The sequence below is a fragment of the Rousettus aegyptiacus genome, unplaced genomic scaffold, assembly GCF_014176215.1.
Source record: "Rousettus aegyptiacus isolate mRouAeg1 unplaced genomic scaffold, mRouAeg1.p scaffold_m13_p_15, whole genome shotgun sequence".
Taxonomy (NCBI): domain Eukaryota; kingdom Metazoa; phylum Chordata; class Mammalia; order Chiroptera; family Pteropodidae; genus Rousettus; species Rousettus aegyptiacus.
This window is the reverse complement of record NW_023416290.1, coordinates 50,402,139-50,510,715: the sequence shown is the minus strand read 5'-3', so window position 1 is coordinate 50,510,715 and position 108,577 is coordinate 50,402,139. Positions and strand designations below refer to the sequence as shown.

The window sequence follows — 108,577 nt, the reverse complement described above, 5'->3', positions numbered from 1 at the left end:
AGCTCCAGGAAAGAATCTACTTCTTGGCCTTTTCCAGTTTCTAGAGGCTGCCCGCATTCCTTGGCTCTTGGCCCCGCACCGCTCCGACCTCCACTCCTGCCATCCCATCTCCCTTCCTGTCTCCGACCGTCCAGCCTCCCGCTTACAAGGACTCTTGGTCCCGGCCGCCCTCATTTTTGATTCAGACAAAACCAGCACCATTCTGCTCCATACGGCAGCAAATCAGATCATGTCACTCATCACCTATTTAGGGAGCGTTGGTGAGTTTCCATCGCATTTAAAATGAAACCCAATTTGGCGCCAGCAAGCTGAGAAGGCCCTCTGCGATCTGGTCCTGCCTTTCTTCTCAGTCTCGTCTCGCTCCCCTCTCCCTATTATACTCTAGCCACTCTCCTCTTCTTTCAAGCCCTTGAACATGTCAAGCTCTTTCCCACCTCAAAGCCTTTCTATTGTTCCCTCTTCTTAGACTTGTTTTCACCATCAGGTCTTAAGTGTCATCTACTCAAGGAAGCCTTCCTTTACTGCCCCATGCACAGTAGGATCTGGACCTCCTCCTCCTGTCCCGACTCCATTATTCTATATCTCCACCCTCTGAATATTTCCTTGATGGTGCTTATCACGATTCATAATGATCTCATTTGTTTGTTGTTAATGTATTCCCTGCTATATTGTAAATTCCTTGAGCATAAGGATTATGTCTTCTCTAACACAGTATCCCTACGGCCTTTGAGTCTGACAAAACAGGCCCTTAATTTAATTGTTAAATGGAGTATATGGTCATTTCTAAGATTCTAATAAGCTATGGTTAATAAAGCCAAAATGACTGACTTCATCCAGTGTGGGCCGGTTCCCTGCACTCGTTTACAAACCTTCTGACCTGACCGCTGTTGCCATGATTGTATCCGCAGCCCCATTACCATGCCACTCGTAATAAGTATGTTGAGTACAAATCCTCACCACCACTGTTCAATTCATTTTAATTCGATATCTACTTAGAAGCACGAAGTTGTGTGTCTTACAATAGCGAGATGAGTAGGGTTATCTACTTAATTCTGAAGAACAACATTATTTTAGTCATATATGTAAATGATAGCAGGAATTAACTGTGGTGCTTATTATGGGCCAGCAATTGGGATATGTTTGTTACATATATCATCTCATTTAATATTCATGAAAGCCCTACAACAGTAGATCAGATCTGTTAAGAACATAGGTTCTAGAATTATACTGATTTGGGTCTGCTACTCTTTCAAAGTTCCTTAACTTCTCTGTGCTTCTATTTCTTCATGGGTAAAATTGGGGTGATAACAGTCACCATAGTTTTGGGTTTTTAAGAGGACTAAATGAGATTAATATATGTGATATGCTTAGCTCAGTGCCTGGCACAGTTCATAAATGCCAGCTGCTTCTCCTTAACTTGCTCCTCTGGGAACATTTCATGTCCTGCAACATCGAACTATGCATCAAGCACAGGAGAGTGAGTTCTCTAGGCTGAGTTCCTGCCCTTTAGAAGCTCACAATCAGAGACAGCTGTGAGCACATACTTAGCATTCAGAAGAAGACAGCAAACATGTCCCTCCAAATGGCTCCATCCGCTTTATGGTCCAAGCACAGTAAACTCATGTTCTCATTTCCTTTTCCACCAAAATAGCCATCTCTGCTCCCTGAAGAGGACTTAGATTCTTATAGTTCCTTTAATGCCCTGAAATTCTCTAAGGGAAGAAGGAATGTTTGTTTTAAAAGCAAGCACAGCTTGGAGCTAGAAGACAAAAGGTTAAATTCTCTTGAGCTACGACAATGTAACTCATTTCCTGTTTTTCTCAACTGTCTAGACACAGATCTCATAAGCATTAGCCATGAATCCCACCATCAGGTTAAAAATAGAAGGTTTAAATATGAAATGCTGTGGTAGAGGAAAGATTGTAGGTTTCTACCTTCATCCACAAAATGACTACTTTGAAAAAGGATTTTTTTGTCTTTGTTGTCAGCTTTTCCATAAATTCTGTGAAGCTCCATTTCAGTGGCAGGAATAGAGAACACCTTTTTTCTAAAGAACATATTTGCCCCTTTGATAAAGCTAATGCAATTTTCCTCCCAGGTTTTAAAAGCCACTTCAAGTCATACCTTCTGGCAACTTCTATTATTAACGAGGAATGTGGTTACACTTTAAAATTTTCAGGTTTTTGTCCCAAATAAATTTGTGCTACAGAAAATGCATATAGATTTGGCATGTTTACTTCTTCTATCTCCTGCTTCCATAATGCTGTCTGATAAATATTTTGTTTTGAACATATATTTTTTTCTGGAAAACACATTTAAAAAATCTCCTTTAAATAACCTATGGTCGGTGTTACACAGTGTAAGGGATCTACCATGAGGTGAGGTTTCTTCTCTGAATCATAACATAAAATTGAAAGTAAACAAGTACTACTGACTCTGCAACACGGTAATGAACCTGTTCTCTTTATTACTGGGAGACAAACAAGTCTGCCTTACAGATGTCCATGCATTTATCTTAGAATGAATGGCTTTTAATATTTATACACATAATGAAACTAACGTAGATGTATATGTTTGCATACACACAAATATTTTTTGTTCACTGAGAAGACCTAGAAGCAATGATGCCCTAGTAGCAATGAGCACACCCACTACCAGGGCCTTAATTTCTAAATCCATTCTCCAATTAAAAAAAAAAAAAAAAAAAACTAATGCTTTTTGGAGAAAAGGTTGAGGGTTGGGGCAAGGAAAATATAAGAAAAGCCTAGAACAAAATGGAAGTATCAAAAAAAAAAAAAAAGTACTCAAAAATGATGGGATGTGTTGAAGGAATACAGGAGCCAACCTAATTAAGCTCATAAATGGCCAAAGCTAAAATAATCTGAGCAGCAAAATAAACAATGACAATATTAGATTATAACTCATAATAAAATAAATATGCATAAGCCTATTCTAATGTAAATAAATAGGGACAACTCTTCGTTATAGAGGAATTTCAGTTAATAAACGAAGAAGGCATAAAAAACTAGAAAACCATCAATAATCAAATATTGCTGCAATAATTGCTTCAAGAAGAATAACCCAGAGATGCTCAAGCTAACAGGTGAAACTGAGAAACAGGATATTTTCATAGTCTCAAAGTCTCTCTCCAAGATATTTGTTAGTTACAAAATGGAAAAGAATAATGTGCAGTGGAGAAATTGGCAGGCACCACCTTGGCCGAGGGGTCAAAGGATACTGACACCGTGTACCTCCTGACACGGGGCAGGGAGAGGAACACAGCACTACTTCGAGGTATTTGTGCCAAAACTGCATCACTTCGATTGAATGAGAGAAGACACAGGCAAACCCAAATCAAAGGGCTTTTCATAAAATAACTGAACGTTTATCTTCAAAACCGTAGAGATCATAAAAACAAGGAAAAAACTACGTGAAGACTTAGTTTCCTTATATGTGGGATCCATGACTGGATCCTGGACCAGAAAAAGATCATTAATGTGAAAACTAGCAAATTTAAGGAAGATCTGCAGTTTACTTAGCATTATATCAATGTTAATTTCTTGGTTATAATCATCATACTCTACATAAGATGTTAACATCGGAGGAAGTTGAAGTAATATGGGAATTCTCTGTAATATTTTTATAATTTTTTTAGACTAAAATTATTTCAAAACATTTTTAAAGTTTAAAAAAAAAGGAACAGCTAGCTATGTTCAAAGCCAAGTATTTGTCATTCAGTGCCTGTGCATACCAATGGTATTAATAATATTAACAGTGATAATAATAATATTATTTTTAAAACATTCACTTTCTGACCACCTATAATGTACCAGGAGCTGTAAGCGGAGTTTGTATTTGTTCTTTCCTTTAACCTTCACAACCTGACTTCACAAAGTTAAGTAAGGTGAATAAGGTGTCGAAAGGGAAAACAAATTGAGAAGCTGTCACAGACCAGAAGAGACTAAAGAGACATGACAACTAAATGCAATGTGGTACCCTAAACTATGAAATACAAAAAAACGACATTAGTGAAAAAACTGGTGAACTCCAAATAAAGTCAGGAGTTTAGCTGATGGCAATACATTCATGCTGGTGTCTTAGTTTTGACAAAAGTATTGTGATAACATATAACGTTAGGGAAAACAAAACTCTGCGAGAGATATATGGGGATTCCGCAACTTTTCTGTAAATTCAAAATATCCCTAAGTTTATTTAAAAAAAAAAAATTGGACCTACATTATGGAATGAGAACTATATACGGATTAAGGGACAGTTAACTTAGGCATAAATAATTTGTTTACAACAACGAATACTAAACTGGGATTTTCATATACACTTGATACACCTCTCAACGATACTGAAAATCCTTCATGCAGAGCTGCTAAGAGAAGCTGCGCTGAGGGAACGGTCAATACAAAAGAGACTCCAACTCACACAGGTATACTGACTCCATTAAAGAGAAATAAAACACCTGGCCAAATAACTGCAAACCAAAGTATTATGCTATCTCATACACAATTGCCATTGTTCAGCCCAAATGAGGGTGCTATTGAATGTCTCTGTTAGTCTGTGGCTTGCAAAACCAGTATCTCTTTTCACCCTATTTTTAACTTTTTTCTTGAATGGAATGCTTGGGTTATTGAAACAACAGACCCTCTGGTTTCAGCCAGAGTGGGATGTGCCTGAGGAGACTTTGAGAAACAGCCCTACAGAGATCAGCTTCAGATGGAACACTGGCTCCTTCAGAGATCTGGACAAAACCTTCGGCCTTTAAGGCTTCATCTCTTTCATTCTTCTAGTGATGAAATGTGTCTGTCTCATCAGCTATTAGTCCTTAGCAAAGAGCAGTGGGCACAGAGGGGATCTGGGGGGGCCATGAAAAGAATAAGCTCATGGGCCCTTGAGGTCGAGGACAATGACTCATATAGTCCCTTATGGCTCTCCAAAGTCCTAGCAGAGAAAAAGCAGGCACACACATCTTTGTTGATGATGCTAACAGAAAACAAAATTCTACACAGAAACACAGATATCAGGACTTCTCTCTTATACCCACCTGCATTCCCTTGGCCTGATTAATGCCTAAACAGTAGGCACTCAATAATCACTCACTTGGTGAATTAACTTGTTTGTCAATCAACTGATTCTCCCTTGGCACTGAAGACATCTTATGAAAAGGTGTTGCTAGGTCCCATCTGATAATCTCAAAGGTTTATCTACATTTTTACAGTTTTATTTTGACTCCTCCACTTCATTCGAAAGGTCATGGTAGGCTCCCAAATCTACCTTATAAAAGAAGAATTCTGTGACCTTGTTATAATTTTTCCACCAAAAAGACAATAACAACATTTGGTGATCTTTGACAAGGTTGCCAATACCATTCAATATGGAAAAAGTCGTCCCATCAACAAATAGATTTGGGAAAACTGTATATCCACAGGTAAAAGAACGAAGTTGGACCCTTATGCCATATACGAAAACTAACTCAAAATGGATTAAATTAAAGACCTAAAACTATAAAACTCCTAGAAGAAAACACAGGAGAAAAGCTTAATGACATTGGACTTGGCAATGATTTCTTGGATATGACACCAAAGGCACAGGCAACAAAAGCAAAAATTGACCAACAGGACTACATAAAACTTTAAAATTTTATGCATCAACAGACACATTCAATAGAGTGAAAAGGCATCCTGTGGAACAGGAGACAATATTTGCAACTCATTTATCTAATAAGGTGTTCGAATCCAGAATATGTAAAGAGCTCCTGCAACTCAACAACAAAAAATAAAATAACCTGATTTTAAAATGGGCAAAGAACCTGAATAGACATTTCTCCAAAGAGGACATATACATGGCCAACAAACACAGGAAAAGATACTCAACATCATTAATTATCAGGGGGATGCAAGGCAAAACCACAATGAGGTATATATCACCTCACACCCATTAGGATGGCTAATAAAAAAAAAAAAGAGAGAGAGAGAAATGGAAAATAACAAGTTTTAGTGAGGATGTGGAGAAATTGGAACCACTGTGCACTGTTGGTGGGATTGTGAAATGCTACAACCACTACGAAAAACAATACAGAGTTTCTTCGAAAAGTTAAAAATAGAACCACCACGTGATCCTGCAATCTACTTCTCAGTATATATGCAAAAGAATTGAAATCAGGGTGTCGAAGAGGTATCTGCACACCCATATTCATAGCAGCACTACTCGCAACAGACAAGAGGGGGAAGCAACCCAAATATCCATCAACACATGAACGGACAGACCAAATGTGGCATATATACAACACACAATAAAATATGATTCAGCCTGAAAAGGAAGAAAATCCCTTCGAGTGCCATACAACACCAGTGAACCTCGAGGACATTATGCTAAGTGAGATAAGCCGGTCACAAAAAGACAAATATCGTATGATCTCATGGAAACAATGAGTACAATGGCGGCTTCCAGTGGCCGGGGAGACAGGGCAAGGGAGCGCTGGTCCTCAGGGGGTAAGAGCTTCCAGTTCACAGGGGGAGAGCTCCTAGAGGTGAATGACACCGACTTAACACTACTGGAACGAACACTTAAAAATGGTTAAGACTGTAAACTTTGGCTTTTTTTATAATAAATTTTGAATGCATTGATATTTGGGGAAGGGAGGACACATTTCCCAGCCCACAGTCCTGTTTGGGACCTGTGCCAGAATCTTTCTCTCCTAAGGCCCTTTCCCACCTTGTCTCGACTTCAGGGCCACCTCCTTGCTCCTGGTCTCCCACTTTCATTTGTTTACCTCTCGCCCTTGAACCTGTCTGTGGTATTCACTGATCCTCTGGCCGTTCTCACTCCCTTTCTCCCTTGCCCACAAATCCTATAGGATTTGATATTTTAAGTGTTCCAGGGAAACCTCTGGAAGCTAAATAGGAACAGGCAGTAATTAATTTATAAAATCAGACCCTTAGCAGTATTCTGTACTCAAGATACGAATGCCAAGTTTAAAGAGATTGCTAAAACACCTAATACAGAAATCGTCATGTCATAAAAGCACTTTAAAAATTACTCCGAACATCAAATAGCATTTAAATGCCATTACAGTAACGATCACCATTAAATATGTGATAAAACTTTCATACAATATCTGGTGGGAATGTAAATTGGTACAAATCCTTAGAAAAGCAATTTGGCAATATGGTTTGAGAACCATAAAACATATCCATGCCCTTTGACCTATTAACCCCATTCCCAGGAGTTTGCTCCAAGAAAGTATACTATAAACGAAAAAAGGGCTTACATATAGATGTTTATTTCCTAGTTGTTTATGTAACTGTTTTGTGCACATAATCAAAACACATTTTATTGTTTTCTTCCCACCGTCCTTTAAAATTTAGTCATGGGGGTGGGTAGTAGGAAGAGGAAAGAAGCTCGTCTTTGACTCTAGTGACAACTACTGCAGCACCTGCCTGCTCTGGACACTTTTAGATAACAGTCCAATGGTCACATTGAGTCATGAACATAGTCTTAATAGAGTAATTCAATGTGTCAGTTCATTATGTTTATTAAGAATTCAGTTTCCATTCCAAAGATTTCTGTCCCTTCTCAGCTAGAGCCAGCAGTTCTGAGGAGGGAGGGAACGAGGCAAGGGGACTTCTGTGTAGTCAACTTCCTTTCTCTCCCATGACTCCTTCACATTTCCTCCCCCACTCACTAGCTGCTGTTTGGGATTCCACGTTGAAATGGACAGAAGGCAAAGACACCATTGGTTCTGTCCAGACATACTGTAATTGGCTTGTGACTATTACTGTTGAAAGCTAACTTCGTGCTCACTGGGCTTTGCCATTATACAAAATGCCTCTTGCTTATGGCGATTTTCATGGAATCTTTGGAGATGCCCATCTCTGGGACTACGCCAGTCTTAATTCTCAGGACAAAGGAGGAGTATTTTATCCCAGGTGCCACTTCCGGCTCCACCCACCAATCCTTTCCATTCAGACTTCCTCTCACCCTCCAGAGGGTCCCCTTGGGCGGGACTTAAATGACTCCCTCTGAGAAGGGATAAACTGTGTACAGGTATACAATTGAATACTACTGAGATGAAAAAGAATGAACTACTGATCCATGCGACCACGCGGCTGGAACTCATGGATGTCGTGCTGGGTGAAAAAAGCCAATCTCTAAAGGTTACATACTGCATGATTCCATTATAGAATACTCTTGAAAAGATAAAATGATAGTGATGGAAAAAAGGTCAGTGGTTGCCAAGAGAGAAGGTTGGCTGGAGGGTCTCATAGCACAGGTGTAGTAGCAGAGGGAGTTTCTTCGTCGTAATGGAGCAATTATGTATCCTGACTGTAGTGGTGGTTACACAAATCCATAAATCTAGTTTACGAGATAAAATTTCAGAGTGATACACACAGGTGCACGCAAAAAGTGATGGACACCAAGTACCCTGTAGTGGCGTACCAATGTCAACATCAGTTCCCTAGTCTCGAAAACGTTCTATGGTTTTAGGATAGCACTGTCGGGGAAGCTGGGTGACGGGCACCTGGGAACTCTGCATTATTGTTACAACTTCCTATGAGTCTTAAATATTTAAAAAAAAAAAAAAAAAGATTTTTTAAAATGTCTCTAACCCAGTTCTCTCTTTCCCAGGGGCCGACATTCTCATCATTCGCCTCCGACAAACCCTGGGAGGGCAGGACGAAGCCCTTACCTTTGCGTCCTGCTGTCACAGGTCACTCTAGTCAGTGCTCGTTGCCGTCAACTGTAGAAACTACTTTTCAAGTTCGACATGTGGTCCTGAGGCAGCCCCCCCCCCCTCATGTATTTTCAGAGCGGGAGGTAGCGGCCCAGCCTTTGCCCTGGGGAGCGAGGGAGGAATCACGACACGCAGCGCCCTCTCCAGGGGCATCTCTCTGGCCCCTCCCTCTGCTGTGTATTCGGTCTGGCTGCTGGAATCCAAGACTCCAGCAACCGGCCCATGAGAATCCTCTGGTGTAATGGGGACTGTAGTCTCTGCCCACATGTCCCCTTAGGACGGAGGCCTTCATTCCCACAATGAGTCTCTCTGAAAATTGCTCTAAGCTGAAGAGAACCACCTCGCCCGAGGTGCCCCTTCTCTGGGGGCACCCTGCATCCATGACTGGTCTATGTAGAGGCCTCCTTGCCTCAGTAGGGGACAACTCTGTATGACCACCTCAGCTCCAGAGCCAGGGGAGGGTCAGCAGAGGCCTGTGGGGACTGCATCGAAGTGCCCGGTCACACTTCCTTTATTCCCCTGCAGGTGTTGATCCCCAGACACTCCCTCAATAAACCTATACGCCAATCTCTATCACAGCCTCTTCCTGAGAATCTGATCTGTGATCCTTGGTAAATTCTATATATGACGGTCAGTCTCACTCTGGCTTTGGAATCTGGTATCTACTGAATTAGTGCCTGAATCGAAATTGAGGGGGGAAAAGTCCCACTTAGCACATTATATTTATAATAGGAACAACCAAAGAGAATTTTTTTAATAAATCAAGGCAAATCAGCTTCATGGAATATTAAATAGCCAGTAAAAATTATAAACATTTTGTAGCAAAATATTCCAGAAAAATGACCATAATCTAATAGTAAGAGAACACAAAATTGATTCTAGATTGAAAAAAAAAAATCAATAAAGGACATCTTGGGAATAGCTAGAGAAATTTAAATATAGACTGTATTAGATAACATTTCTGCATCAATGTTAAATTTCTCGGACATAATAATAATATTGTGATTAGGCAGAAAAATGTCTGTTATTAATAAATCCTGCTGAAGTATTTATAGGTTGACTCATGATGTCTGCAGCCAGCTTTCAAATGGTTCAACAAATAATCATGAGCAACAGAGAGAGAGAGAGAGAGAGAATCAGCTCTTCCCTGAAAAAGAATAATCCCTCCCCCAAGAGATCTTAGTCCCATTCCTGTGCTGAATGCTCCCCCTTGTGTACCATGAGAGCAGAATGCCGTCATCAAAATGCATTTTAAAACTCCCTGTACAGTGGGAACGTAAGACCACAAGACTCTTAAAGAAGGCCATCAAAGCGTGGCACATTTTATCGTTCTCTTTCCCAACCCCCTACCAACAGAGTAGTTCCTGTCCCCAGTGTGCTCTCCATGACGTCAAAATCTGAGTTTCAAGGAAAGAAGGAATTTTGCCCTGGTTCCAGCCTGACAGACACACTTCCTTTCTGACTCTCTGCCTTCCGGAACAGGGGTGTGCTCAGCCAGGCCCCGAATTGCTGGTTAAGATACAGCTGAATACTCTGCAGCAACACCAGAATACTCTGTAGCAAAGGAGGACTGACCATGTGGAAGAGAGGTTATCACTGCAGAGGTGGCGTCCTCTGCAAAGACGGCCACGTGAAGACAGAGACACAGGGAGAATCACGGGAGGATGGAAGCAGGAATTGGAGCGACGCATTTCCTCATGCTTCAACAAGCCAAGGGCACCAAGGATTGCCAGTCCTCCCCAGGAGCTAGGCCAGTGTCATGGAACAGATCCTCCCTCTCAGCCCTTAGAAAGAACCAGCTCTGTTGGCACCTTGATTTTGAACTTCTGGCCTCCAGAACTATAAAAGAATAAATTTCTATTGTTTTAAACAAAAACAAAAAAAAATCTGAGTTTTAGTTCTGCCGGAGGGAGGGCAAAGTGAGCAAAGGGGTCAGGAAGAGGGTATTTTTTTATAGCCTTGCCTGTGCAGAGCCTGGGCTCAGAGTCACAAAGCCCAGGGCTGAATCCCACTCTGTCCACTTACTAGCTGGGTGACCTCTGAGCATCGGTCTCCTCATGTGTGAAGCAGGAATGATAATATTAGATATCATAGGGTAACAGGGCGGATTCAATGAAATCACGCAGACCAAGATATAGCATAAGGGTTGGGCAATGGCCTAATTAGAATTCAGTAAGTATTAATCAATTATTAAGATCTATTAACCTCTTCTTGAAGAGGCTTCTAAGAGAGTTCTTAGAAGTCCTACTGCCTTGTAGAACATAGTTTGAAAAAATACCACCCTGTAGTATCTGATTTACAGACTTGTCTTTCATGGAATCTAGCCAATTTTGCCTGCAAAGCTGATATTACTGATCACGTGTTAAAAACAAAAAAGAAAAAAGAAAAGTAAACCCCTTCAGGGATACACTCACTGAAAAGGATTATTTCACTAGATTTCTTTCCTCACAAATGATTTCCAAGAAAATGGATTCTTTGAGTTCCGCTCACCGTTTTGCCTCTGGGTTTTCTGCTTTTGACATTCTGATCATAGTCTCCTCCAAGGCAAGTCATTCCACACCCCACGTCAAGGTGTGCAAAGCAGACCTTGCGATGGGGACTGGGGTTCGGGGCAGTGGGGGCGGGGGGAGGGCTGACAGCATGTGCTCTCTCTTCTGGGAGAACTCTTTTGGCGGACAAACGAGACTGAAAACCCTGAGCGGAGTACCAGACAGAGCACTGAATGCGCCTGAATGTAAAGGCAGGACGAAGCACCTCCCCAGCCCACCCCCACATCACGAGCACGGCGCTTGCCTTGCACCCTTCGGCTCACATGAACCCTAACAAATCCCCAAAACCAAATCTCCCAGACCCGCCCGTCCTCCCATCTCCTGGGTGCCTTGCTAGTCCCGATCCCACCTGTTTGCATGTGGAGGCCTCATCCCCCTCCAGCCTCACCTTTCTCCCCTCCGACAACCCCAAAGACCACTCCGCAAAATGCTGGTTTCCCCACATCCCTCCCCAGCTTACCGGCATGCTGCCATAGCCCGTTTTTTCTACATGATTAAGCCCTAGGTCTCCTCTGGTGGTCTGAGGCTCTCCAGGAGTTAAGGTACCCCACAAACCAAGGACAGGCCACCCCATGACTTCCCTAGACTCTCACTTTTATATATCACCCTTTCTCAATCCCAAAACCAGCAAGAGAAGTAGCACCCTCTCTGATTTGCCTCTGGACCTATTCCACTGTGCCTGGATCTTCATTTTACGAGGTAATAATTCTGGAGTCAGACCCAGGTTCCTCCACGTATTAACTATGCCCATGCCTGTTTCCCCACTGATAAATAGGGATAATGATAATCCCTGCTTCATAAGGTTGTTGTAAGGATTAATAATTTTATACCTAAGTAGCTTTCAGCAGTGCCTGGCACAAAATGAGTCTCCAGTAAATGTGAGCTGTCGCCGTGGGTTCCAGTATTTCAGATTCTAAAAAGAAATCAAGAGATATCTACTAAGAAGGTTTTCTCTCGCAGCATGAGCTCATGGGCTTCCTGAGCCTTTCTGTACCCACACGGCAGCTCAAAGCCACACATGGCACAGAAACCCACCCCCTGGCACGCATGGGCTCCTGGGCCTTAAATATCACCTGGATTCCCAGCAGCCAAATCAAAGGTTAGAGCCACTGAGCAAAAGGCTAAGGGCAATGTAAGAGAACAACAACTTGGGGCATTCTTCTTTGTTCCTCAGCCTCTCTGTCAACGTTATCTTCAAGTTCTGTCAGGGCGCATCACACATCCTGGCTTTTCCCACTGTTGGTCACGGTCATGCTTAACTACAGAGCGCCTAAGCTGCACCTGTCAAAAGCTATGTTTGTTTAAACACAACAAGTTGTGTGGGCAAATGTGTGAGGGAAGGTGTGATTTTTTTTTTTAATTTTAATTCTGTTTTTAATACAGAACATATCCACAGGGCTCACAACTCTTAAAGATGCCAAAGGGTACGCGATGATGACATTTTCCTCCCCGCTCTGACCCCAGCCGCCCAGTTCTCCTCTCCAGAGGCCACCAACATTACCAGTTTCTTTGGGACATTGGATATTCTTTTAGGTATTCTGTACAAATACAAGCAGACATATATATATATATATATATATATATATATATATATATATATAGTTTCTCTTTTAATATATGCTTTTTCACTTGCTTTTTAAACTGAATTTTACTACACAGTTAATGCACGCAAAAGAATATAACATAAGCTTAAGTGCAAAAGGATAAAAATGTCAGCGCTCCTCTTAAGAAACATGACCTTCGTCATTTATTCTCGCAGCTCCATAACATTCTCTTCTCCAGCTATCACGATTCGTTTCCTCAGGCCCCAGTGAGTGAGCCTCGGGCGGTTTCCAACCTTTTGCTGTTAGCCACATGCTACACTGACTAACCCTGTTTGTCTAGCATCTTATACATGTGCAGTGTATCTGTAAGAGAAATTCCTATACGGGGAATGACTAAGTCAAGAGGTATGTTCATGAGACATTTTTATAGATAAATATCTGGATTGCCCTCCATAGAGACTGATCCAGGTTGATTTGTTCATTTTTATAAGTTGCCAAGAAGCCTCGAAGTTCAATGGGAGGCAAAGTCATTTAATTGACAGAGCTAAGAGGATGGGAAAGCAAAAGGAATCTCTTTAAAATGACATTTAAAAAAAAAAGTATTAAAAAAATAATAATAAAGCCCTGAGGTAATCATGAAACAACTCCTGGCTTCTTCACTGCTTGGTGAAGAAACAAAATATATGCTTTCATTCTGGTTTAATTCCTATAAGGATTGATATTGCCTGGAACTGACCAAAATAATTATTTCCTGTTATGAGATCATCATTGAATCAAGTTCCACAATACCTTTTTGTAACTTTGTTTACTTTAAAATGCCTAACACCTTAGATATTTAAGATCTGCATCTTAGGTTCCAAGTTTTGAAATAAAAATCCCAGCCATATATAAGTTCACTCAACATTCAAAAGCATCAGGAACAAACAGCATGATTATTAACTGAAGTGTTTATCTGGAAATAGAACCACCGTCAGATTACAGGAAACTATGAAAAAGAATGTCACAGCCTCTGGAATTTGGCATTGGAGACTCACGGAACTAAATACAGTGAGTTACAGTAACTTACTCAAAGCCAACATTGCTTCTGATCATGGATCCATTTACAGAAAAAGTGAGTCCACATGCTGGTGCCCCCAGCAGTCTCTGGCCTTACCATGTCCCCAGACCTCAGAAGCAGCTGATCTTCTGAACTGAAGGCTGAGGCACAGCACCAGCTTGGAGACACCCCCTGGTGATGCTGGGGTTCTGTCCTACAGGATGCAACGTATGCTCTGAGCTGGTAGGGTGCTGCCAGAACTCATGGGTCCAAGGCTCCAAGGGACAGGCATCCTCACTGGTGCACCGATTCACCCCCTCTCCAAACGTTTGCTTCTCTTCTGTGACTTTGGATCAAATCCCTTTTGGCTTCGAGTAGCAAAAATGACTTCTTTCATCACCTGCAACTGAAGCCCAACTGGTATACTTACTGAATCAGCACCTCACAGGGAGAGATCTGAGCATCTTCTTTTTTTTTTTTTTTCTCTTTTTAACAAACTATCCAACAAATCTTTGCACATCGATGTTCATAGCAGCATTATTCACAGTGGCAGGGACATGGAAGCAACCGAAGTGTCCTACGATAGATGATTGGATAAAGAAGCTGTGGTACATATATACAATGGAATATTACTCAGCCTTAAGAGATGAAATACTGCCATTTTGCAACTACATGGATGAACACTGAAATAATCATACTAAGTGAAATAAACCAGACAGAAAAAAAATGAAAATCACATGCTATCACTTATATGTGGGATATAAACCTAAAAGCAACAAATGAACAGGACAAACAAACAGACTCATGGACATGGACAATGGATTACTAGGTACCAGAAGGGAGAAGGGAGAGGGGAGGTTGATGCGGGGGAGATTTAAATCATTTCTTCAATAAAAAATAAATCTTAAGCTCACGAAGTTTGAAATTCACTGACAAATGTTCCTTGCAGTAACTACAAGGCAGGTTACTTCAGGTGAATAGCTTTGAAGGACACTTCGCTCAGGCCGTGGGGAAGCTGGGTGCCCTGCTCCCGCCCCACAGTAGAGAACACCTCTCGAGTGACTGGAATTTGACTACAGAATAGGGGTGGAGGGGTACTGGGAAACGGGTAAAATGAGTAATAGCAGCTGGCCCAAGAGTAGGATTACCTGGATTCAAATCCTGCCTCACTAGCTATGTGGCTTTGGGTAAGTTACTTTATCCAAAAGTCACGGTGCCTCAGTTTCCCCATTTGTATTATGGAAGAATAATAGTATCTACCTTATATTATTGTTTTGAGGATTAAACGTGTTCATACACATACAGGGCTTGGAAGGGCTCTCTGGCATATATTAGGCACAGAGTAAATGTTAGCTATTTAAAACACTTTGCGGTTCAGAGTATGAAACATTCTCTCTCTCTCTCTCTCTCTCAGATACATACACAATCTCATTCGAGCTCTTTCAAAATAACTCTTTAAGACAACCAAAGTACAGAGAGGTTAAGTGACTTCCTCAAGGTTACATAGCAAGTGACTAACAAAAGTACATCTATAATGGGGAATAAGAACTCAAACCTGATTTGTTCTGTACCCTGAGTGTAGGAACTAGGTGTGTGGCCCCGAGGTCACACACAGCTCTGCGTCCTGTGGGTCTTGAGGGGAAAGTGACTCATCCGTCATCCATGGTTCTAGAAATTGTGTGTGCTAGAACAGTGTGACTGTATTAATGTTTTGTCCCTCAATTTCTTTCCAATGTTCTTTCCAGAAATTGCTCTAAAACTCCAGGTCGCCATGGAAACCTTGGGAAAGACTGCCTATTGACTGCAAGTGAAATTCTACTACAACTGCTCCCTTGATAACTAACGGATGTTATTAAAAGCCTGGCCCCAACAGACGCCTGCTGTAGCTCACGGCCAAAGCTACATTCTCCTCAGACTGAGAGGGTGAGACAGTTCACTCTCCCAGTGCTAAGCTGTGGTCAGCTTGGAGGAAAGGAAGAAAATGTAACCTGAGCCCTAACTGTCCCAATCAGACACAGGACAAGGTGCTTTCCATAGAGGTTTATGACAGGAGGCTGAAGTCAGGTGCCCACTGAGAGTGTGAGAGGGGCGGTAATCAAATCAACTCATGATCATCTTTGCTCCCTGCAGAAGCCATTTGTAACGCGCTTTTCAGGCCACAAGGTGAAAGAGTAGGGCTTGGTGTTGAGGCTCGAGAGACTGCAAAGGAAATCTGTTTGGAAAAGGACCGCATGATCGACAACAACAACAACAAAATCTAGCCAAAGGGAAGCATTCAAAGAGCAAAAATTTAGCAGCAGTTTCCAGCATTATCCAGAGAGCCAGTGGAAGGGGACTTGATCTTTCAGACTCCTTTGTTGACGGGAATTATTCCTTCGTTAAATGTTTGAGGGGACAGCTGAGTACCCACGCTGTGTCGGATGCTGTTCCAGGCACTAGCATTACAGTGGAAAATAAGGCACAGAGAGAGCTCCCGGTTTAGGGAAAGGAGACCGAACACAGGCTTTTAAGCAAATAAATATACGAGATAATTTCAGTTAGTGATAACTGCTATGAAGGAAAAAAAATTAGTGATGTTACCTGACACTGATTGTAATGATCGGCTTTCAATAATTGATTGGGGAAGTATTAGCTGACTGGGAGCTGAGACCTATATGTCTGGGAGATGTCAGTCAATAGAAGATATGGGGGGGGGGGGGAAGGTCAGATCAGGGCAAAGAGAATGGGAGTCCCTAGGGAGGGCATGAGCTCATCCTGCTCAAGAACAGACACCTGACGGGGGAGGCAGGACAGGGAACGGGCCGGGAACGGTGCAGCTGGCATCAGGGAGCCACAATCCAGGCCACGCAGGGCCTTGTGGGCCGGATGAAAACAGTGGATTTATCCTAAGCACATGTTGAAGCCACTGTAGGTGGGTTTTGTGGTGGCTGTTGTTCTTTTAAAGCAAAGGAATAAGATGGAGTGATTTGTATTTTTAAAAGATCACTCTGGCTGCTTTGAGAAAACATTGCAAGGCAGGAAGGGGACAAGAGAAAAAGCAGGGAGTCGACTAGGGGTGGTGCCTAAGGCTCCTCCGTGACCTGGATGAAATAGCTCTGCGGGCTGCGCAGCTGTCTCTCCTCCAAGCCGATGCTGAAGGAGTGTGAACCGAAGGATGGGTCTAGTCAAAGGGAGGGGGGTAGCCACCCAGAGTGAGAACTGAGCAGGGCTCGCACTGCGTGGGGAGAGTGACCGGGAGGACAGATCTTTACTGTCACTCATTAGCAGTCTCCTCGGAGGTGCAGAAATGGTTAACTTGTTCATCATAAAGGAAGGACTGCACCAGCGCCAAGCACACAGCAGCTCCCCGGACCCATGTGCTCCTCCCGTTCTATGCTCCCTTTACCACTGTTTTCCTGGTATTTTCCCAGCCTGAACCTCCTGAATCCCGACCTCCTTTATCCAACTCCTATTTGACATCTCCTCTTAGACATCTGACTTCTTGAATTTATCACGTCCAGAATAAAACTCAATTTCCTTCTCCAAAACTGCTTCACCTGCAATGTTCCCCAACTCAGTTAATAGCCACCATCCTTCCACACATAGTGTATGTTTATTTTGTCTTTTCCACCAAAACGTGAGCTCTGTGAGTGCAGGGGCTTTGACCGCCTCACTGCCGAGTCACCAGGCAGGAACAGTGCTTGGCCCTCTGCTTTACTTGGGAACGAGAGTGGTGTGGCAGCGCTTTGTCCCTTGAACCTCAGCACTCCGCATGTGTCTTCTTTTAGGGCAGTTGTCTTGCTCAGGGGGCCTAACTTTGCAAATGGTAGGCAGGCATGTAATAAATGTTGGCTGGGTGGGTATGTGGATGGATGGGTGGGTGGGTGAGTGGATAGAAGGAAAGAAAGAAGGAAGGAAGGAAGGGAGGAAGGAAGGAAGGAAGGAAGGAAGGAAGGAAGGAAGGAAGGAAGGAAAGAAGGAAAGAAGGAATAGATAAATGGGCAGACAGATAGATAGACAGATAAAGTAGGAAAGGATGGGTGAAACCTGCCTCTCTGTAACTTATTCAGGGCACATGACCAAGACTTCTTCCCTGAATGGTGTATATCTGGTATGTCTCAGGCTTCCAACCACCAGCGATCCCATATAAATGAGATCACATCTGTAGTGATCTCATTTATATAATTCATGATTTAAACATTCACCAACACTAACTCCAGCTTTTTAAATAAGCATACTCTACTAAGAATTTCTATAAATCCTCAGATGTGCTCAAGCCCCTATTAGCTTGTGAATCCTATGCAATGTCATTTCCTACTTCAAAGACCTCATGAAATCAGGACTCACAGAGATTCAGAGCCACAGCCCACAGATGTTATCATGTTTCTTCCACTCCATTGCTCAGAGCCGACCGTTCAACCACCAAAATTTTAACCTGCCAGGCCACTGATCTCCACTGTTCTCCTTCTACTGCCCAAGACTAGCCACTTCCAAGGTTCCCACAGAGCCATGATGGGCCCCTAGTGACACGGTTTTTTCCTTTCATTCCCCAAAGACGGGGTTTTCAAGAGGGTGAAGGCGTGAGGCCAAGGGTGCACTGCACGGACGGGCAGCAACGAGGAGGCCCACCTCATACCGTACCTACCGCCGGAGAGCCCTCTCATCTCCGGGGCTCGTCATCCAGTCTGGTACATTCAGCCAGACGTCTTCTTCACTCAGATGTCGTTTTCTCTCAGGCACCTGTTTTTTCTCTCATCCAGCAGATTGCTTTGAGGATCCCTAGCCTATCAGACAGGCCTCAACGTGTCTGAATCCGAAATGAGAACGAGGTTCACTTGGCTTCTTTCCCACGGGCTCCTAAACCAGATGTAAAACTAGACAAGTGTGTCCAAAGTTCTTGAACATTCTGTGAGGAACAGTAATTCCATGGACATTGTAGAATACACAGAGGATCTAACAAAGTCTTATTTCTGACCCAATCAAAATAGCCTGTTATGAGTGTTTGAATGAGCCCTACATTATTTAGAGAGGGCTAAACCGCTGGATTGAGACTGACCAATAATTCTGTGATTTAGCTAAACATACTGTCTTGTAATGAACAGTTTCACACTATACTTTTCACACTATACTTTTCAGGCGGGCATGCGACTCGGCTCCCTTGGGTTATTCAGGAATCTAGGCTGATGGTGGCTCTCCTATCTTCAATGGATAGCTTCTGAGGTCTTCCTACTCATCATCATGCCATCCCATAAGAAAGGGGGAAAAGGTGTGAAGGAGGGAGCAATGTTTCACAACTAAGTCCTGGAAGTGAGCACATAGTTCCCCTTACAATCCAATGGTGAGAACCTGACCATATGGTCCCACCTTGCTGCAAAGGAGACTGGGATATGCGGTCCCTGGCCAGCAGCCGCAAGTCAGGTATAACTCTAGTACCCTAGAACAAGGGACAGTAAATTATAGCCCAAGGGTCGAATCCTTGAGCCCCTGGGTTTTGTGAACAAAGTTTTACTGGAGCACAGCCACACCCTCGTTTACACATTATCTATGGCTGCTTTACCTGCTACAGGGGCAGAGCTGAGCAGTTATGACAGACCTTAAGGCCCGCAAAGTCTAAAATATTTACCATTTAGCCCTTTAGAGAAAACATTTGCTACCCCTTCTCCAGAAAAAAAAATGGAGAATGGATTCAGTGGGACAACTAGCAGCCTACACTTACAAAATTTATCTGGGAAATTATTATAAAGACACAAGGACAAAAATATCTCTTGAAGACTCTTTTGTCATACCAAAAGACTAAAAGCAACTTAAAAAGGACTATTAAATTTTGGACCATGCACACCACAGAACACACATAACATTTAAGAAGAATGAGGAAGTTCAATATGTACTGATTAGAAAATATTCAAATATATTAACCTTAAAACATAAAATGCAGAACAGTATGTTTAGAATGTTACCCTTTGTGGGGAGAAAAAAAAAATTGAATACATAACACCTATATGCTTGCATGGGCATAAAAAAACTCCTCGAAGGATATAAAGAAAACTAAAAACATAAACTGTTTCTGGGTAGGGAAATCAGAAAACTGAAGGACAGAATGGAAGGAAGTTTACTTACTTTTCACAACATACCTTTTTAGATAGTTTGAATTTGTTCAATGTACATGCACCATCTATTTTGAAAGTAATTAAAAATTAAACCTAGTAAAACCACATACACAAAAGAGTTTGTCTTTATCACTGACCACTCTTCTGAAGGACAAACTCTTTCTTAGAAGCCGTGTAATACCTTTGATCAGGACTCCTCAGTCCCGCGGCCCTGTGAACCACTTTCCTGTATTTGCTTCTCTGCTCCACTGTATGTCAGAGTCTCAGAGATATCTTATTTCTGTTTCATAGTCAACTCACGAAATCTATTTCAGTCCCCTCTTTTTCTTGAGAGTTCCTCTTTCTAGACAGTAATGCCTAGGGTCATGCCACCCTGAACATGCTCAATCTTGCCTGATCTCGTAAGCTAAGCAGGGTCGGGCCTGGTTTGTACTTGGATGGGAGACCACCTAGGAATACCAGGTGCTGTAGGCGTTAAGTAAAATAAAATAAAATAAAATAAACAGACAGTAATTATCAGCATTTATTCAGTTCTCTCACATCTTGAGTATAAAGAAAATTCAATCTGACCTCAGAGAAAAATTACGCACAGAAAGGCAAAAATAACAGTTTCAAAGCCTGATAAACAACTGAAAAAATATTTCGTAAGGGAATCCACCTTTCCATTGAAACTTACAGTGATCCAACTCACACAAGCCAAAGAAAAAGAGGCATCTACTGGTTTATACAATTAGAACGTTCAAAAGTTGGGGCCGGCTTGAAACAAAGTAGACGTGGATGCTCAGCAGTGCCCGTGGGGCTGTCGCTCTGCTCTCGGCACCGGGGGCTGCATTCTGCAGTCGGACGCTTCTCCTGAGACAGCAAGGTGCCCGAAGCTGCCCCGAACTCCCAGGCCCCGAGCTTTGCAATCCCGACAGTGAGAGAATTTTTCTCTCTGAACTCAATAGAGCAAACCCAGAGAACACTGTGGCAGGTCATTCTTAGACTTGTCCAGAGGGAGGGTCCACATGTGGCCTGGCTTAGGCTACATGCATTTACCTTTGGGCCACCAGGACTATGTGAAAAGTGAGAGGACAGAAGGATTCCCCAAAGGGCACTGTAGGAGTGTTAGATAGAAGAAACAACAAATTGTCTTCTGTTGCTTCCAACAAGCCAAGACTATGGCTGCTGGATATTTTAATGGGCTCAAAAGCATAAACCTTGTGCCCTACCTGGTTAAAAGCAGAGAGGGTTTTCTATTTTAAAGTAAGGTGGCGGGGCAGTTCAAAGTTACATACACACATTGTCTGATTTGTCTGTACCAGACATGATTTTAAATACCAGATGGGAAACTTGCTCATAAATAGCCAAAGCGGTGGGGGGAGGGGAGAAATGCAATTTGTAAATCAGATTACAATCCTTTGGTCCCTCCAAAACGTTTTGCTCAGGACAAAGTATTTCCATGATGCAGTCTGCCAAAATGTACTGTCTTCATTTGAGCCACATACTTTTAAAATCACCATCTGAGACTCAATGGAGATATCTAAGTATGAGGTCTATATTTAGCTCTAAATTAAAAAATAACTTAAGGTTTGGATTTGTCTTCCTCTTACCAAAAATCCATTCACTTTCTCCCAGAATCTTCCTGGTCAGCTGAACCAAATGGATATGTGGTAATTCCTTAGACTGCTTGATTCTTCAGTAAATGATTTCAGTTGTCTCTCCACAGCACAAGGCTAAGGTCAAAAGCTTGAATATCCTTGCTATATGAAATTACTCATTTTTACAGTAGAATCATGAACACATAAATGAGAGCTAGTGCTATGTGCCAGTTTAATATCAAACATCTTTTATTTGGAATTATACGATTAAAGCCAAATTTCCAAAACATCTTCAAGAAGGAAGACTGATATATGTATCTTAAAGCAATATTCCTCATCTACAGCTGAGATACTCTTGGGTATCTCAGGTCATCAAGAGTGACACAAAATCTTAAAAATAAAATTAAATCAATTTTATTGGGGAAAAAAAACATATAAATAGGTCAAATAACACTCAAGCCTGAAGGGGCTGCAATCTTTTTAAAGAACATAATAGTCCGACAAGACTAATCCTTACTGCTGATTCAGCTCACAATATCAGCCCTCTGCAAGCAGCAACACAATCACTAGCAGACATCTACGGGGACCTCTCATGGGTATTAGAGATTCACTGAGCCGGAACTCACAGCGCTGCCCTCCAGGAGCTTACAGTGTAGCTGGAGAGAAATAAACAACCAGAACGGACACGATGTTCACACATCTATCACAACAAAAGCAATTACTGGCATAAGTCACCAAATGTTGTAACAAATGAGCCATAGGAACATCTCAACAAATATACACCATATCAAGTTTCAACCTGATATCAGAAAACGAAAACAAAAACAAAAAACATTTTTATTTAGTTATTTTTTTGTTCACTCATTTTTCAACTGAACTGAATTAAAAGAGGAAAACATAATTCCAAGCCAAATGTACCATAACATTTACTGACTCGTTCATGTTTTAGAATTTCTCCACGGTTCTACATCCAGATGTCAAGTTCAGTAGTTCTGACTGCCAAACCGATGTACAAATTCAGACAGCGAGTAGACAGCTCCCCACCCTACCTCTGGATCCATACTGATAAAATCATTCAGGTTCATTTTGGAATCTAAAAAAATACATGAAAGAAATGTCCACTGAAAGCACAATTTTGGTTTAACAACAATAAAACCACCCAGAAGATCAAAAGTAGAAGAAAATTATTCCATATCGCTTCTCTGGTATTCTTGTTGCAAATGTGTAAACTTGATCTAATCATGACAAAACATCACACAAACCCAAAATGAGGGACATTCACAAAATAACTGACTAGTACTCTTCGAAAGTTTAAAAGTTATAAAAGTAAAAAAGAAACTGTTACAGACTCTGAAAGAGACCAAGGAGACATGACAACTAAGTAGCCTGGTAAAAAAAAAAAAAAAAAAAATTAGTGGGAAAACTGCAAAATTTAAATTAGGTCTGTAAGTTAATAGTATTATGACAACATTTTGTACCAATTGTATCATTTTCTTGGTTTCAGTAATTACACTAATGGTTTACTAGATACTCAGAATCTAAGTATATACAAGAACTCTGTCCTATTTTAGCAAATTCTCTAGAAGTCCAAAATTATTTCAAAATAAAAGGTTAAATGAAAAAAAATGCATAAGTAATCAAACTGCCAATTTATTGGATTCAACTGTCAATTTACAGGAAATTCAGAGATACGAAAGAGATACAATTAGCAGAATCCAGACTCGGTTTTGTCAACAAATAAATTAAAAGAAAGAAAAAAAAAAGTTGGACAAGGAATCTATATATTAAAAAGACCACCTCACACCACAAAAAGCAAGACAATCAGCAAAACCAGAAGTTTTGCCGAAGTCATCAGAGAGCCGGGATGCAGGATGACCAAGCAACCCGAAATGAAGGAAGATGGGCGCCTCCAAGGAGGGACGGAGGCGTCTGTCCTGCTTGTCTGAGGTCTCTGCCAGCCTCCATGTAAGTCGGCAAGTGAGTCAGCTCAATTTTGTAACAAACTGCTAACAGAAACCTCAACTTCTGAAATACGATAGAATTTGTTTTCTAGGACTTCTAAAGAATAAATAGAAAATGATTACTACCTGCAGGCGTTCATTACTTAAAAAGATCAATGTATAAAAACAAAATGAAAATTTAAAAATTGTTAGAAGATCAGTGTGAAACACCTGAGCATTTGCCTACACTCTCCCCACGAGGTACTGAAACGCTTCCATTTACATGACATCAGTCCTCGAGCTCGACTCAGAACAGTCAGTGTTACCACAACACCTCTGAGAGCAGGCAGCTGAGAGGTGTGTGCGGGCCAGCAGCGGCAGAGGGCTCGGAAAGAGACGCAGGCCAATCTGGTCGACGCTATAATTCAGCCCAAGACTTGGCAAATGTCTTCAAAAACTGAGTCATCGAAAGCTGGCACTGGAGCTGAGTCTTCGGAGCAAGGCTATCAGACAGTAATCTTAACTTCCTTCTTATCAGGAAAAAAAAGAGGTCCTTTCTTTAAAATAAATACATTAAGTGCTAAATTAAAAATAGTGGTCCTGCAGACCCGTGGCCGCCAAAATCATTAAACGTATAGGCTTAATCACGATACACAGTATATCAAATGTACTAAATTCTAAGTCAGAAGGGTCAATCCCCGACTGAATGCAGGGGATGGAGTAAAGGTGCTATCAAAATACCTGAAACATGCATTAACTTAAAGCTTCATGTTTTCTTGAACCATTTTTTCTTTTTAACCTTTTTTTTAAAACAAAATATTACTAATTAGCTAGAAGTAATTCCCACTTAACTTTGGATGTATCCTTTGATAAATACAGGGCTTAAAGTAATGAATTTACCTTATGAGAGACCATTACAATGTGGTTCATTATTACATGAGAAACCAGTTACATTCACCCCACACTTGAGAGCAGATTCCTTTCCGTTTCAATCTCAAGTTCAGGAGCCTCTGATAAACTCATTACATATGCAGCAAGGAAAGACATCCCCTCCTCATAAAACAAAAACCTTCCTCAAGCACAGCGTGCTGACCCTGCCACTCTCTACAGCGGTGCCCTTGACCTCCATGCACTTCGGTTTACACATTTATCAATGGGAAAAATAATGCTTCACTCGAGTTATAGTGAAAGTTAAACTAATTGAAAAACGGGCTGGCGCAATATAGCACCTGCTGGGTAGTAGTCATCAAAACCCCAAAGAATGACTCGAAGAGCATGAGGGCTGATGAGGTGATGTTTACTGAACACCTACGATGCACCAGGCTCCACGTTAGTGCTCATGTTGAAAAGACAGACGGAGAGCTGCCAAGGCACATGTCCAAGACCACACCCTATACAGCAGGTGTCTAAGACTGGCAGGCCGACCACGAAGCCCTCTCCTAACCCAGGGGCTGTCCCCACTCCAATGCTGAGCCCGGGGAAGCAGGCTGGTGGACCAGAAAGCAACTCCCACGTAAATTTTAAAAACTGAGAGCCTTTCACAGGGCGCCTCAAAAACCAGAGTGTGAATCCTCTTTTAGTTCACTCTCTTCAAAGACGCCAAATGTATTTTTTTTCCTTTCTTTCTTACCTAACTCTGAATACTTCTGTCCCACCTTTCTGGCACACTGCACAGCCTACAGAGCACTTTCACACCGACAGAGTCACTCACGTGATGGGATGATCTCACCACAAATGGCGATGTTGTGAATTACAACTATAAATAATGATTCAACTCGTGTGGATGCCAAACAGTCGTAATAGGGTGAAGAACCCTTTATCCACTCAAATCACAAAAAATTATTCACTGGACCGATGCCTAAAAGCACATAAACGGGGCGAGTGGTACAATAAAGCCTGCTAGCTGTCGCTTCCTCCGAAGGCGCGCTTTGTTCTGAGCCAGGGAAATGACGTTTCATATATCACCATAAGGCACTGGGGATCTTTTTCACCATAACATGAAACCCTGCGACGGCGAGGTGCTACTAGTCACTGTCAAATGACACACACGTGCAGACTTCCTGGAGTCCGGGGTCCCGGGAGCAGCTCCACTCAGCACTCTAGCCAGCGTCGCGGTCCTGCTCCTCCACACCTTTCCTCTCCTGTGGCTTCTTGTGCCCTCCAGTCCCGCTCTCTGTGCCTCAGTTTCTGAATCTACTAAATACACAGAACTACACTTCCTCGTGCCTCCTCACCACTCAGGGGGTTTACCGCGAGGACAATGCGATTTTTGTCCTCGGTTAAGGGAAAAGGCTGGTCTGCCCAGGGGCCGGAAACCTCTGAGCAGGCACCTTTGGCTCACCTCCAGTTTCAATGCAGGGGTACGACGGGGGAGGCTCTCTCCAGTTCCCACTGGAATCTTTCATGTGAGACCGGTCAGAAGCAAAGTTCTTCAAATATGAATCTGCACGGATCACTCTAAATTTCCTGAAAATAAATGGACATTCATTTATCTCAGGGAGGTATCGCAGCTCAAAGTCTTACTCAGTTTTTACAGAGACTCATTTTCTATGGCGTGCACAAAACTACTGCAGGCATTTTTGTGCTCTTAGTTACACGAAAAAATATGTGCAGTCTTATCGCCTGGTAAAGAAGCCAAGAGAAATGGTCAGATGAAATCCAAAACTACAAAGGCACAGAGAGATATCTGGCTGCCATGATTTACTCAAATGTGGATCAGGGGCAAAGCGCGGGATGTTCAGGTGCTGCCATGACTGCCTTCGCAAAATTTGGTGTCACAAGGCACCCCACTCCATCACCCCAAACTGCACACACCCGGCCCAAAGCAAGAGTATCAGAGAAATCCCCAAAATGACTAAGAAAATGTTTGGGCTCTTATCACACAAATTTTTAAAAGACTGCCAACCTTTTATACGATGAGCCATCTTTAAAACTTTAAAACATTTTGAATCTTCAGTGTAGCACATCATTCTCAAATATCAACTCAATGGTGATGCCAAGACAAGCGATCTTTACAAAACAAATGCAAAAACAAACAGAACAACTATATATATCTGTCAAGCTCTCACTTCAGAAAGTTTAAAGATCCGTCCTGAACTTCCTCACCTTCTAAACTGTGGATGGATATCCTCATCAGACTTAAAGGCATCTTCCACATAAGCATCAAAAGCACAGGGAAATGGCAAGACAGTATCGAGATCATAAATGAAGCTCTGTCCTCCACTTGAAACATGAAGCAAGACAACATGGTAATCCTAGAAGTAAAAGTTGCTGACGTTAACCAAGTGACTTTACAACGGTGAATTCCAAGGTGATGTGATATATAATGCATGTAAATCACCAAAAATGGATGCAAGACTAATACAGCCCTCCTCATCAAAGTAAAATAAATCAAACAATAAAACCCAGAAAATACACCAAATGTCCAGTGACAGAGAACAGTTACATAAATAGTAAAAATGTTCATCTATATTAAATGTATACCCTCTGACCTAGCAATTTTACCTCTAGGAATCCATCATCCATAAAAATGGCCATATACATAGAAAGGCATACATGCAAAGAAAATCTCTGCATCACTGTTTATAATAGCAGAAATTCAGAAACATCCAGAAGTCCGCCAAGAGGGGAATGGTTAATAAATCACAATGCAGCCATTTGGTGGAATACTACATAGCTGTTAAAAAGATTTTGGTAAATTGATGTGGAAAACAAAATTGTCCATGTCATCTAATTGGATAGAAGAAAACTGCAAAATATACATATTACTTTTTAAAAGCTATATACATAGCTATATATATACATATATAAAGACACATGCACACTCAGAAGTACGATATGCATGCATATGAATACAAAGGAAAAGTCTGCAAGATCCTTTAATCTATTAACAAAAGGGACTGCTGAGGTTACCCTGGAGACGGTGAAGGACTTTAATTTCTTGTTTTATGCTACATTTGTAATTAAAAGAAAGAAAGTGTTGGTTTTGGTTTTCTTTTTTTTTACGTCAGCTAAGCCCTCATCTGCAACTATTAAGGGAGGATGATAGCGTTTCTCCCACAGAGCTTGGTCACCGCACACACGCATGCGCTCCCTACCACTCCCAGACGGCGGGCACTGCTGGGAGCGAGGTCAGGGAGGTTATCACCAGACGTGAGGGCATTCTGGTGCTCCGAGTTCCTCAGAAGAAAAACACTGTCACAGAGAACAGCTCTGCGAGATAAAAAGTAGCTCCATCACATTAGTACAACATTCGTAACACCGCCTCACATTTCCAGTACTTCGAAGCTTATTAAGCGCTTTTCTCCAACATTATTTCATTTGACTCTGTGAGGTGGGAAAGATCACTGAGACCAGCGATGCTGTACTATCAGAGCCTTCGGCTCCAAGCCTAGGAAAGCAGAACAGGCGTCAGAAACAGACGCGTATTCCCTGTACTCCCTTAACGCATCCTACCCTCCAGCTGCAAGCGAAGACATGGCGGGCCGGTTTCCTCCCCCTGGGCTCATTCTCGTTACTCCCCTCCGGCTGCAGCACCCTTCTGTGCCTCTCTCCCACACCCACCACTCGGGCTCTGGCTCAAATGCTTTCTCCCCCAAGAATCTCTTTTTGATAATCTCCCACCCCCTGCCAGAAGTAGTTTCTGCCTTCTCCAAAATCCGTTTCTCTCTTGACATCTAACTCATATGACAGTTTTTTTGAAGTACGTATGCCCTATTATTTGCGGGAAATTGCGCTGTTGAAATATAGGTACAAAGATGGGGAAGACAGGGCCTTGCCCTCAAGAAGTTCCTGAAGAAGTGAGTGGGAAACATGAGTCAACTATCACTGGAAGAGCATGAGGATGGGCTGGGACAAAAGCGTCAGGAGAGCGTGCAGCGAGGCTCGCCCGGTTCAAATCTCAGCCCCTTCATGTACCAGCCTTAGTTTCCTCTTTTAGAAAGGAGAGGTAACTATAGCATTTACCTCGGTGTTACTGGGAAAATTAACAAGATTACATATATAAATGCTTTTTAAAAAGCCAACCAAGAAACAGTGGGAACAGGGGCCCAACAGCCAAGGAGAGTTTCACTGCAGAAGGGCTGCCGTCACTGAATCTCGCCCGAAGAGGAGTGCTTTCCAGAAAGAAGAGACGACTGTGCAAAGACACAAATGACGACTAACCACACTCTTCTAGTTAGTTCCGGTCCGCATTCCTACACATCGGACGGATGACGAACTCGAGGGAAAGTAGGCCTCGGCTTGGAATCACTTTCATAGCTCAGACGTGGCACCAACAAATGCAGATTGAAGTAGCAGCCTTGCTCTGAGTTGGGCGTGGTGCTTGCCCAACTGCCAGGAAAGGCCCAGTGGGGCTAGGGGATGGGATGGCCACCGAGAATGATCTGCTCCTTGGTGTCTGGTGTCTCTACCCGCTTAGGGAGGCCTACCCATTTCCTACAGCAGCACAGCAGTGAGGCAGACACACCTGCCGGAGGGTGTGGAGATACCTCCTGCACCAGGATTTCCCACCCTGAGCCGCTTGAGATGTTGTGTAAGGGGACCACGACCACAGGTCCGTTCACTGCACGCTTCCCTAAGACAAGAAGACCACAACTCAAAATCGGCTGAGAGGTTCAGCACTGGGGATGATTTCTAGGGCAGTTTGCAGTGTTGCTAACAATAAGCTAGTGCTTCTTGAGCACCAGTACCACACTGTGTCAGATACCAGGATAATGCTTGAAATGTATTATCTCATTTAGGCTTCACAACCCCACTGACCACAGAAGGACACAGAAAAAAGAAACAGCACATCCAGTACACACAGCCCTCTGGTGGGAGGACTGGAGCCTAACCCATCTGCCTCCCTCGGCCCACGTTCCCAGCCCACCCAGCGCTGCTGAATTTAGGCTTTAATGTTAGAGTAGCAGACAAGCTGCTGGTAAAGGAAGCCACACCATGAGCTCCATAAAGCCAGGGATCAGTTTATTTTGTGCCTGGCATATAATAGGCACTCAATTAATGTATGCTAAATGAATGAAGCCAATTAAAATGAAACCTTATTTTAAATAAGTAACAGAAACTAGATGTTTACTACATTATCATAAACAGAGTTTTACTTCACCTTCATATTTATCAGCATAAACAATTCTGTTCCTCAGGGGACCACGTTAAGACAACACACATATGTGCACTTGAAAGAATCCAGGCCTGAGACCCAGTCCTACCACCGGTCAGCTAGATGACCTGAGCTACTCACTTTGCCTTTCTGGGCTTATTTCTTCACCTGAAAAATGAACATGTTGGAGTAGATCTGTGCTTTCCCAATGCCAGTCATGTTCATTCAGAAGTCTGCGAAAAATATTAATTCCTGAACCCTTCCCTAGATCGACTAAATCAGAAACCTGTATTTTTGACACAGTCTCCAGATAATTCTACTGTGCAGCTGGACGATATATTCTTTCCAGTGCTAAATGGATAAGAGTTCAGGAGATCACAAATATATCTTCCACACAGATCATTAAAAGTCATTCCTGTAATAATTTCAAAACTAAAGAAAAACATGCCTGCTAGTGCTTCTATCTTGGACCAAATAACATCTCTTCTCAAAAGGTCAACTGAATAATAATTATCATTGCCCTTCTCTACTGCCCTATCATTTCTGCTTTACCAAAACATGAAGACCACTCAGAGACAATGACTAACGCTAGGAAGCTCTCTCTCTCTGTTGACCATCTTACCCAGATGACAGGTCCATCTCCAGGTCTTGCCTGCTGTTTCCAGATAGGTATCTATAAAACACAGGAAATTTCATAAGCCATGACTTCAGTTAAACCACTACTAAATTCTTTAAAGCAGGACGTAGTTCCATAGTGTAGTGGTTAGCACACCTGCTTTACACGCAGAAGGTCCTGGGTTCGTGCCCCAGTAGAGCCATGGTCCAAGGACTATGGCCATGCCACCCTGAACAAGCCCGATATCTGATCTCGGAAGCTAAGCAAGCTGAGCAGGGTCTGGCCGGTACTTGGATAGGAGACCACCTAAGAAGATTAGATGCCATAGGCCTAAATGATAATAAATTTTTTAAAAAAATTCTTTAAAGCAATACATAAAAAGAAAATATTTATAAGCAACCAACAATCAAAGTAATAGAATGAACAGGTAAGAAGAAATCCAGATCTTTCCACAAATCCTTCCAAGTGTCCTGAACAACGACAGAGCAAAAATGTATTACACGACATTCTCCGGAGAGCAGAAAGAGACCTGAGCTAGGAGTCAGAAAGCCTGGCAGGTTCCAGCCTTCTTTACCACTTAATTATTCATGGGACCTCCCTGACAGCTATTAAACAGAGACAGCTGTCTGAACCTTGCCCATTTCACGGGGTTCCCATTAGGATCCACTAAGGTGATGCTTGCAAAGTGCTTTACAAAATATAAAGGGCTTACTTTTTTAAAACTTCATTTAAGTTTACTGTAGTTCTATTTAAACTCCAAAAACAAAGAAATCTTTACCTTAAACCTGAGAGTATGTGTCTCCAACTTAAGCAATTTTAAAAGCTCTAACTTAATACCTAAAGAAAAGGGACTTAATCTATGTGAACATATCACCACATACTTCCTTACCTACAACTAAAGAACTAAATGCTCCCTAACTCAACCGTGCCCTAGAAGGGAGAAAAAAATCTCATTAAAAAACAAACTTTAAAATGTTGCTGTATTTTATAAAGCACATTTTAAAACAGTACTAAACCCTTGCTATATTCAGCTTATAATGCCATCCTAAATTCTTTGTTTTCTTTCAGCAATCATTCCCCAACTTACCATCTTCCGCTCATTAGATATGAAGACAGCGTAACATTCTTCTAAAGGATACTGGTCATGGTTTTTGATGTATTCGCAGAGCTTCCAAATATTTTCTTCACTGAAATAAAATAATTGTGTAATCAAAAAAATTAAGCAAGAATGCTTTGTGTCTTTCAAATTTGAACAAAAGATTGATGACATTTAAAAGTTGGAAGAGACCTTAAACGCCATTTTAGCCAACTACTAGCTAACATTCAAACCACCTCTAAAACATCTCCAACAAGTAGTTAATCTAACACTATACAGGGCCTGGACTCCTCTGCAGACAAGGAGCTCACTACCTCCCCCATCAGTGTCTGTGTATGGAAGCATTCTGCAACTGATAAAACGCTACGTCAATATTCTATAAGCTTTGGGTCCAGGGACTTAAGATTCAGCTGGAATTCCAACTCAGCCACTTACAAGATATGAAGCTTTGAACATCATGACCTCTTTGAGTGCCTGCTTTTCTCATCTGTAAAATGGGCATCATCACATCTTATGACAGACACTTGATAAATCTTATTTAACGTTGGTTTCCCGCTCCCCTAAGGAATGGGGCAGGGTGGGGGTTTTGGGAAGGAGGGCTCCTGAGTGGAAAGGACTGGAGTGGTTTTATGTCTAGGAATTCTTCTAGGGGTGCCCCCGTGAATGGGATTCTTTCCCTAAGTCCCTCTGCTAGGAGCAGGTCCTGACTTTTAAAAAGTTCTCATACTGAACTAAGATATATCTTCCTATACCTCTGCCTCAATGAATCTCTCTCTTGTAGGAGAGGCCTTTAGTTATTTGAAGCAGTGATCAGAACCACCCGAGTAAAGCATTGCCCAGCGCACCAAACCAAACCAGACTGGCAGCCACAGTCACACTCCTGCACAGGCAGGCCCGGTCACTGCTGGCCGTACTCACAGCTCAGCCTCTAGGTTCCTTTTCCTAATGAGTCACACGTCTCTGCTCAAAATCAGCTACACCAACACTCTGTCCACTCATGTGAATCAATCTGTCGAAGCCTAATTTCCAGGCACGCTACCTGAAAATGAAGCAAGGCACGAAGATCATTGAGGACTGTCACCATTTTATGAAAAGACACACTTCCAATTTATAAGTCTTGCCCTTGTCTACCTGCCTTGATGTACCATACAACTAGGCTTAAAGTACCAAAGTTGAGAGTCCATATTTTTCTGCCATGATTTTCTTTTTCTCTAAAATACCTAAGAAATCTTATGGAAAAAGTGGTGGTAGAGGTAACAACAGATTACTAACCACTTCCATAGCATATGTAGTGTGGAATAACAAGAATGTAGTTTCAATGGAACATATAACATGTAGTAGCTAAAATTTACTCTGGATGTTCTAAGACAGAGCTTTAAGGAGACATTTATCTGTTGCCTATAGGGTTGACCACAAGGCTCCCGATCTTCAAGAGCCCATGAAGTACAAAGCACTGTGCTAAGTGGTTAGAAGATATGATAAATTAGAGCTTTTGGACTGTGAGAGGAGACATACAGATCCATAAATAAGCATGCATCCAAGAAGGCCATAAAAGATGCATTAAAAAAGCATGTAAGAGGAAGTTGTTAATTTTGAGGGATGCGGGGAGATGGAGGCAGTGGTATTTCCTTATTTGTTCCTATTCTCCCCATGCCAAAGATGAGCATAGAGTTAAGGCAAAAAGTTCATTAATCTATATGTACCACAAGCACTATTGGTAGGCTGAATATACATGTGGCTTGTACGTACTTTGTTATTACTTTTCAAAAATGTATGAATGTTACAGAGAAAAAACGAATTTAAACATAAGAGTTACTGAATTTGTTGTCCCATTTTACATCCATTTCTTTTCAAAAATACGGTATCATGTAGGAGGATCTCATGAAATGATGTTAATAAAAAAGAGAGCTTTATATACTTGGAAACATTGGGAGTCAGCTGGAACAGAAAGAGACCCATTTTAGTGTTAGTCTCAGCACCCATTAAACTGGTTTTAAAAAGTGAAGAATGATGATAAGAATGTCCAACCTGTCAGTTGATTATTGTGGCACCAGCAAGACTAACAAGACAGCTTAAGGGCCGACATCCTGCAAGGGTTCCTGGTGATGGGCTGAGTTCAAGGAGGAACGTGGCACACAGCAGGTGCTCAGCAAATGATTGAAAAACACAAAACAATTACAACAGGATCAAAACCGCTCTGCAAACCACACAGTGACACACAAATACTGGCCGCCACTATTATCATTAAGCTGGGTCTTGAAAGATAAGTAACATCTGACAGAAGCTAACAGTAGTAGAAGCAACATTTGTTTCTAGCTAGAAGAACCTGCAGGAGCAAAGGTAATAAGGTGTACCTCTCTGATGTGTCCAGACAGGGTAAAGCACTGGTCTCGGTCAGAGACGATTTTGTCCCTCAGGGAACTTTTGGCAATTTCTGAAGAATTTTTGGTGGTAACAAATGGGGAGAAGATACTATGGGGTCCCTAGTGGGTATAGGCCAAGGATGCCGCTACACATCCTACAACACATAAATCAGCCCCACAACAAAGGATTAACCTGCTCAAGATGTCAACAGAGCCACACCAGGTTGAGACACCCTGGGGTAGAGCAGAGAAGGCAGGTGCAAAATGAGGTTTTGGAAGAACAGATGAAGATCAGAGATCTTAGAGGGCTTGCTATGCTCAGGGGATAGACTTTATTGTCTATGCCTGTATTCTTTGAAATGTGATCGACAGATCAGACTCAAGATTCTTCAACTGTGCTGCTGACACATCCAGACTCTCTGGGGTGGGACCCTACAAGCTGCATGTTTTACAAGCTCCCAGATGATTTTCTGGCACATTCAAATGCAGAATGGCTTTGAGCAGTGTGAAGCCAGAAAAGTTAAGGACCTGACAGGAGAGGTGAGAGCTGGGCAGAATGGCCTGTAAGGAAGGACAGGACCAGGCCCCCCAGCAGCTAGCCAAGGTCTATGAAGAAACATTCATCTCCTATCATTCTTCCACCAAATCGCTCCACTTGACTGTGCCAGCCTCCTTGTTATTCCTACAATGGTCACGGGACGCTTCCTTCTCAGAGCCTTTGCATCTACTGTTCCCCAACAGAAATGATCTCCCACCATATCCATGAAGCTCTTGCCCCCTTTTTCTTCAGTTCTCCGTCCAAATACGTTTATTCCTAAAATATCCTAATATAAGGTAGTAAGTCTCCATCCCTTACCTTGTTTTCTTTTTCTCATAGCACTTAACACCTAAACATGGTTTACTTGTCTGCTTTCCCCCAAACCAAATCGTAAGAGCCATGAGATCTTACCAGTTACTTTGTTTTGTTCGCAGCTGCATCCCTAGTAGCTAGAATGGTGCATTACTTATTCCAAGTGCCGGATAAACATGTATTAAATGAATGAATGAAACAATGAATGGACATTAGGGAGAAGAACAAATAGCATTTCAAGAAGAGGCAGGGCAGAAATAAAGCACAATACTTAAGCAAGGACTCCGGCATTACAGAGGTCCGTTTCAGGACTACCACTTGCTAGATGTGTGAGGCCTTCCAGTGATCAGTCTTTTCGTTAGTAAAATGAGGGATATGACAGTAATTGAACATATCTCTTAGGCATAGGCAGAAACAATTAGCACTGAGCCTGACATGCATCAGAGCTAAACAAATGTTAAGCTCTTGGTAGCACTGGTTTGGTGACCTGCTGAATGAGGAAAAGGTAGTTTAGATGGCGCTAAGGTTTCTTGTGCAGGAACTTGAAAGTGGGGGAAAGTAAGTGTGGGAGTGAAAAGGGCCAAGCCAGGAGTGGTGATTCGGCCACAGAAGTGGCCTAGGACAGGGGTACGAAGTGTGGACTCCAGAACCGAACTTTACTCGTAAATCCCCATTCCTTCGCTCACAAGCAATGTGGCCTTAGATGAGTTACTTTCACTACTCCGTGCTTCAGTGTTCTCATCTTTAAAATGGGGATAATAACCTACCCTCTAGGGTAATTGTGGGCCTTAAATGAATTCGTTTCCATAAACCACACAGTACAATGCTTGGCATATAGCAAGTGCTATGTAAGTGTAACCATTATTATAATGACATGTGGATTAAGATCATGGTTTCTAGTACAAGAGGGCCTTGTACCAATTGGATTCCTGGATGCTATTAACTGGGTGACCTTGGGGAAGTTACTGCAAAATCTCTGGGCCTCCTTTCTCTTCCAAAAGTAAAACGACCTTCACATCAACGTGAAACCATACAGGCTTAGGCAGAGTAATTTCCAAAGACTCTTTGCGCTCCGTCCTCGCCTCCAACTCTCCTCCTGGTCCCCCAAGAACTAAGCTCTGCTGGAAAATGCCCAAGCGAAAAGCGCCAGGCAGAAGTAATGCAATGCCGACCCCATCATTCCTGGAGAATTCTGCCCCACCTCCATCCAAAGCCCACGCTCTACTCAGGAGCCGAGGCTGCTGCCATTCCCGCTCCCCCTCCCGCCAAACCGGGAAGCCCGCCAGTCGCGGCCCAGAGAGCCCCGAGGAGGGGCCGGGAGGAGGCGGGGCCCAGCTGCGACGTTGCAGTGGAGCTAGCCACCGAGAAGCTGGTGGTTGCGCCCGCGCTCCCTCACCAGTAGCAGCTGTTGTAGACACAGGCGTCCCGTGGGGGGCTGGCCGGCTGGTAGCGGGCGGCGGCTGCGGTGGCGGCGGCGACATCCCCCTCCATGGTGGCTTGGGGCAAGGCACGGGCCTGAGGAGAGCCAAGCGGACCGGCTATACTGGCGGGCCTCAGAAAAGGAGCTGGCGTACGCCAGTCAGCGCGGGTTCTCGGTGCGGAGTGGGCGGATCCCGGGGCCGCGGGTGCAGTTCTCGAGGGGTGGAGCCTGGGGACAGGCAGGCGGAACCTGGGCGGGGCGAGCGGCGCAGGTTGCTAGGGCACGGGGGACGGGGAAAGTTCCGGTGGGCGGGGCTACGGGCCGAGTGGGCGGGTCCAGGGCTCGCGGAGCAGGTTTGGGTGGGCGGAGCCTGCGGGATGCGCAGGGCGCGTTCCGGGAGGGTGGAGACAGGGCAAAGTGGGCGGATCCAGGGTGAGGTGACCGGCTTGAGTTACTCGTGGACCGAACTCCGCGAGGACTGCGCGCTTCCGGTAAGTTCGGCCTGTACCGGTGGGTGGAGCCAGAGTCGGGGCGGTGCTAGCGGCGCGGATTCCTGGGGAGTCGGGACCGGTAGTGCTGGGGTTGGCGGTCTGTGGAGATCAATATGCTGGAGGAGAAAAGAGGTCACTGCTCGGCGACCTGGAGAGAAGTCAGGGGAGGACTTCGAGTTGGTAAGCCGCCGGACCCTGAATAGTGCTTCCTGACTCTCCTGGAGGCGTCTGAGACCCTTCCTTCTTTCTAGGGCCAGGTTGCCAGCGGTGGAGGAACCAGATGAGATGCAGAAGACTGGACGTGTGCGAGTGTAATAAGAGAAACGTTTGTGAAAAATGAAGCTTTAGCATTTTGATCCTAGAGTTCGCGAGAGCCAGGGAGAAGTGTGTGGGGAGGTGTGGATAATTCCAAATATGTCTGCATCAAGAATGGTCTTAGAGATAGCACCCTAAAAGCTCACCGTATTGCAACATTTTTAAAAATAGAGAATTGCATACATTGGCTCAGAAAGATCTATGGATTCCTTGATAGAGTAAGTAAAAAAATTAGTTTTAGAAATCTACATAGTATCCATTGTGTTAATCACATATATTTATTTGCTGGCAGTCTGGAAGGAGAGAGCCAGATTATTAAAACAACTTACCTCTGGTGAATGAATGGTATGGAGTATTTTCACTTTATGCTTTATAGCCCTCTGAATTGTCTACTTTTGCAGTGGACATATACAGCTGATCAGGGTACTTCCCATTATACAAACTGAAATTCTTGGTTTATAGGCCATCTACAGTAAGATTTTCTTAATTTCATGAGCTCTAAAGCCCATAAATCCTAAAGACTTTGAGGATAAGTCCTTGCGTCGTCAGTTATCAATTTATTGCCTCTTAGCTCTGAATACACACTTCTATAGGCTCTATGATACTGAAATTCCTCTAACCATTTGTCCTTTAAAGTGAGCATGATGTTAAGCCTTTTCATTAAAGTGTGTTGCAGGAAGAAGATTCCTGCAGTTTCTGGGACAGCACGAAGCTTTGGAGTGTGAATATCCAGTGGGGTCTGCCCCAGCCACAGGCCCAGATGTAGTCTGTCTGCGACCTTGCAGCTTTAGCTTGGCAATAACCTTTCTGCAGCTTTCTTGACACAGAAACCAGAGCCCAGGGAGGCCTGTAGCAGCCACCAGCCCATACTCCTGCCCTTCATGGCCTGCACACAGTTACTTGTGGCTTTCAGGCCCACACACTGAGCAGTCTGTCCCTCATCTTTATCAAGTCTTTCCTTCCCTCCCAAAGCATTCTGAAAGCCTTCTGCCCCTGCTGGCTCCCAGACTCCCAAGGCATCCCCGGTTGATAATCGTGCCTTTCTGCCTACTTCTCTACCATGCTTAAGGGAAGTTAAATGTCAAGAATTAACTGAGATAAAAGTGTAACTATAAGATGTAAAGAAACTACATGGGCTGAGGAAGGGTGCTCAAGAAGGAAAAATATGAAAGAGGTTTGGACCTTGTTGGAGATGGTGTGGGTTGGTTACCAGACAGCAGAGTTCACCCATTTACCCAGGCTAGAGGTGGTCCGAAGTTGCTGGGCAAACAATAGAGAAGAGGAAGAAGAGAACTAGTAGTCTCTGCCATAATGGGCTTCTTGATGCTTTAAACTTTCCCTTATAAGAAGAAATTACTTTTTAAATTGAAAAAATAGACATTTTAAAAATTCATATGATTTTACGGTAGAGACCAAAAAGGGATATGCTCTCAAGTTCAGGAGGTGCTTAGAACCAGATTCTGACCTGCAATGATCTGGAGGGGGAAGAAATAAGAGATGCATTCAGAGAAGCCAATAGCCAATGAAATCAAGATGTTAAAGGGCAGGGCTTTGGAGGAGGGACACATAAAAGAAAGTATAAAAAAGGGCCACAAATATGAAAGGGGAGATTCAGGAAGCCTTCAGGACATAATACATAAGTTTAATAACAAAAAGGTTTTATTTTTATTGGGGGAGGGGTTATTCGTAATGCTCAATATTAAGAGCTAGAAGAAAAAGGAAGAGATAATCCAATTGCTTGGGACCACATGATTTGATGTGATAAGACAACTGAAAGAAAACAAATAGCCAATGGCTGTTTTGTTCTCTCAAAGAAGATGATCCTCGAGCTGTAAAGAATAAGGAAAATAGCCTTAAGAGGAAATTAAAATCAAGATAAGGTCAGTGATAAAAAGCACCAAATCACTTAAAATGGGTTACAAATATTCAGATCCAGATAAACATATGCCAGCATACTGAAAGTGCTTAACGTTATGACCCCAAAGCCTTTCTAATGGATCTTTGAGAAAATATGTTGCAGGAGATTACGTAAGACTAAATATGAATACTTGCTATCTTGAGTTTCATAAAAGGAAAGCATATGTGTTCCGGACACCATATACCCTGGTGAACTTGATACTTAATTCCCAGGATGGTTTGTGACCATGAAGAAAGATGATTACTTAGGGGACTTCAGTGGTTTACCAAAGCCCATTTTATGCCAAATGGACCTCATATCAACTTGTTAGAAGAATTAATTGATCATTAGAATAAGATAATAGCACAAACAATAAAATTTGATTCCAACAAAGCAGCTGGCCCAGTTATATTAGTCATGACTCGTTACTCGTTCAAAGTCCAGGCAGAAAGGCTATTTATTACCTCGTTTAACAAGAAGGACAACTGAAGTGCCTCTAACGGTCAGAGGATAAGCTGCAGAAAGCAGGGTCTCATGGAATCAGAAGCAGAACTCATCTCCCAGGCCTTCTTTTCTTCCTGTTTCAGCCTGCTGCTCAGTGCTTGGCTTCATTCTCAGGTGACCTCACTTCTTGCTGTATGGAGGATGGCCACTGGCAGCCCAATATTCATATTTTCCAGGCTTGGCAACCCCAGTGGAAAGAGAAAACCTCTCTTTCCTCATAGCAATCACACAGAGTGACTTGTACTTTTATTTTTTACATTTCTGTACTGCTTGAATTTTTCTCATGTGTTACTTTTTAACAACAAATTTTTAAAAATAAAAAATTTTCTATCAAATTATCAAATTAACATAAAGAGCTGCATGGACAGACTATTGCTCATTTAACTTTTCCCCTACTATTGTATATTAGTTTGTTTTCAAATCATTCTATTATAAATAAAGCAGCAATCAACATCTTTATATATAAATCTTGATCTATGACTCTGATTATTATGTTAGGATGGAGTGCTAGAGGTGAAACTCCTGGGCCAACAGTTTTAAAGGTTTTCCAGGTCTCTTGATACATGTTGCTATATTGCTTTTAAGAAACGGGCCCATATCAGTATCGCATTATTATTAAAAAAAAAAAATACTGGCCAAAAAACTGGCAGTCCCATTGTTAGTTTAATTTGCATGTATCTGTTACTACTTTCTTGTACTGAAAGGGATAATTTCAGTATAAAATGGTAAGTGATAAGGCAGCAATGTCTACGGGAGCTCTGAGGGAGCACAATCCTATTATTATTCATCTTACTTAGAATGGGGTAGAAGAGAGGCAGTATTCCCAGGGCCCTCTGCATAGACCAGCCCATGCCTGTGTTATTAGGGAATGCTGATAAAGAGGGAAAGTCTGAAAAGCGCATCGTAAAACCATGACACATCTTCCCAGCTCACTTTCTGTGCCCACAAACCCTCTCTCCCGAACCTCCATCCCCCAGATTTTAGAGGAGTGTCTGTTTCACATGGCCTCTCAACATTCTTTTTGTCAGTGTCCATTCTAGAAAACCACTGCTAAAATTCCTATTTCTGACTCAAAGCCTCTATATCAGTCAGAGTTCTTGGTTGCAAACAACAGAAACCATCTCTGGCTAACTTAAACAGGAAATCACATTGCTGGAAGGATGGGGAGGAGGGAGGTTGAGTGGGACTTCGAGGGAATCACAGCCAGGTCACACACATCAATGACCCTGCCTCTGTACCCTCTGCTATTGCCAACATGAATAATCTCTGCCCCTGAATCTTTGGGTCACTCCTTCAAGAGGCAATGAACATCTGAAGTGGGAACAGCCCATGGACTGAGCTAAGGTCACATGCTTGAGTCCTAGTTGCCAGGTTAACAGGAAAATGAAGTAGCTGTCCCCATAGGCTTTGTATTGAAGGAGGCAGGGCCCTGCCTAACCCAAACCCACCCAAAGAGAAAACCTTTCAGATAGGAGAGGTGTCTACTGAAATCCAGAATAGCTAAAAAATGGCAAATGTCAATTCTGATCTTCCCCCACCTCCAAGTGATTAATAGTTTTCCCTCTTTTGTGGAAAATCAATGAGATTAGGTATCAAATTTAAGTAACAGATTTATAACATTCCTGAAAGACATCCCTGTAGAAACTGATTTTTACTTTATAACTTTGTTAGAGTAAGAAGTTAGAAAGGGGCCTATCTATGACCTCATCTCAAATGAGGTAATGGAATTATGATTAGCTCTTACCTCAGCCCTCTTTTCTGTCATACTTGGAGTAAAAAACACTTGACCCTCTTTAAGCAGTCAGGAGTTTTGGGAAAGGCCCTCAGTTTCTACGGCCCCTTCTTTTCTTAAATCACTCCAATCTACAAAAGCTAAGACTTTGGAAAAGGGAAAAAGTATCACTTCCCAAAGGCCAGATCCAAAGCAACTCCATAAGATTTCTAAGGCTGCTATAACAAATTAACACAAATGGGGAGCTTTAAAAAATTATTGTATCACAGTTCAGGAGGCCAGAAGTCTGGAATAAAGGTGTCAACAGGGATGGCTCCTTCTGGAGGCTGTGAGGGAGAATCTATTCCATACCTCTCTCCTGGCTTCTCGTGGTTTGTTGGTAATCCTTGGTGTTCCAGGGCTTATTGATGCATCACTCTGATTTCTGCCTTCATCTTCACTTCACCTTCTCCTCTGTGTGTCAAATCTCCTTCTCTTTTCTCCTATGACACCAGTCATTGGATTGAGGGTCCATTATAAATTCAGAATGATCTCATCTCTAGATCCTTAATTACATCTGCGAAGACTCTTTTTTCCAAACAAGGCCACATTTACAGGTACCAGAGTTTAGAACTTGGACATGTACTTTTGGGGTACACGAATCAATCCGCTACACCAACCAAAGGCTGAAACAGGTATGGTAATTCTAAATATTGTGGGAGAGAAAATAAAGGAACAGTGAAAACTCTTTGGCTGGCTCTGTCTGTTGGTGCTCTGAAATCTCTAGTTCTTTTGCTTATTTTAAAAGAACTAAAACAACTGCTATAATTTCTGTGGAAGTCAATTTGGCGATATCTAACAATCACAAATGCATATGTATTTTGGATAGTACTTTTTATACATTTTTGTTGAGGTATATTATGTATAAATGAATTTGGACATATCAAAAGTGTACAGTATGCTACTTTAAATATTGTTCTTTCCTCTTGCATTTATATTGGGTAAATGATTAAAGCTTTTTCTATTGTAAAATTAATACATAGTCAATGTCAAAAAATCAGAAAAATTGAGAAAAGTACAAAAAAACTACACAACGACCATAATATTACCACTCAGAAATTACTATTCACATTTGTTGTAGTTTCTTCAAGACTTTATCCAACACAAGTATACACTAATATTTTTTTAAATGAAAATGGAACCATATGATACATAATTAAATTAAGTTACATCATAATTTTTAATGACATTATAGCATTCTTAAGGGTGACCCCACTGAAGGACCTTTAAGTTTTCAGTGTTTTGACATTGTAAATAATACTGTGGTAAATATGATGCACCCATTTTTGACAACTTTTTAAAAGGTACAATATAAAATGCAGACTATGTAATAACTTCTGTATCATAAATGTGCATTGAAAGGAATTCCTGCTATTCCCTCCAAACTTGCTTTAGCCATAGCCTCTTCATCTAAGTGCAGCTTCCTCTTTCCATTGGCTCAAACAAACAAAAAAACAAACATTGGAGTCATCCCTGACTCCTTTCTCTGATGCCTAAATCCGATTAATCGGCAAATTCAGTTGGCTCTTTCTTCCACATATAACCATAATTTGACCATTTCTCATTACCTCCATGCTCTCACACTGGCGTGTATCACTGTCATCTCTTGATTGTAGTGACCTTCTAACTAGAGTTGCCAGATATAGAAAATAAAATACAGGACACCCCATAAAAATAAAACAACAAATATTTTTTTTAGTAGTATAAGTATGTCCCAAATAGTGTATTCTCCATTCAGCAGCCAGATGGATTCCTTCAAAAAGTCAGAATAAGTCACTCCTCTGTTCGAAATCCTGTGATGTCTTCATCTCACTTATAATAAAAAGTAAAAAAAAATAAAATAACCTTACAGCTGAGGTCAGCCCTGCAGGATCTGCTGCTAGCGGCTTGTTGATTTTATCGGCCTCACTGCCCTCTCCTTTTCTCTGCTTGCTGCTCTTTTCTCCCACATATACCTAACCTCTTTTAGATCTTCGCTTATACTTCTGAGCGAGACCTTCCCTAATTACTGTGTAAAACTGCACACTTCCCTTCTCCATCCCTACTTTGTATTTCTCTGTCGACTTACCACCTTTAAACAAACATTTAGTTTGTTTTTCTCTTTCCACCAGAATTTAAGTTCTATGAGAGCATTTTTGCTTTTTGTTCACTACAGCATCCCCAGTGCTTAGACGAGGGCCTGGCACATAATAGATGCTCAATAAATATTTAATAAGCGTCAAATTAAGGAAATGTAGTTATCCAAATCAATAAATAGGTTTTGTTTGTTTCACTAGGACTCTCTCATTCTGATCATTCAGCATGTTATGTTTCAAAGTAGTCAAGTAACTGCTGTAATCTTAGAGAAGCCATTTTCTGTAATTCTATGATAGCAGCAAATATTTTTAAGTCCAGACACGGTTCTAAGGTATAATATAGTAGAAATTTAGCTATTATTATAGTTAATTTAAAGATGAAGAAATTAAACCCCAGCGAGGTGAATAACTAGCTCAAGATCGTATATACATGGGACTTTTGGCAGTGATGGGTACAGAACCTGCGCCCTTCCAGTACTCTATCGACTCACTTTTAACTCTTCTGTTTTCTTTTGAACTTGTTTTGGTTAAGCTATCATTAAAAGCCTCTTAAGGATTAAAGTCAAAACTTGACAAAGGCCAATTGCCTATTAGCCCTCCAGTGAAGGACTTGGCATTTTGCATTTGAATCTTGCACCCGGGGAAGCCAAAGGCAGGTGTCGGGAGGGGCGGGGAGGAGCCGCCAGGCCCTCGCCAGCCAATCAGAGCTGGCGGGAGCCTCCCTTCCCCCTCTGACATCCACGCGCCAAAATTCCAAACGGGACTTCGCGCCGCTACCCGCCATCTCCCTCCGCGGAGGTCGGCGAGCCGGAACTAGATGAGAAAATAAGTCAGCGTTCTCCTGCCTCTGGCCGCTCGGGTCCTCGACACTGCGGGTGCGGGTTCTCCTCGCCTTCGGCCCCAGTTCCTTCGCTCTACAGACAGGAGGCAAGTTTCGAGCCCGCCGTTGTAGGCTGACGGCGTGGGCGGGACTTGCAGCGGAGGGATTTCGGGCGCGCGCGCTGAGTCCGCTAGCGCGGGGCTTGTGGCGCCAGAATTCGGAGCGTGGAAGAACCTGAGCGTTTGCAGCGCGGCGCTGGCCCCGTCTCCCGCCGCGGACGCGGGGGCCCGGAGCAGGGGAAGATGGTGGTTCTCCGCAGCAGCCTGGAGCTGCACAGCCACTCCGCAGCCTCGGCCACGAGCTCCCTGGACCTGTCCAACGAGTTCCTCAGCTTGGAGCAGATCGGCCGGAGGCGGCTCCGCTCGGCCCGCGCCGCTGAGCAGTCCGCCGTCACTGCGGCCGCCGCGGGCGTGAGTACCGGCCTGGGGCGGGCCCCTAGGGCCGGGCCTGAGGGACTGCTCGCGGCCCGTTGCCCGGGTGGGGCCCGGGGGTGGGCTGCGCGGTCGGGGTGACAGTTGGGGGAGCGGTTGGGAGTATTGTGGAGGACGAGAAAAATGGAAGGCTCCTTAAGATCGGAGCCCGAAGGGGTGTGGGTCGGGTGAAGAGATCGCACTGACTGGAAGAGGGCTGAGCCATTACTATCTACTTTCACACGAGAGGAAGCCGAAGCCCTCTGGAGCTGAAGTGCAGTTGAGGGGCGAGCCTCGGCTTGGGGGGCAGCCCCACCCCCCACCTCACATACTTCCCTAACCCATGGCCCAGCCTCCCGCCCTAGGTTCGCATCAATCGAATGCAGTACACATTTACTGACTGCTAACTATGCATAGCAAAGGTTTCGGGGACCACAGGGATAGAAAGATTCTAATTTGGGTTTCCTGGCCTCCATTTACGATCCGGAGAGGTTCAGTGACAAGAGTGCAGGGAATAAATACCAGGTTGCATAATGTGGAGGGATGGAGACCAGCACTTCATGTACATACAGCCTTTTCACTCAAGCCTCGCAACAGCTTCATGAGAGTGGGTAGTTGAAATATTTACATCACAGTCGAAGAAACGGACTCAAGAAGGTAACCAGTAAGTGGTAGATCTCAAATGGGAACTTGGATTCTCTGCCTCCAAAACCTTTTCCTTTTTATTATATCACGCTGCAGTTATCAACAGTGTCTATAGCGGAAGTTCCCTTGGGGGGTGGAGCAGTAAAGCCCCGTCGAAAAGAACTGCTCCTCCTTTGAGAGAAATAGTACCTCCATCTCTCAACCCCAGCTGTTCAAAGAGGCACAGGTGGAGGGGACAGCGCTAAAAAGGCTGGAAAAATTGAGAAAGCAACACTAGTGAAAGTAAGGCAGTAGGAAGTTGTCTAGGTCTGTTGGAGGAAGGGTAGGCACCGGGGAGGAAAAAAATAGGACCAGAAAGTGTTAGGAATTGGGACGTCCCAATGAAAGGCCAAGGGAAGGTGTGTGTGGCGGGAGAGAGTGACAAGACTTAGTTCTACAGGAGTGATCACTGTATGAAATAAGTTCTTGGTTTCTTTTGTAGATCCCCCATACTAGTTGTCTCTCTACTGAGGGCAGTGAAAGAGTTGTTCGGTCTCTGAAATTGTGATTCTGAATTGTAAAAATGATTTCCTGACTTTCAGGATGTTTCTCAATCACGTGCAGAAGTTGGTAGACATCTGGGGAGGCCAGATACTTGTGCGCTGAACTTGGGTCACTTGATTTATTTAACCTATGATCAGAAAAGCAAATCATTTCAGAAAATATTTATTGAATGTTCATTGTCTTCAGGACGATGCTAGATCCTGTGACTGTAATGGTGTATTACACCCCGGTTAACTAACATAGGTGCTTAAAACAACTGTTAGTTTTGAATCTCAGCTTACCAATAATCAGCAGGTTTCTACATATGTTAAAAGGGTGATAGTCACCACATGGGTAGTGAGAATTAAATGTGATCATGCATGTAAGGACACTTGGCATATACTGTAGTTAGGACTCAGTCATTGTCAGCTATTAAGACCACAATCTTAATGGCCACTCTGTCATTCCAGTTCCTCAGGCCAAAAACCTTAGAGTCATCCTCTACACCTCTCCATTTCATATTAGCAATTTCTGTTGGCCCTGCTTTCAAAATGTGTTCACTATCTGACCACTTCTCAGCTCCTCTGCTGTTGCCATGCTGGTTCAAGCCATTCTTGTCTGTATTATTAGAATAGATTCTCAACTGGCCTCCCTGTTTTCCACCCTTTTGTATAATAACCCCTTCTGAACAGTTCTCAATCTAGCTTACCGGGTGATCTTTTTCAAGGTCAACAGTTGAGTACTCCTCTGCTCAAAAATTCCTATCAAAGAGTAAAAAGTTTGAAAGTTTGGTAGCAACCCTGTGCCCCCTTGCCCCCTTCTTTTTATGATGGAATGCTCTTCCATTCTCCCTTTTACAAAACCTAGTCTATTTCAGCCACACAGGCCTAGATGCTCCTTGGTGCTCCTTGAATACCAGAGACTTTGACTTGCTCTGCCCTTGTTGGGAATACTCTACTCCTGGATATCTATATGACCCGTTCCTTTATTTTTACATTTTTTAATTAAAAAAGAAATCAGAACTTATAGTGCTTAGTGTGTTCCAAGATTTTTACAAATATTAACTCAATACTCATAACTATGAAGTAGGTAGTTTTATCTTTGCAGGTGAGAGAACCGAGGCACAGAGACTTAGTTTGCTCAAATTTGCCTTTATAGTAAGCAATAGAACTGAGTTCTACCTAGGAGAACCTAGGAATGTGTCTTTTTAAGTCTTTGGTAAAGTTTCACCTTTTCAGTGATGCTTAGCCCTTACCACTGTATTTAAAATTGCAAACCATTCATTGACATGCCCCTTTACTCTGCTTTATGTTCCCCCAGTACTTATCAGCTTCTAACATATTCTGTAATTTCCTTCTTTTTAAATACTTTCATCTCTCCCCAAATCATAATTTAACTCCATAGGGATTTGGACCTTTTGTTCAGCAATGCATTCTCAGTACCTAGAAAAGAACCTATAGTGTAGTAGGTACACCACATGTGTTGTTGATTGCCTTTGCTCTAATGGAACTTAGTTTTTAGCAAAGGAGACAGAGACTATACACACAGAGACTCCTTGTCATAAATGCCATATCAGTGGCACATGGTTAAGTAGTTAGTACTCGGCTGGATTTGTAGGGTGGAAGGATATTTTTTTCAGGCCTGGATTTCCAGTAGAGATTATACCTTTTTGAGACATAATTTTCCTCTCTTCTATAAATCCTCTAGACCACATTATAATCAGAGGGTTACTTAGTGAGCATAGAATTTGATCAAAAGAAATGGATTGTCCTGTGGGGCAATGTATTCATGTTGACAGCCCACCAGTACCACATATAAACCATACCTTTGTGACTGGAATATTTTCTAATTTGGGGACTTTATATTCAATATATTTGATTATAGCTTGCTTTTTATGTCAATCAGGTATTTCAGAAACTTGCCACCCTGATTGTATTTGGGTCTGATTGAATTTCCTACTCCTCAGCCACATACTCATTGACAGAGCATTTCTTAAGATAAGATTACTTTTAAGGATGGTTAAATTTAGTCATATTAATTTGATAACTTGGATTTTTCTTCATCTAATTTCAGAAATCGACCTTATCTTCACATTTTAAAGGTGCTTATAGTTAACCCATTTATTAACCACATTCTACTTTTACGTTTTGAATATGGTATCACTCATCTGGACGTAGGGATTTCCCCGCCCTTCCCCCCCCCCCCCGACTTGTGTGGATTCTCTGAATTTTATTTTTTGTTGTTTTAAATTTGTTTTTCTTTTTTAAACTTTTATTTACATCCTACCAACTTTATGAGTTTGGATGCCCCTTCCGTGGTTTCTTTTTCCTTCAGAGTCAAACTAGCCATTATCTATTTCTGTGTTTTCATGGGCCTGAGGCTCTTTGATTTCTTAACTTAAGTGTTATTTCTCAGGCTAAAGTGCCACTTGAGGATGAATAGTAGGTTTTTTTGGTGATGACTGTCCACTACTTTTGTGTTGTGTTTACGTACATTTTTATTCTGTATGTTTTTAGGTAAAATAAAACATGTTATAGTATGTAAAAGGGACTATTTTTGTGGTTTTTAAAAATTATTTATTAAAAAGCCTGGAGGGATATTCTAAACTCGACACTTATGTATACAAAACATGGGAGATTTTTTAAAACTTGAAGCATAACACAACACAGAAAAATGAAAAGTGTGCAGCTCAGCGAAGTATCATGCAGCATGGATAGGAAAATTTTGACGTGTAGCCATGAGTGTTGCTCTCTGGAGTTGTGTGACATGTTCTGCATTAGAAAAAGTATACTTGTTTTGACTGGCCCTTGATTTTAGGTTTAGAAGTTGCAACTTTTAGAACAGGGATCCAGTGAGATAGTGTTTAAGATGGATTATAGTCAACAAATCTGAAGTTTAGAATACTAGTTAAGATTATAATATTAATTATATAGAACTTATATGTCAGTCAAGATTCCAAAGATATACATACACATTTGCCTTATAAATATTTATTATCCTCATTATAGATATGGAAACTAAGTCACAGAGACCTTAAGATTATACAGCTTTAAGTGATGTGTCAAGAATCAGTCCTAGGTAATCTATCTTAGTTTGGGTTCTTATTTAAATACGCTGTTGTTTCAAAAGGCCAAAGGGGAAAACTAGAACCTAAATTAAAATGATACTAAAAGGAATGGGGAGAAAAATAATAAATACTGCAAGGGGTCTGAAAGTTACTCTAGGAGGGAAGGTCATATTGTTTCCAACTAAAGAGGTGAGCAGTAGACCATCATTGGAGCTATGATGCCAGAGTTTGAGATTAGCACTATATATATTTGGGAGTGGCCACATGTATAGAGGTGATAGCGGAATCCTGGAAGGTGAATAGAAAACATAGAAAAAAAAATACTTAAGAAGATATGGAAAAATGGCTATGTTTTGAGTATCATGTAAACCAAAGATCGAAGCATTTAAAGAAGGGAGCAGTCAACTCCATAGAAGTCAGTGAGGTAGAGCGGAGGCCAGTGGATTTAGCTACTGGGAGATAGTTTTGGATCTAATATAAAAGCTGTAGAGGTAGAAACCAAATTGTTGGAGCTCGTGGAATAAATGAATGGTAAGGAATTGGCCACACCTGTTTCAGGATGAAGCTAAGGAGGGGATATCACAACTATACTGAATATAACGTGTATACCATTGTGCATAAAAATATGCTACTGGTCAAGCTTTCAAGGGGCCGCAAGTCCAGATGAATAGATCTTTTGCCAGTATTACAACTATGATTTTTAAAATCCCATTCTAACCTCATTTGTTGAATTAATACTTAAATTAACTCAACCAACTGACCCTCATATGTATTTTTTATGAATTTAAAGCTTTAATAAGCTTAGTATTGTGGGAAAACCACATATTAGAATATTTCTGTTATTCAGGTATATCTATTTTGGGGGAAAACCTTTGTTATTCTATTGTTCCCTACTCCCAGGACTAACTTACTGATTCTGCAAGATTGTAACACTTAAAATCTAACTATATACTTTTTCTCTTCTAAAACTTTTTAGAAACTATCTGTGCTCTCAATTTTTTTTTAAGTAGATTTTGGCCATAGACTAAATGAGGGTATATCTCCATGTTTAGTTTTCAGATTAAGTATGTTTTCTCTTCATTTTTTTACTTCTTAGGAAATTTTTTTCTGGCAATACATGTAAAAATGTAAAAAATAGAAAGTGAAAGTCCCTATTTCTATCATCTAGTGTTAATTACTGTTATGAGTTGGCATTTTACTTACCTCTTGAGAATTATTTTGCTTAGCTACATTAAAATGTGACTTTGATTTAATAACTGTACTAGTTTCCTTAGGAAATCAGATGTACATACAAAAATTTTATAGACAACCTAAGTGCGTGATACATTAAGCAGTTTGTTAGGTAGATTCACGTAATGGCTGGAATACTATTCATTTGAAAGATTTTTAGAATCATGTTTCATGACATGGGAAAATGTTTTTATTACTAGAAGACTGCTATAAAACATAAATAGTATTATCCCAATTTAAAAATCCTGTGACTGTATTTGCATAGGAAGGAATGATTTGCGCACCGAAAGGTTACCTGGTTATCTCTGAATGCTTATTTCACTTAGCATGTCTTTTATAAACAGTATTTTTGGAAGTTGTTGATATTTTAAAATTTCAGTTTGTACCTCTATATAGATGATTCCCCAAAAACTTAATTTTTAATTTTTTCTCCACATTGTTAAGAAGGATGAACAAAGACACTCACTATGCAAAGCTAAGATTCACTTATGCCACTTAGAGGACTAAATCTTTCAAGTTCCTCAAGGAATCTTTTTCCCAGTATTTACCACCCCCTCCTCTTAAAAACAAATAAACAAAAAAACCTTTTTTATTATCTCCAGGAACATGGTAACATTTACTTTTTTATTGTAATAAAATATAGGTAACATAAAATTTACCATTTTAACCATTTTTTAGTGTACGGCTCTGTAGTATTAGGTACATTCATGTTGTTCTGCAGTTATCATCACCACCCCTCTCTAGAATTTTTTTATCTTCCAAAACTGAAACTCTACCCATGAAATACTAACTCCCCATTTTTCCTTCCTCCCAACTCCTGCCAACCACCTTTGTACTTTCTGTCTCTATAAATTTAATGACTCTAGGAGCCTCACATAAGAGGAAACATACAATATTTTTATATTGTCCCCAAAAATTCTTATTTCACCATTTTCTTCTGAGACATCCTAAATTTCTTTCAGCTTTGTATTCTCTTACCTGTTTTTAAGCTGCGGTCTAAGATTCCTCCACCCATTGGTTTAAATAGTTACAAAGGAGAGCATTTCTGTCATCTTTTAATGTTGACTTAAAAAAAAATAAAACTGTTACATAAGACTTACACAAGTAGCCACTGGAATCCAAAAACCATAGTTATTTGATATATGTCTTGAAACATTAAAAAAATAGTACATGAGCAAGCTCTTCTAGCAGTCAGAAATTTTACCTTAATTCTTTTTTCCCTTCTTTAATTTGTGTTTCCAGTCCATTTAACTCACAACATTTTATCTTCATATAGTTTTATGCTTTAATGTTACTTATTATCCTTTCATGCTTGTAAAATAAAATTTGAAATTTTTTCCTACTTTTCTGTGATCACAAGGCTCTATGATATAAAGTAATATTTCATTAGGATTTCATGTGCGAAGTCTCCCTTCTCACCCAATTAGTTCATGTATCTGTGGATGAATCTTATTGCGGATGAATCTTATTGCCGGAGACAGTGTTTATTATCACTTCCATTGTTTTTACAATTTTAAGCATTGAGAAACATTGTTCATCTCAATTAGTAGGTAGTAATGAAGAGTTTTCTTTAGCGATACCACTCAGTTTTTCTGGCTTTTATGCCAAAAATCATTTGCCAACATTTATTTTTAGGGGTTTCTTAGCTCAATTAGGTCTCTTTTCAGTTTTGTTTGGAAGCAAAGAATTGGAAACCACTTAACAAAGGTAAGGATTTGTAGAGTAGTTTAGTCATTCAATTTCTTAACACCTACACTAGTGTCTGTCTTTGGTAAGGTTTTTAATGCCTTGAGGCAGTCCACTATAGTAAGATTCAAAATGGGAAAGAGAGAGGACTTTCTTTTGTTAAATGACAGAAAGGTAAATGAAAGAAGATGCCCTGTGTTAGTTAAGGCGCCTTCTCAGATCAGTTTTAAGAAAAAGTACATGTGGAGATTAAGAATCTGGAAATATAGATTCCCTTAATCTTTTCCTTGGAAAGTGTTGTTACAATATTCCCATCTAAGATGTGGGTGTTTGTTTTAAAATTAATATACCTACCTAAAAGTAGGTATTTTTTTCAAACATCCTTGAATATAAGCATACTGATAAAAATAGTAACAAATCATATCACTTAATATTTTATGAAGTACTTGTTCAATTCTTACACAAATCCTTGTGGTATACATACCTTGTTCTACTTGTGAACCAATCAAATATTCTGCCTGATAAAACACAGTGAGATAACAGGTAAAGTCTGCCTTGGGAGTGGGGGAGAGACATTAATGTTTCTTTCTTTTTTTTTTTTTTTTAATGCCTATTTTTCTAAAATCATCAATTTTCATAGCAGTAGGGCATAGAATCATAGCGTTAAATACTTTTGCCTTCTAATGTAAAGGTAAGCTTTATATAATTCCAGAGAGGTGTGTATGAACTTTTGAATAGTTTATGACTGCAGCTCTGTAGCTCATAAAGCAGCCCACTAACTTAGAGGGCCTCTAATCCATTGTGCAGAAATGACGTTACATACAGACAGCTCTATGGTTTTTACAATAGATTAACATAGCTAAAAGACTCTGAATTCAATTGTTGCATTATCTGTGTGAAATAGATAATAACTTCTTTTTGTTATCCAAGCCAAAATTATAGTTCCGATGGTCCACTTATTTTAAGATTACTGCCAGTGATTGCATGGCAGACAGTGGTGTATATCTTTCTAATTTCTGTAGTCTTAAAATAATGGAGTACTTACTATTAGAAACTATTCCAGCTTCTTTTCCATTGTGGAAAACTTCAGTCTCTGGACTACTTGTTATGAAATAGAACTGTAAATCTCAATAAGTCTTACATTAGCTGTTTCATAGACCTTGCTGATATTTATTAAAATGGTTATTTTTTTCTAGATATTAAGTGTTATAGTTTCTTGGGGAGATCCAAGAGGATTCTGCGCCAAAAGAAGTTGTTATAAACTTGTAATCAGAGAAAACTCTTAGAAATTTAACTTGAGGATTTTGACAAAAAAAACTTGAATGACTTTCTTAATTTTTCTTAAAGGATGGGTCTTCAGTTAAGGAAGTTGAAACTTACCACCGGAAACGTGCCTTAAGGAGTTTGAGAAAAAATGCACAGAATTCTTCAGATTCTAGTTTTGATAAGAATATGGAAATAACAGAGAAACATACTAATGGCAGGCATTTTACAAGGTAATAGAAGATGGTCAAATGCTAATTCAAAATAGTTTTAAAGTAATTAATTTCTAAGTGTATTCTTCACTGGTCATCAAGATGCCAAGATTATAAAATGTAATTTATTTGAAACGAAATTGCCACAAATGAATATTATTGAATTAAAAATTTAATGTGTACACAGGTTTTTTATTTGCATGTTCAAAGATGATATTTGTGATATGTGTGAGTGTAAATGACAAGGTTGATTTGTTTATGATTTGTGGTTCTTCATAGTCTATACAAAGCCATTATTCAAAATAGTAGCTATATTTTTGATTGTTTGCTATCAAGTTTTTCATCAGTTCTCAGTCATTTATGAATTTCCGTGTTGTGTTTCTAAGGCAGTCTTCACATAGAAGCGGAACATGATTTTCTTTACTTGTCTTACTAGATACTCTTTACATACTTAATTTTCATTTCTCAAGAGCCCTGAGGTGGGAGACAGGAATCCCATTTTAATACTCAAGGAATTACTTTCAGTGAATTAAGCAGTTCATGGAACTTGAGTTTGGTTTAGGGCAGATTTAAATCTAACTTTAATTAGCTCAAAATCTTCATTCCCCCCGCCCCCACTTTGGTGGGCCCAGCATAAGTGAGGAGAAATGTCAATTTAAAATTTGACGAAATAATTGTTTTTACATTAATTCTTATAAAGAAATTACTCATAATAATTTAGGAGACTAGAACTCTCCCACTCTTAAATAGAATTTTGCTTCTTATTTTGTGTTGTGGTTTTTCTAGAGAAGTGAGGTTGTACCCTTTTGTTTTTTGTTACTATTATTTTTTTCAGTTAATCTTTTATATATTTTTTAATTTGCATCTTGCTTCATCTATTATTTATGAAGTATTTACTCCTGTATTTCAGGGAGTCCAAGATAACACACATTTCAGGAGGTGAAACACATTATTTTATAAGACTAAGAAAAAAAACACTGAAGGTTGAATCATGACACGTCATCAATACTAAGACACATTCCAATTTCAGAGATGTTAAAATGGGAAATGTACAACTTTTAGAATCTATGAAATACAATTTGAGCTATCCCAGTAGTATTTCTGAAACTTGAAGTCTTCCTGAGGAAGGAAAAATGTTCCATTAATTCTCTATGAGAATTTTAAAATTTACTTCATGATTTGAAGAAAAAAATAAACATTCTAGATCATCAAAATTGCTACTTTATAGAGAATAGCCATAAAATTTCATGCCCTGCTTTGGTGTTTACACATAAATTGTAACCTAGTAATTGCTTTAGTTATCTCAGGTTCATAAGATAAGAATTGAGTCTGACCTTAATATATAAACAATGCAGCTGCTTCCAAGATAAAGCCACTTGATATGATATCATGATGTGCTGTTCAAGTAAGGGTTTGGAATACTTCGAATAAAGAGTAGTGGATGAAATGAGCCATCCTTATATGCAAGAAACATAGATAACAAAGCAAACTTGAGAAATTGATAGCAGTTGGTACCACATTCAGACAGCAAATGGCTATTTTGTTTCAACAAACCCTCGTTAGGTTAATATTTCAATTGGTGGTTGATTTTATCATTTCGTTTATATAAAACAAAAGAAATTATATCTAGTTCAGCTTGTACATAGTCAAAACAATTCAGTGTTGGAAATCCTCAAAAGTTTTTACTTTTAAAAAGATCTGTACATTATTCGAATTTGTGAGACATTGTGCTGGGCTTTATACTCAACAGATATTAAAGGAATGTGTTAAAATAAGTGCTTTTTAAATTGGATGTAAAGTGACTAGTTTTTTAAACTAGATTTCTTCTAAAAGATAATAAATTTCTATCTTTTTAATTATTTTTCAATAGCAACTTTATTGAAATATAATTCACATACCATAAAATTCATGATTTTAAAGTGTGTAGTTCAGTGTTTGAGAATACTTACAGCATTGTGCAGCCATCACCACTATCTAATTTCAGAATGTTTTCATCACCCTAGAAATAAACCTGTGCCCATTATCCCCCAACCCAGCCCCTTGGAAACCACTAATCTATTTTCTGTTTCTAAGGCCTTGCCTATTCTGGACATTTTATATAAATGAAATCATATGACATATGCTCTTTTGTGTCTGACTTTCACTTATATATGGTTTTGAAGGTTTATCTATGTTGTAGTATCTGTCAGCACTTAATTTTTTTAATTGCCAAGTAAGATTCCATAATATGAATGTGATATATTCATATTATGGAATCTTACTCATTAGTTGATGGGTATTTGAATTGTTTCCATGGACTATTATTTTACATAATGATAACATCAGGATTTGTTTATATAAGAATGATATAAAATGGCCTGCCAGTATTTTTGAATTATGCTTTATATAGTTATTCCTGTTTCTTATCAGCGTAACCCTTTTGCTGTGCCACTTTGCCTGATCGTAGTAATCTCTTTCTACATTTTTCCTCACTTAGTTTTAAATCTATTTGAGGTTCAAAGACCAGGGGACTGAAACTGTTAGAATAATACAGAAGATTTGAGTAACTGTGCCTTGAGGACAGGATCTGTATTTCTTTCGTCTTAGAGTTCTTAAGTAGGGTCCAGTAATTATGGTTTTCAGGGCACATGAAACCTCCAATGTAATGCTTAAACTTGTATGAGTGTACGCGGTTTTCTAGGGAAAAAAGATCCATAGCTTTCATCAGGTTCTCAGGGGTTGACAAAGTCCAGGCACCTGTTTTGTAAATAGTTTCATTGGAATATAACCATGCCCATTCATTTTATCTGTGGCCACTTTCCTGCCTCAGTGTGAGAGTTGTCTTGTGAGTAGTTGTGACAGAGACTGTATAGCACACAAGTCTAAACTATTTACTGTTTAAGAAACAGTTTACCAATCTCTGGAAGCAAACAAGTGCTCCCCTTCCCATATAGGCAAAAAGAAAAGAAAAATGCCCCATTAATTATTGCATTCCTAGCATCTAATAGGGGCCTGGTTTATAAAAGTGTAGGCCTACATGATATGGAGGGGAAGGTTCCTCTATGAGAATGAGCCTATGAACAAACTAGGTCTTGACCTGTGGATGGATTGCTCAGAGGTTTTTATTTTGTTTTTGGTTCTTACTTGTGTTCCAGAAAGGGTAAGGAATTATGATGACTTCCATTGTTATGAAAATACATGAATTAACTCTTCTGGATAAGATGGCTTAATATATTTTCAAGTGTCACATTCAAAATTTCACATGTACAACAGCCCACTTGCAAATAGCTTTTTATGTAAGTTAATAGATATTACCTATCCGAGTATGGAAAATTGGGTACATAAAAATAAATGAGACATACTGTTTTGTTTGCTCAGTGGATTTTGGAAAGAAAGATGAGGTTAGAGGTTAAGGAAACGTTTTTTAAAGTCTTGGATTGTTCTTTCCAATTCAGTAGATACTGTCTGCCTGTTCATGAATAGGACATCTGATTCACAAATGGGACTGTTTCTACATGTGAATGATAGCGCAATGTCATGTAAAGACTATAGCCAGTAAATGTTCTTAGAAGGAAATTATGTCACTAAGGAACATTAGTTCTGTTTATAGTTATAAATTCCTCAAGGATGTTAGACCACTATACCTCAGTGGTACAAGACACATTGTCTTGTTTTTGCTGACTGTCTAGACTAAGGATTCCATTTCTTGTTTTAAGTAAGATGATTTGATTAATTTTGTTTAGCTAAGAGTAAATACATATATCATTGAATTTCGCAACAGTTTTCAGTGTTTTTTAAATTTTTGTATATCTTAAGATTTACTCTCTAAGCCGATTTAATTTTTTGTACTAGTTTATAGCATTATGAAACATAGGATATAAAAATTGACAATTACTTTTAATTATTTAATATGTTTTTTTCATATAGGCAGTTAGCCAGACAGCAGGCCGATAAAAAAAAAGAAGAGTGCAAAGAAGGTAAGTATCGTAAAAGGCATTTCAAATTTTTTAAAAACGTAGTATTTTGTTTATAGGTATATCGAGGTATATACAATAAACTACCCACATTTAAAGTGTATGATTTGTTTGGTTTTTGACATAAGAATATGCTGTAAAATCCTTACCATAATCACTCCCCCCAAAAATTTCCTCAGGCCCCTTAATTATTTCTTCTGACTCCCTCAGCACTCCTTCATGTCCTCTACCCCTCAAAATCCTTGAGCAACCACCAATTTGTTTTCTGTCACTATCGATTAGTTTGCATTTTCTAGAGTTTTATATAAGTGAAATTATAAAGTAATGCATTCTTTTTTGCCTGGCTTTTATGTAGTACAGTTAGTTCGAATATAATCTATGTTGTTGCCTTTTGTTGCTGAGTAGTAGTCAATTATATGGATATAATACAATTTGTTGGCTACCACCACCTCCCCACCAGTTTATTATGATATAATTGACATATAACATTGTGTAAGTTTAAGATGTACAAGAAATGTTGATTCCATGCACATGTATTGCAAAATAATTACTAACATAGCCTTAACATCTGCCTCATGTCACATAATTACAATTTCTTTTTTGTGGTGAAAACATTTTAAGATCTCAGCAACTTGCAAGTATATAATATGGTATTGTTAACAATAATGGCTATACTGTAGATTCCCAGAATTTTCTCATAGCTGGACATGTGTACTCTTTGACCAACATCTTTCCTTATCCCTCACCTCTCAGTCCCTGGCAACTACCATTCTAGTTTGTTTCTGAGTTCAACTTTTTAGATTTCACATGTAAATGATATCATATAATATTTCTCTTTGTCTGACTTATTTCACTTAGCATAATGCCCTCAAGGTTCATCCATGCTACTGCGAACAACAGGATGTCCTTATAATATTTCATTGAGTGTATATAGCAGATACTCAAATAACATCCTTTTGTTCAACATTTCCTTATAACATTGATGAGATGCTGTAGAAACTTAACTCTTGATTATATCAGTCTGTGGTAAAATTGGTTTCTTATATGTCATTATTGTCATTTCACTTAAAGTCACAGAACCTATAGACAGCATTAAATGAGGACTTATTGTGTTCCACATCTTTATCCATTCATCCACTGATAGACACTTAGGTTGTTTCTCACAGTTTGTTTATTCATCTATTTTTTTTAGGCGAGGCAACCCTTGGTTAACCTCACAGATTGCAAGGACCTTGTCAGTTTACAAGCCCTTATTTTTTATTTTTTATGCCTGCAGCACCTGGTCTTCCTAGGTGGTCTCCCATCCAAGTACTCCAGACCTGACCCTGCTTAGCTTCTGAGATCAGACAGGATTGGGCTTGTTCAGGGTGGCATGGTTATAGACTGTTTATTCATCTTTTTGATGGATGTTTGGGTTGTTTCCAAGTTGGGGCTATCATAAAACTGCTTTGAATGTTTGTGTACAAGTCTCGGTATTACATCTTTTCTCTTGAGAATGGGATGGCTGGATCATATGTGTTGTATGTTGTAACTTTATTTTCTAATATTTTTAAGAAAGTTTATGTTCAAGATAGTATCATTTTATCATGTGGAAATACAGCTATTGTTCATTTTAAAATTGTTCTATAAATGCTGTTATTTCAAATCTTCCCATTTATTTTTATGTACACATTTATGAAGACAAAGTGATTCCAGTTACTCGGTCACTGAGGACTAGAAACATTGTTCAAACTACAGAACGCTTGCATGAAGAGAATGGTGATGTTGAAGTTCGCCGCAGTTGTAGAATTAGGAGTCGTTACAGTAGTGTGAACCAGTCTGTGTTATTTGACAAACTTATAACAAAGTAAGTAAATTTTATTTAGATTAAGATGATTTAACTGGCAAAAACTTCTTGTTGGAGATGGATCATAAATTTCAACTAGGCGAATATTTAATACATTCAGTTTGTGTAAAGCATAAAGGAGAATGATTATTAGAGGACTTTGTAATAATTCTATATAGATACTTAAATTCCTTGAAGAAAATTTAAAAATACTTTTTAAAAATTAAATCAAGAAATAGAGATATTTAAAATCCTAGCACTCGAAGAATAAAATGGAAAGAAAATTCAGTTTTTAAAATGTACTATTTTAGTTTTAGTTTATTTTTATATCAATTTTTTTTTAAGCACTGCTGAAGCTGTACTTCAAAAAATGGACGACATGAAGAAGATGCGTAGACGGCGAATGAGAGAGCTGGAAGACTTGGGAGTGTTTAATGAAACAGAAGAAGTAAATATATTTTTCTATCAAGGGGATGATTTAATAATCTTCGGTTTAACCTTTTTTCTCTAGTATGGATCCATTTTGGTTAAATCGGTGATTTTTACTCAGCTTTTTGATCAGTCACTAATTATTACTAGAATTGTAAGAGTTTATAAGCTGTAAATATCTTTATTTTGAGCAAGATTGAAAGGTCCTACTGAATTTTTTAAATAAATATACTAAATATTAATGGCTTTTATTTAAACACTTTTTTAGGGGAATCTTAACATGTACACAAGAGGAAAACAAAAAGATATTCCAAGAACTGATGAAGAAACAACTGACAATCAAGAAGGCAGTGTGGGTTAGTCTTTTCTCTTGTTCTGTCTTCTAGGTTTGAATTTCAGTACTTTAATTTAGTAGGATATAGCCTTTTTACTCAAGCTGTGTGACACAATAGTTTGTGAGAGATCAGAAGATTGTGCATGTTTTAAAAGAAAAATGAGGGCAGGGAATAGCTTAAAAAAGTAACATGTTTTGTTTGGGAAAGTACTTGAAATTAATTTTAAAGCAAATATAACTGGTTTGCTTGTGTGATACATCTACAGACAACATGTATCTCTGCCTATTTTAATTTTAAAAGGTGATTAAAGTTAAGTTTTGCTACTCTGTTTAGGACTTACTACTATAATTTATTAGGATTTTTCTTGAGTGAAACCAGTTTTCTGTAATGCATTTTCAATGTTTGGTGTTTTCCATTATCTTAAGTAGATTGTTTGAGTTATGTGTTCATATAACTCAATGACAGCCAGAAGAGCTGGTTGTAATGTCAAACTTAACTTTAAAAGGCAAAAGCTAAGTGAATATTGTCATCACCTATATTAATGAAGTTAGCTGTAATGCCATAAATTATTTGGTACTTACTGACACTAAGTAGCCTTTAAACTTCTTTCTCTGCTTCCTTTTTTTCCCTTTCTCTAGTTTTGAATTCTATAATTTCCTCATTTTTAAGAAACTTTGTTTAATTTTGCAAAAGAATTACAGATCCTTTCTGTGAACAATCTAGAAGTAAATTTTGAAAGGAAAGTCTGTTTTCTTCTCTCTCAATTGTTAAAATTCATTAACATTTTGGTAAGTATCCTGCAAGTAAATATTTCTTAATTGTAGAATCATCTGAAGAGGGCGAAGACCAAGAAGATGAAGATGAAGATGATGGTGAAGATGAAGATGATGATGACGATGATGAAGAAGATGATGATGATGAAGATGAAGAAGATGGAGAAGATAACCAGAAACGATATTATCTTAGACAGAGAAAAGCCACAGTTTACTACCAGGCTCCACTGGAAAGTAAGGGCTTTCCCCCCGCCCCGCCCCCCCCGGAGATGATGTAATCATATTTTTCATGTCTTTATTTTGTGTAATACTCATGACTGTTGTCTTAACCTATCCTAAATGTGCAAGAAGTCAGTTCTTCCAAAGAGTTAAATTTTAGCATTTACCAAAGCAAATGAGGCTATCTTGAAATTTCATGTCTGTCTTCAATTATTTTAGATTTCACAGCTTTCTACTTAATTTATTTTGTCAGTTTATATAAATGGGACTGCTTTTGATGTTTGTTAAAGATGTGTCTCAAAACTTATGAGCATCTACATGCAAGGTTGATAATCAGCTGTTAGGCATCAGTATAATCATAATGACTATTATGGCCAGTGTATGTTTTGGTTGTTTAGTGTCTGCTATACATATTTTCAACAGCAACTGTGCAGAGATAAGTGATTTAAAATGTGAACTGTAAAATGCTCTATAGTAGACATGTACTAGTATTTTTACGAGAGACAGCACCTTTGTAAGTATTTATATGAAGAGCAAAATTTGTGCACGTTTATATGTCATACACATGTCTTTCTTTTTTTTTTTTTTCAGAACCTCGTCATCAGAGAAAGCCAAACATATTTTATAGTGGCCCAGCTTCTCCTGCAAGACCAAGATACCGATTATCTTCTGGGGGACCACGAAGTCCTTATTGTAAACGAATGAACAGGTTTGGCTCTGAAATAGTTATTGATTATGACAACATAATTGTGGCTGTGTTAAGGTAGGATTCTAGAGTCTTAGGATTGGGTACATCATGATTGAATTCTAGAGTCATATATTTGGAAGAGTCGACTCTATGCCTTTAGTTCTCTAACCCCCCACTACCACTGACTAGTTTTTGCTTTTGCTTCCATTTCACTAATAGGAATTGTTATTAACTACCATGGTAAGGTAGTTTACTCCGTTGTTCCACACTTCGATAATTGCGAGCTACGTTTGTGTTTGTGCTTACTTATTCCTGACTAGGTGTTAAGCATTTTATGTAGACTGTTTCATTTAATCTTTACATGAATTTAGGGTATAGGTTTAGTCTTTTCTTCAACTACTATCACATGTATTTTCCTGTCATGACAAAACCTTCTGAGTTGCATAGCTTCTAGACTTCTCATGACTCTGATATGACCATCCTTCTCTGACTTGATTTTTTAAATTTGTTTCTCTTACATAGTACGAAAATTAATTTTCTTTGTTCAGATTATTTGTGGGTTTCTTTTCTTTCTACATTTCAACACTTATTGCTTGTCTGTTATGTTTAAATCCAAAGAGGTAATTCTTGTTATTTCCTCATTCTGCCCAATAATGAAAGGTTTTCTGATGCATTGGAACTTTCTGGACAATAGTAACATTATAGTAGTTTGTGAATGAGAGAACTTGTAAGGCAAAAAAAAAAAAAAAAAAATGGGTGGGAAATGGTACTTTTTTTCCTGCTATTAATTTGATCAGAAGTAAGACTGAAGTCCTATGAGGCTTCAGCTATTTAAACAGTTTTTATAAGTCTCCTCCTAGAAGCAGACTATCTGATAATGTTTTGGTCATAGGAAGCAACACTTTTGTAGGTGCTGACAAATTTCTTTCTTTTAGGAAAAATATGAAATACTACTTGTACCCTGGGTCTTATAATTTCATTTTTAGAATTTCAAAATTGCAAGTGTACATTCTAGATTTCTTGTTTCATCATCCTGTTTCTTACACCTAGAGCTCAGAAGGACGGAGGATCAGGAAGGCAAACTCAACCGATCATGGCTCTCCAAGATAAATTGCACTTGAAAGGAGGCCATACTGTTATTTTTCATAGGCCTCTTAGAATATTGTTAAAGACCAATATTTTGCTAGTGAAATTTAATGATCTCCAGCATAGGATAGTGTAAAGTATGGTGCTTCCTGTAATCCCCAACAAGCATAGGGCCCAGGGTGGCTGTCTTAGTCTCCTGACTTAAGGAACAAACCTCTATTTGATCCAGCAGAAGTGAGAGGCTAGCAATTACTTTCAGATTTAATTTCTTCTCCCAATTTTACTAAAGTTATGTTTCTGGAAGTAATATATTGTTGACTGATAAGTTCTTCAGTCATCACCTACAATCTATCTTGTAGCAACTAGGAATTTTTTTTTTTTTTTTTTTTTTTTTCCCTCTTGGTGTTAGAGTTCCCATATTTGGTTCACAGAGTCTACTCTCAACGTAAAATGTCTCACGTTGTTGCATAGCTCCTTGGGTGCAGGTTTTTTTCCCCCTGGAATTTAACAAATGTTTGAGTACCACCATGTGCCAACCACTGTGGAGATACAAATGATGACCCAGGTGTCCTGCCCTTGGATCTCATAGACTAGCAGAGGATCTTGACACATTTAAATTAAAGTATGAACTAAGAGATTTAAGTCATACTCTGGAGTCACATTATTTGACTTAATCACCTTTTTGGTGTTGGTAACTCCCTTCAAACTTTCTTTTTTATAATAGCTTTATTGGGATATAATGCACATACAATTTTAGTTTACGCAATTAAAATGTCTAATTCATTGGCTTTTAGTATATTCACAGAGTTATGCAACTGTTACCACAATCAATCTTAGAGCATTTTTCTTGCCTCGTGAAGAAACCCGGTACTCTTTAGTTATCACTCCCCAGTACCTCCTGTGCCCCCAGCCATGAGCCACCACTGACCTACTTTCTGTCTTTGTAGTTTTGCCTATTCTGGATATTTTACATAAGTGGAATCTTGGTATAACATTTTCAAAGTTCATCCGCACTGTAGCTTGTATCAGTACCTCATTCCTTTTTATTGCCAAATAAGATTTCATTGTATAAATATACCATATTTTATTTAGCCATCTCTCAGTTGATGGATAATGATTTGTTTCCAATTTTGGGCTATTATGAATAATGCTACTATCAGTATTTGTGTACAGCTTTTTGTACAGACATGTTTTCATTTCTCTAGAGTATATACCTAGAAGCGGAATTGCTGGGTCAAATGCTAACTGTATTTAATGTTTCGAGGAAGTGCCAGATTGTTTTCCAAATGGCCGCTCTGCTTTACATTCCCATAAAAAACATACAATTTCAGTTTCTCCACGTCTTTACTAACGCTTGTTATTACCTGACCTTTTGAATGTAGCCTTTAAAATTTTTTTTTAATTATCTTGCCAAGGTAATGTGAACATCCCATTTCTTCTAAGAACCTTAGTGGTAATCATTTTACTTGCCTTTTTACTTTTTCATGATGAAACCAGCTTCTGTTTATAGTGCATGTTCTACTTCAGCTACTTAGGCAAGGCAACAAAAATATCCGAGGGTCTTTTGGCAACTTATCATAGCAGAGCTTCAGGAATACTGCCTTCTTTAAGAAGGATGTTCTTTCTTCTTTATGGTTGATAACGTCTAGTCATCCAACGTTCATTCTTTAGCTTCAGTCTGCAGTTCTGGAACAAGCCTAGACCCTTTAAACAATAAGATAACGTAATAGTACAGTTGCTTCACCAGTATTCTGAAATACTCCTTACTGATTGGCAAGGAACTAGAACTGGCAACTAGAACTCTCGAAGCTCTGGTTAGGTTCACAGGGCTTGTCCATGCCAAAGTTTTTCAAAAGTTTTTAGTTAAAAAAAAAATGTGGATATGTATCTGTGTTTAGAATCTTTTTAAAACTAAAATAATGGCCATTCTACAGTATAGAATAATTATGAAGAACCTGGACCCATGACTAGGGGCAGCCTAGGTTGCCAGCTTAGCTCCACTACTTATTAGTGACCTTTGGCCAGTTATTAAGCTCTGTGCTTCAGTTTTTGACCTGTAGAACAGGAATAATAGCACCTATCTCATAGTATTGTGAGAATTAAATGAAATAATGCAAGCAAAACATTTAAAATAGCATCTGGCACGTATTAAGTGTTACGTGTGTTTGTTATTGTAACCATAATGTTTAAAAATAACTTATAGAGGATGGGTGTAGTGGTTAGCACGTCTGCTTTACACTCAGAAGGTCCTGGGTTCACACCCCAGGTAGAGCCACAGACCATACCTAGGGTGTGGGTGCACTGCAAGCATGTGGGAGGAGATGCCCTGCCTTCAGAGATCCAGTTCTTAAGGTGAAAAGGCAACAAACATCCTTAGGTCAGGGGTAGAAGTCGGAGCGGGTTAAAGAAGGGGAAGGAGAAGGGAAGGGAAAGGAAGGGGGAAGGAGGGAAGGGCTTCTATTTGTCAATTGAATGCTGGAGACTCAGTCTACGAAGTCTCATTTGCTTATAATTTGGAATAGACAGACATGGATTTGAATTCTGGTATCATAGACTAATTCCAATATTTTGAGCAAGTTATTTAAACTATGAGCCACATGGAATCTTGAGTGTAAAATGAGTCTACTAATAAGTATTTTTCCAAAGTTTTAATTCAGATTAATGAATAATATGCCAACTACCTGGTACAAAAAGCACTTAGTAAATTTTTTTCATTCACTTCGTAAATGTTAGTCCCTTTTATTATGAAGTTAGTTTTAATGATTTGTGACTGAATACTTAATTTACATACAGTAATACGAATTATGTGACTACAAGTTATTTTCATGGTATTAACAATAATATTAAATAAGTTTTTCATATAAAATTTCGGACTTGTACTGCATAGTTTTAGTTTCAGGTGGATCACAAAAATGGTCTTGGGCATGTTTGGGTAGGTAGATTATTTTCTCGCTTATATCTGTGTTTCTACAACCCCTTTTTCAAAACTCTTGGGGCCATTTTGTGTTTCAGAATTCAGATTTGTTGGCAGGGGTGGGATTTACAAAGTTAACATACGACATAAACATCTCTAGTGGTGTCCAGCACAGCATTGCTTAGTCAAATATGTTATTTCTATAGCAAAAGATATGAATAATTTTAAGTAGGGCAAATGGAGACAATGAATTGCCTTTATGACATTTCAGGTCATGTTTCACTCTAAGTATATAATGGAAAAATGTTTTCAGAGTGTTTTAGGTGCAAGATTCTGGACCTACATTATGCAGATAACAGATTGTGAACCTTTTATATTTTTGGAAATACCTACTTACCATAATTGTGCTCTGACTCAGGGAAAGCTGTAGACCCCAAGCCAGTGGAATGATTAAAGGTTTTCTAAGCCAGATTCTTTTTTTGTTTGTTTTTGTTTTTGTTTCCCCCGTGAGTATTTTACAACTGTCCAAAGAAAGAAATGACTTAAATTTTTTTGCATCTTTGTAACATTAGCATCTAATTTAATACTACCAACAGGCCTAATAATTTGATTATATTAAAAATTTTTTTTTGTAAGTGAGAAAGTTGAGACTTATGTGAGTTGGGTAACTTCCACATTTACACATTAAATGATTAAGTGGTAGTTGTGAATTTACAGTTGATGAGAAGCTACAGATAAAAGGCCATCTTATTCCTTACTGTTTCATAGCATTTTTTAAACCTTTCTTGATCTCCTTTGGTTTACATAAAAAAAAAATATGATCATGTTCTCTTTTTAAGATTTTTGACATTTTAAAATAGATGATTCCCTTCAAAGTGTGAAATTATATATAGTATAATATTGAAAATGCCTTTTTAGATTATAGTCACCTTTCTCTTTGAGGATAGCTGACTTATATCAAGACTAAGAAGTAACTCTGCCTGGACCATTTAATGAACATTTGTCAGTTCTACCTCAGTCTCCTATCCTTTTTTTGCCCTTCCTCTCAGTTATTCCCTTCAAAAGACTCAACCAATGGAACTTATTTCATTGGTTCAGAAAATGTATTAATTTTAGGAGAAACCTTTTTTGGATCATTAGGTATTTCTGATGTTGGCATCTTATGTCTTTTGTTCACTGCCCTTCTTTTTCCTCTGTAGGCGAAGGCATGCAATCCACAGTAGTGACTCTACTTCATCTTCCTCTTCTGAAGATGAACAGCACTTTGAGAGGCGAAGGAAAAGGAGCCGTAATAGAGCTATCAACAGGTAAGTGCCACTTCAATGTCTTTTAAAACTTATTCCACAACAGGTTAATATATAAAACAAGAATGCTGTCTTGTTTGAAATATATACAGTTGCAGCTAATAACAGGTTAGAACATATGTTTATTTACACACCATTAAATAGCTCAAAATGGTAAACACTGATTTCAGGAAATAACATTTTGTCTGTATTCTTTTTTATAATAATAGTGCATTCTTATTATAGAACTCTTAAGGAAAATTAAAAGATTTAGTCATTTCATAAGTCCTTGTAATATAAGTTCATATATACTAATCAGCTGATTTGATTCTCACAATAATTATGTGAAGTAGGTAGGGCAGGGATTATTTCCATTTTATAGGTGTGGGTGGGTGCATGAAAAATGCAGTGCTAAGATTCTAATACTATAATCTTAGAGTAGAGCACAAAGCTTGACAAAGCAGTTGGAATATAATAATTGAAGGAGTATGCAAACCATTTGTTCTTTAAATTCTAAGCTCTGGTTTTTTTTTTTTTAATCACATTAATGGTAGCCACTAGCCACATTAGGCTGTTAAGTACTTGAAATGTGGCTAGTCTCAAATGAGATACACTTAAATTTTTATAAAAAATACACTCTTGGATTTCAAAGACTTAGTACAAAAAAAGGAATGTAAAGTAGCTCAATTTTAAAAATATTAATTTTGCATATTGAAATGTTAATATAGTATTTTGGATATATTGTGTTAAATAAATTATTAAAATTTTAATTTTTTTCTTTGTTTAGTGTGGCTAATAGAAAATTTTAAATTACATTTTTGGCTTTCTGTTGAACAGCAACAAGGTAAACTATTCAAAAGCTGTATACCTAGACTACTTGCAGTTTTATTTGCCTTCACAGAAATGTGCATCTGATCCTGTGGACTTCATATTATGCAATTATATTTCTGTTAAGAATTATTTAAGGAATGCATTTTTAAAAGCCACAATTGAAAACTTGTCCATCTTTAATTGCACAATATACATTCCTCATGGAGTTTGGGGCTAGCAAGAATTGTCCCTTGGGGTGAGCGTGGTGCTTTTTACTTGTGTTCAGTTTTAGCAGTCATTCTTTGCTTAGGCATTCTGGTGCAAGTCTCTTAACCTCTAACATAAACAGTTTTCATTTTACATGGATAAAGGAAGCAGGGTCCTCTAGGCATATTCTTTGTAACGTACCATAACTGTTTTGAAAGTAGTTAGGAAAGTAGTAATTTGTTCTTGCTTAGAGTATTGTTGTAGATCCAAATGCTGGTGGATTATATGAATGTTTTGCTGAGAGGTATTATAGCAGAGTTGTTGGAGGTATACCGCTTGGGTTTGGTTTACCACTCACTAGTTTGTGACCTTGGGCATCTTAGTTTACCTTTTCTGTATCTCGGTTTTCTTTTAAATAGAGGAAATAATAACACCTTCACAAGACTGTTGTGAATATTTAATGAATTAATACATCTTAAGCACTTAAAACTAAAACAGCATCTGGTAAATGGTACACACTCCATATATGTTAGGATTGATCATTATAATGTATATTGCTGCTGTCCAAATTTTCAACTGTGACTTATTTTATGGTGCTGTAGCATCTTGAAAACTGGTTTTTTCATTCAGTTGTCTAACTTTAATAATAAAACTTCAGGTAGAACTATTTTTAACAGTTAAGTTCTCACTATGGAAAATGAAGAAGTTGAAATTTTGAGATCGTTCCTGTTTTTTTTTTTTTTTGTTTTTTTTTTAAGAAAAATACCCTTATTTTAACAAGGCATTTGGGAGCAAAGGGTGAGTTGATAGTTTTGGTTTTAAAAAAAATTTTTTAAATAGGTGCCTCCCACTAAATTTTCGGAAGGATGAATTAAAAGGAATTTATAAAGATCGAATGAAAATTGGAGCAAGCCTTGCTGATGTTGATCCAATGCAACTAGATTCTTCAGTGAGTACTGTCTTGAGTACTGTTTGAACTATAATAGCATTCTTTGTTTTAGTTTAAAGTTAAATAAGAAACCAATTATTTTTTTTATCAAAAACTTTAAATTTTATATACTCTTTTTTTATTTTAAATCTTTAGGCCACAGCTAAGATACTGTACTCAGTTGACTGTACATAGGTTGGGTATAGTTTGGGGAAGGAATGACATTTTAATTTTGACTTTAAATAAGAACGTCAATGTTTCCCTCTCATTACCAGGTACGATTTGATAGTGTTGGTGGCCTGTCTAATCATATTGCAGCTCTAAAAGAGATGGTGGTGTTTCCATTACTTTATCCAGAAGTCTTTGAAAAATTCAAAATTCAACCTCCAAGGTAATTACATTTTATTGTAGCCAAAATCTGTGCTGTGCTGCTATTGTCTAAAAAGATAATGCTTCTCTGTTGAAAATTTTCAGGCCTACAATAATTTGTACATTTTTCCTGCAAGGTCCTGAGTGCTTTGAATATTTTTACTTTCTTAATGTTTAACATAAAAATGGTTTGAAAATTGATTCTCCATGAAAAAAAAAGATTCCCCATGGTTTTTCATATATTCAGTTAAATTCTTCCCATACATACTCTACTTTTTTCTTTCATTTTTAAAACTTGTATCAAAGTAATATATGTATATAATTTTAAAAATCAAATAGTATCATAAGTTTTTAAAAAGTAGTCCCTCCTCTACTCTTCTCCATTTCAATTCCCACTTCCCAGAGCCAACTACTTTCAACTCCTTTAGCCATACATATGATTATACTATAATTTTCTATGTTTCTATTTTAGACACAAGCCATAAACTTCTAACTATGGACAGTGACTATTTGGATCTTTTACTTTTCCCACCTTCCACACATGTGTGTTTTCCCTTCCTCATATGTTTCCAGTATTTCATTTATACATATATGAAATCATTGGATCCATTTTCAGTGTTTGCATTATGACTACGGAAATATTTCTTACAGCTGAGTCATATATAGTGTATTATGACTACATTCCTCTCTTTTACAACCCTCCTGTTCCCCCTCAGCTTTAATACTTGCCTGTCTTGGGGTTTGTTTTTTGTTTTTGTTTTTTTAGTTTTTTTATATTCTTATCAATTCATCCACAAAGTCTTTATTAGAGTTATAAAAACCGCTCTTCAATGTAGTTGAACCTATCAAGTCATCTTTTAAGCTCCTTAATTTTTTTAGGCACATCTTCCTGGAACTTCTGTTTCCATCTGGCCTGATTACTTTTAGTCTTCCCCCACCCCCACATTCAAGTTGAAGAAAACTTTTAATAAGACAGCCTTATTCTTTAGTCTTGTAGCACAACTAAGTCTTGGAACTTCCCATCACAGTTGGCATGGGATTTCCTTTGTTTCTTTCGGTGCTGGGGTCAACTAAGACCTTGATTTATAGCTGTGTTTTTTGATGGGGCACATTCTAGGAATGTCCTTAGAAAAAGAGTATGTGGGAGATTATTTTTATTTTCTTTTTGAGAACAGTCGTGTAATCTCATACTCTCTTGTGATGACTTTTCCTCCTCCTTTCTTTATTGTGCTATACCTTTACAATCTGGAAACATCTGATTTCTGGGAGTTTTTCCTCTTACCTCAATTCATGTCAATTAAATGTTAGACTTTCTAGGCTAATCTATTTCTCTTTCTTGTTTTGGTCTCAGTGTTATAAACTTTCCCTAAGTATCTAGAGATTCTTGGCTTTCTAATATTTAAGAGTGAAGCATATTTTTAAGGTCACTAATAGGGCTTGTTAACCTGAAGTCCTTGCCTTGGGGTGATGGTGGTTCTCAAAGTCAGTATCTAGGGATAGTTTCTCCCAGACGGAAATCATCCAGTCTTCTATCTGAAGCTTATGAGCCTGTCTATCAGCATTTTAGCAGTAGACCTGAGCAAGGGTTAGTCTCCACCATTAAGTATGGACTTTTTAACTTAATTCCTGCAGCAACTCATTTTGTCCTTTATCAGAAAGTAAATCATCTAAGCAAGTTGCCTGCACAGGATAGCAAAAGGGGTCAGGATGGTGTCACCATTCTTTAATAATGTTTTACTCCATCCTACTCTTTGCAACCCATACTTTCATATCTGCCTTGAGATATATATTATCTCTGAATTCTGAGAGGGATTTTGCAAAGTAGCATTCTTTTTGGGAGCTTCTGTATTTTAGATTTTTGCTTTTTCGAAATATCTCAAGTGCTATCTCATTTTGTTGTTTACTTTGTTTTATGCATTTTAGTGGAATTAAAAGGGAAAGCACAGATAAAACTGTGGATTCGATCTGTCATGTTTAACTGAAAGTCTACTCTTAAACTTTTTTCATATCACCAGTTTTTTATTCTCTTCCTTTTTCTCCTCTTTTTATACCTTAACTCATTTTAAAACCCTAATCTCTGATTCACTTTTCCTTATACAACTTTTCTTCCTGAATCACCTATGGAAACATTGATTTGAGGAAACTTTTTTGAATTAGTAAGTTTTTACATTATAAAAGTATGTATGATAAAATAATTACAGTTAGATGTTGGTAAATTAAAATTTTTAAAATATATATTTCAGTTGCAGTTGACATACTAGTTTTAGGTATACAATTGAATGCTACCCAGCCATAAATGTTTTTTAAGTCAAAAAAATGTTAGTGTTAAATAATAGCATTTATTTCTTACAGGAAATATTGGAAGTACCTAAAATAATGCAGTGAAATTAGAAAGAAACAAACTTCCATGAATTATTTTTATTTATTTCTTTTTCTTTACAATATACATTTACCCCCATAAAAGTCAAATATATGATTCTCTAAACTTGCTGTTTTTATTTGTATGTTTTTTTCCATTTTAATGGCTGAATAATATTCCATTATGTGGCTGTATCACATTTTATTTGATTTAGCTGTTGCTGGCTGTTTGGTTGTCTCCTAACTTTTCATTATCACAAATGTCAATAGCATGAACATCTCATTGCTGATTCTTGTGTGAATCCTTAGTTCTTTAAGATACAGTCTGACGAATAAGATTGTTGGCTTAATAGATGTACTCTTAAAATCTGTTTCTGCCTTGGCTGTTGTACATTAAAATCACTGGTTATTCTATTTGTTTGTCTGATGATTTTCTTGCCAGTTGCTTTGTTTCTTTTACGTCTGCATTTGATTACTTCTTACTATTTTTTCATTTATATTTTATTAACTTTTAATAGATTTTTTTTCCCATCACTTGTGATTTTTTTTCCCTGTTATTTTGTCACTTCTGTTTTTCTGGGATTTTCCTTAAGTGTTTCTTTTCAAGAGCGGTTATTTAATGATCTGAAATTGATTATTTCATGTTACTTTAGTAGAACTTAATTCCTGACATGTTCTGTTTCTGTATCCTTTTTATGTATATATTAAGAATTTTGCATATAGTCTATTATCTGAGAATTCTATCCTCAATGAATAACTGGAAATATTTGAAAAAGCTATAGGTCATCCTGTGACAATGATATCACAAAGATTATTTTAAATTATTTACATTGTCTTACTTCCTACCATCCAACCACCATTATTTAAGTTCTCTCTTTTTTTCACTTTCTCTGCTATTCGATCCCATCATGTTTTCTTGCAGAACTTTTGATGTTCTGCCACTGAGGCTGAGACCAAAGATTGTAGGTGAAGTCTGCTATTCTTTCCCCTGATGTGTTGCAAAAGTAAACTATCAAGTCTTTTAAAACATGACTTCTATGCAAAGAAAGGTACTTCGATGAGCATGATGAATGAATACAAGAAAATATGTTTTAAATGGTTTTATTTTCAGTATTAATTTTGTAATAGTATTCCTAGGTTTCAAGTTGTTCTTTGTTGATTGAAATGCTATTTCAGTTGTCCTACTTACTTTTTAATTATTAAGTTCATTCATGAAATTAGTTTGTAATTTTGTTTAAATAATCTACTTTTGAATGTACTACGAAAATAATATTCTTTTACAGAGGTTGTTTGTTTTACGGTCCACCTGGAACTGGAAAAACTCTGGTTGCTAGAGCACTTGCCAATGAGTGTAGCCAAGGGGCCAAGAGAGTAGCGTTTTTCATGAGGAAAGGTGCCGATTGTCTGAGTAAATGGGTAGGAGAGTCTGAAAGACAGCTACGATTGCTATTTGATCAGGTATGATATTGAAATTTACCTATCTAGATCTATAATCAGTATAGATGTAAATATATAAGGATTAGATAAAGCTTGCATTTAGTCACTTTTCACAGAAATAAACTAAGAAGAATTACACTAAATATATAATCTTCCTAGATTATACTCCTTTGTATATCAAGATAACACTTATCTATAGGGAGCAGTTTTATAGTAAGAAGAGAAAGGAATAATTAATTGGATCCAAGTTTTTTGGAGTCTTTGGTTTTATACCTAGAAAGAGAGTAGTAGTGAGTTATGTCGCAATATGAGATTGGTTCTGCCCTAGAGTGACTTTCAATTTCATAATCCCAGATTGTATTGACAGCACATTGTGAGATAATTTGTTCTGCTCTACTGAGGCATATTGCCGCAAATGTTTTTAAATCTCTTAATGGAACCCACTGAGATTTTTTAACTTTACTGAAAGAATTGGTGGGTTTTTGTTTTGTTTTTAACTATGGCATCTTACTAAATGTTTTCCCATCCTGACATGGAGGGAAGGCTATATCACTATCTTCTCTACTTTATCTTGTTTTGAGAGTTGGTCTTTAATAGATTTTTTTGGTGTCCCAACAACTGTAGCTGTGTAAGATCTGAGTTAGGAAACCACTAGAGTATGTATTTTTGAATATTTCCAATTGAAAATACAAATAAAGTTAAACTATGTGTTATTTTAATTTAGCTTAAATCCTTAAAACATAGTTTTTAAATTTATATTTAGGTTTATAACAAATTCTGTAAACAAGTTGGAAGGAAAATGGATTAAAACGGTTTACAGTAAGTTACAGATTTGACGTTTTTCATGATAACATGCAACCACTGGAATACTTTCTAGGCTTATCAGATGCGCCCATCAATTATTTTCTTTGATGAAATCGATGGTCTGGCTCCAGTACGATCAAGCAGGCAAGATCAGATTCACAGGTAAAACTCTCTTGATGATACTTATGCCTTTTTTTCTATATTCTGAGCTGTATCGTTATTGCATGAGGGATAGAATGGTTAGTTACATGGCAAAAGAAACTTTCCAAACCCGTAGTTGCCATTTTGGGTAGTAGAATCCCAATATGTAGTAGAAAAAGAAAAAGCGAACTTCTTCTGAATGGCAGGGTATTCTCAAGCACAGTATTAAAATGTTGGTTACAGATTTAACTCCTGATACAAACTTAGATGCTCGCTGGCCAGTGAGGCAAGGCAATGAAATGAGTGAGGCAGGTCAGTGATTAAAAGTGGGGCTGTGGTGGGCAATGTGGCTGAGTGTTCCTTTGTAAGAGCATAGTTGTTTTTAACTCCATTTTATTATTGAAGTGCAGGAGCTGACCTAGACTTGAAGAATAAATTTTATCTTTTTAAAATTTTATATTCATATTTTTGTGTTAAATTTATTTAAAATGTTACCAACTATTTCAGATGCTTTTAAGATACTGCTTGAGCCGAACTAGTACTAGCGCATTAGTACTAGCTTAATATTCTCATACTAGCCCAACTTCATTTTCAGGGTGGGAAAATTGAATCGCCCTGTATGATAAGCTGCTTACTCAAGAGCACTTTTCTTTAGGGTCACTGCCACAAATTGAATCTACATTACTTTTAGTCCCAGTTCATCTTCAGTTTTTCAGAGCTTCTTTTCAGATGGTCTCATGAATTATCTGTAACTGCTTAATTAATTTGGGATACCCTAAAGTAAATGTTTGTATGCCTCCATATATCCCAGTACTGTTTCTTATCATAAATGATATAAAAAAGGAGCAAGACATAATGTGAGTGATAGGTATGTTTTTACTTTCTTAACACCTGACAATATTTACTATATTCTGGTGGCCTTCTTTGATTTGATGCTATACAATTTCATTTGTTGCTGTGAGTAGTAAATTAAAATGTTAAGTACTATGGTAAAAATAGTTTCATCTGTACATACCCTACCAGTAATCATACAGACTTTTTGTATATGACACATTTCATTATCAGCCATACTGTACTCATTGTGTTAATAGGGAGAAACATGTTTAAAAATACTGACATCACTTTTCAATTAAGTGCTTACCATATTTTGGAACAGTTCTAAAAGGATTGGAATAATTTTAACAAGCACATGATGTCTCATACATATATATATATAAATATATATGTATATATGTATGTATATATATGTACATATGTATTTTTTTAAGAGAAATTTGGTGTACACGGAGTTAAATTGATATCTTAGAAAATAAGATTTTTAGCCTAGGATAAAGAGGATGCAAATATAAAATAAGGTAAAACTAAAATCTTTCAGTTAAAAATATTATGAATTCATGATGAATTTTCTTATTTTTAGAGAAAAAATAATTCCTAGCTTTGGGCATTATAACAGTCTAGAAGCAGTCACAATCCAGTAGCAGTTTGTACCCCTAGTGCCCAACAGTGGTCTCTAAGTACTAGGACTCTTAGTGGAGATTATGGATTGCACAACTGCAGCAGGAAATAAGCAAGACAAGCTTGAAACATCTTGTAATGCCTAGAAGCAAGGAAGCAATCGAAGACCCCTGAGTTCATATCAGAATGACATAGGAGCCAATTCTGAAGGAGTTTCCATTGGCCAAAGTGGGACAATTTAAACATCAAAAATAATGACTGTCGTAGATTGAAATTCATCAAATAACATTTAAAAAGTCAGTTTTTAATTTTTTTTAAAAAGGTCTAATTAGTTGCTAAGACAGTAAATCATTGCTCTTAAAAAATGATAAAGAGAATGAATCAAACATTTCTTTTTCCTGTCCTTCATTATTCATGTCATGATTTCAGGTAATTTCATAGTTGATAAAGTAATGTTCTTTATAGAAAAATCACAGTTGATAAATGCAAAGGAAATTATCGAATTAGAAAATCAGAATTTTGTTACCTTTATGAAGAAGTGAATCTAGACCTGCGGCTTTCAACTGAGAGTGATTTTGCCCCACAGGGGACAAATGTCTGGAGATATTTGTGATTGTCATTATTGTGAGGTAGGGAGGGGAGCGCTACTGGCCTCTAGTGGGTGAAGACTAGGGATGCTGTTAAACATACTGGAATGCATGGGACAGCTCTCCACCACGAGTTATCTAACTCGAAATGTCAAATGTGCCAAAGTTGAGAAACTCTGTTCTAAGCAATAATCAGCAGTTGTTAAAATGGTAGGATATGAAGGTTGATACTGAAGTTTACAGTGAGTGGAGTAAGCCGACGCCTCACTTAAACCCAACCCACTGATCATAAGTGAGGAACTGGCATTATATGCCTCTTGAGGAGTACAGTGGGAAGTACATGGTATCTTCCTGTGAAATATGCTGTCCCAAGTAGTTTAACCGGCATCTGTTAAGCTTCTAGATCTAATTACCAGTTTAAAGGAAATACAAGTCATAGAGGACAAATTAAATGATCCCATCGATAAGCTATCAGCCCAGTCTACAAGGTAGGAAGAAAATTCGACAAAACAAATGACTCAGTTTCTTCAACAAATAGATAGTATGGAGGAAGAAAAAAAGTAAAGGAGTGTCCTGGGGATTATGGATTTGAGGGACATTTGACCAAGTGTAGTGTGTGTATCTTGGCTTGAACAAATCAAATGTAAAAAGATATTTTGAGAAAATCAGGGAAAATTGGGTGTTAGGTGACATTAAGGAATTACTGTTGTTTACATTGGTGTCATAGTATTGCGAAAGTTTTTAAAGTCTTTATCTCAAATTCATAATGAACTACTTAACATGAGATATTTATGTGTAAAATGATGTCAGAGATTGTTTTGTTTTTTATTACCAGTTGAAACTGGTACTAAAAATGTGGAGATCAGGTCTAGGGCCATGCCACCCTGAACAAGCCGATGCTTTCTGATCTCAGAAGCTGATCTCTGAAGCTAAGCAGGGTCGGGCCTGATTAGTACTTGGATGGGAGACCACCTAGGAAGACTAGATGCTGTAGGTATAAAAAATAGGGCATTATAAAATGACAAGGTCCTTGCAGTCTGTGAGGTCAACCAAAGGTTGCTTTGCCTAAAAAAAAAATAAATGTGGAGATCATTTTACTAATCTTTCTCCGTAATCAAAAGTTTAAAATGTAATTAAAATCCTGTGTTTTTATGCTAGATGCGTATTCCATTTTATTTTGGGGTCCTTTGATAATGTGTATAAAATGGAACATTCTATAATTTTTAGATACTGTTTGTTTACCTGGTGTTTACTAGGGTTTTGGTTTTTTTTGTTCTTTTTTGTTGTTTTTATGTTGTATCTTGTTTGGGAACTCTAAAGTTCCTATGAGAAATGATGCTTTACGAAATAACTTTCAAGATTCATTTGTATCATTCTAAAGACTTTCTGTGTTTTCTATTGATTTTAATCTCTACATACCATTTAGTATGTTATTTTATAGACTTAAAAATAATCTGTTGAAGGTAGTGTATGCTCTCAGAAAATTTGTTCACATTTAATGTATTCTCTTACGAAAAGAAGAAATCATATATTTAACATCTAATTGATTAATCTCTCCTCTCTTATTTTTAAATTTAGTTCTATTGTTTCCACTCTGTTAGCTCTTATGGATGGATTGGACAGCAGAGGAGAAATTGTAGTCATTGGTGCTACCAACAGGCTGGATTCTATTGATCCTGCTTTACGAAGGCCTGGTCGCTTTGACAGAGAATTCCTTTTCAGCTTACCTGATAAAGATGTAAGAATTTAACATCACTCAAATTTTGACAAAATGTGTTGCCTTTATCATGAGCAAGGCTTGGTACTGTGAAAAGTTGAAGATTGCATTTTATATATTCTGAAGCAAAGCTATATGATTAATATTCAAACGTGTATATACGTGTTTTTAGGGAGGTATTACTTTATTTAAAGACAAGAACTCAGATAATTTATTATTATTATTTTTTTTAAATAATGTTTCCCTAAAAATACTCTTAAAATTCTTTCTGTTTGAACAAAGCCTTTGGATGTTAATCATACAACTTTATTTTGCTTCGGAACACATGGCATAATGAATAGTCAATCCTTAGTTAATTTATTAGCCTTGGCTTTTTCATGGATACCACATTATTTTAAAGCCACTTAATCTTTTGATTACCAAGCAAGAAAACATGGGTAGATCTAGCAGTACTCATAAAAACATTTCTTAGTATGTACCAGCATGAACAATAGTTCAGTAGTTATTTAATTTCTCTCATTCATATTTGCGACGAGTGGAACTTGAGTAATATAAATGTAAATCTGTTTAACATAAATTCCTTAAATTTAAAAAAAAAACACTTCTTACTGTTTCATATTTCTATTAATTTAGGTATTGATAGCTAACATTTTAGATAATTAAAAATTTTAAATAGTTCTGAAGCAAAATTTAAATTATCCTAATCCGAATAGCTCTTTATTATTATGGATGTAAAAAATTGTTTTTCTTTGTAGGCTCGAAAAGAAATTCTAAAGATTCACACAAGGGATTGGAATCCAAAACCACTGGACCTATTTCTAGAAGAGCTAGCAGAAAATTGTGTTGGTAAACATTGCTTTTCAGCATTAAAAGAAATATATGCATTCAAAGATAGAAGAAAGTTGTAGTCTTGCAAGGTTATGTTTAAAGAAATATGAGGTTATATTTGTTTCTCATCCCTTATTTGTGACATGTTTTCTTCCTACGAAGTCCCAGATAGTAAATAGAGATAATTCAACTTATTTTTTTATGTGACATTGGTTAACAAAATTCGGTAAGTTTTAGCTGTACATTTTAACAGTAAAGCATATATATATTTACATTGTATGTTCACCTCCCATAGTTTGATTTCTTTCTGTCACCGCATATTTGACCCCTTTTACCCCATCTATCTCCCTCATCCCCACTGTTGGGGAATTTTAGATCAAAGTAGACAATAACAATACTAGTAATCTTCTGCTGACTGTTGACGTTTTTCTGGTCATTCTGTGAAGCATTCTACATATGTTATTTCAGGTAATTCTCACATCAGTCCAGTGAAGTAGGTAATACCCCCATTTTTTACAGATGTAGAAATGGCTGGCAGACCATAAATGATTCTCCAAAAATCACACATCTAATAAATGACAAACTGAAATTTGAACCTTGTCTGTGATTTCAAAACTCTTGCTTTTAACCCTTAAGCTATATTAGTGTTTGCATATTTCACTCAAAAGTTGACTTGTTGATGTATAAATTTACTAGGTAAATGAGGAATTTTATCCTTGTTACTCCTAAATATTTTCTACCGTATTGTTAGGCTAAGTTTTCATTTTAACCATGGCTATGCTCTAATAGGTGGTGGTTTACTTTTTTTTTTTTTTTTTTTGGTTGCCTTGGATAGGATACTGTGGTGCAGATATTAAGTCAATATGCTCTGAGGCTGCTTTATGTGCTCTGCGTCGACGCTACCCACAGATCTATACTACTAGTGAGAAACTACAGTTGGATCTCTCTTCAATTAATATCTCAGCTAAGGATTTTGAGGTAGCTATGCAAAAGATGATACCAGCCTCCCAGAGAGCTGTGACATCACCTGGGCAGGCGCTGTCCACCATTGTGAAACCACTCCTGCAAAGCACTGTTCACAAGATCTTAGAAGCCCTGCAGAAAGTATTTCCACATGCGGAAGTCAGAACACATAAAGCATTAGACTCAGGTATGAAACGACTGACCATTTAAAGTTAGTTTTCATAGTAAAGCTAAATGTTTTATACAGTCCAGAAATGTTGCTTTATACAGAACCTCTTGAAAGGAATTTGGTCATGCTCTGCATGAGTATTTGAAGGAAATTTACTTCATGAATTTCCCTTAATCTGTTTTAAGTTCGGAATGTATTTTTACCTCTACATTGGTCTTCTACATCGGTATAACATCGATTCATTCGACATCATTTTATTACAACATTGATGAGATGCTGTAGGAACTTAACTCATGTTTATATCAATTAGCTTGTGGTATAATTGGTTTCTTTATACATCTTTTTGCTTAAAGTTGTAGAACCTATTGACAATGTTGAATACTTACTGTACTTATTCAAATCTACACAAATATTTTTGATTCTCAAATATTAAAGTATATTGACTTGCTAATTGAAACATTTCATAAAAATTTGCTTTGCATCCAGAAAAGTTACTAATGTACAATTTTTTGTTTTATAGATATTTCTTGTCCTCTGCTAGAAAGTGACTTGGCATACAGTGATGACGATGTTCCATCAGTACATGAAAATGGGCTTTCTCAAAATTCCTTTAATAAAGCAAAAGAAAATTTTAATTTTCTTCATTTGAATAGGTACATTTCTCTTGTTAATAAATATATTTTTTGGTGCGTAAATTCCCCAAAACCGAATGAGATAGTGGTTGAAAAGATATAAGATGTCAACTAATCTGCTTTTCTTGAGTTAAAATATCAAAAAATCTTTTGTTGTTGCAGTTGTCACTATAGTAGAAATTGCACCACATAAAATATTCTTAAAAATCTGGAAGTTAATTGTTTCCAAAAACCATGTGAGCCATGCTGTTATGATTGGCCAACCATGTATTCAAAATTTTTGACTTATGTAAGTTTATAATTGGTAATTTGGGAGAAAAATTTAAACTTTTGGTTTTTTTTTCCTAAAACACAGCTTATTACTCTTTCCTTTCAGAAATGCTTGTTATCAACCTATGTCTTTTCGACCAAGAATATTGATTGTAGGAGAACCAGGATTTGGGCAAGGTTCTCATTTGGCACCAGCTGTCATCCATGCTTTGGAAAAATTTGCAGTATATACATTAGACATTCCTGTTCTTTTTGGAGTCAGCGCTACATCTCCTGAAGAAACGTGTGCCCAGGTAATTCCTTGTTACCAAGACAAATAGCTGTATGACAAAGCATTCTTCCAAAGTCAAAATCTGGAATTGCTCATTCTTTTTGCACTGTTTTTTTTGTTTTGTTTTGTCTCTGATTTGTAACTTTAGGGTTATGAAATAAAACTATGCATAATTGCTTAGTCATTAAAGGGGTTTAAATCTCATTTCCACCACTTAATATCTAAGTGACCTTAGAAAATTATTAGATCTCTTTCCTCACTTACAATAGTATAATAGTATTTACCTTGGATAGCTGTTGAGAATTAAATTGGTAAAGGATTTAAACCAGGATTGCTATATAGTGAGTACTCAGATATTCTGCTGCTTCTGTTTTTTGCTATTTTTATATTTTGATTTTTTGGTGTAAAATTATTTACACTTATATTTTTTATATTTAACCTTGGTTACAACAGAAAAGTCTTCTAGATTTTTTTGAGTTATTTCCTAATTGCTTTAAGCAATTCTGTTTTTCTAAAAACGAGACTTAGAAAACACTTAAAAACAAAATTGTGGGATTGGGGAAGCATTGTAAAAACTTGAGGGTTTTATATGATAATTCTGGGAAGTCAGACATTATTGTAGACCAGGACAGCTAGCATTACTGATGTGTTGGTTCTCTAACTGACTGTAATTTTCTTTCTCTCTACTAGATGATTCGTGAAGCTAAGAGAACAGCACCAAGCATCGTGTATGTTCCTCATATCCATTTGTGGTGGGAAATAGTCGGTCCAACACTCAAAGCCACGTTTACCACGTTATTACAGAATATTCCTTCATTTGCTCCAGTTTTACTTCTTGCAACTTCTGATAAACCTCATGCTGCTCTGCCAGAAGAGGTAATTTTGTGTTGGGGGGATGGGGGATAGGGAGAGGAAATCATTATACTTTAAAAAGGAAGTTGTTTCTACCAAAGTGTAATTAATAGTTTACTGTAAAAATTTCAAGTGCTACAGAAGTGAATGAAATGGTAAGGAAAAGTTTTCTTTTCAAAAACCATTGTTAACTATTTGGTATATGTGCTTATTAGGCAGAATCGTGTGCATAGATGTATATATGTATGGTAAGGTTACGTTATAAATTTTTTCTTACAAAATAATGTAAATTATGTGATACATAATATTTTACAGTTTCCTTTGTATATCTTTTATGTTCTTCAATACATAAGTTTCATTCCTTTTAGAGCGGTGTGACTTTTTCCATTGTCTTGATGTACCTTAATTTATTTACCCAAATCCTTATTTATATAGGTATTTTGGTTATTTCCTATTTTTTTTTCTTTTGAACTACTACAGTGAGCATCCTTGGGTTTTAATTTTTATGAGTATTACTGTGTGGTTTCTAATATCCATTCCTAGAAGTGGAATAACTGGTTTAAAGAGTATGCACATTTAAATTTTCGATAGTACCAAGTTATTGTCCTTCAAGTTTGTTCCAATTTATACCACTGCCAGTAATGAACAGAAGTTCATGCTATGTGTGAAGTACTCCTCTCCTAGGTAGTTGCCTGGCATGGTCCTTTATTTTCTTCCGGTCTCTGCTCAGATGTCACCTCAGACTTTCCTGATTGGTTTCTCAATTACAGCAATAGCTCCTCTACCCAATGCTCTCTATTCTCTTACTCTGCTTTGTTTTTATCACTCCCTGCCATATATATTAATTTGTATGACAGTCTCTTCTAGCAGAACATAAAGAACGTGAAGTCAGGGACTTTTTTTTTCCACCTCTCTATTCCCGGAGTACATAATAAGCATATTGTAGACTTCTGTGTGTTTTTCTTTATGAATTAATAAGTTTTTCCATACCTTCGAAAAAATCGATTTGTAGTTTTAGGACAGTTATAGGAAGGTAAATTCAAATATTTTATTAGAAACATTTATTGAGTACTTATTCTGTGCCAGGCATGGTTCTGGGCACTGGGAATATAGCAATGAACAGTATAGACAAGAATTTGTATCTTCCTAGGGCTTATATTTTACTTGAGTGGAGACAAACAAAAATAAATATATAATACTAACATTGCTATAGAGAAAACTTTACATAGTGCCAAAAGAGTCTGAAGGGTCACATTGTTAAATAGGCTACATGAGTCCTCACTAAGAACATCACATTTGAGCAAAGACCTGAAAAGTGTAAAGTATTGATTGATTCATTTGAATATCCAAGGGACAAAGTTTCCTGGCAGAGGAAAATCAAGTGCAAAGGCTATGAAGAAAGGAAAAAAAGTATGTTTAATGTGTTGGAAAAATAGCAAGGCCAGGTGGTTGGCTAGAGCAGAGTGAGTAAAGGGCATAGTAGAAGGAAATGAGGTCAAGGAGTTATCAAAGGACCAGATCATGTCCCTGATGGCTCTCTTTTAATAGCTGATTGTGAATTATTCAACCAAAAGTTGAATAAACTGGTAAATGAACATTAAGCACAGTAAGTCCTCTTTTAACGTTGTCAATAGGTTCAGCGACTAAGTGAAACACCATATAATGAACCCGATTTTGCCATAAGCTTATTGATATAAACAAGGGTTAAGTTCCTGCAGCATCTCATCAGCATCATAGCAAAACACCACTATTCAAGGACCTACTGTACATATTAAAGACCTTTAGGGTGACAAGAGCCCTTAAAGTTTTTAGTTTAGTTAATCACCTAGTTCTGTACTCTCCTTTATAGCCTGTTCTTTGCATGAATATCCTATCTTTGTCAAAACACTCTCTTCACTATTCAGTTTGTTAGCTCTAGCTCCTAAAAAAAAAAATCAACTTTTTTGAGCAGCTTTCATTTCTTAATCTCCATTTGTTTCCCAGGTACTGTATAGAATCTGTCTAATCTATCTTAATCATGACAACTCTTTGTATAATCGAATACTCTTTTATGTTCATTTCTATCTCCCCATTCTGTCTCAGGCTTATTTACACTAAACTCGTTTTCTATATATTATATTCCTTGGGGTTATTAAGAAAATAGAAGCTTATTTCTTGCTTACTTAACAATATTAGGCAGGTGCCTAGATTGACAGATCTACCCTCCCCCATGCAGTCACTCAGACACTCGTGCTGAGAGATCTTTCTTGTTTTCATTACATGGCTTTCCAGGTTGCTTTTATTCCCTCCAGCTGAAAGGAATGGCCTATTCATGGGCCTGATCTGAAAGTAATGTATATTATTTCTTTTTACATTATATTGGCTAAAATTCAGTCACATAGCTCTCCCCTAATTGGAAGGGAGACTAGGAAGTATGATATAGCAATGTGCACAAAAAAAGAGAATGCGAACTGTGATAATAGTTGGCCTGCCACACATTACACATATTTTTAGTTTCTTCCAAATGCTAGTCCCTCTCCTGAATGTCTTTCCATTTATAGTCCTTTGAAAGGCTGTACCTAGAATACATGAAGTATTCTAGCAGTGCTCTGATTAACAGAGTAAAGGAGAATTATTGTTTGGTGGCCTCGTTATACCATTGGCTTATTGAACTTACTGTCAGTTAAAACTTTAAAGTTTGACACAAAGATGAGGAATTGATACTCTTGGTAACAAGACAAACTAGCTGAACTTTCTTTATATGGATATAGGAAGGTTGAAAAACTAATTAGTTTAATAGGGATAACTTTATCAAGAATGTAGGACTTCTGTACTTAAAAGGGTTTGTTTGTTTGTTTGTTTGTTTTAGTATAGCTTCTCTGTTTTCTTAGAGTAATATTTTCTAAACATATAATTGTAAACTGGGTGTGAAGTATCCCAGTACCATCCTGTAGAGTATGGTGGAGTTGGGCACAGGACCAGAATTTACTCATTTTAAAAAATTAATAATAGCATCTATATAGACGCAAATAAGCGAGTCTACTTTGAGCCTTACATAGTCTTCAGTGATTCAGTGATACGTCTGTAGCATTGGAATATAACATCTGAGAAATATTGTATATACCATTATTTGTTACGTTAAAGTTTATTCATCTCAAAACTTCAGAGTCCCTATATTCATGAGGGTATAAGTCAAAAATGAGTGGACCCTAACAACTCAGGGCAGTATGGAAAAATGAGAAAGACTGTTATCAATAGATTAGAAACTTTCATGAATCCATTGAAAGATAAAGCAGTGGGGATTAGATTGATAAGGGTAACTACAGTTTAAAGAATGTGCATGAAAGGACTGTTTGGAAAGATGAGTGATTTCTAGCTCTGGTCAGTGCTAGGAAGGACTCAAAAGAGCTTTTGGATAACTTTAGGGTAATTGGCTTTCTTCTGGCCATGCCAACAGTAAGTAGTCAGCAGAATCGTTCGTCCTCAGAGCAGTGAAGGTGGGCCCAAGGACTACTGTGTAGAGCAGCGATTTATCTGTGGCTCTTGCTAGCAGGATGAATGGCAAGCCCCTGTGCCCAGAAGACAAATGACAGACACATTCATTTTCCAGTATAGAATGGCTTCTTCCGTAATCACTGGAAATAGAAGCTAGAATAAACAGAAAATCATCTGTGGACAGTCAGATTTCCAAACAGTAATAAGATTATAAATAATCATTTGCGGAAGGAAAACTCCATAATCATATCCATGTATCACCAACAGACTTTTGTGGAAATGAACCAATTGGAGACATTTTAAGTTACTCCCCTCACTTAAAAAAAAAAAAACGATAGGCCTGAAAAGGAGCAGACACGGATGAAGAGTGAATTAGCAAGGTGGAAGATCATGAGACCAGGAATGCTTACAGTGCATAGTACAGAGGGACAAAGATTTGAAAAGTGAGGAATAAGTTAAAGGAAATGGACAAGATAGATTCAAGTGTAACATCTGTGTAATGGGATTTATAGAAACAGTGTAGAAGAGTCTCTAACTAGAACAGATCCTAGAATTAAAGAATACTATAAGTCTTCAGATTTAAAAGGCCTAGTGTTCCAACTTGATGGATATGAAAAGGCCCACATTTTTGGAGAGGATGTGGAGAAAAAAGAATCCTCATACACTGCTGGCAGGACTACAAATTGGTACAGCCACTGTGGAAAACAGTGTGGTGGTGCCTCAAAAAACTAAGAATTGATCTACCATCTGATCTAGCAATTTCTCTACTGGGTATTTACCCCAAAGACTTGAAAACTCATATCTAAAGATATTCGCACACCGATGTTCACAGCAGCATTATTCATGGTGGCCAGGACATGGAAGCAACTGACGTGTCCTATGAGAGATGATTGGATAAAGAAGCTGTGGTACATATATACATTGGAATATTACTCAGCCATAAGAAGAGATGAAATACTGTCATTTATGACAACATGGATGAACCTCGAGATAATCATACTAAGCGAAATAAGCCAGACAGAAAAAGTTGAAAATCACATGATATCACTTACATGTGGGATATAAACCTAAAAACAGCAAACAAACAGGACAAATAACAGAGACTCATGGACAATGGACTTGTGGCAACCGGGGGATGGTGGGAGAGGGAGGTAGATGGGGTAAAAGGTGTCAAATATGTGGCGACATTAAAGAATTAATAAGTAAAATGGAAAAAAAAGATAAAAGGCCCACATCTGAATAAAATTTCAGAATGCTAAAAGTACAGAGAAAACCTTCCAGGAGAAAAAACATTAGTAGAAAAGGCTGAAAATCAAATTGCTTTTACTTTTTCATTGGTAATACTGGCTACTAAGGAGACAACTGAGCCATATTTTCAAAGATTCGAAGGAAAATAATTTGGGGCCTATAATTATTTTTGCCCAGTGAAGTTAGCATTTAGAGAACAAAATATTTTTTCGAACATGCAATACCCAAGAAACTGTTACCCATAAAGCCTTGACTGAAAGAATTATTAAAGGATTACTTCTCTTGGATTTTTTATTTTGTAGAAGTGGCATGTAACAAGCAGTGAGCAAAGAAAATAGTAAAACGTCACCAAATTATAATAGAAAAAATTTATAAAGGAATGCGAAACTGAATCTAAGTTGGGCTTGGTCTGAACTTGAAATGGCAGGAGGACATGGTGAAGGAGAAGACGGAAGTAAAAGCACATTGAGGTTTTTTTCTGTTATGTAAATGTTTATTAACCTTACAGTGTGATTGGAAAAGAAGACTCGGGTGTGTCTGTTAAAACACAACAATAAAAGAATAAAAATACAACATAAAACTTCCAGGACACCAGAAAAGGGGGAAAAGATACAAATTCCAATAGAAATCACAAAATAAGTAGATTCTTTAATAAGTAGAAGAAAGTCCGTGAATTTCCCAGAAATTTTTGAAAAAGCAGTTTTCAACCCACCAAATATTAAAATATACCACAGTTAGTAATTAAAACTCTGAAATTTGGGCCAGAATGGACAAATTAATGGAATATGGTTTATTAGTAGACTTTTGTATTCATAGTAATTTAATAAATTATCAAAAATAGAGACTGTTGAGACAATAGGAGGAAAATGTTCATATTGTAATGTATCTAGAGGAGAACATTTTTATTATCTTAGAGCATGGAAGACTGCAAAGCAGACAATACAAAAGGTATGAATATAAACTTCTGTATATTAAAGATATAAACAAAGTATACAAGAATTATACAAGGAATAAACATTATTACCCTCTAATAATCGTACTGGAAAAGGTCTAGGGGTTTGTTTAGAAACATTCTTTTGGGATGTGTTTTGCCTTTATTCTTTTTTTGGCAGCTCATATAGTTGGAGGTGTATGGTACTTGTCCTTTTGTGAATGGCTTATTTCACTTAGCCTAATGTTTTCAAGGTTCATGTTGTAGCATATGTTAGAATTTCATTCATTTTTAAGGGTGAATAATACTGTATGTCTGTGTACCACATTTTGTGTGTCCATTCATCTGGAGATGAGCCCTTGGATTGTCTGTTTCTTGGCGATTGTGAATACTCCTGCTGTGATTGTTGGTTTATAAGTATCTGCTTGAGTCTTTGTTTTCTGTTTGTTGAAAATAAATATATATATATTTATATATACTGGGCTACATGGTAATTCTGTGTTTAACCTTTTAAAGAACCATCATACTGTTTTCCATGGTGAATGTTAACCGAATGTTAATGGCTGAACTATTTTACAGTCCTACCAGCACAAGAATTTTAATTTCTCTACAGCCTCACCAACACTTGTTAATTTTTAGCCTTTATTCTTACTGAACAACCCACTCATTCTCATAGCTCTCTTTAGACTGAAAGTGAATTAATTGATCTTAACAAAATACTTTAAGTAAAACAATACATGTCAATTACCAGTCTTGAGTTTTGAACATCCCATGTTTTTTAGTTTCTAATCTGTTGCATATATGGCTTTATACACAAATCTACCATATGTAAAAAATTTAGAGATCATTTCTTTATTACAAACTTAGATTGTTATTAAAAAATATATATGTGCAACCTACTGTTGTATTGAATGATTGATACTTGTGTGTGTGTGTGTGATGCACTTATTTTTTTTTTAAGGTGCAAGAATTATTTATCCATGATTATGGAGAAATTTTCAATGTCCAGTTACCCAGTAAAGAAGAACGGACCAAATTTTTTGAAGATTTAATTCTAAAGCAAGCTGCCAAGCCTCCTATTTCAAAAAAGAAAGCAGGTTAGTTACTCTATCAAAGTTAATATATGATAAGTTTGAGAAAGTGAGAATGAGATGGCAGTTAATGGCATTGCCATCTTCTTATAACACAAGCTCAAAAACTTTAGTCGTGAAGTTGATAACTTCTGCTTAAAAATCTGTTCCCGGACGTGGTTCCATAGTGTAGCGTTCAGCACATCTGCTTTACATGCGGAAGTTTCTGGGTTCATGCCCCAGTGGAGCATGGTCCATGGTCTCTGGCCACGCCACCCTGAACAAGCCTGATGTCTGATCTCAGAAGCTAAGCAAGGTCAAATCTGGTTAGTATTTGGATGAGAGACCACCTAGGAAGACCAGGTGCTGTAGGCATAAATTTAAAAAAAGAAATCTGTTCCCCATTGAAAGAGACTAAAGTTCTTAAAGCACACAAGGACTTTCATAGTATAGCCCCAGTCTTTGTGGACTTTGGGCCGGAATTCATAGTGTAGCCCAAATCTGTCTTTCCAAGCCGAATTTTGGCACTTTCGTTCTCTCTCCCTCCTTTCCCCACCTCTTTCCTTGCAAAGCACTCTGTCTTTATACCATAGGCAACGTATTCCTGCCCTTTCATGATGGCGTTCATACTTGCTCTCTGTCAGTAATGCTTCTCTCCTCATCCCCCATCTCTGCCTAAGGAAGCCTTATGCTTTTAGTAGAACTCATTTTTTCTTCCCTAACCTATCTAGGCAAAACTAATTTTCTGTCTTTGACCCACTGTACTTTTTCATACTAAAATGACGTTATAATGTTGTTATAATTATGTCTCTTACTCCCTTAAAATAGTTTGCTAATTTATTGGGGCAGTACTCTCATATTCCTTTTTTGATCCTGAATAGCCAGTGCTTATCTGGTAAAACAAAATTAAACTTTTGTTATATTTGAAACATACCACAGTTTTTCATTAGTTCAAAATTAGTAAAGAAGACTTTTTCAATAGTTAGAATATTCTTCTTAAAGTTTTAATAATTTTTTAAATGATTTTAAAATGGAATGGAGGTAATGACTTGGGAATTAGCATTCCAAATTCTCTGATTTCCTGGTACATATAAGGAGGATAACCCCTGAAAGCCTGGCTGCCATGTGCACTGAATCATTTGTCGCACTTGACATGATGGGAGAGTAGTAACTAAAATCTTCCATTTGTATGAAGTTTTGCAGGCCCTGGAGGTACTCCCAGTAGCACCGCCACCAGAGCCAAAACCACTGACAGCAGAAGAAGTGAAACGACTAGAAGAACAAGAAGAAGATACATTTAGAGAACTCCGGATTTTCTTAAGAAATGTTACACATAGGCTTGCTATTGACAAGCGATTCAGAGTATTTACTAAACCTGTTGACCCCGATGAGGTATTAATCTTTGGATCAAATGTGTTCTAAACTATAATGCCTCAAAAGTAAATATGTGAATAGTTTATGCAGTTCTCTTTCTATACTCAGAACTTGTTTTCTGTATATGGAAATGTACTGTGTGGTATCCTAAGCACATGGAAATGTACTGTGTGGTATCCTAAGCACATGGAAACTTTAAGATAATGTATTTCCTTTTCTGCGGAAAATAGACAGCTAACTTTGTCTGCTCAGCCCAAACATTCTAGAAGCCATTTGAGAATACCTTAATGATACGCTAAGTGATACTATTAACCTACAGAGTGAGCTGGAGAGTGAAGCCTTAAGTTGACATGGAAGGATGGGTGGTGTTTGGTTAAGGACAGAGATATAGGATGTTACTGAAGATATATTGCCCCAAAATAAAACCAGCCTTAAATAGAGTCAAAGGTTTCATATTAATATATTATCATTATCTCTTACGTGTTTATTTTCTACTATAGCCTGGCAAAGAAAGTTGACCGAAATGTTTTTATGTTCAGAGTTAATTTAGTGATTTGGTTATTTGTTTGAATTTTAGGTTCCTGATTATGTCAGTGTAATAAAGCAACCAATGGACCTTTCATCTGTAATCAGTAAAATTGATCTTCACAAGTATCTGACTGTAAAAGACTATTTGAGTGATATTGATCTAATCTGTAGTAATGCTTTAGAATACAATCCAGATAGAGATCCTGGAGGTGAGCATTAGTGGGTTTTTTCCAGGTGGAAGTGGGGTGGAATGGAAGTTGCCGACACTTAGTGGGGGTTGATTGTATGCCAAATGCTATATTGTAAACATTTTATATTCAGAGTACCATTTAATTTTCACAACAACCCTATTTCTCATTTTCATTACAAATTTAGAGAGGTTAAAAACTTATTCAGGATTATACTGCCGCCAAGGAGCGGCAGAGGCAGAATTTGAATGCAGATTTCTTTCACTCTGAAACCCCTGTGTTTACTACATAATATATCCTCTAATGAGACACAAAGTTACAATAACAGTTTAGCTTGTTTTCCTATGTATATGAATGTCCTTTCTCAGTGTGGAAAAATAAACACTGTAATAAAATAGGTTTGAAAGGATTTTCTTGGTTAAGACCATTACAATTTTTGTTACAAATGCAATACAGTGTGATACTTGCTAATAATAATGTTTTAAAAACTAAGTCCCCCATTTCCTTTCTCCAAAGGCAGACACTGTTAAGTTTGGGGATGTCTATCCAGACCTTTACTATGCATTCACTCTCACCAGTCTACTAATAAATAAAATTTATAAAGTACACGATTTTTTTAAAGTATATAGTTGTTAATATATAATGATGTAGTCAAATATCTACATATTTGATATAAACTTATTCATTTCCAAAAATATTTTTTCTCAGGTATTTATTTTTTCTAACTTCCTATTGTTTTATGGATGCAATGTCTTTAACACTTTCAGTGGATAATATTTTTTAAAAAAAATAATCTGTTTCCTGCATAAATTTTCCCCTCCAGTACATTGGCTTTCTGTTTTTAAATTGGTAGTGCTTATAAATTAGATTAATTAGCATAGGGACCTCTTCAGCAATTGAAAGGCTCACTGTTTTCCCCTCCTAGTCTTCCATTCCACGTTCCCTAGGCTTTTCCTTGTAGTTCAGAGTTCTGGGGGTAAGCAGTGGGAATCAGGATACCAAGCTGGGAACCACCCCTTCATTTTAAAAAGAAGGAAGCATTTAACCTAAAGGCTGAGGGCTTTTTTAGTTTCATTGCAATCATACTGCTGCTACTTCTCTTTCTGTCCATGTGACAGCCTGAAATTACTTTAGAACAGTGATGTTCAAACTATAGCAAGCAACAGAATCTCCGAAAAGACTTAAGATACAGATTGCTGGGCCTCATGTCCAGGGTTTCTGATTCTGTAGAATTTGCATTTCAGATAAGTTCGTAGATGATTCTGATGCTACCACACTTTGGAAACCAGTGCTTCAATTTTGCTCTGCCTTTCTTTAGGCTCAAGTGATATGTTACAGCCTTCTCCAACATCCCTTCCGACAGTGTAGCAATTGTCAAAAACAACTTAGGTGTGAATATTGGAGCCTACTGCTCTCTGAGAGGGACTGACCCAGCTATTCAATCAATCATGTATTTATTTATTTATTACCTGCCTTCTGCCTCAGCATATTCCAGTTTATAGTACTTGGACTCACTTTAGGATTTTTCCCAGTGTGTCCTGTGTAGGATTAATTGCTCTTTCATTGCCTTTGTTTAGTTTCTCTGTCAATGCAGTAGCATTTTCTGTATCTCTTCCAAAATTCCTTTACATTTTGGTTCACTGATGACACTAAGCCTTCCTTTCTGTTTTTGTTGTCATTATGTTGTTTAGTCTTGCATTGATTGATTCTTATATTTTTTCCTGATACTTAAAAGGATCTAGATAGGACATAGTAATAAAATTGTTTGGGATTAGTCTGCCATAATGAATCAGATGTCCAGAACATTAGATTAGCACCAAAGCAGAATAACACCATTTCGGTAACTTTTACTATTCCTGGTAAAACTAACAGAGGAATTGTAATGGCTACAACCTTAGCTCATAATGTTCAGTTTATTTTGGGTAAATTGTTAAAAGGAGAAAATTTTAAATCCTTTAATAATTAATTTCTCAGATCGTCTTATTCGGCATAGAGCCTGTGCTTTAAGAGATACTGCCTATGCAATAATTAAAGAAGAACTTGATGAAGACTTTGAACAGCTTTGTGAAGAAATTCAGGAATCTAGAAAAAAAAGAGGTAGGAAGATTATTTGGCATCAGAAAAAGATGCTTTTCTTTTTTCTTGTACTGTGAGTTCTTTTAATTAATTCTTCAGATAATTTTGAAATCTGGAAATTTGATTTGACATTTCACATGTCTGTAAGGTTGTAGCTCCTCCAAATATGCCCCATCTTATTACCATGTGATGCCAAAGCAAAATTCCACTCCTGCTGGTGAAAGAAGATCAGAATCAGAGCAGAATGAAAAGCTAAAGACACCCAGTACTCCTGTGGCTTGCAGCACTCCTGGTAAGTGTGCTTGGGTAATATTCACTTAGAAATTGTAACCTTTCTTCTCTTCTGATGCCATTTACTTTCTCCCTAAGTTTCCTTTCTTTATATTGATGTAGTGAATTATATTAATTTTGTTAATATTAAGGCAACTTTGCATTCTTGAAATAAATCCAGGTTTGTGATGCTGTACCACTTGCAGCCTCAGTTCACTTTCATCTCCTTGTGTGTTGACTTGATTTGCAACTGATTTGCATTTGCTATAAATTCTGGTCTATTTTCTGTTCCTCCTTATGCTTGGAATGTAACTTCACAGGGTACCAACCCAGAGCCCATGGGTTTTCCCAAGACCTCCTTTCTTGGCAGGCACTTAATTCCATTTCTTGCTTTCTAAGCCCCATGAATGTCAAACTCTCAGCTTCTTAGCCTCTCAGCTATCCATGTGTTTTCCCAGACTTTGTTATCATATTCCTCAATGCGTTATTAGATCTCTAGTGCTTTCACACAGAAGTTTTAAAAGTGTGTGTGTGTGTGTGTGTGTGTGTGTGTTTTGCTGGTGTTAGAACCTTCCATTATTGTACTGCAGGTCTGTCCATCATGGGGTAATTGATCTGAGATAGAAGTAAGCACTACTTTTGCAAAAAAGGGAACAGGTAGCTGAAGAAGGAAAGATGAGCAAGGCAAATTGCAAGAGACCTCCTCTACCAGAATGCTCTCAGTCAAATCAACTTTAAGCAAGTGTGTGTGTGTGTATGTATATGTGTGTGTACACATGCACACATATACATATATGTATATATACATATTGTTTTAAGGGAGTCTTTTTTCATGTCCTTAATTTCCTTATGGACCACCTTAAAACAATCCATTCCTGGTTATATACGCAGCAGGATTGCATGAGTGATGTTCATCAAAGACACATACAAAAATGTTCATAGAACAGATATTCATAACAGCCCAACACTGGGAGCAACCCAGATGCCCATCAGCAGTAGAATGGGAAAATGCAGATTATTGTAAAGCAGTGAAAGTGATTAAACTTCTACTACATATAACAGTATGGATAAATCTTCCAAATATAATATTGCAATGTGGTTATGCTGTGTCTAGTCTAGGCAGAATGTTTAATCTTTCTATACTTCAGTTTCTTTATCTATAAAATAACATTTATAATGGTAACAAACCTGATCAGGTTAAAGTAAAATTTCAATGAGTTGTTGCACATGAAGGATTTAGAAGAGTTCCTGCTATATGGTCGGCACTTAATAAGTGTAGGCCATTTTTAATCTTGCCCTTTCTGTATAGTTCATTCCTCACACTACTGCTGAAGTGTTTTTTGTAGTATTTGCATCAGATCATGCACTGCTCTCCTTAAAATTATTCAAGATTTTAGAAAAATTATTCAAGGCAAAATTCAAACTTTTTAGAATGACAGGTCATTGCCCACTTCTCTACCTTCTTCTCAGTACTGTATACTTTTGCTTCTATATTCCAACCGTTCAAAACTACAGTGATTTCTCAAATTCTCTATCTTATATCTCAGGAGGTATTTTCCCCCACTTTCTTAGCCTTTAGAAAATTGTTGAATATTCTTTTATCCTTTCTCTTTAAATTCTCTGAAGCTCAATTGAAGAGAAAAATCCGCAAAAAGTCGAAGTGGTACCTAGGCACGATAACAAAGCGAAAGAAAATTTCACAGACAAAAGACGATAGCCAGAATGTCACAGATGACAAAATTGAGAGTGATACAGAAGAAAATCACGATATAACTTTAGATCACAATGAGACCAGAAACACGGAAGAGTCTTCAATGGAAGAAAATGAGAAGTACCAAAATGTCTCTGAAGGCAAAAAAGAATTGGGAAATAATTCAAGTATTTGTAGTATTGAAAATGAACTTGAAGAATCTGGGAAGACTACAGCATGTGCAGAATTGAGAAAAGATAAGATTACTTGCAATGGAGATGCTTTCAGCTCTCAGATACTTGATATATCTGATGAAAATGAAGCAAAAGGTAAGTCTTTTTCAATTAAACAACTCCTTAATTTTAAAAGATGTTTTACTCAGAGTTCTTAAGTGACTACCATTTCAGTTTTTTTCTTGGCTTTTATGGTGCAGGTATTAGTAAAAATAGCATTATCTTAATATAGGTCGAGCTAATAAATCACTGTCATTAAAAGCACACTATGGCATCTAACAGACCTGGATTTGAGCTCGTAGTCCACCACTTAGTAGCTTGTAACCCTGGGCAAGGTTCTTGACCTACCAGCCTCACTTTTCTCTTCTGAAAAATTGGGGTAGATAGTTGCAGGTTAATGACATATTTTGAAGATTGACTAAAATAATTCAGCTAAAACAAAGTGCTTGCCTCTGCAGTTTTTAAAAGCTGGCAGGATACCTTCTCATCTTTAAGCAAGATAAGCAGTTTCCTGTGATTCTTGCTGAGTGATGTAGAACAAATCTTCCCCCCATCATTCCTGTATCCATATTGTAAGTTAATTCAAAGATTATATTTATTCTAATAATTTCACTCCCAAAGTTTTTCATTTAGAATTGTCTTCTATTTGGACCTTAGTGGACCTTTGGCATTAGATTTGTTGGATCTTTGGAAAAGGCGAACATTATGTAGTCTTACAAAGCAAAAAGAGCAATACAGGATCAAAAATGTATTTTGGTCAAAAACAGGTATTGACTTAATGATACTGGTTTTCTTCAGTGGTTTATGTGCTGTAGATAAATCTTCAAGGATTTTCTTGAAATGAATTTCAGTGTGCTTGAGTAATCAATCATGGCAGAATGGACTAGGATATAGCCTTTCCAATGTGGGTATTTTAAATGTTAATCCTCTGACTTTATAATTTGTATGTTTTATTTGGTTTCAGAATTGAGATTTTTTATTTTTTATCATCTTTTTAAAAAAGTACTTGTGAGACATATTTGTTTACATATCAGGAGATTTGGGTTCTTGTTTGGGCTCTTTAAAAATCAGGTGTATTGACCTTAGAAAAGTCTTTTTTATCTCTCTTGTCCTCATTTTTCTCATCTATCAGTAAATAGATTGTTCTAGATCAGGGATAGACAAATTTTTACAAAGAGCAGATAGTAAATATTTAGCTCTACAGCCTCTTTCACAGCTCCTCAGCCCTGCCAGAAAAGCCACGGTGACGTGCATATGTAAAGTGGATGTGGCTGTGTTCTAATGGAAGTTGATTTATTGCAGAAGGCCAGATTTGGTCTGTAGGTGGTAGTCTGGAACTCCTGTTCTAGATTGCTGAGGTCCCATCTCAGAGCTCTTGAAGTCTCTGGGTTTCAAGCCTAAGTAGAAGACAGTCTAACCCTGAAATACTCAATTGAAAAATACTTAAAATGTCCTTAATTTTTGAGTCTGTAAGTGGCACACTCTTAACCTTACAGTAGGGTCGATAAGCCAGAATTGGTATTTGTATCTTAGTAAATATGTCCTGCTATTTTATTCACCTAATATTTATTTTAGAGATTAATGTCTGTGAACCAAATAATAATGTTACTTAATTATTTATCCTAGAAATGTGTGTTCTGCGAATGACTCGAGCTAGACGATCCCAAGTAGAGCAGCAGCAGCTCATCAGTGTTGAGAAGGCTTTGGCCATTCTTTCTCAACCTACACCGTCTCTTGTTGTGGACCACGAACGATTGAAAGTATGTAAACTGGAACTGTAATGCTTTCATTGTGCACATTAGTGACATAACTCACCAAAAGAAGGTCTGCAATAGTACAGTTTACCAGTTTGGCATGTAATAAATAATGATCTGTTATGAAAGGATAAGCTTGGTATATTATAACTTTCATAAAGGTGGTGGCTGGAGATGGCTAGCATGTTGACATTATAGTTTTAACAGATTTGTCTACATCATTGATCCCATACATTGTTTTTATGACCATAACATAACAATTTCAGTTAGTTTTTTGTTTTCCATAATGACATTTGTTGTTAACCACGAGGTAATGGTGTATCCCGGTAGGGCCAGACTTGGACGAATCAGAGAAATCTAGTGAGTCCATTTCAGACATAAAAAAAAAAAAACACTGAGCAGATGGAAAATCTTTTTTTATAAGGAAAAGAACCCCGAGGTGGTGAGGTGGTTCACCATTTATGTACTTTCTTTTTGTTTCACATAATGGAATAGTTATAATGTACTTACAGTGCCATAAAATACCCTGCAAAAACGTTGCTTTTTTTTTTAATATTGCTCTAGTTTAAAATTATTTTTTAATATGTCAGTAGAGATTTACGGGTAGAATGGAAATTGGCAACCTCCTCAGCTCCAGTTTTTAAGTTGAGAGTTACCCAGCACAGAGACAGAATCATAGACTCGTGATAATAATAATTACAGTGAAATGCCGGAGCCACTATCAGAGGCTGCCATGTCTCATCAAATAATTTGGTCTGCCTTCTCTCTTGTTTATATGCTAAACAGGCCCCAAATCTTCAAAATTAAAATATCTTGTCTCAGAGAATTTATCTCTCAAATATGTAAATACTCATGTTTTTTTTTAGAATCTTTTGAAGATTGTCGTTAAAAAGAGTCAAGAATACAATATTTTCCAGTTGGAAAATTTGTATGCAATAATTAGCCAGTGTATTTATCACCATCGCAGGGACTATGACAAAACAACACTTATTCAGGTAAGCTGATCTATATAAGAAATTAACCAATTTTATAAGACTTTTTAAAGACCATTGTTTAATATGTGCATTATGGATTATCTCTAGGTATACTTGAGTTCTATACTTTTTAATCTAATACTTCACTAGTTTGTGTTTGTTTAATAAGCAGTGGGACTGCAGTATCAGTAAACTATGAAAATCTTTATTTTGTTTATTAATGAAGATACATAGCTCTTTTTTAAGACAGACTTAAGATAGACCTATTTGTTTTTAGCTAATCTTGCTTTGCAATGGGTTTTAGAGTACTTACTTTTAAAAATAGATATTAGGGAAAAAACATTGATATCTATATAGTATAATTGAAATAACTTAAGATGAATGCATCTCATATTTATTTCAAAGGGATTTAAATAATGAAGTCTCATCAGTGATATTAATTTATGTGATAGTCTTAATACTGAACTAAATTTCTATTTTCACTATACTTAAATTCTTAAGCATGTTTACTGGGGGGAAAACCCCAGCAATACAGTATTGTTTTACTTTTTCTGCATTGAAACTTACTATCTTTTCTTTCTTTTGTTTATCTAGAAAATGGAGCAAGAGGTAGAAAACTTCAGTTGTTCCAGATCGTGACGTCATGGTATCATATATTCTTTATATTCTGTATCTATTTAATTCACTTTTGTCATATCCACATAATTGATGCAAGATGAAATCCTGCATCTTTAAGGAAAAAATTAAAATAGTAAATAAGGATATTTAAAGTTTCTTGGTATTTATGTACATGTGTAAGATAAATTACAGAGATTACTGATAAATACTGGGAGTGTGACTGAACAAGGCACTATAGTGGTACTAATGCTGTGGCATATCGTTAGTTGAAGTGTGGCCAGCTCTTAATAATAAAGTTAATTTTGATAACTAATGTTTTATGGCACTTGAGTAATTAGTGACATTGACATTTTTTATTTTAAGCACTTTTAATTCTGTCCTTCTTGCGAATAGTCAGTTGTATCAGGCTAGAAACTTAACTGTTATGTCGTTACCATCTTTGTTTTCTTCAGCGCTTCTCCCATCTGCCTTTATCTTCCTGTGCCCAGTTACTTAAAAGCCATTGTCAAGTTATGATTTGCCAGAGGGCCCCTGACAATTCTGTACCTGAATGTCAAAATTCATGCTTTTTAGATGAACATTTTTCTAATTCTGATTTGGGTTAATTAATAGTTTAAGTATTTTTTAGTTAACTTTTATGATTATACACACAACAAATGTGTTAATAACTGCTTTGTTAAACAGCTTTTTAATAGCACAAAGTTTTTATATTTGAAAATGTTTATATCCTTCTAAATTTGTGTTTAGGTTATATTCTATAGATACCTTTTATATACAATTATATAAATATTATAAATTTTGTATTAATGATACCAAAAATACATTTCTTTCTTAAAGCAATAAAGCCATTCATTCACCGCCATGCATATTCTTTTTTTTTCTTAGGAGACATTCTTATGTTAGTTTGTAAAATACCTTCTGTTGGAAATTTCAAAAGGAATACAGGATAATGATCTCATATGGGAGATTAGATTCTAATACAATTTCAGAGTTGAGCGTCTTTCGTTGATTTATCTGGATATGTGTTTAAAGCCTTCCGAAACCCAGTAATTCAGATACCTTAATTAATACTGTCTTATGTAATTTATAAAGCAATGCCAGTCACTGAAAACATTTAAGAATGTTTATATTCCTAGATTTATTTCCTCGCCCTCTCTCCCCTTCTCTCGTGCAGATACACACACACATACTCATTTTTATTAAAGTTTATTATAACCTATTTTAGATGCATCTTTTATGCTTACAATTTCATCATGTATGGATAGTTCCTGTAATAAATTTTAAAGGTAAAAATTGCTTCTCAAATGTTTCTATTTTTTCATTATTTTAAAATGTCCTAAAGATAATTCAGTGTAAAACAGTGCAAAAAAATTTTTATTACTGTTTATAATGCTGTTGACACTGGATTATTTATAAGGTATATTTTTTTACCTACAAAGACTAATGTACTTCCTCTCCTTTGAATGACATACTGTCTACAGACATGGGAAGTAATATGTCTACATTCCAATGTAGACTTTCAAAACCATGCTAAAATAGAAAGCCTTGAAGCCTCTCTCATTTCTTGTTTAAAAGTACAGTCTACAATAATTAGTTAGAAATAAGATGCATTCAAATTGGAAAGGAAGAAGTAAAACTGTTCACAGATGACATGATCTTATATGTAGAAAATCTTAATCTACAAAATCTGTTAAAGCTAATAAACAAATTCAGCAAAGTTGCAACTACCAATGAACAATACAAAAAAGAAACTAAGAAAGCAGTTCTATTTACAATATGATCTAAGACAGTAAAAACCTAGGAATAAATTTAGCCAAAGAGGTGTAAGACTTGTACCCTGATAAGTACAAAGTGTTGCTGAAAGAAATTAAATTAGACCTAAACAAATGGAAAGACACCCTGTATTCATGGATTGGAAGACTTAATGTTGTTAAAATAGCAATATTCCCCAAAGCAATCTACAGATTCAGTGCAATACCTGTTGAAATCTCAATGGCCTTTTTTTGCAGAAATGGGAAAGTCAATCCTTAATTCATAATGGAATTGCAAGGGGCCTTGAATAGCCCAAACGATCCTGAAAAAGAAGAGAAATTTGGAAGACTCCCAGTTTCGTATGCTAAAACTTAAACAAAGCTACATTAATAAAACAGTGCAGTACTGCCATAAAGGATAGATGTACAGACCAATAGAATTGAATTGAGAGTCCAGAAACAAATTCATATGTCTGTGGTCTGTTGATTTTTGACAGTGGTGCCCAACACCATTAATGAAGGAAAGAATGTCTTTTCAACAAATGGTGCTGAGAAAACTGGATATCCACATGTAAAAAAAATGAAGGTGGACCTCTACCTCACACCATGTACAAAATTTAACACAAAATGAATCAAAGACCTAAATTTAAGAGCTGAAACGATAAAATTTGAAGAAGAAAACAAGGGCAAATTTTTATGACCTTGAATTTGGCAATTATTTCTTAAATGTGGCACCAAAAACACTAGCAACAAAAGTAAAATTAGATATATAGGACCTAATCAATTTAAAACCTTAGTACTTTTTCTGCAGAATACTATTATGAAGGGCTATTAAATCTCAACAAGAAAAAGACATTCGAGTAATGGATGTGGATGTTTTTGATGATGTAACGGTTTTGAGAACTACTGGTCAAGTATTCTGGAAGATGCCCCTCTATTTGAATTAGTCTGTTTTTCTTAAGGATTGAAATGGGATTTTGAGAGGAAGGTCACAGAAGTAAAGTGATTGTATATCAAGATTACATACTGTCAGTATGATTTATGACTGTTGATTGACCTTGATCACCTGGCAGAGTAGTATTTCTCATGTTTCTCCTTTGTAAAATTACTCCCCCCTCCTTTTTTTGTCCTATACTTTGGAAGAAGATGACTATGCACAGCCCACTCTTGAGTAATGCGGAGTTATGCGTCCCCTTTGCCTTTTATTTTTAACTGATTCTCTCAGGGATCCCTCTAAGTATGTACTGTGGTATTGATTTTATTTCAGGCTCACATATTCCCTCTGCTCACGGTACTTTGTTGCATACAATAATGCAACAAAGGTTGCCCCATAATATGAGGAACTTTATTAGGAATTGAATATAAGGTAACTACTTTTTGCTGTGGAATATCGTGGGAGTTAAAGCTCACTTTATAATAGGCCATTGAGGAAAAGAGTGATGTTTCTCCCCTAATATCCATTCTCTCATTCCTTGTAACAAAGCCCTGGGCAGTGAGAGTATATCCTGCTGGAAAATCGTTTCATTCTCATATTGCAGCAAGATGTGAGCATGTGAACTTAGTTCTGGCCAGTGTGCAACAAAGCAAAGTACACACACTTTTAAGGAAGGCTGTTTGGAAGGGAAGGGATGAGAGCACTTTGTGCCCATCTGTGCTTCCTTTGTAACCTGCTACCTGGAGTATATGTATATATTTATTGCTGTAACTCCAGAAGCAATCTTGGACTATGAGGTGACCTTAAAGATAGAACCCATGTCCAACTTCATAAAAGTAAAGAAAACGTTACTCATGATAACTTTAGGGTATTGTTGTTGAAGTCCTTATCTATATGTGGACTTATTCAAATGAGAAATAAACTGCCTTGTTTAAACTGCTGCTGTTGGGTGGGTCTCTATTGATAATGGAATGCAATTCTTAACCAGCAAGGGTATATAGGATACATAAAGAGTTTGGGACAGTATGTTCGGTGCTTAAGGTCTCAAAAAGTCTTCAGGACCTGCTGCTTATAGGAAGTAAAAGCTGAAAAAATAAGGAGCCACTGAGTCCCCGAGCACACAGGTGGCATCATCATACGGACTTGAAAGCTTATCTTGGGTGGTCTGGAAAAAAATGACAGGCTAAAGTTCTGCAAGAGTCAAAAGGAAGCCCTCAGAGGCATTTTTATAAAGAAAAGCTTAGGCCTTTCTTGGTAATACAGTTCACATTGAAGATAGTGTTCTTTAAGTTATAGAGATAAACTCCTAGGGGATTGAGGATATTGACAGGAACAGAAAAGTTTCCAATTTTGGGGGTGAATTGAATATAATTAGAAAAATCTTGATTTTCAGGCAATAGCAGGATGCTGGGGAGTTGGAAGAAAGTACAGTCCATACTTGGCATGTAACCTTTGTGGTAGCCTGAAACACGGCCACCCAACTGACACCTTCATTCATCCTAACCCTGGAACTTGTGACTCTTTCTTTCTATGGCAAAACAAAAAAGGAGAGGGTCCTTTAGGGGTAATTAAATTAGGGGTCTTGAGATGGGGAGATTATCCTGGGTTATTTGTGTGGACCTTAAATACAATCATGTATCCAATGAAAGGGAAGCAGAATGAGATTTTGAAAGAGAAAGCAATGTGACTATTAAGTTGAAGAATGGCATCGTGCAGCCACAAGCCAAGGAAACGCTGGCAACCAGCCACTAGGTGGAGCTGGAAGAAGCAAGAAACAGAGTCTTCCCTAGTTCCCCAGAGGAATACAGCCCTGCCAACACTTTGATTTTGGCCTAGTGATACTGCTATGGGACTTCTGGCCTCTAAAACTGAAGTTAGGATTGTCTGGAAGTCACAAGGATGAAAAAGGATAACACCTCCCTTGAATTGAGTCTTCCTCAGAAGATAAGGAGGAATGACGTGGTCATATGAGAGTAAGACGGGGAAGAAGATGAAAGAGATTCTGAACCGATTTTGCATGAAGGGGAGTTACTCATCTTGGAGTAAGAGTGCCGCAAGTTTCAAAGCAAAAAGAGGTTGGTTTTTGCCTTTTTGATCCTTTTTGATAGATCGATTTTGCTTTTTGGTTTTGGGAGAAGGGCCTGATTGGAATAGGATACAGGTGGTTGCAAAAATACTTTATACTAACTAAGGGGACCGAGGACTGCCATTTTGCTGAATCAAATGCGCAATTAGTCTTTCATACTCTACCACTCAGCATCATTCTGTGTGGTGGAGCACACATCTTTCCTGAAACAATTGTCTTCTGCCTGCTGTGATGCGGCCATGTGAGTGCGTGGTTTTCCCTCCAGATTCCATGGCCGCTCTTTTTTCTGCCCACTTTTTGGTGGCGTCCCTCCTCTACCCTTAACCTTCATGTTCTTCAGAACTTGGTCCTGAGCTCTCTTCATGCTACACTTTTTCTCCAGGTGTCATTCCCTGCTCTCAAGGCTTTAAATACTACTCGTAAAATAACTACTCCTAAATTTATATCTCCAGGCCATATCACTTTTCTAAACCACAGACCAACATATTTTGATCTTTTTCCGAACCTGCTGCTCCTCTGGAATTCCCCTTATAAATAAATGCTACTGCCGTCCATCCAGATGCTGACGCCAGAAACTTAAAGCTTCCCTCTCCCTCGCCTTCTACCAAGTCTTGATTAGAAAAAGCCAATACCTCAGTTCTCCATTTCATCCACTGGTTCTCTCAACTCATGATAGTCACGTGCCTACGCTACTGCAGAAGCCTCTTGATTGGTCTTGCTTTCTATTCTTGCCTCTGCCATCATTCTCCACCTAGTGGCCAAAATATTCTTTTAAGGAACTCAAATCTGATACTGCCATTTGCTCATACTCACTAAAGCTTGCCATTCCAGATCCTTATTATGGCTCCTGCCTACCTCTCAGCTTTACCTCCCCACTCTTCTGGCCCATAACACTCCAGCCACACTTAGCCTTTTGCAGTTTTTTTCTTGCTGGGCTTTTTAAATGCTCTTTATCTAGAATGCTCTTCCCTCCACCAATGCATATCTAGCTCCTACTCTTTTTCTCAGTGTACATGTTAACCATCTAGAGTTTTCTTGTTGCCCCTCCATTAAATCTACTTTTTAAATTAAACCTATTAAAATAGATTTCCTGTTTTAATCTTTCATTTAATCCCTAATAGCTTTATATGACACTTAGTTTACAACTATATATGTTATAATGTTTTTTCAGTTTGTCTCACCATAAGATCATAGGTTTTTAAGGTCAGTAAATATATTTTATTCTATGAGTATATATCCAGCACTTACCATAGTAGGTCCATATTTGATTTAATGACTGGGTAGTAGATAAAGAAAGCAGAAGATTAAGGAGCAGATTAGGAACATATGAAGTTAACATAAAATGGAGGCCCATAGGGGTACGGTGAAGGGAAGCCCAGATTTCAGTAAAGGAGCATGGGATCTATCTAATAGCATCTAATTTTTTTTAAAGACACAAAATCATCTCAATTCTATTTTTAAAAGCTGCTTCTATCAGAGTTATCCAATTCCAAAGCTATAAAGACAGATTTTCACTTTAGTTCACCAGTATTTGTCCCCACACTAGGCATCCTCATGAGACTGAAACCCAGCTAATTAATCATTGTATATTGTTCACTTTTGCATAGTCAGTACAATGGCTAGAGGTTGTGGGATTTTCATTTATTTTTTACTAGCTTTGGAAACACCAAATACCAAGAAATAATATATTTATACATAAATACACATTTATATATTTAAAATAAATCATATATAAAATAGATAATATAAAATTAAGGAATATATAAAAATTATGTTTATATATGGTGATGAGAGATTAACTTAAAATGTTGGATTAAGAACAGATGGGTTTTACTGGCTAAGATTTAGGGTTGCAAGCATTGGAAATTTTCTCTAACTTTAGCAAAAGGGCATGCTTTTGAAAGGATGTCCGTTACCACAGAGATGGTCAGAAAAACCAAGTGTCGATGGCGAGAACCGGGGCACTCCAGGCCCTTACAGTAGTTCTTTAAAAGTTGCTGTTAACGTGATGCAACGAAGACACCCAGATTCAGTGATTCTGTGTTGTGGATTTCAAAGTTCCCCCTGATGAAGAATTGGATCAGTCATGATGTCCCCCCTAGCTATGGCCAGAGGCCAGGGTCACATAATTTAGGCATCACTGTTGGAAACCCCCGTTATAAGGAAGTGTGAACCCAGCAGCCAAGCCATCCTGACAGTTATCGGTCATCGGGGTTAACAAAGCCACAGTTTACTGATATAATTTCTAATGTGCATTTGAGCCAGTTTTTTGATACATATGGTAAACTGTTATTACCTTGTGTGCAGTCTACACACACAGTTTCTTATTTAATCCTTACAAAGACCCCAGGAGGTAAGTTCTAGTATTTTCATTTACAAATAAAGAAACTAAGACTTAGATTAGGTTATTTACTCAATTTCACACATGCGTGGCAGAACCAGGACTCCACTATGTCTATGTGAATAAAACCCATGTTCTTAACCACCTCCCCTGAACAGACACTAGGTGCCCTACTCATATGCTCTTGGCATTTAACATCCCTGTGTGTGCTATTGGCAACAGCCTACAAACATCTGAAACCCTACCTGAGGGTTTTCCCATGGTCCACGCTGGATGCGAACGGAAGTTAACATCCCGGGAATGCCTGCCAACCAGATGTAGATGGGAGTTGGTGAATGGTACCCTGGCTTCCTTGCCACTTGGATGGGCAACTCTGAGATGTGTCCCCCATTTTTGTCCCTGAGTTCTCCCTTGGGGTTGAGCCCTAGGTCTCAGCGATACCTGCCAGAAACTTCCCTTTGTGTTAGCTCCCTTCTCTTCCCTGTCTCACTCCACTTCCTTGCTTGTACTTCTTGGCATCACCTCCCACATGACCACTTGCTCTCACATCTTTTACTCCAAGTCTTCTTTAGGGAGAACCCAACCTAAGATACTCAACTTCCTTTATAACATAAAAGTAGAAAAATGAAATGCCTAACAGTAGCTATAAAATATTTTAGGTTTCTCAGCATTTCTCACAAACCAGCATTTATTGTGGCAGCCTATTCAAATTTCTTCCAGTTGCAAAGATTGTCTTGATTATTTTGTAGCAATGTTAAATGATGTCTTTATTCTGTTTTTAAGAGGAAAAATCTGGAAGCTTTGTGTTTAGGCTATGTAATTTTAGTGTGCAAAGGTTGGAAATGAAATCATTACATTTGAGCGATCAACCCTGCCAACATCAGTGCTCTGGCTGGGAGTCAGAGAACAGCACTTAACATGCAGTGAGAGGGCTCTTGGAATACTACTACCTTCAGAGCACATGCCAAATCAAAATGATTTAAACATCCAAAACATACTGGGCTAACACATTGAGTGGATCAAAGAGTGCCCAACAGGGGTACCCAGGACATGCAGACATTGTGAGCCACAAGTATTAGTTTAAAGGACCGTCGTGAAACTTCGACTGGCTTAAAGATTGGGGAAGGAAAGGGGGCTCCTTGCAATAGATAATGTATTCACGAAATAATTTGGAAACTGATTACGTGTGATGAATCCTAATTATAGCTATTGACTATGGTGAATACTTAGGAAAATCGGGGTCTTCAAAAGAAGACACAAGCTTTTGCTTTAATTATTTAGAAAGAAAAATAAGTTTCCCCAATCTCATTTTGTATAATTCTTTTTTTCATTCAGTTTATATGTTTTATATTTAGGACCACAACATATGTCTCTTTTCTGTTTGTTCCTTAAATTTTTCTAAGTCTCATTTCCTACCCCACTAGGGAGAAAATGTAAATTACCACCATCACTCAAATGAATTCCCTGGTTTCTTCTGAACCTTCACCTCACAGCTGTTGCATGAAATATAGTCACTAAAATACTAGCTAAATGAAAACGTCTATCCAAAATGACAGTTTTCTAATATTCGTATACCAAATACCCTTATAGGAGAAAAAACAGATTACTAAGCATATTTCCTTTCATCTAAAAATAGCTAACCTAGAAACATGCCAAAATGCTAATAGTGGTCAGGAAGGAAGAACCATGAATGGGTTCTTATCTCTCTCTCTCTCTCTTTTTTTTTTAGTTTCTGCAAAATGTTTCTGTTGTCCAGTCAGGACTGATAACCATCACCTTAGGCAATGTGTAAACAAAATATTTGATTGCATATCATTTAAAATACCTTTATAGTTATTTTTAAAAAATCTTCAAAGAAGTGCACAGTAGGACCACTTTTTCACAAGATTAGAGCTTTTTTGAAAAAGACATTTATAAATAACAGACACAAAAAGTCAGTAAGTAGTTATTGGATGCTCTCAGGGACAGAAGGGCATTGCAATAGGCAGAATTATAGATAAGCCCAGTGATGTTGCAAAGGAAAGAACGGGCTCAGATACCATTTACATTGTTCATCGTGATGACTTTTCGTACTGTCATGGCCTGAATTGTGTCTCCTTCAGAATTCGTATGCCGAAGTCCTAATCCCCAGTACCTAAGAATGTGACTGTATTTAGAGACAGGGTCTTTGCACAGATAATTAAGTTAAAATGAAGTCATCAGGGTGGGCTGAATCCTGTATACTAAGAGAGGAATTTGAACACAGATGCATATAGAAAGACCTAAGACATGGGGAGAAGATGGCTATCTGCAAGTCAAGGAGAGAGACCTAGAACAGATCTTTCTCCTAAAGCCCTCAGAAGGAACCAATCCTGCCAAAACCTCATCTCGGACTTATAACCTCTGGAACTTGGAGAAAAATTAAGGTCTGTTGTTTAAGCCATCCAGTCTGTGGTACTTTATTATGGCAGCCTTAGCTCAGTAATACGCCTGTGCTACAGCTAAAGCATGTGGTAGGTTTCTGGTGAGTAGATGCGAGAAGTAACCAGCCTGCTTCCCCTTTATCAGGAGGCGTTCAGAGAGGAGATGGATTTTTATAAGGTTCTTGAAGTCGAGAAGTTCAACTATTTGATGGGAAGGTAATTTAAAAGATTAAAGAAGGTTGCCTGTCTCCAGGAAGTGTGAATCACTGTGTCTCCTGGCTCACAGCCACCTTCAAAAGGAACTGCCCTTGCTCACTGCCTCTGCTGCCCACATAAGGCAGCCCTTTTCCCCCAAGACTTCCTTCCCCTCCTGCCATGGCAGGTTGGACTAAGCTGACCTTTTAAGAAAAGATGTGCTGGACCAATCAGATTCTCTCTTTAGATTTCAAAATCTGGACACTGAGAACCAGGCCATTTAACTTTAATGAACAGAGCTGAACAGTCATATTAGACTCCTGGGCAAAGGCCACTTGGCTGGGCCATGTTCTAGAAGAAACTTAAAATGAGAGTCAAAGAGAGGATGGAGTGGACATGCAGGGACAAAGTAGCGTTGGCTTCTTTAATCAAAATAGCTTGAGTGGATTTCTATACCACAACTAGAAGAGTGTTAACTGGCACACCACGAGAAAAAGAGAGATGATCAGGACCAAAGTCCTGCCCTGAGAAGCCACCAAAAAAGGCAGCTTGATCTCTCTTCCATGCTGATACACGAGACTTGCAGGCTGGAAAGTTACAAGAGGGTAGCATCAGCATCATTACGGCTAATATTTTTTGAGAAATTAAGGTAAACTGGGCCCTTTACATGAACTATCAACCTTTAGAGAAAGGGCACAACAATTGTAATATCTTCTTTTTACAGGTGAGTAAGTTATGAAATCTGCCTTTAATCATACATTGTGGTAAATCAGTTACAAAAATGGCTATAACTGTTTGCCCAACTTGTATCCTCATTCTTTGCAGTGGGACTGTGTAGCTGTTCCCATCAAGAGTTGGAATCTGAGCTGGCCCAGGGACTTGCTTCGGCCAGTAAGAATGTGGCGTAAATGACAATGTGTCAGTTCTGATCTTAGGCTGAAGAGGTCTTAAGTGTTGCTTCTTGATTTCCTAGAATCCTGTGCATGTGAAAGAATCCAGGCTATTCTACTGAAAGATGAGACACATGTGGCCCAGTCACCCCTGTGATCAACAGCTATCCAACTACTGGAGGTGTGACTGAGGCCATCTTATATAAGCCAGCCCCTAAATGATCCACTGACAGCCAACTGCCAGATAAATGAATGAGACCATCCTGGATCGGGCAGCCCCCACACAACCTACCTGCTGAACACAGATGCATGAGTGAGTCCAGCCAAGATCAGCCAAACCTGACCCAGATCAGAAGAAC

The 108,577-nt window shown here is 38.0% G+C and overlaps 2 protein-coding genes, 1 long non-coding RNA gene and 1 pseudogene across 7 annotated transcripts; 3 read left to right on the top strand and 1 right to left on the bottom strand.

Moving 5' to 3' along the window:
• The first annotated feature begins 20,313 nt into the window (after positions 1-20,313).
• LOC118612173 lies at positions 20,314-20,432 on the top strand (annotated as a pseudogene).
• A 35-nt stretch (positions 20,433-20,467) lies between these two features.
• NTAQ1 (N-terminal glutamine amidase 1) lies at positions 20,468-36,112 on the bottom strand. 4 transcript variants are annotated; one of them, XM_036232998.1, is made up of 7 exons: positions 35,897-36,007; positions 32,206-32,326; positions 31,279-31,378; positions 30,198-30,248; positions 26,584-26,732; positions 25,820-25,944; positions 20,468-22,631 (listed from the first exon to the last, which is right to left on the bottom strand). In XM_036232998.1, exons 3-7 carry the CDS (start codon positions 31,279-31,281, stop codon positions 22,522-22,524), a joined length of 438 nt encoding a protein of 145 aa, XP_036088891.1. In that variant the 5' UTR covers positions 31,282-31,378; positions 32,206-32,326; positions 35,897-36,007; the 3' UTR covers positions 20,468-22,521. The 4 variants fall into 4 exon arrangements, with proteins under 4 accessions (XP_036088891.1, XP_036088892.1, XP_036088890.1 ...); XM_036232999.1 differs by lacking the exon at positions 35,897-36,007 and adding an exon at positions 33,316-35,871; XM_036232997.1 differs by lacking the exon at positions 32,206-32,326 and having other exon boundaries at positions 35,897-36,112.
• Positions 36,113-36,417: 305 nt separating this feature from the next.
• Positions 36,418-40,166, top strand: LOC118612010. The gene is made up of 2 exons (XR_004954650.1): positions 36,418-36,591; positions 36,663-40,166. It is a non-coding gene; the product is annotated as an uncharacterized LOC118612010 (long non-coding RNA).
• Positions 40,167-43,752: 3,586 nt separating this feature from the next.
• Positions 43,753-98,481, top strand: ATAD2 (ATPase family AAA domain containing 2). 2 transcript variants are annotated; one of them, XM_036232994.1, is made up of 28 exons: positions 43,753-43,900; positions 52,761-52,909; positions 56,795-56,844; positions 58,522-58,687; positions 59,012-59,114; positions 59,364-59,451; positions 60,255-60,437; positions 61,014-61,131; positions 66,310-66,417; positions 68,251-68,359; positions 68,614-68,729; positions 72,349-72,523; positions 73,380-73,468; positions 77,068-77,227; positions 77,962-78,052; positions 78,870-79,184; positions 79,687-79,819; positions 80,175-80,361; positions 81,030-81,215; positions 87,806-87,941; positions 89,110-89,306; positions 89,866-90,025; positions 91,979-92,101; positions 92,229-92,372; positions 93,977-94,369; positions 95,900-96,033; positions 96,894-97,022; positions 97,596-98,481. In XM_036232994.1, the coding sequence occupies exons 2-28, from the start codon at positions 52,866-52,868 to the stop codon at positions 97,638-97,640; spliced, it is 3,882 nt and encodes a 1,293-aa protein (XP_036088887.1). In that variant the 5' UTR covers positions 43,753-43,900; positions 52,761-52,865; the 3' UTR covers positions 97,641-98,481. The 2 variants fall into 2 exon arrangements, with proteins under 2 accessions (XP_036088887.1, XP_015986674.2); XM_016131188.2 differs by lacking the exon at positions 43,753-43,900 and adding an exon at positions 43,927-44,263.
• The last annotated feature ends 10,096 nt before the right edge of the window (positions 98,482-108,577 follow it).

Coding starts and splice junctions, on each gene's coding strand:
- NTAQ1 (XM_036232997.1), bottom strand. CDS start 35,991: ATGGAGGGGGATGTCGCCGCCGCCACCGCAGCCGCCGCCCGCTACCAG. Junction 25,945..26,583: donor ATCCATCCACAGTTTAGAAG/GTGAGGAAGTTC, acceptor ATTTATTTTCAG/GAAATTTAGAGTGATCCGTG. Junction 22,632..25,819: donor CCCCTGCATTGAAACTGGAG/GTGAGCCAAAGG, acceptor GTATTTTTTTAG/ATTCCAAAATGAACCTGAAT.
- ATAD2 (XM_016131188.2), top strand. CDS start 44,096: ATGGTGGTTCTCCGCAGCAGCCTGGAGCTGCACAGCCACTCCGCAGCC. Junction 78,053..78,869: donor GCTAGCAGAAAATTGTGTTG/GTAAACATTGCT, acceptor TGCCTTGGATAG/GATACTGTGGTGCAGATATT. Junction 94,370..95,899: donor TGATGAAAATGAAGCAAAAG/GTAAGTCTTTTT, acceptor TATTTATCCTAG/AAATGTGTGTTCTGCGAATG.